The following is a 142781-nucleotide window of genomic DNA, read 5'->3' as shown; positions in this document are numbered from 1 at the left end:
GGCCCTGAAAGGCTCTTATGCATTTAGTTCGCCTGCATGAGCTGCCAGAATCTTAAGGGTCCCAGCACTGCTCAAAAACCATGTTCAAAGTCTCCTTTCAGGTCCAAGGCAAACTCTTAGCTGTAAACAATGGTTTCTCTACTTCACGGCTATCTACGGCCATATCACCACCTTATTTCTTGACCCCTGTGTCAGTCATCTCTGTGTTGATAGATAATGTGTAGTTCCAGAGAGGGAGGCCACAATGGTGGGAAGGTGTGCAACAGGCAGCAGGAGCAGGAAACTGGCTGTTCACATTTTATCTGTACACAGGAAGCAGAGAGAGCCAAACACCATTTTTTTTTTTTTTTGGTTTTTCGAGACAGGGTTTCTCTGTGTAGCTTTGCACCTTTCCTGGAACTCACTTGGTAGCCCAGGCTGGCCTTGAACTCACAGAGATCCGCCTGGCTCTGCCTCCCGAGTGCTGGGATTAAAGGCGTGCGCCACCACCGCCCGGCGCCAAACACCATTTTTAAAATAAGGACTTCTATTGTGTTTTTGGTTTTCTTTAACTGATTATTAGTGGGGAGGGCACTGAGAAATCCTAAAGTAATTCCAGCCAGTTATCTGAAACTCAGCCAATGTCTTCCCTCTTCTGGAAAAATCTCCCCACACCCAACACCGGGCTGAGTGTTCATTTTCAGTCTGTGCTGGGTGGCAGCCGTCCTCTCCTGCTGTAGGACCTTGCACAAAAGCCTTGACAAGTATAACTTTAATCGTAGTGCTTTACAGGCAGCAAAGGGTTACATCTAGCCTGTTATGCACCACGGGGGAAAGAGAGAGACAACATTTATGGGTTCCAAAGATTTTAATAAATCACCACATAAGCGGGTCACTGATCGATCAGGGCTGCAAGACAGGAACTAGGGAGCCTTTTTCCTCCTGACAGCCCCAAGCAGGGGCAGAAGTGGGGTTTATAAGCATAAAATTCACAAATGTTTGTTGCCAAGTTATAGGTACAATTGTCACCAATCAGAAATCAAAGATTAGGGACTTTCCTTGAATATTCCATCATTGTCATCCGATATACAATGCAAGCCTTTCAGTCCAACCAATCAGACTCATTTGTTCCTTCTGTTACTGGGAACAGCCATAATGTTTCTAGAGAATTAAAGATGTATAACGACTATTTATATGGTTTAGGGAGGAGGCTGATCAGCCATTGGAAAGTTCTCAGCTCCCCTAGGGCTTAGGAACCTGAACTTTATTTCACCTTGCAGGTAAAATGGAGTCTGAAGTCAAAATGGCAGTACTCAGGCTAAGGTGCTTTTTCCTGCTCCCTTCACAAAGGACAGCGGTACTCCATTAGCGCTCCTTTGGTGGAATAGAGCTTACACTATCTGGCATGTGTGAATGCCCAAACCTGAGGCCTGTTGAGTCTCTAGAAATTATATGCCGAAACTTCGGGTCCCTATTCCTAAGTGTTCCTTTGTGTTCATTAGCATATCAAAAAGATAGACTTCACTGTGAACTTTCAGCTGTCTAGCAAGGAGTGAGTGTGTTCTTTGTCTAGGGAGGCCTGGCCTCTGTCCTGCATTGTATCTTCCCTGTCAGTTAGAGCTGGCCTCCCATGTTTCCTGATATAAGCCTCATCACAAGGATTTCTCTGTGTATAAAACTGTGGTATTGCTAGCTCAGGAGGATGGTAACCAACAAAGGGCCCTTGGTACAATGAGGAAGAAGCAAGTCCTTGGATAGAGTGGAAATTCTCTTTAGCCTCTTGCAAGATCTTCTAATACTGCTCACCCGGCCGTGCAGAGCACTGACATCTGTTGGTATTCCAGGTTTCACACTCCTGCTTCCTGCTTCCACTTGGAATGGAGCCTGTCTTTCCAGGCAGGGTCCTGTCTTTAACATCTTTATGTCCCCATGGACACTTGGAGTGGTGACTGCAGGTACTCAGTGATTTAGTCAGTTAATGGTGACTTCTGTGTTGGCCTAGTCTGAGTGCAGGTTTCTAGCCTGCCTTCCATCTGCATTCTCAGCCCAAGCACAGCACTGTTACCACAGCAGGGTATTAACAGAGGCCCTAAACAGAGCTAAGCCTCCTTGGTGGACAGGGCCTGGCTGTTTGTGCTCCAGAAGACTCCACCCCTCTCTCACTCTTTCTCCCTCTTGCATTTAAGAGGACCTCTGTGATTAAACTGGGTTCACTGGGACACCCAGATAATCCAAATTAATCCCCTTATTCTAAGGTCAGATGAGTAGCATTTTAATTCCACCTGCAATCATCATTTTCTTTGCATTGTTCTGAGTTTCTTTTCTATGGCTGTGATAAAATATCCTGGACCAAAGTAGCTCAGGGGAGGAGGGGTTTGTTTTAGCTTACGGTTCCAGGTCACACACTCCATTGCTAGGGACACTAAGGCAGAAATTCAAGGAACTAGTCACGCCACATCCACACTCAGGAGGAAGAGAGAAAATGAACATAGTCTGCTGTGCAGTACTCCGCTTGCCATCCCACTCCTAACAGTCCAGCACCCCAAACCAGGAAATGGTGCCACCCACAATGGGCTGGGTCTTTCTACACAAATTAATTGTCAAGATAATCTCCCATATTCATGCCCACAGGCCAACCTGTTCTAGATAATTCCTCAGCTGAGATGCTCTCAGGTGATTGCAGGTCGAGTCAAGTTGACAGGTAAAACTAAGCAGCACACTCTTGTTCACAGAACATAGTCACGGACTCGGGGTGAGGGAGGAGGAAACACACTAAGATATGGACATCCTTGGGGGTGTTGCTTCATCCTGATTTCCAAGGGTAGCAGAGGGACCTTCCTCTGTCATGAAGGTTCTACAGCTGTCACCTGGGGAAGAGGGTTTCACATGGGAACAATCTGGCACCTTAAGGACATCTTTGTCCAGCTGGAGAGCTCAGGCTCACAGGCTGGCTAATGGGAATGTTTTCACCCCTGGGCACGTGGTTCTGGACTGCAGAAACAAGTCAGTAAGCAGCAGCATGTGTCTGTGACTTCTGTTTCAAGCTCCTGCCTTGAATCCCTGCCTTGGCGTACCTCAATGATGCAGAAATTGAAATAAATCCTTTTCTCTCCCAAGTTGCTTTTGGTCAGTGTTTTATCACAGCAACAGGAAATCAAAGTAGGACACTTAGGGAAGTGGCCTAGGAAATAGCTGATGGCACATAGGAGCAAATCATAGACTGGGGTCCTAGCTTGTGAAATGAACGCAATAATATGATACCACTATGCTCATGACAAGGGTGTGACCCCGGAACCTATTAAATGGTCCTCAAGATGTGACTCTTAGAAGCAGCGGTATTTTTTAAAATACAAAAAAATGTTTTTGTGGCTGCGAACTCTACAAATCCTACTAGGGACCTCTCACCTGGGGCTCTCCATCCCAGGGCGTCTGTTTCTTTAATGAGAGGAAGGGAAGTGTTGAGTCACTCTGAGTCTTCTGCCCTTTGGTCTCAGTCTATAAAATAAGAGCAATGTTGTCTTTGACACAAACCTTAAAATAGGAAGCCTGACACCCACATATAGCCACATTCTCTTCTCAAGTGGGGTCTAGCAACAGACATTTCCAGAGAAAAGCGGCGTGGGCAGGGAAGTACCACTCCTGTGTGTGAAGGCTATGCAAGTGAAGGAGTTCATTTCAGACTCTATAAGGAAAAACAAAACAAACAGAAACGCACACAGTCCCTAGAAATAAGCCTGTTTTGAGCTGTAACAGCCAAAGAGCGGGCAGGGCAGCAGCTGTGCAAAGTTTACCGAAAGTTTCTGTGGCTAAGCATCCGGAAGGCGGGCAGAAGACAAGGCCAGAGTGTGGTTCCAGGTAGTGTCTTAACCCCCACCCACCTCCGACTTCTTGCTAAGGTTTCTCCGGCTAGCAGGCAGGAACCAACCCCGCCCCAGCTCGGGACTCCAATCCTTCCTTCACGTGGCCACACACAGGGAAAAGCGCCGTGGAAAAAAGACTAACAGTAACAAGTTGTTGTGACTCAAAACCTCCTGGAAGAAGTCGGCCGGGCGTTCGGGGGCGGCCCTGTCCCTAGGTCCCTTGCCCGCCGGTGCGCTTCGGGCGGGCCCCTGGGTGCGTGTGGGCGCGCCCGGGCTGCACATTCCTGGCCGGGGAGGAGAGCGCGGCGGGCGCCCCTGCGAGCAGCTGGCTGCGCTGGCCCCGAGCGCTCGGAGCTGGGGGAGGAGCCTGGCCCGGTCGCCGGCGCTCTCCTAGTCATTGGCCTTTTGTGCTGCAACTTTTCCCGAGCCCTTCGGGGAGCCTGCGCCCGCCCCGCGTCGTTGCCCCGGGAAAGTTTGCGTTTCCTGGGTTTACCCGGTGGTGACCGCGCCAGGCTCGGAGGACTGAGCGTGTCTGGGGGACTCTTTGGCAGTTGCGTCCCCCGGAGGAAGGCGGCTACGTGAGGGCCAGCCCCCCGATCATCCAGCCGGGTAAGTGCGCAGCGGCCACGGCGGGCGCACGTGGGGTCAGGGAGGAGACAGACGACCCTAGGACCTTGGCCGTCAGACAAAGCCGTGCTAGAAGGGGCTGCGAAGCTTCTTTCAGCTTTTCTAAGAAGGACTAGGGTAGGATCTGAAAGTAGCAAAGTACACATTGTGTTCCCTGCTGGCAGAGGCGTATGTCTGTCAGGGAACTGGCGAGACCCAAGCGTCTGTCCTGGAGACTGGTTCCCGAGTGGGCTACCAGGAGTCAGCGCCTGTGGGCAGAGTGTTGGGGTCCTCCAGGTTTGGGGGGGGGGGCGTCCTTGTCCAGGGGCTGCCTCTATGCCATTTCCACTGGACTCTTTTTCTATTCGTGTTGGTCACACGGGGTCTCTTGGGGGCACCTTTGGCCGCCACATAGAGGCGTGCGGATGAGTCTTAAAGATCTGCACAGGATTTCCTCCGAGTTTGAGACTTTTAAATTCTCGAACAGTTACGTCAGCACAGCCGAGTGCACTTCTGGGCTCCAGCGCGGCACGTGACCCAGCCTAGCTTCCCTTAGGCGTCCTTTGGCTCAGCCAGGCTGCCACAGGGTTCTCGGAATCTGAGTGTCCAGCACACGCTGCCTCAGGAGTGCTGTGATTGTCTAGGAACACCTCTGTTTGCCTGATGTTCTCCTAACTTGGTCCAGCATTGGTCTTTTCTTAAGAACTGGCGACACGACACCGTTGTCTTCTGGTGTCGCATGCAGAGACAAATTTGTGGTAGCTGGTTGAAACAGAACTGAAACATTATGGGAGATGATAGAAGCCTACTGAAGAGGAGAGAAGGGAAGGGGCTTGCTGAGTGGGCTTACATGTGCACCTGTGACCACCCCAGGTCCCTACTGAGCAGCACATGGAGAACTGAGGGTCCCAGGGCAGACTGCTATCTGTTTTATCCCAGGGGAAGGTACAGTTCTCTTAGGAAGCAGACAGCACTCCCCATTCATTTCCCCGATTCCCTGTGGAGGCCACATTTCAAAAGCATTTTCTTTTATATGAAGCAATGACTTTGGCTGATTTTCGTCCATTCAAATCCACATGTAGATATCAGAGGTGAGTCTTCACTCATGCTTTTAGGCTGACATTTGGAAATTGGAAGGGAGACTAGGGCTGGCTGTTCTGGGCAGTGAGTGGAAGGATTCCCATGGGTCTTCTCTTCACAGGCCCAGCCCTGTCCTAGGCATTTCCCTCCAAGGAGGCTTGTAGCAGGAAATAGGCTAGCAGCTGCCCTCTTACACAGTCACCGGAGTGGACTTAGTCTCCAGGCCTCCTCCTCCTTCTGCTAACACTTAAAAATTAGCAGCTACTGGGGATGGTGTGTTGGATATCAGCTGGCAAGGCATAACAAGACCCATCTTAAAAGAAAAAGAAGTTCTGAGGTTAGCTCAAGCCTCAAACTATATCCATGGACTATGGCCTGCTTGTATTCCGATCATTCATATACAGGCATTTTTTTTTTTTTTTTTTTAACTTACAGAAGTCTTCAGGTCAAATGTTGGGCCCCTGTGAAACCTGGACGTGTCCCTGCCCCTCTGTTCACCTCATCCCTGTCTCTAGTACTTGAATGCTTGGATTATTTAACCTGGAAGGAAGCTTGAAGATCAAGGTTTCCTGTAACAGTTTTAAAAGAGAAGCGTCAAAGGAGTCCAGGATCTCATCCAGGGGTCACACTTCAAAGTGGGGCTCCAGTGCAGGACTCCAGACACCCGACTTGGTGCTGTTGGTGCTAGGTCCTGCAGGCAGCCTCTTTGGTTTTATTTGGTATTGCATTGGTGTTATTTGTTTGTTGTTTCCATGGGGACAAACTCCGAATGAGGAAAGACACGTCCAGTTCACAGAACCACTCCGGTAAAGTGATGGGGCCCTGGGGACTTGATAGCAGTTGAATTAAATAAGGCAAAACACCTGACTTCAAAACTTCAAGGGTGTGTATGTATCTGTATCTGGTGGGCAGATTTTGGTTGGGGTTGGAGCTCCCTGGAAGGGACATCTAGCAACACGGAAGGGCATTTCTGGTTGTCTTGGTGACTGAGTGCACTACAGGCATCTGGTGGGTGAGAGTCGGGGGCACTGTGCGTGGGGCAGGCCTGCACAACCTGGAATTGCTACTCAAAGTACCAGGTGTGACTTATGTAGAGGGCTCTGCAAAGGTCACAGGAATTCAAGAGATACTTTTTAGGAGGATGAGGAAAGGAGCCTATGGCTGCCAGCTTCCAAGCTGTAGGTATGGATGAGGCTAGTCTCCAAGGAGAGCTTGGTGGAGAGCATTGGCGTACTGATGTGTACCTGGATGTGTGTTTTCCTGGGATTCGGTCCCACGGCCCAAGACCAATGGTTCTTGGATTGTTGTACTTGGTCTGGCAGACTCTTGCACTATGCACAGATCATCAGGAGAAGGTTTGAGAAGTTGGCAGAGGCAATGGCTGAGATTGTCCAGAGGAGCAAACCAAAGAAAAAGAAGGCTTCGGGGCCAGGTCTCCTGATCTCTCCCATTGTGACCAAGGTCTGTGAAATCCAACTTGGTGATGGAGATTTTTCTGCCTCTGCCCCATTGAGGCCACAGTCCTTGGTTTATAACCTTAATAATCATTTCCACAGCAACTCCCTGGGATGACAAAGCATCATGAAATCATTTGAGAGAAATGAGAGGCATGAAAACAAAGACCCAAAGAAACAAAAGTTTGCAAGGCAGAGCCTCTAAAAATAGAGTAATGATCTCAAGAAAATATAGTGATTGACTGTGGTGGAGGTTCCATTCCTGATATGGGGACGCTAAGCACCATCCCCCTCTCTGCCTTCCCTGTGCACTGTGTTATAGGGTTTCAGCTTCTTGTTTAGCTAATGGATTCAGGCTAGTTCAGAGAAAGTGAAGTTCCCAAGACTCATTTCCCCTGGGGTGGGGAGGGGCGGTGTAAAGACTGCCTACGATTTAGAGAGGTAGACTCATTCTTTGGGTCCCGTCTCTCTTCTTACCAGCTGTGTGACCTTGAAGGAGTCACGGACCATCTAGGAGTCTCTTTCCTTCTCTTTAATTAAGGTAGGAGGAGTTATCTTGGCCCTTCTGCTTCACAGAGCTGTGGATGCTGGTGAAGCCATATACATGAAGATACTGGCGAACTATAGAGTGCCTTGCAAAGGAACAGTCACTTGTGTTAGTATTTTTTTACCTTATAGTTACAGGTGCCTATTTATTGGAGGTAGATTTCCTGGCATCTCCCGTACTCTATGTTTATTATTTTATTATTAATAGTTATTACTGTGAAATGTAAGCAAGAGGCTACACACATTAGAAGCTATTGACTGACCTTACTGTTTAAGAGCAAGTCAGCTGGACTCCCTTATGTTTTCTCTAGATCCAGTCCAAACAAAGGATATGGAACCGATTCTGCTCTCAGAGAGCAGATCCAGGTGGAGAGAGCAGGGAAGAGAAAGCCCTTGCTCCACTGGCTCACGTCTCTTCTGTCTTCAGTTCCATGAGTTCCTCTCATTTGGGGTCTTGTCCATACTAAATCCCCCAAGGTCCATGAGCCATCTCCATGTCTGTGCCATTGAGGCTTAAAAGCACCCAGTCACTATTGCATTTAAGGCCCTTCAGGGCATGGGGGCTTCAGTCATACCTGTTCCCTAGAGGAGCACATTCCAGACAGTAAGAAGTTCTGACCCATCAGCTCAGGAGCATCTTTTCCCTTCTTCCTGGTATTGTGCAGGCTTCCTGTGGCTTTTGGTGTCCAGCTTTCTTCTTCCCATGCTACCTCTTGTACCTCGACTGAAATGTGTTCATCCCTTCAGGTACCTGGCCTAGGAGTGTTTTCTAGACATACCTGCTTATGTTACCAGAACCCTAAGTCAGATCTGGTTCTGTGAGGTCCTAAAGGCTTTGGGAGACTCCTATAGTTTGAGGGAGCAGTTCACTTATGGAAGAGATGATTGCTTGTCTTTTTTTGGTTTTTCGAGACAGGATTTCTCTGTGTAGTTTTTGGTGCCTGTCCTGGGTCTCACTCTGTAGACTAGGCTGGCCTCAAACTCACAGAGATCTGCCTGGCTCCGCCTCCCGAGTGCTGGGATTAAAGGCGTGTGCCACTGCAGCCTGGCTTGATTGCTTGTCTTTGAGCGGGCCATTTCACTTCATCATAGGGTGATTGCCTTCAAGGCTCACTGTTCTTGGCATTTGGAAAATGTTACATGCCTTTCTTGGTGTCCTCAGCCTTGAAATAGGCCAGGAAAGGGTCAGTAAACTTAGGACCGATCAACCTTGTATTACTAGTTTTCAGACAGATGCCCCTTAAATGAGTAGTGTGTTTACCTGCAGAGTTGAACAGGAATCTGATCCAGGGTTACAGCAGCCAAGACAGACAGGTGTAGGCCCAAGCAAAAAGTCAGTGCTTTTAGCCGAAGCTGCCACTAAACCTCCATTCCCCTTCCATTTCCCAGGTTGTCCTGTGGTCTGCTATGTCTCAAAGTTTGTCCCCTTGAGGTCTGACAAGACCCTGCCTCATTTTACTCTGTGCTCAGCACTCAGAGCTGTGCAGAATGTTTCCCTAGAAGTTCCTTGCTGGCTTAAGAATGGATCCTCTCCCCTCTTGACTCATGGGGGAAGGATTTATTCTAGTCAAAGACTCAACACTCTTGTGTGACAGGGGGAATACCAGGTAACTTTACTGCTTGTGTGGTTTTAGAACAAGAGAAAAAAATCTGTGATTCTGATACGTTTTTATTTTGTTGTTAGTTTCAAAGTTGTCTCCTGTCTGCATAAAAATATCAGAGGCCTCTGCCCAAACTTCAACTCATTGCTTGTGGGCTGGATGCCTGTTCTCAGCTCAAGACAGTTAGAGGGGTGTTGGTTCTGGCCTGAATGAAGTGGCAGCCAGAAAGAGCCAGAGGAGACAGCTATTATTATCATCTCGCTTGGGCCACTTCCCTGTGTATCCATGTGATACTTATGGCCCACTACTGCTTACTGATGCTCCATGGTAAGATGAGTGCCATCCTTACTTAGAGATTTTATTGTATAGATCAGGCTGGCCTGGAACTGACTCTGTAACCCTGGAGTCCAGGCTGGGCTCCACCTCAGTCCTCCTGCCTCTACCTTCCTAATGCTGAGGTTCCTGGTGTATGCTCCCACGCCTGGCTAACCTGTGTTTTTAAACCACGGTTAAACAAATCACTTGGCGTAGAGTTTTGCATCTTAACCCTACAGCTAAGTGTCCAGCTCAGCGGTGTTGATGTAGTGATTTTATTGTGTGGTCAGGTCCCCAGCACTCACTCGGCTTATCAGTCTAAACTCACTCTCTCTCTCTCTCTCTCTCTCTCTCTCTCTCTCTCTCTCTCTCTCTGTCTCTCTCTCTCTCCCTCTGTGTGTGTGTGTGTGTGTGTGTGTGTGTGTGTGTGTGTTAGGCAACCAGGTCCTCTTCTCCCTCCTCCACTACCTGGCAGCCACCATTCTATTTCTGTTTCTATGAATTTTAATATTTTTGTTGTTATTTCTTTTTACTGTTTTTTTTTTTTTTTTTTTTGAGACAGTCAAGTAGCTCAGGCTGGCCTCCAACTCACTGTGTGGCAGAGGATGACTTTGAACCCTTCTTCCTCCTGCCTCCAACTCCACTGGCTAATCTGTGCTGGGATGGATCCCAGAGCTTTGTGCATGCTAGGCAGACACTCTCCAGCTGAGCTACATACTCAGTGCCCTTTCATGATTTTTCAGATAATGCATTTCATCCTTATGTTACAGCTTTGGAAATAGGGTCATAATGATTTAATGAGCTTGCCTAGGATTACAAATAGCTAGTAAATAGCCCAGCTGGGTACAGACTTTACTCTGGGCTCCACCTGAGGGCCTTGCCTACTCTACTCAATTCCCAGCGACTCCTCCGCTTGAATTCTGTACCTGTTGGGCATCTGGTGCTTTGGGGCCGCAGCCTCAGGTGGGATCCTGACCTGGAGGATCTGCAGGCTCTGAATGACCTTGGCTCTGTGCTGCTTTGATTAGGGGGACAGCTATATTGTTACTCACCTGACCACGTGGCTCTTCTCAGCACCTAGAAGGGTCTATGTCTTAGTCTTTTGAGAAGCATGGTGACTGCTCTCTGCTTGCTGTGAGACTAACTCTTCCCCTGAGTTCATCATGAAACCCAGACCTGAGTTCATTAGCCAGGAAGGTGTGGGAACAATAATAGCTGGGCTTCGGGGGATGGTGAAGTTGTACATTCCAAGGCTCCCTGCCACCCGCTCTCCTGCCTTCCTTTATTGGGGTATCCTGGGTGGCCAGGGCTGAATCAGCAGGTCACCCTCTGCCTCCCATTCTTAGTCCTCGCTCCTGGGGTTGATCTAAAACGTGGACCTGTTTCCCTCTGTCGTTTTTTTCAGCCTGGCCAGGGGGCTGCACCTCTAGAGCTTTGGGTTTCTGATCAGCTGTCTTTGGATTAGATGGGATCTTCAAGAGCAAACAGCCCAAATCTTCATATTGTGGGGGGATGCCTAGGGCCCTGGAGAGGAAAGGCCTCCCTGGCTCACTGTTCAGACTTCCTGGAGGTAGCTCCCAGTTGGCTTTTCTGTGCTTCATGTCACTAAATGCTGCCGGAGACCACCATAACCTGCTTGAACTGGGCTCTGAGATCTGGAGTTGGAATAGCTGGGATGGAGTGTTCAGTCAGGTGTGGGCTAGGGTGGAGGGATGCCTTAGTTCAGTTTCTGTTAATGACACAGACTGAGTTACACAGGATAAGGTTTATTTTGATTGGTGGCTCTATTTGAGGTCAGAGGGATGCCTCTGGTGATAGCCTTCTCATTGCCACAGTGACAAACCAGTACAGGGCATCACATGACAAGAGACTGGGAGCATGTGAGAGACCCAGCCAGACCGGCTTTTATAACAGATGCACTATCGAGATAATCCATCAATCCATTAGGTGCGTAAATGGATTAATCCACTCCTGAGGGCAGAGCCTTAATTACCTCTTACAGGTGCCACCTGGTGCCACCTTTTAATATGTCTGGGTGGGGATTGCACTTCCGCAGAGGTTGGCAGAGGTGACCCACATTCAAGCCACCACGAGAATCTACCTGCTCTTGCTCTTTGTGAAGACAGGTCTGCACCGTGCCTGCGAACATTTGTCCCATCACCTGCTGCCATCTGTCCCTTGTCCCTTCTTGATCCCCCCCCCCCACACCCTCTACTGGTGCTCACACAGCCTGGGAGGAGGAGGAGGCACACCTGGCGGGGAGGAGGGAGTGAGGGAGGACCTGCTGTGTTTATGCTGAAGGCACCTTTCTCTTTGGAAGACATCACACTGGCCAGGCACCTTGCTGGAGAGGGGCTCTCGGGACTGGTGTTAGGAGTCTGTCTGCTGCTGTTGCCTGGGTGACAAATGGGGAGACCGAGCTTCGGGCAGTCCTGCTCTTTATTGCAGAGGGATGGTTCTGACTAAGGCAGTCTGACCCTGCAATCTTTGCAGTCACTTGCTCCTCAAGCGGGGCTGGCTCAGGCATTTTATTTCTTCATCAGCAAAGGCCCAGTACTGAAGCCCAGGGCTCTTCAGGAGCAGGCAAAATAAATTTGAGGCTTAAAACAAAAAATTGAGTCCTTACGAGATATGAAAAGCACAGGTCGTAGTTGAAATGAGCAAAAGTTCAGCTTGAAGTGTGTGCCAGACACTGCAGTATATCATCCTCCATGGCTGTGCTCCTTACGGCTGTACAACCATCATTGGTTGGTTCATTTGTTCATGCATTCATTCATTCATTCGTTCCCGTAAACTTGCTTTTGAGCTCCGAGCTGAGGTTTGTCAGCAGAGGGAAATATTGTTGCTTCAGGTCCCAGGTTCTCTTCTGGGCCTGCTGTTTCCTCTTGTCTCCTGAGAGGTCTCATGACTACTTGTACCCCTCCTGAGCCCTGCCGTGCTCCACTCAGGGCTGTGTCCTTTCCAGAGGAAGACTCCAGGAGACAGCGTGGGCTCCTGAAGGATGTCAGAGTCAGTGGTGGGAGGCCTGCATTCTGGCCGGGGGTTCCTTTGCCAAGTCACTTCATTCCCAGGACCTGGTCTCCTCTGCTATAAAAAGCAATATGGCTGCCCTCTTGTCAGGAGTCCTGAGGGATCACAGACAGCATCTGGCAAAGCCCTGAGATACTGTACAAATTTTCTCTTAAAAAAAAGAGTATTTCCATTTGTTTTTAACTGAAGGCCAAGTCTTCACCTTGGCCGGACTTCCTTATCTGCTTGTCTGTTCTCTGCCTCAGAGTCCTTCCCACAAGCCACTTTCCTTAGAAGCCTGTGGGAGGCACCTTCCTGCTCCCTCCCTCTGGCCAGGCCTCTTGGCTGGCTGTGAGAGTTCCTGACTCCTGTGCTCTTGGCCTCAGCTTGATAGGATTCTTCATGCTTGCCAATAGAGGACGATGCTCTTCACACAGGCCTAACAAGAAGCTGTTCTTCTGAATGAAGCTGTTCTGTTTATGTCAATCTGTTACCAAGTTCATGGATATTAGAGTATCGGTAACAATAGGAGGAGCATCCTAGACCTTACCTTGAATTCCTAATCCTCCTGCCTCCACCTCCGGTGTGCTGGGATTATGCCCGTGGTATGGAGCCAGGTTTACCAGCTGGGGATTAGACTGAGGGCTTTGTGTATACCAGGCGAGCACACCACCCACTGAGCTCCACACTTCCCTGGTTTGCAAGTGTTCCTCCTTCTATTCCCTAAGGTCAGTTGAGAATCTTACTTTATTTTTGCAACGGAGTCTCGCCCTGTTGCCTGCACTAGTCCAGTTCTCATGCCAAGGCCTCTCTATTAGCTGGGACTGTGGGTGTGCACCACAGTGTCAGCTAACGCAGAACACTAAACTGGGGGCCGGGCTCCCCCAGACACTGTGCTGCACTGAGGAGAATGCTGGATGAGTTCTCACAGTCACAGCCCGCCAGCCCAGTGCAGCTCACCTCTGTTGCCTGCATAGGTTTTGGAAGGCATGTCAAAGCTCAGCAGAATGGAAACTTCTCTGATTGTGATTCTTCTGCATGAGTCATAGGCCAGGTGTGAGCTGGTGTGACACTGTAGGCGGGGGGAAGGCGTCATGGCATCTGGAGCACACCCAGGCATGGCCTTCCCAGAGCTCTCCTGAGCATCTTCTCAGGGGTGAAGCCGACAGACCCCTGTCTCTGCTCCTGTCAGTATTCACAAATGATGGCTCTGGGCGAGCCAAGCTGGGCTTTCTTCATCCAGATTCGGCAGGTGAAATCGGGACCAGTGTGGCCTGATGGGCCAGGCCCAAGCTAAGATTCCTAGACCGGAAAGATCACCTTGCCTAGGATCAGGCAGGGAACTCAAGGCTGTGATGGTTGAGGTAAGGTCATTCTCACCCGCATGAGTAGTTTAAGGCCAGCCTGGGCTACATGAGATCCTCAAAATAGAAAGAAAACAAAACAATTTCTAAAAAGTAGCAATGCCAACAGCAAGATGGAAAAACTCCAGGGAACCCTGGTCCATGCTATTAGTCAGAGTGACGTAAACTTATTTGAGTTGAACCAGACTTCCTTTAAAGATAAGTAAATAATCTTAAACTCTTGTTAAAGATAAGTCCCTAATGACACAGGAAGTCTTAAGTTTTTATGTGGGAGGCTTGTAGTTGGGAGGTTGCCAAGTCATTAGATGCTCAGATCCCAAATGGTCCCTGATTGCTCTCTCTGTCACTCCCCAACCCTAGGTGGATATCTTGAAGCCCCCTCCTCTGTAGTGGTTTGTGTCCTATTCAGCCTTACCTGGCTCCTGAATAGTCTCGGAGTCCTCACTGGGGCTCCCTCACCGGGGATCTCTGTCTCGGAGTTCTCGCTGGGGCTCCCTCACCGGGGATCTCTGTCTCGGAGTTCTCGCTGGGGCTCCCTCACCGGGGATCTCTGTCTCGGAGTTCTCGCTGGGGCTCCCTCACCGGGGATCTCTGTCTCGGAGTCCTCGCTGGGGCTCCCTCACCGGGGATCTCTGTCTCGGAGTCCTCACTGGGGCTCCCTCACTGGGGATCTCTGTCTCAGAGTTCTCACTGGGGCTCCCTCACCGGGGATCTCTGTCTCGGAGTTCTCACTGGGGCTCCCTCACCGGGGATCTCTGTCTCAGAGTTCTCACTGGGGCTCCCTCACCGGGGATCTCTGTCTCGGAGTTCTCACTGGGGCTCCCTCACTGGGGGTCTCTGTCTCGGAGTTCTCACTGGGGCTCCCTCAACGGGGATCTCTATCTCGGAGTTCTCACTGGGGCTCCCTCGTCGGGGATTTCTCTTCTTGTTGGTTATTCTCTACAGCAATGCGACTGTCAGTTTTTAAATGTCCTACCACTGGCCTCCAAATAGCTCTGTGACACTCCTGTCACCCCAAGACTAGAGGTTCGTGTCCTGCTCTCCTGACATTCTGAGGCCTCTCGACTCTGGCTCTAGCCCCAGCCATCCAGTGTAGGCCCCATGACCATCTCAAACATCCTGCCTTCCTCACAGCCCATGCTGCCCTCCAGAGCTAAGCTGTGGGTGCTGGTGCAGGGAGGCTGACTTGTTTATCTGTTGTTGCACACACTGCTGATTCAGAAAAGCTGTGAGAATAGTGCAGAGAACGCCCACACTCCATTCACCCAAATTCTCCAGTTGCCGATATTTCCCCATGTAGGCTCAGCCAGTCACTCTCTCTCTATACATGCATCTCTTACTATCACTCTGTGAATCATTCAAGAATAAGTTGCATGAAGTTGCCCCCTCCAGACCCAAACCCGGAACCCTCCAGAGCTCCAGTATGCATGTTCCCATCAGTAGCATCCTCTGGCATGATGCCAGTGCAGCCACCCAATGGGGGAGTACTCACCAGTCCTCAGAGTCCACTCAGCCTCGTCACCTCTGTCCATTTCCCCATCAGATCCAGGATGCAGCCCTACGCTGGGCCCTGTGTCATACCCACCCACTCTCTTTCAGTCTAGAATCTTGTTTACCTCTTTCCAGTTTCCCATGACCTTGAAGAGCACAGCTGTTTAATGACGGAGAAAGTCCTTCAATCTATGTCCATCTGTCAGCAGACCAACTGTCCATTTGTGGAACAGGGATTCCACAGAAGTGGAGCTGGGCCTTCCCAGTGGTGAAGGTGGCCCTGGTCAATACCCGGTAGAGCTGGAGCCTTCTTCTCTACCATGATGCTACCACTTTTCATTTTGTGATCAGATGGTGTTTGGTAGAAGATGCTTAGAGACCGTACTACCATTTGCTTCTTTACGCCGCCACCTACCTGCCTTAGTATCCTCACGTGGCCCCTGCCTGGCCTGTACTCACCTCTTCCATGATGGGTCCTTAGTGGTGGCATCTTTATTTCCACCATTCCTCATCTGAATAAGACACTAGAAGGCTTTCCTTTCTGCTCATTCACCCACCTGTCCTTGTCATCATTTTAGTTCACATGGATACATGGATTGTTACTGTAATTCAATGGATTGTGATCCAATACTTGCTGTCTTTTCTGTCTTTTTTTTTTTTTTTTTTTTTTTTTGGTTTTTCGAGACAGGGTTTCTCTGTGTAGCTTTGCGCCTTTCCTGGAACTCACTTGGTAGTCCAGGCTGGCCTCGAACTCACAGAGATCCGCCTGGCTCTGCCTCCCAAGTGCTGGGATTAAAGGCGTGCGCCACCACCGCCCGGCGTCTTTTCTGTCTTTTATTAGTTTTTTAACCTTTATTTTTATTCTGTGTGTACGGGTGTTTTGCTTGCATGTATGTCTGTGCACCATGTATGTGCAGTGCCCTCGGAGGTCCGTGGATCCTATGAGACTAGAGTTACAGTTCCTCGTGAGCTGCCATGTGGGTGCTGGGAATTGAACCCCACTTCTCCGGAAGAACAACTGGTGCTCTTAACCGATGAGCCATCTCTCCAGTCCCTTATTTCCCTTTTTGAGGCTCTCTGTTCACACACAGGCACACACACACGTGTGCACATGTATGCGAGTCTCTCTGCCTCTATTCCAGATTAACTGATAACCTCTGATTGACACCTGACCCTCTTTTTCCTTTTTCTCCAGCCCCATCACATTTTGTGCTCACAGACCCTCTTCTCGTGAGAGCTGGCTTGTCCTGCCTTGGATATTGCTGATGCTGTTTCTTGGCTGTCCTCTGTGCTGGCGACTTCCTTAGAACCCTGGTCTTCCCTATGTCATTGTTACCCTTGCCCTCTGTCCTCCACACCACTCTCGTCCACAGAGGAAGGGGAGGAAAGCCAGTGGGTTTAGAACCAAATAGGAAGGGAGAGGGAGTGAATGTTTGTCTTGTTGTGGGGTGCTGAGGATGGAACCACCTCACACGGGGCTGCATTCCAGCCTGAGAAACTGTCTTGAATTGGCAAGGCTCTTTGCACACATTGGCCCAGTGATGCCCTTGGCTTGTTTCAGCTATTCCTAGAATGTTCCGAGAACCTCACCAGAGCACTTTGCCCTGGAAGAATCCTGTGTTTCTGTGACAGTTTGTTCCTCGGGTACCCCTTGTTAGGGTCTGACTGTGTCCTCCCAAATTCACGTGCTAAGACCCTGTCTTAGTCAGGGTTACCGTCGCTTTGATGAAACATCATGTCCAAAAGCAACTTGGGAGGAAAAGGTTAATAGGACTCACTTATCTGGAGGCCTTTGAGGAACTCAAATCGAGTGGGAACCTGGAGGCAGGAGCTGATGCAGAGGCTGTGGAGGATGCTGCTTATTGGCTTTCTCCACATGGTTCGTTCGGCCTGTTTTGTTTTTTTTTTTTTTTGGAGACTCAGGACCATCTGCCCAGGGGTGGCCCCACCTACAATGGTCTGGGCCTTCCCACACCAATCACTGATTAAGAGAAAGCCCTGTGGGATTTTGTCTTACGGAGGCTTTTTTTTTTTCTGATTGAGACTCCTACCTCTCCGTGACTCTAGCTTGTGTCAAGCTGACATAAAACTAGCTAGCACAGACTTTAAGACTCAGGTGGTGGTATGAAAAGGTGGAGATTTTGGAAGATGGCTAGGCTCATGAGGGTGAGCGTTTATGAGTGGGACGAATGTGGTATGAAAGGGACCAGAGGAAGCTCCCTGTGCCTTCCACCAGATGAGGACACAGTGAAAGAGCTCAGACTGTGAGTCCAGAGGAGGAATCCCCATCAGACCCCAGACCTGCTGGCTTTGATTGTGAAACCTCAGCCTCCAGAACGCTGAGAGATGCAGAGCAGTGCTGTACAGACAGGCTGTCAGTCTCGTGTTCCATGGCCCTCACACACTAAGATACCACACCTGGGCAGCTGTTCTTTGGAGTTTGAATTCACTGTACTCTGGATTAGCCTGTCAACCTGTAGGTGTGTGGTCTCATGCAATTCACCAGGATATGGATGGGGCATGGATGAACTTAAGTGTGTGGAGCCCAGGGCGTGAGTTGGCCCTTTCACACTAGTACATGGGCACCTTCCTCTTGGAGACAGGGCCCTTGCCACCTCTGTCTGTCATAGTGACACACAGCCTTGAGGAGAGAGAGGCACTTGCTGACACAAGCTCCCCACACGTTCCAGCGACCGCTCAACCTTTGCTGCCTGGGTCTGCAGGGCTGGCCCAGCAGCTGGTAGTTGAAATCTCGAACCAAAATTTGCCTCCTGAAAAATATTTCGGTCATTGCAGACTCAATGTTAGTCACTAACAGAACTTAGAAAGCTTTTATAGCTTCAGACAGTAGGTCTGTGAAGAAATATGTTTTTTTTTTTAAATAAAAAAATTTTTTAAATAGTTTTTGAAACAGGATGTCTTTATGTAGCCCTGACTCTCCTGGAACTCACTGTGTAGTCCAGGCTGGCCTTGAATTCAGAGAGATCGCTGAAGAAATGTTTTTTAGATTACTATTTTATGTGTATAAATGTTTTGCCTGCCTGTGTGTATGTGTACCACATTCGTGCCTGGTGCCCACAGAGGTCAGAAGAGGGCATTGAGTCCTCTGGAACTGGAGTTACAGATGGTTGCAAGTCACCAGGTGGGTGCTGGGAACCGAGCCCAAGTCCTCTACAAGAGCAGCCAGTGTGCCTAACTGCTGAGCCATCTCTAATGCTTTATAAAGAATCTATAACTGTCCAGAAATCAGCTTAGCCTCATTCAAAGCTATCTGAAGCTTAACCAGACCACCAGGAAATAAGTTGGGAAGGTCTCCGAGCTGGTGGTACAATGTGAATATGATATGTGTACACATACACACAGACACAGATGTTTAGCAATTACCTGTGGTTCAGCTTACTCTATATATACATACATGTGTATTTCAAATCATAATTTTATTTTTTATACAAGAGGTTGCCAGACCATTACCAGAAGCTTATTAATGCTTGCTGGGCACACTGCTCTGACGTCTTCAGTCCATAGCATATCCTAGCAGAGAGCTGTGCAAACATCAGGGAGAGAGGTGAGTTAGTAAGCAGAGTGAGGGATGTGACTGGATCAAGGAGCCCCGCGGGATGGCGCAGCCCAGGCCTTCACTCTTACATCTGGAGAAGCTAAAGTCCCCAGAAGTCACCTGGCAGAGATCCCACGGTGGGGCTGCTCTGGAATCCAGCCCTCTTGACATCATTGACAGTTTCTGAGTGTAATAGCATACTTGCTCGCTAATGTCATAACTGATCGGGATATTAGTCAAAATGTCATCCAGAAACTATTTCTGTTCAGAAAACTCAGGGAAGTGTCAGTATTCTTTGAAAAATGCCATTCCGTCCTCTGGGTGGGTGGATGTCTGTTTTTGGAAACTTCTCTCTTGGACCTTCATTTTCTCTGGTGATGTCTAATGAAGGAGTGTGGGTGTGTTTCTGGCTCAGAGTGAGGTGGGCAAGTCTTCACGGGGGAGGGCAGAGCTCCGAAGTGGTGTTGCTCTGATGGTACCCATGTCACAAAACATCCACTAAGATAGGGAGCAAAGCTGTTCCCTGACACTTAAAATCTTTCTTAAATATATTTTCTTATTTATGTTGGTTATACTCGTGGTATTCATTCAGCACGGAACCAGAAAACCGGGCCCATGAGACAGCTCGGCTGCAAGAGGTACCTGCCGCCAAGCCCGATGACCTGAGTTTAATCCCCAATATTGGAAGTTGTGTCCTGACCACCACATGTGCATGCACACGTACATGCACAATAAATTGGAGTATAATTGTATTATCTTTTAAAAAGCTAGAAAATAGATATCAAATCTGTGAAGAGGAAGAACATGCTCAGCTTGGGAAAAAGAATTGCGCTGTTAACACCTGGCGCAGATTCTGCCTTGTTTGCCGGCTCATTTGGATGGTGGTTATTTGCTTTGCTGCTGCACACAGGCACATGAAGCTCAATTATGTGGCCCATAGTTAATTTTTCCTGTTTTCAGTTAGTAATGAAAATATTTTCACCTAGATGCCTAAAGCTCTACCACCAATTTTTTTTCTTTTCTTTCTTTTTTTAAAAAAAATTTTTGAGGCAGGGTTTCTCTATATAGCTTTGGAGCCTGTTCTGGAACTCACTCTGTGGACCAGGCTGGCCTTGAACTCACAGAGATCCACCTGCCTCTGCCTCCCGAGTGCTGGGATTAAAGGCATACGTGTATCACTACTGCCTAGCCCTACCAATATTCTTAAATGGTTGCAAAATGAATCTGTTCTGTGCCTTAATCTGATGAACTGGTCCCCACCGTTGGACATTTTGGTCACCTCCAGTTACTTTGGCTACTGTGACCACAGTCTCCTTACTCCCAGCCTTTATCATCTTTTAGAATGTATCTTGGGCCAGGTGGCAGTGGTGCATGTCTTTAATCCCAGTACTCAGGAGGTGGAGCCAGGAGGATCTCTGTGAGTTCGAGGCCAGCCTGGTCTACAGAGTGAGTTCCAGGACAGGCACAAAAACTACACAGAGAAACCCTGTCTCGAAAAACTAAAAAAAAAAAAAAAAAAAAAAAAAGAATAGTATCTTGGAAGACCATGGTGTGTTGAAGGAAGCCCAGTCTTTTACAATGTTCTATGTGTGCTGCCAAACTCCCAGGCTGTTTTTCTCTTCTGACTTTGTGATGTTTAGAAAGTTGATCATGTCCACAATTGAGGAGTCTCCACCAAAGACCTCTAGCATCATGGCCTTTCCTCCTCCTCCTCCAAGCTGGGCCCTCCCCACAACCACTCCTGCCCCCCACCCCTGCTTTCCTTGTATGATCTCCCTGACCCTTGTGTGTAGCCGTGGGGCTCCAGCATCTGCCCCAGAGGAATTGGAATGCTGGGTAGGACCCATAGAGAATATGAATGCGTGGGCATACATGTGGACCTACCCACTGGTATTTAGAATGTAGTTTTAGGAAATTTCCTGGGCCCACCCACTCTCACTCATGCACATGCCAAGGGCCCTGACTGGTGCCTGACCATTCAGAAGCTGCAGGTTAATCCTCTGGCTTACAGCCAAGTCCTAGTTTCTCCACTTGGTCTTGTGACCTGCCTCCTGTCCCTTTCTCCCCTCCATAGTCGCCCCGCCCCCTTGTCTACACTCTAATTACAGTGGCCTTTTGCTGTTCTGCAGAATGTCAAGCTCCTTCCTAATCATGGCTTTCAGCTACAGGAATGGCTCCCTGCACTGGTGGCCACTTACCTTTCTCTTACTCCTCCACCTTTGGGGCCCAGCCAAGTGTGGTGGTGGAGAGGGTGGCTGCTGAGGTCAGGCTTGAGCTACTCAACCTGTCTGTGCCTTTGTTTCTAAGTGGTGATAAAAACAGCACCCCAGAGGGATTGCTTGACTACTGTATAGGGAATCTATAAATGATAACCTCCTCCTACAGGTTTCTGTACGTGCTTGTGGTTAGCCAGGAGTAAAGCATTCTTCCTGGACCTATCTTTGGACTATCTGTAAGAAGTACAGATATCTCCTTCCTGTTATGGAAAGGGAGTGTGAGCTCTGCCCAGGGCCAGATGTTAAGGCACATCTGCATCTCCTGGGAACTTTCTGAGTTGCTTGACTTTTTTTTTTTTTTTTTTTTTCCTCTGTAGTGCCCCTGGAACTGATGATGTCATCCAGCCTGCTGCTCCTACAGACCCGGGACACCCACCCTTAGCTGATTCTTCCCATCATGGTGACAATGCCAGCCCAGTCTCTACACATCTGACAGTCCAGAGGTACAGTAGAGAGATGGCTGGGGCTGCCTGAGCCCAGGCCCCGTGGGTTCTCCCTTCTCTTCCCTCGTCCCATGCGCATACTCGTCTCTCACAGTGTATACCCGTTCTAAACACAGTAGGTACGTGCCAGGGCTTAGCTTCTTGTGGCCTTAGTTATACTCTGAAAGGACGCTGGAAGCCCTCCAGAGAATGTGTGTGCTGTCTCAGGACGCGGTGTAAGGAGCTGGCTACCTGCTGGCTGCCTGGGACACCAGCTGGGCCAGTTGCTTGTTTTCTTTCTTCTGTCTTTGGGTGATGATCAGAGAACAGAGGAGTCAGCAGAGCGTGGGAGGAGGAGCCAGGTTCCTGGGCCTTTGCCTGGCACAGAGACCTGGGCTCTCAGCTCCATCTTCTGTCCTGTTGTCTCCTACAATCTTTCCTTCTTCCTCGCCCTTCACACCACAGCTCTTTGCCACCCCATCCTTGGCCTGGATTCAGCTTCACCTACCTCCCTTTTGCCTGCAGCCTTTGCATTTAGACCAGGCTTGGTCTACAGTGGCCTTCTCTCTCTCTCTCTCTCTCTCTCTCTCTCTCTCTCTCTCTCTCTCTCTCTCTCTCTCTCTCTCTCTCACACACACACACACACACACACACACACACGCACATACACTTCTCTATATAAATAATTACACAGTGCACATTCATATCAACTCTTGGGTCTCTTTATTAGTTACCTTTCCTGTTGCTATGACAATACCCCACAAAAGCAACTTGCGGGGCAAAGGGCTTGTTTTGGCTCACAGTTTGAGGGTACAGTCCATCGGGGCACAGAAGGCACAGCCACAGGACTGTCCAGCAGCTGGTCACTTAGTGCCCATAGTCAGGGCAGAGAGAGATGAACTCGGAGCTCGGCCACTTCCTCTGATAGCACAGGGCCACCCACGGTTAGGGTAGGTCTTCTTCCCTCCTCTGTTAGGCCATCTGGAAAGTCCCTCCCAGACTGCCCAGAGACGCATCTCTCCGGCGGCTCTAGATCCTGTCAAGCTGACAATGTTAACTGACATAGTCTCCATCTGTACACATTTTAATTTATACTTATGTCAGAAAAGCCACTGCGTTTTGCCAGATCCCGCGTAGGCTGGGGGAGCCTAGGTGAGCAGAACAGAAAAGGGACTTTGCATCCTGGAGCTTGTGCCTCAGGTCTTCTCTTCTAAGGAGCCTTCCTTTCAACTCATCTGCCACTGCCCCCAGTGTCACTGCCCTTTCTAGAAGTCTGTAAGTTCCCTGCACCCAAGTCCATCTCCCCACTACTCGGGGCGTTCCTCCAAGGAAAGAACTTGTCTTCCTGACTCTTGGGACTGCAGCACCCGACCTGGAATGGAGGGGGAGATGCTGTGACTTGACTATGGGTTGGAGGAGAGGACAAGGAGGCTCCTTGCCTACTTACCTGTGTCTTCCGTGTACTGACCCATCCCTGGCTCCGTGTCTCAGGTCACTAGTGATGGGCAGGTGGGTGGCAGCCGTGGGAGAAGCCCTTTCCCTGGGGAATCTGCCTGGTGCAGGAAAAATAACAGGGGAGAGATGAGAGGAAGCCACAGCACAGAGCCAGAGATGCCTTGGCAGTTGAACACTGGCCAGGGATTTCAGTGTTCCCCTCACCATGGGAGTCAGCTGAGGTTCTTAGTTACGTATACATTTAACTCAAGCGGTGTATAGAAGGTGCCTGTGAGTGGCAGGGTCACCCTCCTCCCTACCCCTCCTCTGCTTCCCTATTTCAGTGATGCTCCAACTTGCTGACCCCCACCCCCCCCAGAGTTTTAGGAAGGCCCAGGGTCCTTTGGCCATGAGTGGGGTTACCTCCCTTAGTGAAGGGAGTTTTCTTTATTCCGTTGGGGTTTCTCTCTTACAGTTGGGGTAAGGGGGATATGGGACCACCTAGGTCAGAAGATCAATAAGGACATGGCTACAGATGGCATGTAGGGGGACTGAAGTCCAGCTAGGGGTATGGTCTGCCCTTGTGAGGTCCCCTCTCTACTCTGGGACCATCCTTTTAAACAGCTTGTCCCAGGCCTCTTTTTGCCCAAGACACGGTAGGATGGCTGTGTGCACCATCTTGAGTGGATCTGTGGATCCTCACAGGGCCCATGGATGATGAGGTGCTCTTCGGGCTGCATCTCACAGATGCACAGACCAAGGCTCTAAAGTGTTAACAGGCTCAGGCCATAGAGCAGCCATGTTGAGGCAGGTGCATCAGGCTGCCCAGCCACTCTCCTACCCTCATACCTGGCAGATGTCACCTACAGCATTAACCAGGAGTGACCACAGAATGCAGGACAGGATGGGGAGGTCAACGTAGATGCTCGCAGTGCTGAAGACTAGGCAGCTTCCTGGCTTTGCCTCCCAGAGGCAGGACAGCTGGGACTGAGGCAGGAGCCGAAGACCAGGGAAAGGTTCAACCAAAGAGAGGCCAGCAGGAGCCTGAACATTTGCACAGGAGGGTATCTCTAGGATGGTGGGAAAGAGGCAGTTCCTCTGCCATTGGTTGTTTCACTTTGGTCACCCAAGGTGATAAAACTGTATGGTCATAAAATACAGGTAGTTCTCCTTATTCAGTCAATATCTGTGAATCTGATTCTTCCCTGAGGTTTATTGGTAACCCCCGAGTTAGTATTCATGGCTCCCCTCAGTCCTTTGCAGATGTGTTCAGGACAGTGAAACAATGGGAGTCACTCAATGTGAGCGTTCTCAGCCGCAAGTTGCAGTGACGCTCTGCTTTCTTGATGTTTTTGCTCTTGTGCTGGGAACATGTGACCGTCTTATGGCACACTGGAAACTTTTTGTGCTTTTTGTTGGTGACCTTGCTGTTTGGAATGACCCCTGTGTACAGTGTTGAAGTACAGAGAAGCCTGAATATGTCCAATGAAAGAAACTATGGGGGTCACTGAAGCTTTGTTCTGTCTGGCAGGAATTAATGCCACTGTGTGAGCAGGGTGCTGGTAAATCAGAGTGTGACCCAGGGTGCTTTTAAATAGAAACACACACACACACACACACACACACACACACACACACACACACACACACACTCTGAAGGTTGTATTTTGATACACTGGCTGATCAAAGTCTTCGCAGAGGCTCTCAGGAACCTAGAGCCCATCCCTCCCCACCCCCAGTGGTTCGGTGTTGGCTGACTCATATCTGTGGACTCCATAGAACATTTGCTGTGAATGGCGAGCAGCAGATGGACCAACCCCTGCCTACCTGCTGGAGTGTTGGCTAAGAAGCGTGACCTGGTGAGCGCTGTAGTGACTTCATCCTCAAAAGTGACCCTTTTCCCCTTCCTGCTTAGAGTAGGATGGAGATAAAGGAAGATATGGGGTAGGGGACATGATTTGCCTTCCTGCAGAAACAAGGCTTGCTGTTTGTCCAGCTTGTGTGACAATATTTGTGGAGAGATGTGCACCAACTTCTACTGTCCCCAGATAGGGTACCGATGGCAGACCAAAGTAAGGATACAGCCGCAGTCCAAGTTGGTGAATCACTGAGTTTTCCTGCTGTGACTTTCAGGAGTGTGGGTGAGGGGTTACAGGAGCAGAAATAACTCAAAGACAGCTGCATCACCAAAGCCCACCCCAGTGTGGGTGACAGCTCATGAAGGCTGTAAGCCTGGAGCACACTGCAAAGCCTGCAGCAGCTCAGCAGGGTGGAGTCTCTTCTGAGCATCTTTCAGCCGTCTTTACTGCTCTAGATACTTGAGGACGGAGGAGCCTAGTGATTCTGGTCAGTTTCAGGGACTTTCTGAAGCTTTTGAGTTGTCTACTTCCTGAGTTTTAAGTTGCTTCCCTGCAGGATGGAATGTTTCCTCTGCCTTTAGAACGGCATTTCTTACCCTGTGAGTTGTAATCCCTTTGGGGGTTAAATGAACCTTTCTTAGGGGTCACATATCAGGTATCCTGCATATCAAATATTTACATTACGATTCATAATTGTAGCAAAATTACAGTTATGAAGTAGCAACAAAGTAGTTTTATGGTTGGGGGTCACCACAACATGAGGGACTGTATAAAAGGTCACAGCACTAGGAAGGTTGAGAACCACTGGCCTAGAACATCCTAGTCACAATGTTTTATCTTTGAGGAGATTTCTACACAACAGAATTTAAAATAAAAAACTTTTTAAAAGTGTTTTTTGGGGCTGGAGAGCTGGCTCAGAGGTTAACAGCATTGGCTGCTCTTCTGGAAGTCTTGAGTTCAATTCCCAGCACCCATATGGTGGCTCATAACAATCTATAATGAGATCTGGCGCCCTCATCTGGTGTGCAGGTATACATGCAGGCAGAACACTGTATGCATAATAAATAAATAACTAAATCTTTTTAAAAAAATGTTTTTTGGGTTTTTTTTTTTGAGATAAGATCTCATTATGTAGCCCTGGCTACCCTGGAACTATTGATTTAGATCAGGCTGTCCTTAAACTAAAAAAATCTAACTGCCTCTGCCTCCTGAGTGCTGAGATTAAAGGTGTGTACTACCATGCTCAGCTAAAAAATATTTTTAACTCACAACTATTTTTTTAGATTTTTAATAAAAAATATTATTTGTGTGTACGTGTATGTGTGCCACATGTGTGCAGGTGCCCCCAGAGACCAGAAGAGAGTTTTGGATTCCCTAGAGCTGGGGTTACAGGCAGTTGTCGGCCACCTGATATGGATGCTAGGAAGAGTAGCAAGCATTCTTCACCGCTCAGCCACCTCTCCAACTCAAGTCAAAATTTTAAATGTGTTTTAAAAGGTATTTAAAGGGCCACCAGATGGCTCAGTGGATAAAGGTGCTTGCTGGCAAGCCTGATGACTTGTCAGTCCCTAGGACCCATGTGATGGAAGGAGAAAATGGATTCCTACACATTGTCCTTTGACCTCACACTCATGCCATGCCATATGTGTACATGTGCTTGCAGAAATGTGTGTGTGCACGCACGCGCGCGCACACACACTCACACAAATGCAATAAAAATCTATGAAAAAATAAAAAAGGTATTAAAAAAAATGGAGCCAGGCACAGTGGCCCATTTCTGAGATCCCAGCAACAGGGAGGCAGAACAGGAGGTCGGCCTTGACCGCATTGCAAGGGATGCCTGTCTGCAGCATGAGGGAGTCTCAAAGATTTAACAACAAAGTAACAAAAAACGTGTAGGAGCCTGTGTAAACCTCCTGAGAGGGAGAGAGAAGAACCCAGTCAGGGTCACTTGTTGATGCTCTGGTGTCAGATCCTCAAGTTTCCTGTGCTCTTCACAGGAAGGGAGCGGTTGCTCTCTCTAAAGTATTCCTCAGATGAAAAGAAAGCGACTTCTTCATGGGCTGTGTGCAGACACCACACTTGCTCCTCGTGGTTCCAGTTCTGTTTTGCTTTTGACATCTTTGGGGACCAGAAACCTGGGCCCACGTCCTCTAGAACATTTTACAAATGACTAGATTGCCCACAGCCATTTGTACTCTTATCTGTTCCATTTTTTCACTCAACTAAAAAGCCAGAGTGACTTTCCACGGGAAGCCTTCCACTGTGTCACTTAGCAGGCGGTCGAACAGGGGGTTAGGGTCATGTCAGGAGTACTGCACTGTGTTCTTCTCAGTCTGGAACCCAAGGGGGCGGTCTCTCCTTGGATCCCAAGGAGCCCCATCAATACCATTGGAAACTTACTCACCTCCCTGCTTCGTGCCAGACTTTAGTTTGCATGGGAACAACCGGTGACCGTCAGGTAGGAGCCCTGCCTAAGTCTCTACTTAGAAATCTGCATGGTTCCAGTCCCCAGGGATGTTCTGGCTGCTGTGCTGGGGCCCACACGTGGTACATACTTAGGTGGAGACAATCTTGTCCTGGTCATAACAACTCAGGACCTTGGTGGCAGAAGCTGCCTGTGACGTCTGTCAGAAGCGTCTGGCACTGGGGAGGCGTGGTGGCCTCGGTAGAGTGATCACCGACCTCTGAGTGGAGCTTAGGCTTTGAGACAGCAGCAGACACCCAGGATTCCTGCTTCGCTGTTTTCCTTTTGTTCCCAAATCATGGAAGGGTTCTGTTCTTAACTGTTTGCACAACACAGTTAGTTCTGTGTCTTTGAGTGGATTCACCTGTCTCCCAGAGGTTAGCTGAATCTTTAATAATCAGGCAGTTAGTAACGGAATCATAAAGTGGAGGAGTTGTTTTTTAATTTAGAAAAGGCATTACCCAATCTGAAGAACAGGATTCCACTGAAAGTCCCTTTGTCTTCCAGGTCCACGTGCTCTCTGCCTATTGCAGAAGTCCGCTTGTGTGTTTGTTTATAATCTTTGTGTTCCCAGCTGGTGACCATTAGATCACGAGATACTATAATATTGGCAATTGTCAAATATTGACAGTTTTGAATGATTTATACTAACGTACGGTTTTGAGGTTTGTGGGTCACTTAATCTGGGTCGGTACCTTTGGGCTTTGTACACAAATGCCTTTGACATCTGAGACTAGCCTTATTTTGTTGCCTGCATCTCATCTGTGTGTCTTCTGCATCAGACGCTCAGGGCATAGAAGGAAATGTCACACATGAACAAAGGGGAGACTTGGAGACCTCTTCCAGAACAGGTCGAAGTCTCTTCTATATAGTTTGGGGATGATGTTGTTGATGACTTTTCCCCTAGTTAATATTTTCTTCCTGCTGAAGTTCTGCTTGGGTCAGGCTTGGAGATACCACCCTTCGTCTTGGGCTCAGGCGTAGCTCTGTGAAGGGGTTGTGACTAAAACCAAGGGGAGGCATTTGACCTGCCATTCCCCTGCCCACCTCCCACTCTCTGAAATCTGCAGCTCAGCATGTTGGGGATGTTTACACCCTCGCCTGGGGGACTGGTATCCACGTGCTGGTAGATCTCATTAGTGACTGGAAATATCTGGATCTGGGGCCTTTCTTAGCACCTTTGGAGTTGAGCTTTGGACCTTTCCAGAAGTTGTGGCTCAGAATCGCGCTCCCTGCTCCGCACGGTACCTCTTCCATCACACCACAGGCAGACACTTCAGTGTTTACCACAGCAGCAATTTCCGAGCTGTTTCCTTTTTGTTCCTTGGGTCTCACTTTCAGTCTGAGCTGAGTATTTGGCCTCAAGGAAGGCCTGCCCGATTATGTGCACGATCATGTGCACTTGGGGATTTGAGGATGAAAAAAAAAAAAAAAAATCAAGAGCCTGTAAGGAAGGGCTGTGTGCTAAATGTGTTCCAGATGGTGATGGAAAATGGGAGATAAGATGCCCATCTGGCCCAGTAGGACATGATGTGTTCATCTTGCACCTTGGGAGATGTTATCGCCCTCTTGTGACAGCCCACGTCACTCTGGTCTTTGTCCTCGGACAGGGGCTTAATTTGGCAGCCCCAGCTGATTTTTGAAATGAAATTTACTATCAGTTCAGTGGGAACTCTGCCAAGAAGGACTCAAAGGCCCTGAACAGGGAATCAAAGGATAGCTGTTGGGGACAGCCTCTCTCCCTAGCTGGGCTGTCTGGCTCTGGGACTGCCTGCCGATCACCACGCTGGGTTCTCTGTTGTGAGTGGGTGAACACTGCTGCTGAATCGCTGAAGGAATCAAGTGCTTCATGGGACTTTGGCAAAGTACCAGTTCAGGGACAGCAAACTACCCCGTAGGCAGTGAGTTCTAGGCAGTCAGAAGATCTTGCCCAACTGGGTTAAACAGCACCCTGATGGATAAAATCCTGTCTGCCTACTAAATCATGGTGGTTTAGGTCTTCTCTAGTTGGCAGCTCATTCCGAAAAAAGAGTTGAAATTAAAGTAGCGTTTCTCTATGTCTTCCAAAATTATGAACACCTTGCGTGAATTTGAATATGGCTTCTTTGTTACTCTACTATGGTTTGGAAAACACTAATGAACCCCTTACATAGGAAGAAAGGATCGTGGATATTTACAACCAGAAGGGACTTTGCATGCCTCCCCCTACCCACCCGTTTTCAGACGACAGTGTGACTACTCCGGAGGTGATTTGAGAGGTGGAAAGACACAGTTTATTTTGAAGCGCTCTGCCCTTCTTGTCCTGGACTTGGCAGGCACCCCAGGGGACCCCACACAGGCTGGGAGTGGTCCTGGGCGGTGACTCTCAGCTATGAAGTCCTGCCTTCCTGAGAATAATGTCTTTAAGATGGTCACTGCTGGTCATGTGGGACTAACAGAGACAGGAGCTGGCCAAGGCTGTTGGCCAGGAACTCCTACCGCCTTCCTGTCCCTGCTACAGCAGCCAAAGTGCTCTGCAGGAAGCAGGGAGGGGGAGCAGGGAATGTACTTAAGGTCCTTTTCAGATCTAGGCCCAGGGAAGGCTCTCTAGGTGTGCCTCAGGAGCTGTCACTCAGGGCCACACTCAGAAGGCCCTGTGCCTGGCTGCTTCTCAAATCCCCGATGCTCGTTAGAACATGGTGGGCTGTTCATGCTGCCTTGGTTGCATTCATTTTGCCTGCGAATTCCATGGCCTGGTCTGCCTTGGCACTTAGGTTCTGGTATTCCCAGGACATAGAACACTCACTCTACTTTCAGTGGCCCAAGAGGTTGGGGAGCCAGGTGAGGGAGGAGAGGACCTGCTGCTCGTGGAATGTTCTTGAGTGCGCCCCACCGGTGGTGGCAGAGACGAATACCTCCTCTGGGTTCCTGATCTAGCAGGAGAATGTGCTTTCAGGAAACTACCAGATGCTCAGAAGGCCTGGTGGCCACTGTCTCCTCCTCAAGCGAGGACTTCATTGCTTAGTGACTATGTGAAGGGCCTTCTAGAAGGAGGGCTTGTCCAAGCAAAGGCACTGCTTGGGGGACTCAAGGGACTTATCTGCTACCTGGACCAGGGAGCTGTGGAGATGGGCCTGGAGGTGGTTTAGAACCACATGGGCGAGGAATTGGAGAGGGTTTTTACGTCAGGTGAGATCTGACCAGAACGTGCGTTGGTTGGGCCACTCGGTCGCTGTGGGAACATGACCCTAAGGCGACAAACCCAGAGGCACACACCCTTGGATACCCCAGGAGTTCTGCTCTGAGAGGAGGAAGGTCTGGGCCGCAAAGGTGGCCGGACAGAGAGGACTGCTTCCGGAAGAAGGAGGTGACTCAGTGGGAAGAGGTGATGAGGGGTCCTGAGCTTCTGAGAACAGGAAAAACCCCATAGTCCTGACTTCCGGTTGCCAGTGTCCAGCCCGAGGGAGAGTTTGGAAGAGGACGCAGAGAGAAGCTCGGGGCTCCGCTGGGGTTAGCCGGGCTCGTAGTGCCCGTGTGTGGTAGTGAGTCACTCGGTTTCCCTGATGGGGCCTGACTATCTCAGGCACTGGCTAGGCCAAGAACTAGCTACGGTGGGAGGGAGGCCCCGTTCTTAATTGAGCTGTTGAGTCATTTGTTTGGTGCCTTTAGCTAATGGGAACTGGCCAGCCAGGAAGGGTGTGGCTGTGGAGGAGGGGACCAGTGGAGGGAAGACAGGAGAGCTGCCTGGTGGCCCTTTGGGAACATGGCTGGCTTAATGACGAGCGGGCTGGACAGGCTACTGAGCAGAGGGAAGCTTGGTGCTGGGTGACCCTGGAAAATGCTCCATGACATTCTAGGGAGGGACAGTTTTAGCTATAATCTAAGGGCATCCTTATTAGATCCTCAGCTGTGAGTTGTCCTGGGACCACAGATCTGAGGCCATCTTCCCTACCCTTCTGATGACTTCCCACACAGTCCAACAGAGAGTACCCTTAAAGTAACAGAATTGTGAGCAACACGCCCTTCCTCAGTGTGCCTTTAATTAAATTAACTCTTCCTAGGATGCGTGAAGTGCAGGGGGCTCAGCCAGCAGTCTCTCGAGAAAGCTGAAATGTAGACTAGCAGTTTGCTGCTTTTTTTCCCTTTGAGACAGAGTCTTTCTATGTAGCTCTGGCTGTCCTAGAACTCCGTATGTAGACCAGCCTGGCCTCAGACTCACAGAGGCCCGCCTGCCTTTCCCGAGTGCCGACGTTAAAGGTATGCGCCGCCATGCCCAACGGTAGTTGGTTTTTTGCTGATTGTAAGCGTGGGTAAAGGTTGTCCAGAGTGACTTTCTGAAGGAGATTAAACAGCCCTCAGCGGTTTGCTTTGCTCATTTGTACTCATTCTTTTCTGTTTTGTTTTGAGACAAGGTCGTAATGTAGCCTAGGTTGGCTTTGACCTCATGATTCTTTTTTTTCTTTTTCTTTCTTTCTTTTTTTTCTTTGATGTTTAGTTATCACTCGTTTTTTTTTTTAATTAAGAAAATGTTCTTATTCATTTTACATACCAATCAAAGATCCCCCTCCCAACCCACCCCGCATTCCCTCCTACAAGATGGTAAGGCTTCCCATGGGGAGGTACATTTAGTAGAGGCAGGTCCAAGCCCCGCCCCCTGCCTCAAGACTGTGTGGACCTCATGATCCTTAGACCTCAGCTTCCCAAGTGCTGGGATTACAGGCTACGTGTACCCCCATGCCTGGCTTACCTCTCATCTGGCCGACAGCGATCATAACTTTCTAGACCCTTGTTTTTTCTCCCCACTCCTGTGGGACCCTTGAGGACACGGCAATGTGGCTTCCAGCTCAGGCTGAACTGAACTCTGTCCTAGCCAGTGGACATTGTGGGTGGCTTGGCTGGAGGGTGGGTCACTGTGGAGCATAGGGCAGATGTGGGTGTATTAATGTGGAAATACAGCTCTTGGGGCTGAAGAGATGGGTGGATCAGCAGGTAAAGGCACTCGCTGTCGAGCCTGGCAATCTGAGTTAGTTTTCCACTGATAGCCACATGTATGCTGGGGCAAATGCACACATCCTCGCATGTGCACATGCATGTATACACACACACACACACACACACACACACACCAAGACAAAACACCACAGCTCTCACATCAAAGAGAACAGTTTATTTAGGTTACCCCAAATTCCGTGTTTCAACATAGATGTAGTCTCATGATGTTTCTATAGTAACAGAACAAAGAGAGTCATAAATCAAGACTTCTTTTAATACATTGGTGAAAACATCAGATAGGTAGTTTCCCCAGCAAAGCAGGGAAATCCGTTATAGGCCTCGGATGCCATCTTAGCTTCTGGATTGGTGGAAGGAAGCTAGGAGTCTGTTTGTACATTCCCACGAGATTTCTTTACCTTACAGCCTTAAGGATGTCAGGTCACACACAGAGGTGGGTAGTAAATGTCTATTTAGGAGGCTAAGATAGCACCAGATAATTTGGTTCTGGACCTGAAATATTCTACCTCTCCATAGTTATTAAAGTTCTCATCAGTGGCCTGTACATTGGGGGGGGCTTTTTGCTGGGAACTTCAGTTAACACAGCTGTCTTTCCTCCTGGTACTCATGGCCCATCTCCCTAGGGTAGAGAGACGGGACACGTGCAACCACAGTAAGGTGTGGAGGTGCTTACATGACCTGTTAGGAAGTGGGCTAGTACTGGAGCGTGAGGTGTTGTGGCCTACCAAGGAAGGAGCTGCCTGCCCAGGGGGCAGGGAACAAAAGAGGGTAGGCAGAGCCATGAAGGGAAGGAGCAAAGCTGGGGTTGCTTCTGTGGAGCCTGCTAAATCTCCACAGAGCTTTAAGTGGGAGTGAGAATTCCCTTACCTGGGCCACCTAATGTAGTGGCTGCTCTCTTCCAGGGCCGGGTCTGATCTGGAGGCAGAGCCTGTGAGGCTGGCACTGAGCAGGGCGTGGTGACTCAGAAACCCACGTTCCTGTGGCTGTTTGCCCCCCAAAGAAGGAGTCCTGTACCACCACAGACTGCAAACCCTCAAACCCCAGCTGCCACTGCAGGCTGGGTCTTCAGCTCAGGTCTGAGTCACTAACTCCAGCCTGGCTCTGAGAGGGCCTCAGCCGACCAGCTCCCCACCGACAGCGGCGTGGCTCGCTGCAGAGGTTTGAGGGTCCCCTGAGTTGAAAACTGGTCCCAGCCTGTAGATGCCATGCCTTTTGCCAAAGGGGATGGATAGTTAGAACCTCTCAGACTCCAAGCTTGTGCCTTTTGGCTTTGGTCTTGTGTTTCCAAGTGCATCCTGTGAAGCCCCTGCACACAGGCAGGTTTCCTGGCTGTCCAGGAGGGGGCAGCATCTACCACACTAGGGATACTTGCCTTCATAATCCTGGGCCCTAGACAGGGGTGTCCCTTAGTTCCACACACAGGTTCCTGGGTACGACCCAACAGCTTTTTTTTCACTTACATTTTTCTCTCTCTTGAAATTTTGGGGGCAAACTGTGGAGAATTTACAGAACTGTTTTAGTTTTCAACTCAGAATGTCATTGCATGCACCATACTGTTAGAATACCTCTCTATAAAAATCCTCTTCAAGCAAACACCCAGGGTCCCCAACATTTGAACAGTTAATGAATCCCCCAGTTCCTTTGGAGCCAAATGAGGGGGGACTTGGCACCAGAGACTATGGCCCCCACCTTGTATATGTGGTGGGGGGGGGAGGAGGGAGCCCAGGGAACAGTGTGCTACGTCTTTAAATAGTCTACTCCACAAGTGTGGGTGGGTTGGGTGGGGTAAGCAGGGCCTGATGAATGTGCCATTAATGAGCCGAGTTCCATTTGGAATAATTCTCCCATTGTGTCCCCCCGAGCCTCCCATCTGCTGCCCATGCAAGTCTTGCTCCTCTGGCCTCAGAACATGCGGTCCTGTCTTCCGCCACAGCTATCTGTGGAGTCAGAGCCCCCGCAGCCTCCTCCTGCCAGCACCTGGCCAAGAACATAAGCAGGTAATCTGCAGGGACGCCCCTGCAGCAGCTGCCCAGAGAGAGCTGGGCTGGTGGTCTCCCCCCCTGCCCTGGGGTGAGCTGGGTTTAGAATGGCGTCAGCAAGGCTCTGACACCATGTTTGGAATTACTCAGCTTGAAGCTTGGCTTCCTTTTTTTTTTTTTTTTTTTTTTTGTCTTTTGAGACAGGGTTTCTCTGTGTAGCTTTGCGCCTCTCCTGGAACTCACTTGGTAGCCCAGGCTGGCCTCGAACTCACAGAGATTCGCCTGGCTCTGCCTCCCGAGTGCTGGGATTAAAGGCGTGCGCCGCCACCGCCCAGCGAAGCTTGGCTTCCTGAAGCAGCCAGTTCTTCTGTAGCCGGGGACACAGCATGTAAGGCCAGGACTCCCGAGAGGCAGACCCGATAGATAGCCTGTGAGTGAGGAGGTCCCCTCGGCAGGTTTCCACTTACAGGAGACTGTGGGAAACACAAAACTACGAGGAGTGGAAAGTATGGTGGCCAGGGTGGGAGCTGGAAGAGCTTGACTATAAGATCGAAGTCTGTCCTGTGTCTTGATTCCGGTGGCGGTCATATGACTGTGTCAAGTTTATCCTGGGTGACCGCTCTCTGATGCGGACAGTCTGAGGGATGCAGAGCTTGCCTTCCGCTTCCTGGGTCCAGTAGATGTGAGAGCTGCCTGCGCGTTCCACATACGAGGCTCCCAAGCCTCTCACCAAGTCACACCAAGGTGACTGTGCGGGGCCTCGGAGGGATTATTTTCTGGAAGCTCCATTCCAGCACTTTCTAAGTCTTCATCTGTGCATCTCAGCGCCAGAAGCATGGACTTGAGCTGCTCTGGCCAGGCACCATGCCAGAGACAGGACACAGGCCGAGGAGACACAGGCTGCCTGGCCCTTGTGGAGCCTGGATGCCTCTGGAGACTAGAGTGAGCCGTTAGATTAAGATGCCCTCCCAGGACATGGAGGCTCCCCAAGTTTCATTCTGTGTGGGCTGAGGACACTGGAGAAGGACTAGATATCGCCTGGGGGCGGAGAAGGCAGGACAAGGGAGCCAACTGAAGGATCTGTAGGGTTGGAGCCTGCAAGCCTCTGTGTGTGTCTGAGTGTGTGTGTGTGTGTGTGTGTGTGTGTGTGTGCGCGCGCGCGCGCGCATGCATTGTGGCTCAGCAGGCAGGGCCAGGTGGTGACCCCCACAGGCCATAACTGGGGTCTTTCTCTCTGTTTCCTTTGGTAATGAGAGTTTTATTTGATTTTTAGTACAGTCTTGATTTACAGAAAAATCTAGAAGATAAAAAGAGACATTTCTTCTGGTTCCATGGTTCCCTCTGCTGACATCCTGACAGCCGTGTGTGCTCACATGGCACCTCACTGACTCGGTACTGATACATTCTTGTTAGCTGACCCGGTATTGATACATTCTTGTTAACTGAGGACTTTGTTTTTCAGAGTTCTGTAGTTTTTCTTTAACACTTTTTCTTGGTCCCAGATATCACTCAGGACAAGGTTGCCTTCAGCCTCCCGGGGCGCCCCTTAGCTGGGGGAGTTTTCACGCCTGTCTTATTTGGTAACCTTGAGAGTCTGAGTAGTTCTGGTCAGAGTGCCCTCGGCTGGAACTGGGTTGATACTTTTCTTATGCTTAGACTATAGCCATGAGGAAGAAGATGGAGTTGAAGTATCATTTTCCTTCTCTCCTTTTTTTACACTAAGGCTGGAGAGATAGCCGAGCAGTGAAGAGCACTGGTTGCTTCTGCAGAGTCCTCCTGTTTGGTTCCCTGCATCCACATAGTGGCCCACAACTGTCTGCAACTCCAGGTCCAAGACACCCCCTGCCCTCTTCTGGCCTCTATTGGCATTGCATGCACAGGGTTCATTTACGAGCCGGCAGAAACACAAACACAGAATAAAAATAAATAAACCTTTTGTTTTTATTTTTATAAAGTAAAACTGTGCCACAGTGTTGACTTGAAAGTCAGAGGGCACCTTTGTGACACTAGTTTTGAACTCTTTCCACCTTGGCGTGGGTTCCAGGGATTAAAGACAGCCACTGGGCTTATGCAGTAGGCACACTTGCCTGTCCAGCCAACGCTCTGGCCTAAAGGAATCATTTTTATGAAACGGAGGGTCCCAGTGTCGGTATAGCTGATGACTGTTGATGTTCACTTGGCTCCTTGGGTGAATGGCTTGCCCCACCTCTCCTGTCGCTTCTGGGCAGAAGTCACTGTGTGCAGCACCCCCCCCACCCCCACCCCCACCCCCCCACCCCCACCCCCACCCCCGCTGCAGTGGAGGGAGCCATTCTCCCTTCTGTTGAGAGGGGGAGGGTGCATAAGTTATTTATAATCCTTTTGTACTCGAGGTTAGTCTCTTCTCCCCCATTTCCTAATGTATTCAATTACTTATTTATGTAGTGTGGACTCCTGGGTATTTATTTTATACATGGGGCTCTAACCCAAGGCCGCGATGTTTTGTGGCACACACTGGGCTTCCTTGCTTTTCTTTTAAGTGTGTCCAGAGGCCCCTGGGCAGGACAGTGATGTGATCATATTTGCATTTTTAAAAGGCCTTGGTAGCTGCCTGTCAGGGCAGCAGACATTTGAGGATTGATGGCTGATGTGCCTCGAGGCTTCGTACCCTGGCTCAGCTGCATAAGACACGGGCCGGCTGTGCTTCCTGTGTAAGTGTGCCCTCCACCTCTCCTGGCTCCGTGTTGTCAGTCACAAGGCCAGGGCCTGCATTCAGGGCTCCGCGCAGATTGTGTCTTTCCCCATCGGATGGGTTTGGGGATGGATCAACTGTGGTTTCAACAATACACAAATTAGCACTTCGTCTCCCTGAAATGGAAGTGTTGATTCACCAGCCTGGTCAGAGTCTGAGGTTCCCTTGGCCACAGGGTGGGGGCTGTATCGCTGCTCTGTTCCCATTTTATATGTAGCTGCTTCTGCTGGAGCCAGCTGCCTCCTGTGATTTCATGATCCACAGGCAGCCACAGGCCCCACATCTGTGGCTTTGTTCTCCATGTCAGGGCCTGGAGGGGGAAAGCGGGCGGTGGGACCTGGTGTCCTGGAAAAAGGTCCATCTCCTTAGCTCTGTGGACACACTCTGTTCTTGCAAGCCTGCCGGGCACCTTCCGCAGCCTCCTGCTTCTGGGGCAGGCTGTCACAGTCCCACACTCCAGGCTAAATGGCTTTTCCACAGGAGCTTACCCACACTCCCTTGTGCCCACTGGTAATCATTTGGCCGCATGCTTGTGGAGAACAGATGCGCCTTGAAGAGAGAGGAAGGGGAAACCATTTAGAGAAGACTTGGCGTTCTGCTGAGCAAACCCTCCTAAAGACACAGGCTTCTCCTGGGAGAGAGACAGGTAACTGCTCCGTCACACTTCTGGCCACTCTCCTGTCTCCTCCAGCGTGGCCCACTTGAGGCCTTTCCCTGACCTTCCAGTGCTGTTGGGAGAGCTACGAGAGGCTGAGGCTAGCCAGGGAGCCTGATGGTCAGAATCTTCAGGAATGCAAGTTGGAAGCCTGAGCCAGCCTTGCAGAATTTGAGGCCAGGAGCTTGGTGTGCTGGCACATAGGCCCAACTGAACATCAGCCCTGACCTCAGACCTGACCTCCCACTGTCTCTTCTTGGGACAGCTATCTCTTAAGAATTGGTGTCTTGCCGGGCGGTGGTGGCGCACGCCTTTAATCCCAGCACTCGGGAGGCAGAGCCAGGCGGATCTCTGTGAGTTCGAGGCCAGCCTGGACTACCAAGTGAGTCCCAGGAAAGGCGCAAAGCTACACAGAGAAACCCTGTCTCGAAAAACCAAAAAAAAAAAAAAAAAAAGAATTGGTGTCTTGGAAACCTAAGCGTAGGGCTGCCTACCTGAACGGGCCCAGAGATACCAGTCTGGGTAGGCAGCTTAGCCCTCTCAGGGACGAAGCTGGTTCCTCGGCGTCACTGTAGGAGGGCCAGAGAGCAACATGTATGGGCAACACTGCCCTGAACCACAGCCTCCGGGCTTGCCAAGCTTTCTGATCAACTGTTCCCACATGGCCCAAATAGCTTCCATCCCTCTACCAAAGCTCCTCCAAGACCCAAGAGCGTTTCCTGGGCAAGAGGAGAGCAGGGGTTTCTTCGCTTCTCTCCTGAGCTGGGACTGGAGCTCCTTGGGAACTGCTCGGTGCAGCTTCACACTCAGCCTCTTTGCCAGCAACCCACCCACCTCAGCAACTGCATCTTGTAGGTAGAGTCCTGATTGGGTTTTGTTGTTGTTGGTTGTTATAATGAAATGCACAAGGCAGGGTAACTTTATAAAGAGAGAAGCGTATTTAATTAACCATGTTGGAGGTTGAATGGCCGCATAATGATGCAAGGGTTCTGGAAAGGCAGATCTCCCAGCCCCTTGCTGTTTCACCACAGAGCGTCACATGCAAGAAGCATGGAACCCGTTTGTCTGTCTGTCTAGTCTCTCCTATAAAACTACCGAGACTTATTCAGAGGCCTCGCCACACTATTATCTGAACCCAAGTACCTCCCAAAGGCCCCGCCCCTAATTCAGTTTCCACTTTCTTCACGCCATTAACTCACGGCTTTGAGGATTGAACTCCTGTGTGGATTTGTGGGGACGGACCATACACAAACCATAGCACAGCCGCACAATGCTCTCATGCCAGGGGAAGGGCTGGATTGTTGGGGATGAGGGTCTCTGTAGACTAGACCCTCTGCCCACCAGACTGGGGTCTACTCTAGTGTTCCGTAAGCAGGGCTCCAGCCATTGCCCTGTACTGAGACTCTCTGTTCCATGGTATCCTGGGCACGAACATACAGCATAGTTATTTTCCTCCCACTGATAGAAGCAATCCACCTAGGCTCTGTGGTATTTGGTAAGTAGGTCTGTCTTGAATTGGTTTCACTGGTTTTATCTGGAGGCTCTGGGCAAAGGGAAGCCTTGCTTCATTCTCTAGAAGGGGTCTAGAAAATAGCCTCCTCTCTCTGGGTGGAAACAGTTGTGGGGGAGAATGGCCTCAGGACCCCTCCCCTGCCTCTGTTCCCTTCTTTCTGGAGGAGACAAGAATTCGGACTGGAATCCCTGGGACCACAGGACCCCCTGGTCCTGATGCAGGGAGCATGGCTGGAGAAATCTGTTGAGCTTTTACCCTGTGCTCCTCTGGGCTGGATGCTGAGGTTCTGGAGTAACCTGGGGGGAAGTAACCTGGAGAACCTGGAGAACCTAGAGTAAGCAGAGGGAAGCCACCCCTCTGCAGCCTCAGTAACAAGATGATGTGACAGGGGGACTCAGGAAGGAACCTGGAAATTTCCAGGGGATGGTGTGGGACCTCTTCTGGTCTTGAATGGGGGCAGCTGAGGTTAGGAGTCCATCTTCCACCCCAGCATAGCTACCCAGCTATCACCCCTGGCCTGTGTGATGTGTGTTGGGAGGTGCTTTTCTTCCAAGTCCGGTGTGTGCCCCCAAACCCAAGTGGGAGGTATGGAAAAGAGGATCACCAGAAGAGGTCTTGTCAGAACCCAAAGGGGGTGAAGAAATAAACCCCTAAACCAAGGGCAGGGCCTGGACAGAGGCAGGGAGCTGGGAACACATGGTGTTCTCGCTGGGTGTGCTTGACTCAGGCCCCACCAGGCTAAGTGCTCTGCTGTTTGCTGGCAAGTTGGTTTTTATAACATCTTGCTTGTGAGATGAAGCAGTCAGGAGCAGGAAGTAATGAGTGGTTGTGTCTAAGTGGGGTCCTGTGTTGCTTTTGGGGCCTTCTGGCTTTAGTTGCCTTTTTTTTTTTTAATCCATTCTATTCTCTATATATCCATCCATGTTTCTATCCATCTACTGCTTCATTCTTCTATCCTACTGACTCATCTGCCCACTCCACCACCCATCCACCCACTCATGTATCCATCCATCAGTCCATCTACCCACACATCCATCTATTATTCATCCACTCATCCACCCACCCACAGATCAACCTGTCCACTGATTGAGCAGCTGTGTCCTACATAAATCTGTCCCACACTCTGGTGTCAAACTTGGAGGTCACAACTTGTGCCTCAAGCCGGGCCCAGCTGCCTGCCCTCAATAAGCTCAGTAAAAGAGACAATTAGGCCCTGGAGAGATGGCTCAGAGGTTAAGAGCACTGACTGCTCTTCCAGAGGTCCTGAGTTCAGTTCCCAGCAACCACATGGTGGCCCACAACCATCTGTAATGAGATCTGGTGCCGTCTTCTGGCATGCAGGCAAACAAGCAGGCAGAACACTGTATACATAGTAAATAAATAAATCTTTAAAAAAAGAGAGAGAGAGAGAGAGACAGACAGACAGACAAGTTAAAAGTAGAAAGAAAAAAAAAAGATTTATTCAATGTGATCACATTGGGAAGAGAGACAAGAGACCAGTGAGCCTTTCTACCCTGTCCCAAGTCTGTCGTTGGGGTCCTGATGTGAGATTAAAGTTTAAATAGAAGGTCAAGGACATGTACATCTAAGCGGTCCCAGACAAGGTGTGGTCCCGCCCACCACTGACCCGTCACTGTCTGGGCTTCAGTCTCATCCTGTGTGACGGTGTGATGAGTTGATAGAACTGTGTAAAATCTCTTTCTGGGAGGCAAGTTCTCCCTCCTCTGGCAACCTTTCCTTCTCTCAGCATGAGATTCCTGGGGGAAAGTTCCGATTCTTTGGGGTCCTTTTGTTTCTGTTGTCTGATAGATGGACAGATATGTCTCTTTAGAATGTCTTCGTTTCTGCCGGGCCAGTTACAAGTCTGCAATGCGGTAGAGGGACGGCGTATAAAGCTAGAGAGGCATGGCCCTTGGCCTGTTTCTGATCTATGTAACACTGGACAGGTCACCTGACCACTCAGCCTTAGTTTGCCTGTCTTTGCCAGGAGGACGGTAGTAACCACCTTGTGGAGGTTAATGTGATAAACAAACATATACGAACCAAATAGCTCAGAGAGAGTTGCAGTGGGAATAGGTTCTTGGTGAGGGCAAAGAGTGGGAAAAGGGCAACTCAGGTGCCAGCACTGGGGGTGTGGAGCAGCCCACAGACCCAGGCAGCAGATCAGGAAGATGCCAGAGACACTTGCGTGAGGGTGCCTAGGCCACGGGCATAGTTGTGGGTCAGTTCCAGAATGGCAGGGGGCTTGCAGCTGGGCCTTGGGGTCTCTGGGACGGGACCCAAGGTGCTGAGAAAGGAAACCCATCTATTTTCTTCAAGCAAAGGAGAGTTGGGAGTGAAAGGATGAATGGCGCTGGAGGGTCGGCAGGCGTGGCGGAAAAGTTACGAGCCATGGCTACGACGACCAGAGTTAGAAAGAGCTTTATTAGAAAGAAACCAGGCCTGGGGAGACAGAAAGATGGCGGGAGCGGAGCACAGAGGAAACAGAGAGAGGAGTGCAGAGAGAGAGAGAGAGAGAGAGAGAGAGAGAGAGAGAGAGAGCGCGAGCATGGGGGCCGTGGGGGGCTTTTTAAGGCAGGGACGCAGTCGCCTTCATCCCCTTGATGACGTAAGATGTTAGGCCCGGAAGAGTGAGAGCAGGATCCTAACAGGGATGGAATTTAATTTGGGGTGATTTCTCATAGGAGGAGAGGGCAGATAGAAAGGAGAGGCCAAAGGTCTGAGGATCATGTGGCTGTCCTTGTGGTCCAGGCAGGAGACAGTGGCAACCTGAACTACCGTGGTAACCGTGTGCTAGAGAGAGTCTGAGTTTGCCTTGTGGCTTGTTTCCTCATTCACTCTTGTGTCTATGGAGTGTCTCCTCTGGCCAAGCCTGAATCCAGATGCTGGTGAAGTAGTGCCCACCGTGCTGATGACTCTGGAAGCCATTAGTTAGCCTGGTCATGTCTATGCCCTGGGGTCTCTATAAGGCCAGCAAGATAGGGCAAGACTCAGGTCAGCCTGAGGTCACAGGACAATTGTCCTCATGTATACAAATCAGTCAGTCCCTCAAGAGCTAAATATTCGAGAAAGCAAAAGTGCCTGCATCTCCAGACAGCTGTGTGCTGGTGCAGCTAGCCCTGAGGACATGGGGGATGGAGAATTCCAGATTGAGCTTCTGGGATCTTTGTGGAAAGAAGGCGATATTTTTAGGGCTTGGTAACACACACACACACACACATACACACCACACACGCTGACACACTCATTCACCCACTCTGCCCACAGACGTGCTCTCAGTAGATTCTCATGGCTACTATTTCTGGCCCAGTGTTCTGGATTTCTGCTTCTTCAAGGAGCCTTGAGTCAGCAGTTCTGAGCTGCAGTTCTGAGCCGCTTTGCCTGGCTTCTACTGCACTGCTCACAAGGGGGGAGCAGGGGTGGGGGTGGGGCGGGGGGAACAGTGTGCCAGGCTGTGTCGATGGCTGGTGAGGCTTGAAAAGGAATCGACCCCAGAGTGAACAGGCTGCCACCTCTTTGCTCTCATTGGAGTCAGCTTGAGGCTTGTGGATTTGCTATTTGACGTGCTCATCAGGGAGGCCTTTCTATCCTGAGCGGCTTCCCCACAGCCCCAAAGAATTCGCTATCCTGGAGATGGCAGGTGACCATGCTGAGCCTGTTTTTCCAGTCTGACTGAGGAAACCAGCCTGGATTCCACTCTGGCAGTATCCACACTCATCTCTGTTTACACCCTAATGTTCTCCTTAAAAGGCCTTTTATTCCCTGTACAAAGTAGCCTCGGAGAGCAGGAGACCTAGGTGCCAGGGGAACTCAGAGGACCCACACAGTCCAAGCAGACATGTTAAAACTCTCTCAGGAGCCCAGACCTTCTTAGCGTGCCTATGAAATGTTCCTTTCTTTCTATAAAAGGCTACCGAGGAGAAAGATGGCCAGCCCTGGTTGTGGTTTTGGTCCTAGGCAGAAGCAATCACCTGGCCCAGGTGAGTCCATAGCATAGAAAGCAACTTGATTTTATTTCTAATTAGGAACCTGGACTTTGGAGGGTGGGGCTTTCCTGAGCCAAAGGCCTGTCTTGGGTCCCCATGTTCATTTTTGTTTATGATCAGATCTATGAAGTGAGTTCTAAGAAGGGTGTCTGGCCAAGCCTGAAGAGAAGCTATTTAAAACAAAGCACCTGAAAGAATCCAGGTTTTCCCCTCAGTAGTTGGGGAAAATGTTTGAGACTTTACTTTGAAAAAGGAAGTGAAATGTAGTGACTCGGTTTAACAAACTGTAGGGCAGGGGTTCTCGACCTTCCAACGCTGAGACCCTTTCACACAGTTCCTCATGGTGTGGTGACTCCCAACCAGATAATTATTTTGTTGCTACTTCATAACTGCAATTTTGCTACTGTTATGAATCGGAATGTGAACACCTGATGTGCAGGGTATGTGATATGGGACCCCTAGGGGGGTGGTGACCCCCAGGTTGAGAACCGCTGCTGTAGATTTTGATGGAGCCCGTCTGCTAGTGAGTACAGCGGATGAGGAATTCGGACCACATTTCTCTGCTGGTTTCAGAGCTGCGTATCCCTTACTTTATCCTGACTTTTGCTGCGCGTGTAGGTCCTTGTCCATAAACGGTTTCCCGGAAGTCTCTTGGTTCCTCCGTGCTTCTGTCTTCCATCTGAAGTCAGGTCATCGCCCTAGGCAGGTTCCCCTCTTCACACTCAGACCTGCTTGTGCAAATTGCTGTCTCAAAGGACACTGGTACACTCTGAATCTTTTGCCAGGATTTCTCTCATGTTCTTCACGACATCGTGTCTCTTGTGCCGGGCTGTGGCTCTGCCTTGTGGTCAGTGGCATTGAACAGCATCTCCCTGACAGTCAGCAAGAGGCTAACTGGAAAGACAGTGATTGAGAAGTGACCATGTTTATTAGGGGCTTTGAAGACAAAAAGGTGGTCCTGGTGGTGCCCTTTGCTTCTCTGTATGTAACCTTGTTGCTGTGGAGACATGATGGAGCGACTGGTCAAACATCACACCTTGTTGCCATGGAGACATGGCAGGCGGGGCTCTCGTCAAACATCACATCTTGTTGCTATGGAGACATGGCAGGATGGAGCAACTAGACCTGGGAAACCTAGCGACTCCCTAGGAAACTTCCTAGTTTTCTGATGTTGGTTTCCAGGGGGTAGCTCAGTAGCTCCTGGTGTGCCTGCTGAGTACTGAGTTGGTGGTAGACTATTGTAGAAGTCAGCTTCCTCTGTATCCATTCAGGCCCCCAGCAGAGGACTTAGGAGAGAGTGTGTCAGCAATGTCAATAACAAGAAAAGCTGTTCACCCATGGAATGATTTTTTTTTTGTTGCTATTTAAATGTTTTACTTATTTGTTGCCTGTGTCTGTGTGTGTGGCGTACATGCATGCGTTGTGTACGAGTGTGTTCCTATGTGTGTGGGCACATGTATATGCAGGTGCACACGCACCCAGCCTTGTGGGTGGGTTCGAGGCTGATCCTTAGTTCCTCTCCACCTTATATACTGACACTGAGACTCAACGATCGCAATTTTGGCTGGTCTGTTACATGTTGTAGGTTGGACTAAAAGAAACAGAACCTTGCCTAGTTCTTTAGTTGTATTTACATCCTTAGCATTCTCTCCTGGGCTGTTCTGAGATTTGACCTACTTTCCTTTCCCACATGCTTGGGTAATTAGCGACTCAGGGGTCCACAGCATTGCTGGGTAAGGAATGCTGTTATGGCAGCTGTTGTCTTCCCTGAGACCTGAAACCAGGCAGGACACTTAGGTTTATTTCTTGGAGTGTCAGAGGTACTTCAAACATTCTTAAAAGAAAAAAAAAAATGTTTGAGACAGGGTCTCATGTAGTCCAGGCTGGCCTTGAACTTGAAGTGTGGACAAAGGTAATGTTGAATTCCTGATCCTCACTCCACTACCATACCTGAGTGCTGTAATGATGGGCGCTAGCTAGCTGCCACGCCTGGCTTAACTGTCTTTTTTTTTTTTTTTTTTTTTTTTAACTATTTCAGGTGTGGTGGTGCACACCTTTAATTTTAGCATTTGGGAGGCAGAGACAGGTGGATCTCTGAGTTCGACGCCAACCTGGTCTACAAAGCAAGTTCTAAATCAGCCAGGGCTACAGAGAAACCCTGTCTTGAAAACACACCACACACACACACACATTTATCTATATATATATATATATATATATATATATATATATATATAAATTTATTTATATATATATAGATAAATGTGTGTGTGTGTGTGTGTGTGTGAGTCTGCCTGAGTCTATGTGTACCATATGTGTACAGGAGCCCAAAGAAGCCAGTAGAGAACACCAGAGTTCCTGGACCTGGAGTTACAGTTGGTTGTGAGCTGCCATTGTGGATGCTGGGAACCACACAAGTAGAAGGATCACCAAGTCATCTCTGTAGCCCTTAACGGGTCCCAGGTCCTTGCTCCCCTGTGGAATGTGAAGCCTGGATCCCATGGTTCATCTTGTGATTAAAGAGCTTTGTGAGGCTTGCTGCCAGCTAGTGACATGAGAATAGATGATCTGAGTCACCATGCATAAGCCAGGCCCATAACATTATAGGGGTGTTAATATACAGTCGATTGCTAATTATTTTAGAAACGATGGAGGCATTTCCCGGTTTATCTGGCTCTCTAGACTCTCTTGGGACATCAGTAGGCTAGAGGGCAGTGGAGCCTACCTGTGTGGGCTTGGCCTACCTTCAGGGCCTTGGACTGTGCATGTGTACAAGGCTCAAATACCTGCAGAAGGGCTGTTTGAGGTCGGGTCTTATCAGGGTTGTGCTTGAAAGTGGTGGGCACCATTGATGAGAGGGCATACTCCTGCTGTTCCTCAGAGGGAGGCCAGGGCAGAGACTGGACCAGTGTCAGGGTGGGAAGGATGGGAAGAGGAGCTAGCATGTGAAAGTCAGGAAAGCAGGGTACTAAGAGTCACCTGTGTGGATTTTCTGGATAACTGAAGGTATAAGAAAGGACTAGGAACTCCACTGCAGCCTCAGCTTTGGCCAGAGCCTGGCAAGGGCCTCGGTGCATGTTTGAATAAATGAGGGGACAGGTGATTGGGATACTGTCTGTGGTGTTTTAATACTTCTCTGTAAATCGTGGTGAATTTCCTACCATGCAAATATACACAGATCTGTGATTTGACCTTGTATGATTTGGGGAAGATGAGGGAGGTAGGAAGGGGAACAGGAGCGGAGTATGGAGTCACAGCCATTGAGGGAACTGGACCTGGGTGCCACCTATGTGTCTCCAGGGCCTCTGGATACCAGTGTCCTGTCATCGTAGACTGCTGCTGTTTGGAGTTTCCTTGGTATGAACGCAGGTTTTCTGCTGTTGCTCTCTGTGTCACCTATTCTTGGTCCCATCAGCGCATCTTAAGCAGCGTGTCTTAGCATGGGCTGCTGTAAGAGAAGCAGCATAGACTCAAGGTGGAACAGCTAACATCTTTTTCTCATAGTCCAGGGGGCTGGGCATCCCTCATCAGGGTGTGCACATGAGCAAACCCTCTGAGGCTTTGTCTGGCTGAACAGAGTCATCTTCTTGCAGTATTTTCATGGGAGTGTAAGAGATTACATGACTCTTCTCCTTTCTATAAGGGCACTAATCCCATTATGAGGGGACCCGTAATGATGTTGTCTAACCCTTATCACCTGCCATAGGCCCTTCCTCTGAATTCCAGTACATCAGGGATTAGGGCTTCCACAGGAATTTCAGGAGACACTTGGAGGCCATCGCAATGCCCTTTCCCTCCCCCATTTCTTCAGCTTGGCATTTTCTGTGGGCTAAATTACCAAGGAATCAAGCTTGGTCCAAATTGCGGGCATGGTCAGCATCAGAGATTAAGTGTTGGTCTGTCTGAGTGGCTCTTTAATAGGGGATCATGCAGCAGTAGTTTAGCTGTCATTAACTTTAGAGGTTCCCAGTGCTCTCTATTTCTACCACGGTTTGGGGGTACAGCTTTAATATCAGCGAGGTGATAGTATCCACTATATAATATGTCACTATATTGTAACTGTGTGGTTGTTGGGATTCTGAATAGAAGCACTTGGCTGCAGTGATGCCTTGTTATTGTAATGGTATTCTACTCAGGGAACATGGTCCTTAGAGAGGAGGACCTGGTCCCAAGCGTTTATGGATTTTATTTAGCTTCATTTCTCCAAAGTCCTCCAGAGTATTGTGTTCATTTTCTGTGTCAGCTGGTACCCGAAGGCTGAGTGCTTAGATGTGGGCTCAAGTGCAGATAGCCAATGAGGGGGAAAAAGCAGGATTTGAACTCGGGTGTCATTTCAAAGCCTTCACTTTTGGCAGAAACCCCCTACTTTCTGGAAGCCCTGTGACCCCGAATGCCATGCACAAACCAGGTTCTGGTTGTGTCTTTGTCACACAGCTCTGGGAGCCCGAGCACACCAGTCACAGACAAGGAGTGGCAAAGGGCGGAGTTAATCTATGTGGCTGTGTTGGGAAGAACAGGTAAAGGGTTCAGTGACTCCAAGAATGGGTAGTGGGCAGAAGAGGAGGGCTGGCTTTGCCGCACTGTGAGAGCCTGTGATCCTGGCCAGGCCAAGAGACATTGTTCTCAGTTCTGCTTCTGCCCGAGGGTCTGAAGAAGTTGCTGTTACTGGCATCCCTCGAGGGGGACAGTCTGGTTCCCATGAGGTGATTTCCTCCCCCTTTGAGAGAGCAGTCTGGGTCCCCTGAGGTGGTTCTCTCATTCCTGATGAACCTCACCATCATGGACGATCTCCTCCTTTAGAAGGGGCTGTGTCCTGCAAGCCTCACGAGGGTCTGGTGGCCCTTTGTCATAAAGATGTTTACCACTTGGTCTGGAATCCAAGGCCACCGTGGAAGAGTGGTTCTAGAAGCAGAAAGTTAAAGAGGCAAAATAGAGCCATTGAGGGACAAATTGGGATTAGTGCAGGCTGGAGACTCCTCATTTTTCCCACATAGTGTGCAACCTGACTGAAGTCTGTATGTCACACACCCAGGGAAAGGGTCTCCTCAGAAGAATCTACATTAGCATTGATGAATTTTTTTTCTGCACATTATAAGGTTCTTTTGGATCCCCAACTGCAGACAGAACCCAGAAGATTTTTTTTTAAATATAAAGAACTCCCCGCCCCCCATGAATATGATTGGATAAATAAGTTGCAGGATCCTTGCTACCAGATGACACTCCCCTTGACAGTGAGTGATGGCCTCCCTGGGAGGTGCTGCCCTGCTGACAGTTACCTTCCCCACAAGACTGGCATCTTTGTTTGCCATTTCCATGTAAATACAGAGAGAAACCTCGGTGCTTCCTGGAGATTTAATGTCACCGATTCCTGGAAGAATTTTGATGGTATAGTGTTTTGACAAGGCGAAGAAATATGCGCTCAGGAAACTCAGCTGGCCTCAAGCTCTGGAGCCTGTGGCAAGTAACAAATTCTGTATGTGCTGACCTGTGCAGGCACCTTTAGCCACACTTTTAGAAAGCAGCCAGTATACTGGAGGGAATCTTAAACTGTGTTGAATAGCTTTATTTTGATTTTATTGTATACGTTGATCGGTTTTACTTTCCTCTTATTATTTTGGGCCATATGTACATACTTCTTATGTGCTAACTGCCTTATAGGTAGAGGAATTGTGGGAAAAGTTTGATGAGTCTTTCTGCTTTCCCATAGGCAGTTGTGTCTAAAGTCAGTTGTAAATGTTCAGGGCTCAGAAACCCATTGCATCGAATGTAAGCCAGACAGGGGTGGCGGGGTCCCCACACCACCGGCACTTACAGGGAAAGAGAATGCTTTTCAAGTAGCCTTCGGTGAGAAGGGCCAGAGCTCAACTGTGGAAACATTCAGAGCTATAGACAAAGACACCTAGCTGCTTCCCAGTAGGGAGATGGGGTCTGGCACTGGGTGTCCCCAGCATCTAAGCCAACCTGTATTTCCGATCAGAGATGAGCCTTTCTACGTCCCTCAGAGCTACCTTTCCCTTCCTGTTACATGAGGGGCCTGACTCAGGAGCACAGCCTGCATGGCATAGGGGCTTGTCTTTGTAGAAAATTCTTCTCATGGCCAAAGACCAGACTGCAGACCCAGCCTCTGAAGGTGGCCCTATGCCTCTTTCTCTCCAGCTTGCCTCAACCTCTGCAAACTTTGTCAAATTAAGAAGGTATTATACCATGGAGGCCTGGTGAGCTGGGAACTGGAGAGCTATGCCAGGTCGCTGCTCTGGGACAGACTGGTTCATCCTCAGCTGTGCTATCTGAAGAAAGTTCAAGTGTGCCGTCGGTCCTCAATTTCCACTGTCGCCTGTTTTACTGGTTCCTGCAGCCCCTCCTCCAGTCTGGGGGAGTGAGTGAGAAGGGACCTGTCCCCAACTCTGTCTATGGCTAGACCACCTTGCCCCGCCCTCTGGGGGGCCTCAAGTTGCCAATGGGCAGCGCATTTACATCTCAAAGGACACACTACACTTAGCAGACGGTCTGGGCTAGTCTAGGAGGCTGCTGCTTGGTGTGTGAGCAGAGGGAGGGTCTTTGCCTCCCCCCAGCGGTTTCCGGAGCCAATGTTGGAGCTTTGTGAAGATGCAGGCGTCTGGCCACTTGGTGGTGGTGACATCATCAAGTCCCAACACACAGGCTGAGCTGGGGTCTTTAAGAGGAGAAGATCCTTTCCGACCACGCCAGTGCTTGGGCTCACACTGCCTCCTCTCAGGCAGTTCCACGCGCACCAGCCACGCTCACGCGTACACCTAGGCGCGCGCCCGCCAGCTCCACTTGCGCGTGCACACTTCCTCGGCGCTCGCCCCCTGGGCCGGCTCCGGCCTCGAGCCGCAGCTCCCAGTCGCCGCCACCACCACGGATGCCAGAAGCTGCTCCCATCTGCAGTGCAGCAGCCCCGGCCGCCCGCCGGCCCGCCCCGGGCTGGAGGAACCGCACCAGGACGCTGGCCCTGCCCGCGGCTAGCCTGCACGCCAGGGCTCAGCGAGGATGGGAGGGTCGCAGTCCCTGCAGCCAGCCCCAGCTAGTGACCTGAACCTGGAGGTTTCTGAGGCCATGTAAGTGCAGTGCTCTGCCGCCCGGAGCCCCCAGGGTGAGGAGAGGCTGCCCGGCTTTGTTAGTGCTTCTCTCCCCCATGCGGTGCAGCGTGAAGCCTAGGCTGGCCTGGGAAGCCTTGGAAGGCTTTACCTGGTGGCTGCTGCTCATAGTGTTTTGTGTCCTAGCTGGACTGAGTATCTTGCAGCCCCAGGATGCTGCCTGAAGCAGAAAGAGCCCTCTGGAATTTGGTTTTGGTTGTTCAGTTGCAGGGCGCATGGTGGGGGCTTCTGCGCTATCAGCATCTTTTTCTCTGCACCCCCACCCCCCAACCCACACACACTGGTATTTCCTGCTAGGGAACCGGAGGCATCAAGGAGAGCCGGCCTCCTCCTGGGAGGAGTATTGTGCATGCTGGCATCTTCCTACCCTGGTAGCAGTACTGGGTTAGTTATTGGCACGGCAGGACAGATGGCATGGAGCTCAGAGTGCGTGTACAGCCGGTCTAGTCCAGGCATCACCCTGTATTCCTCTGCTGCTAACACTGAGGACAAGGCCGCTTGCTATTATTAGTAAAGACAGCCAAACAGCCTTGTCATTGGTGGAGGCAGCGCCTGACTATGCATCGATCCAGGAATCCGATCTTTTCTCTAAACCACAGTGTTCAGAAGTGGCCTTTATCCGGATGAGCGTCTTTACAGTTGCTGTTTCTGTTATGGTAGTCTCCATTATGAACCCAGGCTAGTTTGGAGGTCTGTCTGCCAGGTCACAATTCAGCAAGTAAGGCTGCAATCCGAAGTGGGTCTGCCAGTCCACTCCAAGGTCTGCTCTTTTCCGAAGAGAAAAATATTTCTGAAGCCTTGAGGGGCGGGGGTGGCAGAGCACTGTGAGTTCTGAGTATTTGATATGTAGATTAAAAGATAGCAGGGACTGGTCTGTGTTGTGGAGTAGGGTTTGGGCCCCATGGGAGGTGAGTGTGTGTGTGTGTGTGTGGGGTGTTCCACCCTTCACTGGTCTTTGGGGAGACGCTGGACCCATGTGGTGATGTAATGCCGGGCTGAACCGCGTGGTTTTCCAGGCTCTGGCTTTTGAACAGCTAGTCATTCTGAAGGGCAGGTGTGTACCCATCATTTGTCTTTATCCCGTAACTCGAGAGTGTGGGGTCTCAGAGTGGAGGTGTATTGTGTTTGGGAGTTGTATGATATGAACCCTGTGCCTCACTGTCCTGGCCATTCAGGTGCAGTGTTGTTAGGTGCACGGAAAATCGCACTGCCTTGTGGGACTCAAGAACAGAAAATTTCAGCCTCAGTTTTTGAAGTCTCTGAATTGGAAATCAGTGAAGGACACCTGCTCTGTAGCTCACAGAGTGGACACCTACCAAAGCACTGGGGGGGGGGGGGGCCCAGAAAGGATAATGCGACCCTAGGATTGGGTGCTCTTCAGCCCTTGGAGATTGAGTTCCCTGGTCCCTGATGTCCCCGCCTTCTTTCCTGGTTGAGTTACAGCCTTGTGTTCTGGGGGCTGAGAGCTGAGTCTGGAGAGATTCCATTAGGTAGATGTTGTCCTTTGAGACAACAGTCTTTAAGGGTTTGTTCCATGGGGATAGTGTCAGCTGAGTAAAACTTGAGGCCCGGTGGCCACTTTGAGAGGAAAGCTGCTCATCCAATGTTTCCATGGCCCACTCAGTCTGTTTTTTACCACGTGATACTTCTGGAATGTCTTGGAGTGCAGTTGTTAAGATGGTATATTTACTCATTCACAAAAATCCCACCCCCTGTTCCCCAGCATAGTTTGTAATGGAGAACCGGAGAGAGGGAAATAGTTTGGGGGTGTTGTTTCTACTGGCTAGCCTTTGCCACCCATCTCTGAGTAATGGGGACACTTTTTTCCCCTACAGCGTGGCTTTTTCATAGTAATGTGTATGGAAATGCATGCCCTCGAATGATCCAGGAGCAGAGCAGGCATCACAGCTGAGAAGTGCCTCCGCGGTGTGATGGTGGTATCAGGTGTGCAAGGGTGTGCAGAGTGTGCCCACCTGCCGCCAGACACAGGCCGTGACAGCAGGAGTCCAGAGCGAACATTTCTGTTTCTTAGGTGAAAGCTGGATTTACAGAGGACCACACACAAGGGTGAAACGGAGATAGGAGTGGGGAGTGACCGAAAGACTTTCCCTCTTAGATTCAAGTTTGGGTGTCTTGTAGATGGTTTTTGTAGTCCCAGTCAACAGGTTTGTCTGTCTCAGAGAGCAGTGGGGTGAGGAGTGAGGAAAACTGGGGAAGTGAAGGTACGTGGGATGAGGAAAATGAAGCAGGGAGTTACGGTGTAAGGGGACCTCACGGTGGTACACAAACTGGAGCATCAACCTCTGGCAGAGATGCAGGGTCTCAGGCGTCACCCGGATTCCAATCTCCTTTTTAACCAGTGCTTATTAAAGATTCCTGCGCTGCTTGGGGTAGAGTGTGAGAAGCCCTGAGCCGGTCATTTCTCCTCTCTGTCCAGGTCTTTGTGAAAACCACTGGCCGTAGCTTTAGCTGCTCCTTTCCTGTCTGGGAAGGACTTATGGCAGCAATAACCACTTCCAAATGGGAAACGGGTAGTGAGGAGAGGGAGAATCCCACCCCCAAGTACGTACTTCTCATCGAAGATGATTGAGGTCTGTTGATGAGCCCCATATCCATCCTTCTTTCCAAGGGGAACCCCTGGGGATGTGTCTTCCTCGAAGTGAAGCCACAGCAAGCACTTTGCCCTCAGTTCCAGGACTTCCCCACCTTCTTCTGACCCCTTTCCCCCCAGCCAGCCAGGGCGGCAGGGCAGCCTGAGACAAAGTGGGCAAGGGTTCGAACTCTCATAGGACAGGCTGCCGGTGAACTCTAGAAAACAGTCTGCAGACGTGTGAAGTCATGGGACTGTGGTCCCCAGAGGAGCCACAGAGGCAAGGAGGAGGAGCCAGAGAGACTGGAAAGATGAGGAGGCCGTGGTACTAACTGATGTATAGGCAGAGGCAGGGGTAAAGACAGACAGGCAGGGGTAAAGACAGACAGGCAGGGGTAAAGCAGAAAGTAGAGGTTTAGGGCTGGCAAAATGGCTCAGCCAAGTAAAGGTGCTTCCCACTGAGCCGGATGACTTGAGCTGGATTCCCAGAGCCTACGTGTTGAAGAGCTGACTCTACAAAGTTGTCCTCTCTCTCTCTCTCTCTCTCTCTCTCTCTCTCTCTCTCTCTCTCTCTCTCTCTCTCTCTCTCTCTCTCACACACACACACACACACACACACACACACACACACACACACAAATAAATAGATGTAGAAGTTTGAAATGATAATGTTCTTATTATGGGCTACAGACGGTGTAAGTTTCAGAAGGTATATTTTACTTTGGATATTATTACTGGGCACACTTAGAAGTCCCCACCCCCACTCCATCCCCACACACTGAATAAGCAGTGAAGTTGTCTGTTGAGTGGGGTGTAAACTTAAGTCTCAAAGGCTCCTTGTGGGTGTCATCTCTTCTGGCATCATTCCTAGATAGCTGCACCCTGGATCTGTGGCCTAGTGCCCAGATCGATGGCCCTCCACCGTCTTGGAGCTTGCTCGATGGGGGCCCTGAAGGCAGTAACATTCCAGGGCCTTCCCAGTAACTCCTGGGCGTGCAAGGGGTCATGCCAGCCCTTTCTGCTGGGGTCTTGGGTTGGGGTGCCATGTTGCTCATAGCGTAGGGTTTCAGGTATTGATCAAGTAAGAATGACTCTGCAGGTGAGCGTCACATCAAAGTCAGGAGATTATGGGTCAGTGCCTCTCCCCAGCTCTGTGTTTCTTTCTACTATCTACAGTCTGTTTCTGTGACTATATTGTTGGTTGCCTAGGAAACTACATCAGCTTGAAACATGATTGGCTCCTATGTCAGATGGATTACTGGGGCCGGGGCAGCCCTGAAGGTCAGCAAAGGGTGTCGAACAATTCCGTCCTCGCCCCATAAGCTTAGCGGTGTGGACTTGGCATTGGGAACAATTGTCCCTTGAAAACCGATTGTGCACAGACTCCTGCTTTTGTTTCAGAAAGGGGAGACCCGGATGAACACAAAGAACTGACTAAGTCAGACCTGCTCTCACACGCCCATCCTGTATTGGTTGCGCTTGCTCAGATGACTTCTCTCTCTGTTTATATTTATGAATTCTCTTAGCAGTTGTGTCTGCAGGGCAGGTGGGTGCAGTTTGTCGGTGCCAGACGTGGGAACAGAGCTGGATGAGGCAGACTCCTTGCCAGGAGGGAGACGCTCTTACTTAGCCTCGCTGAGGAGACTCGGATTCAGCAGAAACTTTCGCGTAGTCCCTGTCTGTCTGGCCTTTTTTTAGACAATGTCTCGTGTACTCTAGACTGGCTTCAAACTTGCTCTGTATGTAGCTGAGGATGGCCTTGAACTTTTGATCTTCCTGCCTCTACCTCCATAGTGCTGGGATTACAGGTGTGCACCCTCATTCACTATTCAGGGTGTCTGGGGTACCCTTCCTCCCTGAGTCTGGAGCTCCCAGGTGGTTTTGGAGGACCAGGTCCAAGTTTGGCCCCTGGATGCCTTCTAACCCCACAGTCCAGACTTGCTGAGGTATCTGCCCTGTGTGTGCCAGCCCCGGTCACAGTCGCTTTGGCCAGGCCTCATTGCCTCCCACTGTCTAGGCCACCGTTATAAACTTTAGAATGTCGTGTGCACAGCCACAGCTGCCTCATCTAGCTGCATCTCCTGTGGCAGGTACTGTCCTCTCCGCCCTACCTCCCCTCCCCTTCCCAGCTTCTTCTAGAGCAGTGGTTCTCAACCTGTGGGTCGTGGCCCTTTTGGGGGGGGGTGTGTTGAATGACCCTTTCACAGGGGTCACCTTAGACCATCAGAAAACACAGGTGTCTGCATTATGATTCATAACAGTAGCAAAATTAAAGTTATGAAGTAGCAACAAAAATAATTTCCTGGTTGGGGGTCACCACAGCAGGAGGAACTGTATAAAAGGTCGTAGCAATAGGAAGGTTGAGAACCGCTGCTCTCGGAGGAAGCTGCTTTCCTCCCTGTAACTGTGAAGTCCCGCTTGCTAACTTCACATGTATTTGACAATCTAGGCCACTCTGGTTGTTTTTAATCTCTTTGTCTGTCTGTCCGTCTATCTCTCTCTCTGTGTGTGTGTGTGTGTGTGTGTGTAAAAGTGAATGAAGGTCAGAGGACAGCTCGTGGGTGTCAGTTCTCTTCTTTTGCGTGGGGCCTAAGGATCAAATTAGAGTTGTCAGGCTTGGTGGCAAGCATCTGTACCAGCTGAGACATCTCACTGGGCCTCACTGGGTTTCCAGGCTACAGTAATAGGGGCCCAAAGCAGCATGATGAGACGCTTTCTTCTTGAGCTATAAGCATGCCATGGGTCCTTGAGTCCCCCTAGAACTACAGCCCAGCCTATTCCAGCACGTCCTCTGTCAGGAGTCATCTTCTGCCCCCAACCACTGCCCATCTTGAAGTGCAGTTCCTACCTTGTTAACCAGGGAGGATGTCGAGGAATTCAGGGATGCCATCCAATCCTAAAGGGCACAGGCAGCTCCCAATCTCCCACGTGATGAATGTGAAACTCCAAACGAAACAAAGACCACTCAGTGACACTCTGCAAGGCAAGAAACCCATGTAGACTCTTCCTTTCCTACTTATTTTGGTTTCTTTTTTACTTGACCATAAACCTAGATCTGGCCCTGTGCCTCACCATTGCCCAAGCTCTGTCCCCTGCCATTCCTCATCCCAACCCAACGCACACATCTTGAATTCCCATTGCCTGAGCGAAGCTCAGTGCTGGCCTACTTCGCTGGTCCTACAGGCGCCTTCAAGGCCCTGTCCCTGTTCCTTCCTGCCGCCTCCCTCCTGGCCAGCAGGGTCTGGGGAAGCAGCACTTCCCCCACACAGCCCTCCTACCCTACTCTAATCTGCTCTCACTGATCGAAGACTCTGTGGTACTCACATCTGGTGGTGATCTCTCCCTGTTGTCCATCTTCCCCCATGTCACCTTGTTTCCCACCCAAGGTACACAGGACTGGTCTTCAGTCTCCATCGGCTGCCGTCATCCGGCCACCCAGGGCTGCCCTAGCTCACTACGCTGCTCCGTTGTCGTCTTCCAACTTTTCTGACCAATAACAGTGCTACATCTGAGGAAAGCGGACAGATTTCTCACACTCCTCTGACACATGGGCAACTTCAACGGCCTCCAGGAAAACCTGGATGAATGCAGACAGCCCCATAGTCTTTTCATTTCCCACCCCCACCCCGTTATGCCAGGAGTTCAAGAGTCTCAGAGAGGCTATCTCATTTAGAGAAATGGGGGGCAAACAGTACCTACAGAATGCAGAGTTGGTGCCTTCAGCCTAAACTGGGCGGTGTAACATGCAAACCCAGACGAGGCACAAAGGACAGAGATGGCGCCCTGAAAGGAGGCAGATTCATGGGGATCGGTGCCGCCGTCCTATCCATCTCCACAGAAGGGTCCCCTTGTTATGAACAGCTCAGAAGAGGAACACCAAAGGTGTCTTCTCACAATCCATCAGCAAGTCTGTTTCTGTGTGGAAGGTCAGCTCCCGCCTTTTCAAGGGTTCTTATGAGGAGGAGAGAGGGATAAGAAAATATTAGAAAGATAGCGAAGAGGAGAAAGACAGAAACATATGATAGCTTCAGGAGGACCTGGGTCAATACTCAATGGCCTTTTCCATTTATTCAAAGGGGCTTTTTTTTTTTTTAAACAATGCCAAGGGGCGGGGCAAAAGACCTCCCTCTTGCTAGATCAAAGCACACCATACAGCCAAGTGTAGACCCTTCCAAACACCTGGTAACCACTGCCATGGTCAAATCATCCCCTTATGTAGCCCTGCTGGGTAAAGCAAGTTCAGATTCTTAGACGCTGAGTAAGTTCTCACCAGGAAACCTCTGTGGGTCTCTACATTTCTCTCTTTCAGCTGTATTAAAAGTCACCATCTCCTAGAATCTCACTCAGATAAAAATGCTGAGTTCATTCTAGACTGGAAGATGTAAACAAGGCAACACACGAGTATATCAAATGATGATTAGCTTTGTTTTGTTTATTTCTATGAATTTGGCAATCTGTCACCCATTACTAGCACTAGACTTGTGTGGCTTTGTGTGAGGAAGCATTTGAGCTGCAAAGGGTCTCTTTTGAGTTCCAGTGTGACATTGTGGCTTTGGGCTTGACTTGAAAAATACTCAGTATGCCTTCTCTGTGAATAAATGGTGAGTAACGGGGAAACGGAGGCTAGAAGCGTGGCTGCCAAGGCCTAGGAGAGAAAGGGGACAGGAGATGTTGAAAGGAGGACACAGACTGTCAGTTAGACGGGGGGATTACGTTGCGGACATCTTCTGTCCAGCGTGGTGACTATAGACTTGAAGATTACTAAGACTAGGGGCTGGAGATGGCTCAGCATTTAAGGGCACTTGCTCTTGCAGAGGACCTGGATTTGGTTCCCAGCACCTGCTTGGTGGTTCGCAACCATAGATGATACAGATGTAGATAGATACATTAGCTATAGATAGATAGATTGTTACAGATATAGAGAGATATCATTTTAGCCGCCCAAAAGAAGACAGTAAAAACCACCATCAGGGCAGGATTTCACGGGTGATTTTATCTCCAGGGTCCCCAGACAGCCCCATGCAATTCTCTTCCTTATTTTCAGCAGAGGCAGGAGGGAAGGGGAGCCAACCCCTCTTATCCATCCACTGTTGTAACTGAGGCAGGCAGCCCATGCTGAAAGGGCACTGCCACATGCCTAGGAAGAATCTGCATGGAGCTAGCGTCCTTATCTACTGAGGGACTTGTCAAAGCACAGCAGAGCCCCTGACAGTAGATGGGCCCAGCAATGTTCTCTGGGTATGCTCGCCCCTCCTTATATTGGGGGCAGTGGGTCAGTCTATCTGAACACCCTGGGCTGGTGCCTCCTACCGTGCTGACCCAGGGGGAACATGCAGGCCACAGGTATAAACCAGAGTGGCATTGGTTGGAGAAACGGAGAGGAAACTCAGAGCTTCCAATCAGGAAGAAAGGACACCTGTGCTACCCACTGTCACACAAACATGGCCGACATCAGCCACGCAGCTCCACACTGGGAGCAGGGCCAGAGAGAAAATTCACTGGCTACAGCTACCACCTGGCCATGGCCTTCTGTCCTATCTGTGGAAACAGGCAGCTGGCAGCCCAGGGCCTTGCAGTGTGGGGGCAGCTCCAGACTATGCAGTCAGCTGCAGAATGAGAGCTTTGGAAGTGGTCAGCAAGTGCCATTCAGATCCACTCCCCCCCTCCCCTCTCTCTCTCCTTGAATTGCTGGACAGGAAGATACAGGAAACTATTACATCTAGCCTTTGTATCACATACCTGTAGCTAGAGTTTTCCTGCCTGGCCCACGGTCAGGGCAAATCTCTCTCACGCGCCAGTCCCACAGCCACTTAGACCCGACCAAGTAAACACAGAGACTTATATTGCTTACAAACTGTATGGCCGTGGCAGGCTTCTTGCTAACTGTTCTTACAGCTTAAATTAATCCATTTCCATAAATCTATACCTTGCCACATGGCTCGTGGCTTACCAGGATCTTCACATGCGGCTTGTCATGGTGGCGGCTGGCAGTGTCTCCCTCACCCAGCTTCCTGTTCTCTCAATTCTCCTCTCTGTTAGTCCCGCCTACACTTCCTGCCTGGCCACTGGCCAATCAGTGATTTATTTATTGACCAATCAGCAACACATTTGACATACAGACCATCCCACAGCACATACCCTTATCTCTCAGCAGCTGAGCACTTAGGTGCCACTTTCATGGAACGCTCCTTCCTTTATTTCTTACCCATAGATGGCCCTTCTGGCCTCGGAACCAGTGACTAAAAGGCTCTGGGAAACTACTAGAAGCTCCTAGCCTCCTCAAACTACTCCTTGTTTCTCCCTGCCTCTTGCTCACTTCTCTGAAGCCTTTCTCGGGCACCTGAATGAAGATGCCCACTCTGGCAATTTTTCCAGACTTCCTGTGGTCCTCCGGTGAAGGCGGGAGACAGGTGCTGGGATGTTGGTTGGCATTTGTGGACCACACGGAGGCCCCAGGCCTGATGCCTGTCCTCCCTAGGGCGTTCCCATCTCCTACCTGGGCTCCAGGTCTTGGTGGAGCAGACAGTTCAGAAGCTGAGGCTCCAAACTCCCTAGAAGCCTGTTAGAGGGGTCAGGGGTCACAGAGAGGGAGAGGCAACTCAGGGGCTTTGGGAAAGTCAGCTCTGGTACACAAAGGCAGTGATGCTAAACACACAAACCTGAGATCTGAGTGCTTGGAGTTTCTTTGTGGGAGATCCAGTTTTCTAAAGCCGCTGTGACAGTCCGGTGGAACCCCACCCACCAGTCTCAGGGGACGCCATTCAAGTCCCTTTTAGTATATTTTCTACTTGCAGCCAAAGCCGCAGCCACAGGCCAAGCCCAGACCCCCCCCTCTTTAGACCACACCACACCTAACACTTATGCAACCAGCCCTTGCTTAGAGCACACAATTCAACCACTAGAACTGGTGGTTAAAGCTAAGCATGCCCACATACAAATACAAAGAAGTGCCTCATCCTTATACCCACCCTACATTACCCCCGAGTAGCCTTTGCTTACCCTCTTTGCATTTCTGCCCTTCCCAGCTCCCCAAGAGACTAATGCTTACTCTCCCAGCATCCCTGTACCCCGGGAAAGCTCAGGACCACTCATGCAAGTAAATGTGCTTTCAAGGAGTCTTCTTCTGAGAGAATCTGGCGTGACTTACAGGAGCACACATGCTCTCCCTAAAGCAAAGCCAACCTCTGGAGGGAAGTATTTTCTTCCAGACCACTCCAGGCACCTCCCTGTAGTGCAGAGCAGTTTCCACCATGGCTCCTACAAATGACAATGGTAGGGTGGAACCTTTGATAGAGTTGCTTCTGAAGCTGCAGAGACCCACATCTGCTCCACATTATGGAGTCCCTGCTGAAGACCGGATTCATCCCAGTGGCCAGCAGGAACAGAGAACAGCTCCTGTGGTCACCTCTTGCTGGACGTTCTCCCTCAGCAGTGACCAAGCTCAGCCTGGGGTCTTCTAATCAAGCTCAGCCTACACCCCACCCCCCACCCCCGTCTGCCGACACATGCCCACTTCCCTTAGTACCGACCTCTCCAATATCCTGAAGAGATACAAAGAAGGAGAAAAAAGGGTCTGGCAGCAACTGAAGCTAAGATTCAGTGGAGGGCCTGGACCCAAGCTAGTGATTTTTAATCCCAAATAAACTACCCACTCCATTTTCTTCTCATGTAAGAATCTGTAATCTCAGCTATTTCCCTAATGGGAAGGATGTCTGATTTAAGCTCAGCAGATGATGCAGGCTGCCTAAAACTGTGGTTTTTAGCAAATTGCATGTTACAGGGAAGCAATGAAAAGGACTGACTGCCTGATTCCCTGTGGACCACAGTGAGAAACCTAAGAGGCTTTTGGACAAATGATGTGCTTCTCATGAGATTAAAACAACTTCTTTTTTTAAAGTCTGTAGGAGTGGGATGTAGTGACAGTGTCCTCCTAACACCCTGGCATGACCTACAGGTGTATCCAAAGCTAGCCCCAGAGGGAAGATATTCCCAGAGCACTCCAGGCACCTCTCTGTAATGTTGAACAGGAACAATTAGCAATCTTGGGAACACAAGAGAGAGAACCCCTGCATCCCGAGGAGTGTACAGCAGTGTTAGCATTTCTGCCTGATTGCACTTCAGTCACACGCAGGCTGGTGACATGGCCCCATGGGTAAAGGTACCCACCCCTAAACCGGAGACCCAGGGAGAAGTGTCTCCTTCAAGATGTTCTCTGACCTCTATGTGTGCACCGTGGGGTATGCCCCGTACCTCACTCACAATAATAAATGCAAAATCCAGGTTAAAGCCTATTTTATGCCAGTCTGCAAACAGTGCCTTTGAACAGTAAGAAGAAACAGGACTTAAATCCTTTGTCCTTTTCCTTCCTATTCTTCCATAGAATGAAAACGAAGAGATGGCTTGCGAGCAGCACGTGAAGCGAGGCAGCCTGTGGGTCTTGCCCACTGCCTGGAAATGCAGCTTTCTCTTAAGGCATTGCCCCTCCTGGAGAAGTTTCACATTCTTCTCTCATATGTAATGCAGCTTAGTCAGCTCCACCTCTGACCCCTTATTACAAATTCTGAACTGATAAAAGTATAAATTAAATTACTTTCCTTATGTATATTACACGTATTAATCCTGACAGCTTATGGAATACAGCTCTACAATGCTTGTTTATTATAGAATTGAGCATCTACGGATTTGGCTCCAAATAGGGACAGGCTGCTACCAGCCTTGGGCCTTAGTTTCCTGGGCTGTTGATCAGGGGCAGGAAAAAAAGTAATCAATGCTTGGGGTGGCCATGGGAGCAGTGTTTGTAGCTAGAGTGTACTGTGCATACTGCTAGGTAGGGGGGTAGTGTTCACCCACTCACACTAGCCCTTACAGTGTTAAAACTGTATAATTAGAATTAGCATATCCTTCCGGCTAACACACCAGGGAGACCTAAAGCAAGCCTGTGCTACTAATTTCTTTAAAAGCGTCCATAGCAGGGGACAGCTGGACCAATGAATCGTGAGTTTACTGAACCCCACTCTTAACACACACACACATACACACACACACACACACACACACACACACAGGGGGAGAGAGAGAGAGAGAGAGAGAGAGAGAGCACTTAAGCAGCTGCAGGTGAAGAATCATAAAATTAAGCACCAAATTCCACTCGAATATTTAGTAAGAACCGTAATCAGATAGAAGTGCTGACACCGTTGTACACTTCCTGAGGAGCAAGATGAGACAGCCCACTGAAGCTAAGACCCGGAGAGCACAGGAGCAGGTCATCACAGAGCTAGGGGCTAGGGTTCCAGGCTGAGGGGAGCTCTGAAGAGCCATGATAAACTGCTGGTGGGGTGGAGGCTGGCCAAGTGCACAGACTGACTCCCACTACGTGGAAGAACCAGGTAGACGGGGAGAATGAAGTCCACCAGGAGGCCTGGGACATGGGCAGTGGTGATGATGACCATTTGCTGGGACAAGTGAGGAGTCAGGAGGCTGCTGGGGGACTTGCCCTTGTCAGGGGGGAGGGGGCTCACCCTGAGTTCAGACAGTTTTAGGTCCGTCATGCTAACCGCTCTACTGCTGTGAGGACAAACCTGGGGTGGGAACAGTGACCATGAAGGTGGGAAATGACTGAGTTTCAGACACACGAAGGAAGCGAAGGTTAGCAGGTACCAGAGGGAGGGCAGTGACCCCAGGTTATACTTTGGGCAAGCTTTGACTAAAATAATTTGTTTTTATTTGCTATATAATTGATACAGGGAGGAAACTCTTTTCACAAATTCTAAGATATTCTCAGTCCTTATATGCCAGTTTGTTTAAAGCAACAAAAACACCAGAGTCATAGTCAGTGGTTTAAATGTAGTGGCTGATAAGTCACCTTGGATTTCAACTGCATGTAACATACACAAATGAACAAATATAATTCCCCACGTCACTACCAAGCATCACTGTCTCAAGGCTAAGGGCTTTGTGACAATAACCCAGGTAAGTCCAAACAGACCCAGCTGACCTGCCAGCATCCCTCAGTTGCATTTGAAAAGCAGTAAGTGTAAATCTGACAGCAGAACCTGGCTGCCGCTCTCATCAGGCCTCTGGCTCCCCAGGCACCAGCCTTCTTGCTTATGCTTATGACAGATGTCAGAGGCCACCTCCTGGGCTTCGAGTTCTCAATTTCTTGCAACAGAGGGTCAAAGTAGCCATTCCCACAATGTCAAAGTGATGCTTCTGGCGTTAGCAGGGATTTCAGTGCTAGTTGAGTTGTGTGTGTGTGTGTGTGTGTGTGTGTGTGTGTGTGTGCGCGCGCACACACACACAGGTGTAGGCAACCATGCATGTGTGTGTGCATGTATGTGTACATGCGTATGGAGGTCAGAGATTGATATCTGGTATCTCCCTCAGTTGCTTCTCAACCTTGTTTATTCATTACATTTTATTCTAATTTGTGTGTGTGTGTGTGTGTGTGTGTGTGTGTGTGTGTGTGTTGGGGGTAGTGCACCCACCATGACACCCACGTGGAGGTTTGAGGACAATCTGCAAGAGTCAGTTCTCTCCTTCTGCCAAGTGCATCTTGGCGATCAAACTCAGGTCATCAGGCATCTTTACCTGCTGGGCCATCTCAATGCCCCCATTTATTCATTTACATGTTTATTCAATCAGTTATAGGCGTTTTGCCTTCACATTCTTGTTCTTGGACGCTGGGAAGACTCAAGCTTCTGGAGAGCGGAGGTTGATCTACCTGGGTCACTACCCTACCCAGGTTCCTTCCCTCATTGGTGGTAGGCTCTGTGCAGTAGGCGTGGGTAGTACCTGCCTGCCACGCCAGTTGTGAACATCAGGTAAAAAGATGTATGCAGAAGCCCTGTGAGGAAGTGAAAGATGTCAGATAAGATGAACAGGTGATTCCTTCGTGTCTAAAGCCCCGGCTGGGCACCTCCGTCCTAAATTCTGTAGACACTTGATGTCTGACGACCATGAGCTGTGGGTGTGGATGGATGCTACTTGCTAGCTGGAGAAGCATCTGGAGTGGACCCCATGGCATCCCCAAGGGTAGTGCTCGGTGAGTGGCTGGCCCTGGTGAGTGTGTCTGCCTTGGACTGTGCTGGATGGAGCTTCATCCTGGCTGTTCTGCTTTTCCACACTTGTTCTGTTGGCTTTTTTTTTTCTTTAACTGATACTACCCTGGACATAATCCAGCTGTGTGGGTAGACCTCAGTGGAGTCCCCATTCATCGTGTCCAGGCCTTGGATGAGATTTGAAGGAGCTTGCTGAACAGCCCAGGCTGGCCTGTGGAGCCCCCAGCAGTATGGGAGACTTCCTCCACTGGGGTCAGGATCTTCCCCCATGCCAAGGCAGTCTGTTATCTCTGATATCTGAGGTTCAGTATATTTTTTCCTGACTTACAAAAGCAGCACTTATAAGATGCCTCTATTTGTATATATCTCACTCTGTACATAGGCGTCCATGTATGCAAATATGCATGTGGATTTATGTACATTGGTGTCAAATCTCATTGTAAATGGTTGTGAGCCACTGTGTGGTTGCTGGGAATTGAACTCAGGACCTCTGGAAAAGCAGCCAGTGCTCTTAACTGCTGAGCCATCTCTCCAGCCCTACATTTATCTCTTATCACTCTAAATCCATACCATATGTATGGTCCTTAGTTTGCTGGGCTTTTCCCTTTTCAGCCCTTAACATGGAGCTCTCCCTACCGTATGTGTAAGGCACCCCCATCGCTCCCAGTCAAGAGTGCTGAGGGAGGGGCTATTCACTGACAGGTTCTTGGAGAAGCCCCAGCCGTTGGGCCAAGCCTCACGGCTTTTTTGAGTTCCTACATTGTCTTTGGGGGTTTCTGTCTCATCTGCCACATACTCTTCCTGAACGCTATCCTGTGTTAGCATGACCTTGCCTCTTCTCATTTGATTTGGGTTCAGTATCTAGATATCAAACTTCTTAGACCAATGTATAAAGAAAACTCAGTGTGTTCCCAGAGACCAGGAGAGCCTAGGGGACAGAAGCGCTTTCCATGTGAGCTCCGTGCACGTGGCTTGGCTGAGCAGAGAGGTTTTCTAGGCCCAGTTGTGTCGTGAGTGAGTGAGAACACCTACCTACTTCGTAAGTGGCTTCTGACCAGGTAGGGCAATTCTGCCCTTGTCCTTGGAGAAAACTGTGACTGATAACAGCCTGTAAGAAGCTTTCGTTTTCCTGAGTTTGGTGTGGTGAATACATTTTTTGCTCATGTCCATAGATGTCTGATTTCTAGTTAGATTTTTATTTTCTTTTCTATTTTTGTGTGTATATTGTCTGCATGTGTATATGTACACATTTGTGCTGGTACCCACAGAGGCCGGAAAAGGGCGCCTGATGCCTTGGAGCTAGAGTTACAGGCAGTTGTGAGCTGCCTGATGTTGGGTGCTGGGAAATGAACACCAGGCCTCTGGAAGAGCAGAAAGCACTCTTAACCACTGAGCCATCTCTCCAGCCCCTCTGGTTATATTTTTAGCAAATCTAAATTTAAAGTAGAAATTCTGACTTCAGGGCTGGGAATGTAGCTCAGTGGTTGGGCATTTGCTTGACATGTACAAGGCTCTGTCTGGGTTTAATAGCCACTTCCTCGAGGCAAAAATAAAGATTCCTATGTAAATTTACTTAAGCAAGGAGTTCAGCTACAAAATGAGATTTCTAGAATATCATTGAATGGAGGCAAGGAAATAAAAGGGCAGTCCGAGTGCCTTTTCCTCTGTTTCTCTCTTCTTTTATTAAAAAGTGTGTGTGTGTGTGTGTGTATGTGTGTGTGTGTGTGTGTGTTCACAGTGCACATGTAGAGATCAGAAGACAACTTGTTTGTTTTCTCTTTCCGCCATGGGAGTTTCAGGGATTGAACTCGGGTCTTCAGGCTTGGCAGCAAGCACATTTACCTGCTAAGCCATCTGACAGCTCTACGTCTTGACTCACCAAGTGGCTTTTCTGCCAGTCTTAACAAGATGCAGCTACCAACGATGGGACCATGAGCCCGGAAGCCAAACTCTGTGACATTCTGTGTCTCCAGTTGTGGGGGCACCAATCATGGGGCCACCAGAATGGTGGTATCTTTTGAGAGGTCCTTAGAGTGATAACAAATGGGTCAATTTAAAAACAGAGTGTCTGTGAAGGGTGTTTAAACAAGCCCACTCATACCTGCCCACCTGTGCCCATTGCCACACGGACCTTCCTCCATTCTGGAAACACGGCCTTTCCCCGGAGGCTGAGTTCTTGTCTGCCTGTCAGGAAGAGTAAGACTGAGCTCGTATGATTCAGCTTTGCACCCATTCTGCAGGACATTCTCTCCACACTTGTCCTGGCAAAGCACTGACCACATTTTCTGTAGCCTCCTGGTTCCCTTTCATGACCAACTGAGTAGCTTTAGCCAAATAAAATAGAAGATGTGCCCAGCTGGCTTGCACAGTGCATTCCCCACGTTTCTAGTGCTTACAGAGTCAGAGTTAGCGCGACATTGCTGGGCTCGCTTGGTTACTGTCTTCTTGAAGGAACTAATTCAGTTGAGAGACACAGCCCGTTCAGAGGAGGGCAGCAGCAATGGTGGGTTCTTCATTGTGGATCTTAGCAAGTTCTTATGAATATTTATGAGGTGAGTCCATGTTCGTGGGGTACCCTGTCTGTCTCCTAAATCATAGTTGACTGATCTCTCTTCCCCTGATCCTTTGAAACCCACAAAATTAGGTGTGTGTGTATGTGTGTGTGTGTGTGTGTGTGTGTGTGTGTGTGTGTCAAAATTCCAACGTAAATGATACCATAAGGAGGTGTTTGCAGAAGCTGATCTGTGTGCTTGTGCGTGTGGGGAATGTTCTAGTGCCTTCATTTCTGGTGTAATGGGAATGACCTCTCTGCAGCCACCACAGAGGAGCTTCCTGACCTCAGGAGACACAGCTACCAAATACAGTTGTAGCTGTCTCAGCTACCTCCTGTCTAATGCCTTTGTGAGGCTGTTCAGGGTCCTGTGGTTGATCCCTTGGCTGTGGGTTAAGATAGTTTCTCCTTCCAGGACTAGAGCATTCCCTTATATGTTAAACTGAGACTTTATCCTGAAAGTTGAGGCCAGGGTTTACTTAATTAGAGCTGTACAGTTGTTCGGTGACATGGCCAGGAGGGGTGGTGTGTGTGGACAGTCTGTGTTTGGACTTTCCGTCATCCACTCTCCTTTCTGACTGCCTTTTGGGGAATTCTGTGTGTCTTATCTCTTGGGGTTGTTTAACTAAGGTACACTGCCTTCTGTTAGCTAAGACATAGGCATATGACTGAAGATGGACCAGTTGGAACTACCTTCCTGGGATTTAAGCCTTGAGCTGAGGGCTGAGACATTCAAAAAGTGGCTGGAGCTGGCATTTCTGTCTGTGTATCAGAGTCCTCGGCTCCATAGCCTTGTTATAAATTCCACTTTGCCTTGGCCAACCAGAAGCCGATTCTGTCTCTCAGCTATGTTCAGTTTATCACTGGCTAGAGCTGGAGCGGAGGGACGCCCCACTCCCACCTCACCCCCATCTGTGCTCTCTCCCTTGGCCCCTTCTCTCACTTTGGAACCCTCCTAACCTCTCCACATAACCGCTTGCATCTGAAAATAGGACCCACTTCCTATTAATAAGCCTGTAAGCCAGCGGGCCCCAGGTGCTGGGAATCTTGAGCTACACATGCTACCATCTGCATGATTTTTCTCTGGGTGACCATAGGTGTCAGCCCGGAAAATTCTCGCAGTCTGGCCTGCCAGCGACAGCTTTGTGTTCATGGACCACGGCTCCTGACCCTCAGCCACCTCACTGTCTAAGATGAATCTTAGTATTTGGTTGTGTAGCCGTCTTGTTCCACCTTTACTTCCTGTGAAGAATGATGTCGCAGAGCAGATGACTTGCCCAAACTCAGGATGGCCAGATTAAAGTGAAATTTCCTGTCAGTCCTTCCCTGGAAAGTTACCCATCTGGCCCAGTGGTCTTAGGCGGGAGGAAAGAGGAGCCTGTGTGCACATGCTTGCGTTTCTGAGTGAGTGTGTGTGTGTGTGTGTGTGTGCGCGCGCGCGCGCGTGCGTGCGTGCATGCGTGCGTGTGTGTGTGTGTGTGTGTGTGTGTGTACGCTCATATGGATGGGTGGGTGTTGGCCAGGATGGCTTTTGTTGACAAGGCTGTTTAAAGTTGTCATTTAGTGGAATATTTCAATGAATAGAATCCAGTATGCAGCAATTTTAAAAATACACACAAATTCATCAAACTCTTACTCACATGAGATGTAAAGAGTGAGACTGCTCTGTTTTGCTTCTTCTGGAAGGGTTCCCTCTCTCTTCAGGGACAGCAGATGGTCTTTTGGACTAGACACGCCAGGCTAATCTTCCCTGAAGTAGGGCTTTTGGCTAAAGCCATGGTTTTAACTTTATCTTGGTCTTGAGGGGATAGGGAATCAGAAAAGGGGGACCTTGGGAAACTCATGGGCTCCACGCTCATGTTGAACATGGCAGTGAGAAGCCAAGGTTTCTGTCATGGCAGATCTCCCATGTCTAGTAGAAGGTGGGGCTGCTGGGAGAATCTCCCACCTCTTGCAGATATGTGTTCCCAAGGTCCTCCATCTGGTCCCTGGCCACGGTCATGTTGGGAACTGCAAACTAGTGTTCTGAGGAGTTGATCTAGACTAGATAAGTACAGATGAATCCCCTTCCTCATTTGCAGTGCTTATGAACTAATTCTTAATAATCAAGTGGGGAATCTTAGGTTTCCAGGGCAGTGATTATTTTGAGTCTCTTGTTGGAAGGCAGTGCTTAATGAAGGCCAGCCCAGGTATGGCTACACCACAGTTGCTATGAATGGACTAGTGACCGGGTTAAGTAACTTCAGCTCCCTTCGTCTTTCTTTACCTGTTTAAGAAGATGGAGTACTGTGTTCTCTAATTTTTCAGTCAGATTTGGAGTTAGAGCATTGTATGGTCTGTGTGGGAAATGTCAATTAAATGTCCTGTTGTAGCTGGTCTTTCTCTGTCCCGCCTGCCTGCTCCCAAATAACCACATGGAGACTTCTTATTAATTTTCAAAGTTCACCCTGTAGCTCAGGCTTGTTTCTAACTAGCTCTTAGAACTTAAATTAACCCATTTCTATTAATTTCCTTGCTACCACATGGCTCATGGCTTGTTACCTCATCTCCTGCATGTCATGCTTCCTCTGAGTCTGGCTGGTGACCCCGCCTTCTTCTTCCCAGCGATCTCTCTGCCCCCCAAATCCTGCCTAGCTATTGTCCATTTAGCTTTTTATTAAACCAGTCACAGTGACATATCTTTGCACAGTGTAATCAAATATCTTGCAGCATCCCATCTTTTCTGTCAAAGGGCCAAATGAAGTAATTAGGAGGGCTGGGCGTGGTGGCACACACCTTTAATCCCACCTCTCTGTGAGTTTGAGGGCAGCCTGGTCTCAAACAATAAAAGAAATTAATAAAGAGACCACCTGCCAAAAATTCCTTCCCCAGTTGACAGTTTTCTAAGATGGAAGTAGCGCTCCACGGTGCATCCTGCCCTCGAAAGTTACACTTGGCTTGTCTGCCAGGCTTAGAGTTAGCCAGCTGGAGAAGAATGTGAGGCCAGGCTCTGACCACCCAGAGTGAGGCACAGAATCAGTTGGCACTATGAGTGGAAGCCCAGCAGGACCTTGGTTGTGCTCAGGTATGCCTGCCTGCTGGATTTAAAGCAGCCATGCAGCCTTCTGTAGAAGTGAAATGCTCTGTGTTGCTGGAACACTGCAGTGCATGGCTGTTTCCCTGGGGCCCAGGCCCTTGTCCAACAAAGCCCCTTGGAATCTCAGTAAAACTTGAGCAAAGTGTAATCAGTTAATGGCATGTTGTAAAACTGTAGTACCTCTTCATTTAAAAACACCCATGTTTCAGTTATATGCACACACATTCATGTGTCACGGATACATTTGTATTTAATGTTTGTGTGTGTGTGTGTGTGTGTGTGTGTGTGTGTGTGTGTGTATGTGTGTGTGATGTATCTGTGGCTCCTGATCTTAGACTATTTTGTTATAAATTGACAAGTAAAAACATGAAGTTTAAACTAAGCCACAAATGTAGGGAAATAAGCCCTTGTAGTCCATTTTTCCCTCTACCTGACTCTTGTTTGTGGGACAATTACTGAAGCATGTCACTGGAGTTCTTTATTTCATACTGTGTGGAACAGGGATTTGTAGACTGCTTGGTTAGAGTTTAAAGTATTGTAGAGGTTCACATTAGATGATCGTGTGTGTGTGTGTGTGTGTGTGTGTGTGTGTGTGTGTGTGTGTTATGTATGTGTATATTATACTCTTGTGTTTAATGTCTTATATTTATACATACATACATATTATACTCTTGTATTTACTTACCTGGTAAACATAACATTTTCATATCCTGGTAAACGTTTTCTTGAAATTTGGAGGGGTTTTAGTAAATTGTGACACCATTTCTCTTTCTGATACATATTTGTGACAAATTAATTTCCTCCTTTTCTCCATTCTGAAAGTGTGTGGAGTCTCAGCTGTGTAATTATTTGTGCTTTGCTAGTAAAAAGGCAAACAAACCAATAGCCACAGCGCGGTGGGTCTTGAGCAGCGGGACTCACGCTGGAACTCCACCCAGCTGCTTTATTCTTGTGCACAGATTCTTAGTGGGCGGACTGCAGAAATTCTCGCTCTCGGAAGAGTTTTTAGGCCCCCGGGAAGCTGAAAGCGGAGGAAAGAGCGAATTTTAAAAGCTGCTATCTGCCTCCCCTAATTAACTTGCTCTCTGCTCCTGGGAGGAAATGTGGAAATATGCAAACAAGGCCAGCAGCACCAGAAGTGGCCCGCAGTGGCCTGTGGTGTTTGGATGCACACAGTTCATAGTAAAAAGGCGATGAGGCACAATGAGCCTGGTGTCCTCATTCCTTGCCCATCCCGGGCCCGGGTGAATGGTGGTCCTCTGAGCAGGTGTGCAGGCTGGCAGCTGCTGCGTGCGAAACCTCATTGGAATTCACAGCTAGGATGCAAGAGCATCCGGCCCCTCCTTGTCACTTGTGCTACTCAGAAAGACCAGGGCCCTTTGTGTTCCAAAGCCTTGAGTTGCCAGTGCCCAGGGTTGCAGAAGCAACAGGACCAACTTTTGGTCTCTCTGTCTCTGTCTCTGTCTCTGTCTCTGTCTCTGTCTCTGTCTCTCTCTCTCTCTCTCTCTCTCTCTCTCTGCATCTCAGCTTGAAAAGGCAGCCTGGGGCCTCCAAACACAGGAGATGCTCAGCTCACGGCATTCCTTGCTGGGAGGCTGGGGCAGCTTCCTTTTTTGGTGATGTCATGGAAGAGATAGGAGCAAGAATATTATAGGTGGCAACTGGGGCTATTTTTCCGTGGAGATGACTTTTGACTCCTGGCAGATGTGGCCCCCAGTGGAATGGGCCCGTTGGATGTGGGCAGCGGTGAGCGGCAGTGGGGACGCCGGGCTGCTAGCTGCCCAGGGAAGCTCCAGAAAGAGGCAAGTTAACTGGGTGTGTTTTGTCATGGCTGTCCCTGATGTTTATGGTATGGATGCTGGGGTGAGGAGGTTGTTTCCCAGGACTACATCCCAGGCCTACCAAGGTGATCAGAACATTCATTCCCCTTTACCCTTCGTTTGTGTAACCTCCCTGTGTTTTCATACTCTTAAAACTGCACCTACCAAGATCGGTTGCTGTCCAAGTGCGGATGGAACTTAAATTTTCCCCAGAGACAAAAGCTGAGTCCCTTAACATTAATATGTGAGTGTAAAAGAAATCAGCGTGTTCCGTGTTGTGTTTGTGAGGACTGAGTATTTACTAGTGAAATCGAATACGAAGTTGGCTTTAGCTCATTGGGTCTCATCAAAAGCAGCTCTGATGTTTTTGCTGATGTCTTTGAGCCCCAAACATGATACACAGTTGAGGATGACCTTGAACTTCTGATCCTCCTGCTTCAACCCCTAGTGCTGACATTATACAGGCTCAGAGCACTATGCCTGGTTTATGTCATGTTAAGGGTTAAACCCGTGGTTTTGTGCATGTTAGACAATAACTACCAAGCGAGCTGCATCTCCAGCCTTGATGTAGATGTTCTAAAGAGAACTCACCAAATGGCTCATTTCCTGGGTCCTAACGGACAGCAGAGGGGTTTGTTGCTTGCTGATACTCTGCTGGCCGGCTGGTGGTCTTTAGAAGAGGTCACCATCTTCCAAGGTCACTGGTCCTGTGACCCTGTGGAGCTTGAATGGCTGTGAGCCTCTCACAGTGTTGGAGGAGGCTCATGTTCAGTGATACCCATGTGACCTAGTTCACTGAATCCGGACATGCCGTGTTCTGTCTCCGGCTGTGACATGACCTGATTATAAATCTTCAGCAGTCCTGATGTGCAGTCCTGTGTAGCCACCATCCTGGTGGTTAGCCTCCTCTTTCCTTGCCAAGGATCGGTTGGCATTTGGGTGCATTGGAACTGTTCTGAGATGGGAGCCAGCATGTTGCTGCTCTCCACAGAGGCTACCCTCTAGGCTACCCTACCAGGTAAGGGTGGCCTTGGTCCTGTGATCATCTCGGGGCAGTGGACTGCTGCCCTGTGTCTTGTAGGCAGCAGGAGAACTTAGAACTCAGTTCCCCATTCCTCTGGCTGAGATCAAGTAGCTTGGAGAAGCAGGAAGGGAGAAGAAGGCTTGGCCACTGACTTCTTGTTACCGAGAGGAACTTTCCTTGGTGGGCTTTTGGCCCAGGTCTCTGCAGGAACAGGCTTCCTTGCAGGTAGACTTCCCTAGGGACCACCGAGGGCTGTCACCACACCACTGAAGAGTGGCTGGCTGTTCTTTGTGGCTTGGTCTGCATATCCTCCACTGGCCGACTTTGTGGCTCTCCTTCACTCTATAGATTGTCATGCGTCGCCTTCCATCTTAGGCCCTGGGTACTGTGAAAAACAAGGCCAGCCTATCTGCATGGTGATTCCGGCCCCACAGAAGAGACCAGTAAACATCTAGAAGCACAGGGAAGGCAGGGAGGAGAAAGGATGGCAGGCTGGGTGGAGAGAGAGTGAATGCAAACTGAGTTTATGAGATGAGGATCCTAGAGGTGGACTGGAGTCATCGTGGTGAACGGTAAAAACGGTCTCTCTATCCCTTAGACTGACTCAGTGCCAGGCAGTGTAACCAAAATACATCCAAAGGCCCACTGTGTGTGAATTTGTCACTAAGGTGAACATGTGTCTTTCAAGTTGAGCTGCGTTCAGAATATATTATCTGATCTTAATGAGTGTCAAAGTTCCTGGGAATCATGCTTCGAGGTGACCTTCACACCTGTCTCAGCAGTAGAATTGGGTGTTTGCCCCAACTCTCCGTGTTGCAGAGTTAGAAGGCCATGCCTTCTCAGCAGAATCTCTACTTGGCACTGGCTTACCTGTGTTTCTTATCTCTCTCTCTCCGGCAGGAGTTCCGACTCTGAGGAAGCCTTTGAGACCCCTGAGTCAACGACCCCTGTCAAAGCTCCACCGGCCCCACCCCCACCACCCCCTGAAGTCACCCCAGAGCCTGAGGTCAGCGCTCCACCAGCCCCAGAAGAACCAGGTAACCAAATGTCAGGAGCCACCGGCTCTAGGGGACAGAGTTGGCTCTTGGACAGTCCCCAGCCCACAGTGGCTGATGCCCTTTCTCTTGACTGTGTTTTATGCCTCACTGGTTTTTATGATGTCTAAGGGTAAACAGAGTGGGTTGAGCTGTGTGTGTGTCCCGGAAGTGTTTCTGTTGCTTGAGCTCTTGCAGGCTTGGGGGAGTTATTTCTTGAGGGTTGAAATAACTAGGTGTTGGAAATTTCCAGCAGAATCTTCCGTTCACCTATTTGACCCCTTCTCCCGTATGAATATTGACACGAGACAGCTCAGTTCACTCTACGCTTGTATTCTAAGGACAGCTCTCCCAGGCTGGGGGAGGGACATGGGTAAGAAGAGTCAGTTAGTGCAGGATGACCCTTTGGTACTTCTGGGTTTCCTGATTGCTTAACACTTGCCCACAGCTTTTCTCTCCTAGGAGGAGTTGAATAGCACCTTCAAGTTTAGATGTGGAGGTCACTGGGGGCCAGAACCGATCTCAGGGTACCTGCCCACATGGATACTGTTCGGTGTGCATCCCCAGTATACCAGAGGAGATGGAACCACCTCTGATGGGAAGTTTAGTCTAAAGCCTGACAAGAGACATAGCCTGATAGAAATGGCCCCACAGGAACCAAATGGCCCCATCCTTAGACCTGGGTAGAGCTTGAAGGACCCCGCTCTGGCCGTCTTTAGGCTTCAGCCCTCCTCCCGACAAGTCTACAGAGCCAGCTCCCTCTAGACCATGCACTAGGTGCTGTGGGCAGTCACTTTCAAGGTCCACGACTTCTCCTGGCCTGACCCTATCTTCCTGATGGCCTACTCTGTCTACAGAGGGACCAAGAATAGAACTGGGATCTGCAGGCTGAGCACTCACAGCCTGGCTGGAGGCATCCCCAGCAAGGATGGAGCTGGTAGCAAGGGAAGATGGGCCTCGGTCTGGGCTCACCCTCACTCAGGAAGCAAGTGCCTTGTAACTGAAAATAACATTTTGGTCTTGATGTTGATGTGGTTTAAAAAAAAAATGGATGGAATTTTTTTCTTCCTGCCAAAGAAGCAGGCCACTGATTTAGAAAGTATATGCAGTCCCAAGGTTTTAGTTAGTTTTAAACAGCTGGATGCCTTGGGCCGGGGAACAGAGCAGGACAGCTTTCATGGGACTGGGTCCTTCACTGAGGGCTGACAGGGATGGTGTTTCCCCTCTCATGCTCTCCACTGAGTCTGTCTAGACGCTGGCCTGAGAGGGGCATGGTGGGTGACTGTCTTGAGTTAAGGTGGAACCAGAGAACTGTCCAAAGTTCTGAGACTTCAGTGCCCCTTCCTCCGTTTTGTGTGATAACACAAAATAAAAAGGCACTTTCCATATCACTTTTACAAATTCATCCCTAGTTGGATGGAAAGTGGCTGAATACCCAACACTTTGTAGATCTATAGCTCAAACATATCATTAAGGCATGCACAGGGGAAGGTCACTTTCATGGTCCTTGGTACATCTTCCAGGATTTCCTGCCCAGTCCTCTGACAGCTCCTGAGAGCTGTTTATCTCCACTGAAGCATCTGTCTAGCCCCATATTAAACTTGTGACAGTTGAGTAGTCACACCACACAAAAACAGGACACAGCCTCCTTTCTATTGGCTTGGAATCAGGTGTTCAATGGTCTGTATCTGGCGACTGTACACAGGTTCAAAGGGCAGTGGAGGCAGCAGGCAGTTACTCTGGAGGACGCTGAGCACCGGGATCTGGAAGCATGTTGTGGTTTCCCTCCTTGGTTACACACGACTTCCTCCAAGATGGTCTCACTTCTAGAATGGCTGTTCCAGCTGAGACAAAACGTAGACAGGCGACATAGCATCTGTCCTGTGGAGACACCCAACTGGCGCTGTGCTTCTGATGATCATCTTCATTTTTTAGGTTGTGTGACCCATTCCTTTTGTCCTTTGCTCTTGCTTCCTTCCTGGTCAGTTAGATCCAAAGGTGACCCAGGCAGGAACTGAGGACCACTGGGTCCCTCGTGTATGGTTTCCCCATAACACGGAGAATACTGTAAGTCAGTAATGCCATGTTTGGGGTAAGTGGAGACACTTGCTGTTTTCATCCTTTGAAGCGTATCCTATCCTGCATATCCCCTTTAGGCTTTAAGCTAGTTACTCTATTTATTCTCCCATGGATACAAGGTTGTCTTCAGAACAGCCAAACTCAGAACCATTTCATTACCACCCCATGCTTGAAGCGAGGAGTCAGAAAGTGGGATGAGGTGTTAAGTAGGCCCGTATGTTCAGATGGGCTCCATCAGGACTGACTTGGGGCTCTTCTGTTCTGGGGAATGACTTTGGAAAGCTCTGAGGTCTTGATGTAGGAGCCTGGGTTGTACACACTAGATGTATATCCCAGTGCACCGCTGGTTTTGGGAGATCCTTATGTCTGGCTCTGATGCTTTGGAACCTCATCATTTAATTGGAAGTATGGCCCACATTGTGAACGAGTTGAGTCCTGTCTAAAAAGGTAAAGGTAAGCTTTAGAGCGGGATGGCAGCCCAGCACAAAGTGGCAGGAGCTCTCCGGCAGTCAGATGTAAATGGAGAGCTTCCATTTGCTGGGCTCTGGCTTTTCAATCTTCATCACGCTGGTGTGCAAACTGTTGAGGAGCAGCAGCTGCCTCAGGACAGGGAGGGCAGCGCCAGCCACTCCCCAGCTTCTTTTTCAACAAAGCAGAGGATCGTCTCCATTCTTAATAACAAACACACACAGTCCCGCCTCTTACTTAAATAGCTGCTCATAAAAGGATGAACATTATAGAGGCTTAAGAGATAACCTGTGTGGAGGGGGTTGGCGATGCTAATTGCCCCTGAGTCACAGTCCCTCAGAACCTTTGACCACACCTCTTGGAGTCTTTGAACGGGGACTTTAACACTTCTCCTTTGAAAACTGCAGTGAGCCTGTCTGTGTAGAGAATACCGTCAGGAGACCTGAACTGGGGACTGTCTGCATAAAGCACCCACCTCCTTGGGTTGGGCTGTACCAAAGATCTCCTGATTTGTTGCACAGGTTGGAAGCTGCACCCCCACACCATCTTCCCATCCATTCTGCAGACCCGCGGGGGGTGCCGCAAAGGCATGAGAAGGCACTGTGCTGCTTGCGTGGGTCGCGCTGGGGAGAGGAGCGTTTGTTCTGAAAACCGTGGGAAAGAGAGGGCAGGAGAGGAAAATCCATTGTTTACCGTTTTCCTCTGCAGAATGCCTGGAATGTCACTAGAGGAGCCCCAGGAGCCACAGGAAATAATAGGCGAGACCTTTGCCTGGGAGAGTGCAAACATGGTTCTTCCTCCTGGAAACCTGTTTGACAGAGCGGTCACTTACCTTGTGCTGGGTCCTATGAGCGTGTTTGTGCGCCATGGCACAGAAGCACAGGATGCTGAGTGCCCACCTTGCGTCTGTCCCCGTCTGAGGAGCCCAGTTTTCCTGCGTATAAATGAAGGCAGCAGCCTGCACATTCTGGAATCTCTCCCCTCTAGCCTCTGTAGGACACTCGGCAATGTCGTCCCCGAGAGACGTACTTAACTTTCACCTGATTAAATAATAGCTTTGGCTTAGGGACCTTCCCTGTGTTGGGCTCCTAGTGGGGCCTTTGTCTGCTTCATGTCCCTCTTGGAGAGGGAATTACCCCTTATTTAAATAACACCCCCTTACTTTGAGGTCATAGACCTTCCCTGAATCCTACAGCATGTGAGGGACTCTGGGATGAGAGCTCCCGCTCTCCCGTGCAGCTTGTCTGTGCAGGGGCTACCTGGTACTTCTGGCCTCATAGGTGCTGAGTCTGTTGCTCTGCCTGCCAGCACTCAGCCACGAGCCGAGCAGCTCTGTCAGCTGGTTCCCAGAGCTGCAGCCTGAGCTGAGCCCCACAGGATGGTCAAGTGGGCAGGAAGTAGGTGGTCAGTCAGGGACACAGTGGGAGAGCTGAGGTGAACTCCTTGCCCATCCTTTCTGGGACATTTTTCTCACGGTGAGAAAGCCTGTCTGCTCATTCTTGCTGGCACCCTTCTAGCCTGGAGAAGGGCTCTGTGAGGGCCTGGATGGTGATGTTAGCTGCTCAGTGTGCCTACACATTTCCTCTTCCTGGAAAGAGATGGCCCGCCGGTCTCTGGTCTTGAACTACTTCTCTCGACATTAGCTGTTAGCAATGCTTCTTTCGTCACTGGGTCTACCACAGGAGGCTTGTTTCTGTACGTACTGGCATCTGCTTTCACCTCCTCTGAAAAACCCAGGTGTGACCCAAGCCCCCTGGTATTGAGCTGTCCCTCTGGGGCTGTAGAACAGGGAGCAGGTGCCATTGGCATGGGCAGGGTCTGAGGGGCTGTGGCTGTTATTTCCTGGCACCAACTATGCCCTAGGCTGGACCTTCATGTGGCCTTCCATGCCATCCTGACAAGAACCCCTGGCTTACAACAGCAACAGATTTATGAAATAACTTGCCCAGAATGCACAGCCTCAACCTTGGCCAGCCTGCCCGTAGGCAGCGTAGCTTGTGGACAGCAGAAGTTTGTTGCTGTTGTTCTGAGGCTGGGGTTCAGGTTTGGTGTCTGGAGGAGGTCAGGTTTGCCAGCAGCACCCACCTGTGCCTCACATACCCTCACGTGGCAGATGGGACAGACAAGCTCCCTCGAGTATGAACCCCATGAACACTCTTTCCCGTGACCTAATCACCTCCCAGACGTCTTGCCTTGAGAATGAGATTTCTGGTGGGAGTTTCAGGGGTCATAGATGTTTAGTCTGAAGACACAAGTTGAGGAGCAGGGCTTTTCAGAGCTGGGTCTGGGTGCCACAACACTTGGGCCAGCTGGCTTTCCGGCTCTTTCTGATGCGAATGTTAATATGTACCCAGGTTTCTGGAACCAGTGAAGCTGTTGGGGACTCTGGAGCATGTTGGTCTCTTGCCCTGCGATAGGCACTGTGCAGGTAGAGGGTAGTCATTGAGCAAGGGGCACGGGAGCCCACTGCAGTCAATCCAGAGCCCCATTCACCTCAGGCTAGGAGGATGGTCGGAGGTTGTGGCTGCATAGATAGGTGAGGAAATCAGGGGGTAGTGACCTCAGTGGCCCACTGTGGCCGTGCTCACACTGCCCTGAGAAACGTGGGTGGAGATACCAAGAAGCTGACCAGGCCCTGGTCCTCTAGACACCCATTTACTTCCCTCTGTGACCCTACTGGAGAGTCTGGATGCAGCTCCTTATCCATAATCATACTCTCAACCCTGGCAGCTCCATGAGCTCTAGTGGACCAGGGATGCCCTGGTCTCCTAGGTGGGTAGCTCAGCCCAGGGTCCCCAGGAAGGACGGGGCAGCTGTTGTCCTGGTACAACATTTAATCATTATCTTAGGTAGGGTTTCTATTGCTGTGATCATGAACGGAAGTCAGAGCAGGAACCTGGGGGCGGGAACTGAAGCAGAGGCTGTGGAGGGATGCTGCTCACTGGTTTGCTGTTTGCGGCTTGCTCAGCCTGTTTTCATGCAGCACCCAGGACCACCAGACCAAGGTGGCACTGCCCACAGTGACCTGGGCCCTCCCACGTCAATCATCAATCAAGAAAATGCCCCACAGGCTCACCAATCTTACGGAGGCATTTTCTCAGTTAAGATTCCCTCGTCCCTGGTATGTCTAGGTTTCTGTCAAGTTGACACAAACCGTCCTGCACAGTCATCATCGTAGCAGTGGGACAATATCGGTGTCTTGAGAGGTGTCCTGGGGTCTACGACAGTGAGCATGGCTGAGGAGCTTTGGTAAGGGACTCTGAGCTGATATGCTGCAGTCTTTCCATCACTTCTTACTCAGTCCTGAACCCTGGCACTGCCTTCTCTGCACCAGGTTGCACTGGTGGCCCATCACCTTGCTGCTGCCTCTAGCTTACCAAGGGGGCACTTTTAAAGTATGTCTATTTTCAGACTTTTTTTTATTGCTTTTATGAGCGTTTTGCTTGTATGTGTGTATGTGTACCATATGCTTGCCTAGTGTCCAAGGATGTCAGAAGAGGGGTCAGGTCCCCTAGAACTGGAGTTATGGATGATTGTCAGGCACCATTCGGGTGCTAGGAACCAAACTTGAGTTTAACTACCCTGTTATCTCTTTCTAGTCTCCAAAGGAAGCACTTTGTGCAATTTCACTTGTTGCTCATGGTAACATTTGAAGGAGAAGGTTAGAAGAGATGACCATTTTTAAAACGACAAGAGAATCTGGAAGGCACGATGAGGCACTGGTTCAGCCTAGGGCCTGCCAGAGTAGACTATGGCATTCTGGGTGGGCAGCTCTGGGGGGGAAGAGACCAAACAGGACAGAAACGGGACATTTGCTGTGCATGCGGTAGAGCTGGGACCCAGGTTCCAGCTCAGTGACCACCCCCAGTGGACTGTCACCACAGAGGTGCCCATGGATTCCGGTAGGTGATGCCACTTGCACAAAGCCCCCATGGATCTCTCACCATCCTGACTGCCATGTCACTTAGCTTCTCAAAGACTGGACCATAATGAGAAAAGTCTGATTTTCATAGACTCTCCCCAGTTTAATTTTCGTTAGTTCCGTCGTAGTCAGGGTTTCTATCGCCGTGAAGAGACACCATGACCATGGCAACCCTTATAAAGAAAAAACATTTAATTGGGGTGGTTCACTTACAGTTTCAGAGTTTCAGTCCATTTTCATCATGGTGGGGAGCATGTCAGCATGCAGGCAGATGGTGGCTGAGAGTCCTACATCTTGCAGGCAGCAGGAAGTCCACTGAGACACTGGGCCGTATCCTGAGCACAGGAAACCTCAAAGCCTGCCGCCCCCACAGTAACACACTTCCTCCATACCCACTCCAACAAAGCCATAGCTCCTAATAGTGGCACTCCCTAGGAGATTATGGGGGCCAGTCACATTCAAACTACCACAGTCCCAACGTCTCGATCTCTGGTAAGCCTCTGGGACGTGAGGGAGGTCTGGGAGGAGACCTGTCGACACAAGATGGACATCCAGGAGCAGCTCAGAGAGCCCTCCTCCACAGGTGAGAGTTCTTAGGACTCAGCCAGGTCTTTCAGAGAGAAGGGGCCTTGCCAGGGGCCTCTGCCGCTCTTGCTGGCCCCCACTGGGTGTACTTTCTTGAGCCTTGTGTTCTGGGTCACATCCAAGGAAGGCAGTGGACACTATAGACCTGCCCCTATCTGGGCATCCTCACAGGGAGTCAAAGCTCAACCTCACGACTGACCCTGTCCTGTCTGTGGTCACCCTCAATCCTCAGGCCATTGTGTGTCTTACAGGATGGGAGGGAAGCTTTAAGATTGAAGTGGGGGCTGGAGCGATGGCTTAGTGGTTAAGAGCACTGGCTACTCTTGCAGAGGACCTGAATTCTGTTCCCAGCACCCACATGCTCCCCAGCTCACAACTGTCTGTAACTTCAGTCTCAGGGAATCCAGCGCCCCATTCTGACCTCCTCAGGTATCAGGTACACATGTGGTGTACAGGCATACGTGCAGGCAAAACACCCCTACACATAAATTCTTTTTAAAAAAGTTTAACATTTAAAAAAGGGAACCAGCCCCAGGCTTCCCTGACCAGGACACTCGCTGTGGCACCTGTTAAAATAGAAATTCAAAGCTCTGTCTCTGCTGGTCTGCTCTTTAAGAAGGGATGGACTGATCAGTGGGTGGGAAAAGGGGATGTCCGGGTTTTAATCAGTGTCTCAGATGTGTTTTGGGCTAGACAGGTTTGGGAAATCTTGAATTTATCATATGCTTGCTCTGGGTTACCTACAACTCCCGGCAAAATGCCACAAGAGGACCAAGTAATGCTCTGTTGATCTCCGGTAGCCTGCTTTAAAAGGAGACCTTTTCTGTATTAGCGTGCTTAGATGGCCAGCCATGCTTCCAGGGGGCTTGATTTATTAGTCAGTTGAGAACCTGAGCATATCAGGATGCCAAGGGTTCACGCTGGCCATTGCATCTCTGTCCCCGAGAGAGTTCATAGTGCAGGAGGGAGAGCTCTGGCTGTCTCAAGTGTCACTTGGGAAACGCTCCAGCAAGGCTACGAAGTGTGGCCTCCGGTGAAGGTAGGGAGACTTCGGGTGGGTGATGTCAGTCATCAGGGCACTGTTTTTCCTCTAAATCCCTCGTTTCTGAATGCTTCTGTTTAGCTTAGGTTATGTTGTGTAGCACGGGTGTTGTAGACAGGATTGTGTTCCTGCTTTGTTGCCCAGCACGGGTATTGTAGACTGGATTGTGTACCTGTTAAATCTGCATGTTGAAGTCCTCACTCCTGATGTGGTATGGTAGAGATAGGGTCTTTCAGGTGGTAATTAAGGTTTGTAGAGTCTTAGGGTGGGGCCCTGTAACAAGAGGAGACATCAGGCCAGAGATGATGGCACAAGCCTTTAGTCCCAGCCCTCAGGAGGCAGAGGCAGGTGGATCTTTGTGAGTTCGAGGCCAGTCTGGTCTATAGAGTGAGTTCCAGGACAGGTTCCAAAGCTACACAGAGAAACCCTGTCTGGGGGGGTGGGGAGGGAGAGAAGACATCAAGGATACATCTGCTCAGAGGAAAGGCCATGGAAGGACACAGCCAGATGTGACCACCTCAAAGTCAAGGAGAAAGGCCCCAGGAGAGGCCAGACTTGGTGACACCTTCATTGTGGACTTCTGGCCTCAGGACTCAGGACAACAAGAAACACATTTCTTCTCCATTGTTGAAGCCACCCCGTCTTTTAATGGAGTGGGGGCAACTGAGCTGATTCGAATAGCTGAGACGCCTCTGGGGACTCTTCACATAAGCTGCAGATGCTGACGTCCCCGGGAATGAACTAGAAGCTAGAGCCAGGGATACAGTGTGGACTTCTAGAGGCATCTTTCCCAGGCTTACACCAGTGAGTACAGCGGCATGTTGACGTAGATGGAGTGGTTTGGGTCCCATCTTTCCTTACCTCTGTATTCAAGGTGTGTCCCGTAGTGACCGACACTGGGGGCAGCCCAGGTTTAGGGTGAATGAAGTCTTCATGCAGATCTATGTGGCTATGTAGCAGTCTAGTGGGAACCCAACTGGGCATACTTACCTTGCAAGTCAGGGCTTGCCATGGCAATGATGTGGGGAAGTTATCCCAACCTCGTAATGGACAACAGGGAGAGCCATTCTGCTCTGAGAACCATTCTGTAAAATAGCAACTCCCAACCAGGGACAGTGCTGCCTTCCTGGGGACAGGAGGCAATGTCTGGGACATATTGTCACAACTAGGATAGAAGGTGCCACCGGCATCTAATAGGTCAAAGCTAAGGATGAAGCAAAGCATCGTTACACCGAACAGGCTGGCCCGCCAGGATGAGGGACTGCCCCCAAGCATCCTTTGGGCTGAAGACAAGAAACTGCAGCAAATCTGGGTGTCTTTGCCTGTGACTCAGTTAGGGAACAGTGCTTCTGAATAGGAAAGCCAGGCTAAGTAGGCAGGAAACCGAAGCAGATGTTAAGCTGACTGTTGCACGATGCGAGGAAAACTACTGACATCTGAAGGCAGCCGTGGCGATGGAACAGATTGAAAAGGAAGCTTGGCACCGGAGGGTCTGTCTACAGAAGTGAAGGGATGGCCGAGGCCCCTCTCCCTGCTGCCAAGCCCATGTGACAGCACCTGGCCCCCCTCAGCGTCTCTGGTCCTCTGCCTTCTGAACCAAGTATCCCGGAGCAGCCACAGGGCAGGAAGACGAGGTTGCTGCTGACCAGAAGGGGCTGTACTTGAAGGCTGGAGGACCTCAGAAGAGAAGGGAAGTGACCTCAGAAGGAAGAAAGATGGACACCTGTCCTGAGATGAGAAGGAAGCAAGTGTGTGTGGTGGTGGTAGGAAATAATTTGGTGCAAAGAGCTGGGACCAGAGGCTGCAAATGCTTAGAACATGTGTGCCTAGTGGAGTTAGGGTTAGAGGAGAGATGGGAAGGCCTGGAGCCAGCACTGGCTTCTAGACTGACAGGGAGGCTCCCCCAGGTGCTCGTAATCCAAGGGATGTTTATTAAGCTTTCTGAGGGACAATTTTCCAGGTTGGAAACAGAGGTAAGTAAGCCTCTTTCTGAACCTGAGAGGCTTGCATTTCCTTGGGCTGTTATCTCCCACTTTCTCAGCCAGGATCCAGCTGCGGGGTTTGCCTGTGAGCAAAGTTAGGAAGCACCGTGAGAGGACCCCACCCCCCTACAGCAGAGAGCATCCACAGCTCAGAGTGGGAGGAAGTGGGGTGCCTTCTACAGAAACGGACTGGCTTGTTTGACTATGAGCCTCTCCCACACCTGGGGGATTGGGACGAAGGATAAGACAGCCATTTAGAAAGTAAAAGTGGAGGACACCCAGGCCATGTGTCACATGAGTTTGAATCTCATGTGACACATCCTCTTAGAAACTGTCCATTTATCTGAAACTCAAGTGTAATGGCTTCCTGGACTTTAGCTGGAAGTGAACCTGGAGAAAAGGGCTAATGCATCATAATGTCTGTCTGTGTGCACAGTCCATCAGTCCTGTGCAGCCTGTTCTGTTTTATGGTCTGCCTTCTGTAGACCATGGTACAAGGTTTTCCTTTTTCTAGCAGAACAGCTGGGAACCCAGAAATCTGCGCAAGGGCTGGTGGGTTTCCCGGGAGCAGTGGGGCAGTGAGATCACTGGGCATCCTTTGGAGTCCCTGAGCATGTTGGAAGATAAGGAAGCAGCCTTATTGGCTGGAGGAGTTGGAGGAGCTCAGAAGCTGGGAGGAGAGGGCTGAGAATGGACAAGAGGCAAAGCCAGAGTAAGGCAGGCAAGCAGGTTGGTGGGAGAGGGTCCAGGTCGTGTCTGGAGGGGCAGGTGGCAAAGGGCAAGCTCAGTCCTACTCAGTTGTATGGCCTGCTCACATAAAGCCTTGCACATTCTTCCCAGGGTCTAAGCAGTCAGGATCAGGGTTGACTGTGACCGTATTTAATTTGTATACCAAAGGTTGACTATATTTTGCTTGCCTTCTTTGTTTCCTGCCTTGCTCCTGTCTGACTTCATCCACATCAGCCTCAACATTATTTTTAGAACACCCCAGGGCCTTTGCACACAGAGCCCTTTCTAACGTGCTTTCTGTTTGTTTTGTGAACTTCCGGGTGAGGTTACAAACAAACCTGATAGGACACGAATGACAGACTAAAGTAGCAATCCCCTAGGGTCAGTCCAGCTTGGCCTTACTTACAGAGTGTGGGTAACCCCAAAACAGCCACACCACAGAAAGTCACTTTGGCGTGGACGACAGTTTCTCCAGAGCTACAAAGATAGAGTCCTCCCTTCGGTTGGCACTCCACGCTCTACAAAGAGACCATACCCAGCTTGGGTATGTGTAGGAGGGAGTGATGGGACGCTCAGGGGAGGGTCATTAGACCCTCCCCAACTCCTTCTTCGTGAGGGACTTGTCATCAGACCTGATCTTGAGAGTCCCTTGCAAGTAAGCAGTCACCGGATGCTTTGGTAGGATGATGCCTTGGTGGCGATGGCAGTGGCCCACAGGCCAAGAGGACAGTGGTCTACAACCAGACTTTATCTCTTTCCTGATTGTTGCTCAGATTCTCAGCATGACCCCTGGTCAAGGTCAAGCACTTAGTAAACTGCTTTGGAATGAATGAACCATGGGGCTTTTTTTTCATCAGCTACCTGGCTCTCGTTATACAGATGAGGGCACTGAGGGAAACCTGCCCAGGGTCTGGAGCCAGTGATGCTATGAAACCAGGATTTGTTGCCCATACAGACAGGGGTGCCCCGTCTTTGGAGTTTATCAACCTCTGCTCTGCAGAGTGGGGATCTGGCACAGAACGAGAAGTGTTCTCAAGTGTCCCATGCCTTTAGGTGACATCTTTGTCTCCTTTCCCTCAGGATGCAGTTCTGAGCCGGTTGTGGTTCCCGATGGCCCTCGCAGCGACTCCGTGGAAGGAAGCCCTTTCCGCCCTTCACACTCCTCCTCGGCGGTGTTCGACGAAGACAAGCCCATAGCCAGCAGTGGGGCGTACAACCTGGACTTTGACAGCATCGAGCTGGTGGACAACTTTCAGAGCTCGGAGCCATGCTCTGCTGACTCCAAGGGCCAGGAGTGTAAGGTGAGCACGCGGAGGAAATCCACCGAGTCCGTGCCCCCTTCCAAGTCCACGCTGTCCCGCTCGCTCAGCCTGCAAGCCGGCGACTTTGACGGTGCTTCCTGCCCGGGCAGCCCCGAAGCGGGGACCCTTGCCGCAGATGCGTGTGGCACAGGATCTAACAGTGCTTCCAGCACCCTTAAGCGAACTAAAAAAACACGGCCGCCTTCCTTAAAAAAGAAACAGGCCACCAAGAAACCCACAGAGACCCCTCCAGTGAAGGAGACCCAGCAGGAGCCAGACGAAGAGAGTCCGGTCCCCACCGAGGAGCACCTTGCGCCTGAGACAAAGACGGAGTCGGTCACACCTGAGAGCACTGGGGGCACCTTGTCAGAGGAGACGCCCCTGGAGCCCGCCGCTCTGCCCACAGCCGCCTGTCCTTTGGCTTTGGAGAGTGAGGAAGACATCAGCCCTCTGGTTTCTGGAGGTGGCCGAGTGCAGAACTCACCCCCTGTGGGGAGGAAATCAGTGCCTCTCACCACAGCCCCTGAGGCAGTGGAGGTGACCCTATCGGATAGTGGGGGGCAGGAGGACTTGCCTGCCAAAGGGCTCTCCGTGAGGCTGGAGTTTGACTATTCTGAGGACAAGGGTAACTGGGACAGTCAGCAGGAAAACGCCCCTCCCACCAAAAAGATAGGCAAGAAGCCAGTTGCCAAAATGCCCCTAAGGAGGCCAAAGATGAAAAAGACACCCGAGAAGCTCGACAACACCCCTGCCTCACCTCCAAGGTCCCCTACCGAACCCAATGACATCCCTATTGCTAAAGGTACCTACACCTTTGATATAGACAAGTGGGATGACCCCAATTTTAACCCTTTTTCCTCCACCTCAAAAATGCAAGAGTCTCCCAAACTGCCCCAACAGTCGTACAACTTTGACCCTGATGCCTGTGAAGAGTCCCTTGACCCCTTTAAGACATCCTCTAAGACCCCCAGCTCACCTTCCAAATCCCCAGCCTCTTTTGAGATCCCAGCCAGCACCGTCGAAGTGGACGGGGATGGGTTGAATAAGCCCGCCAAGAAGAAGAAGACCCCCCTGAAGACGTAAGTTCAAGGAGGGAGGTGGTGAGGATTCAGAGCGGGTGTGCGTTGCTGTGAGTTCTAGTCCTGCCTGTGCCTGGGGAGTCCCCGGCTGCCCTCGTCCTGCCCCCCTCCCCCTCCCCCTCCCCCTCCCCTGTGGCTGTCGTGACACCGTTTTTGTGGCTGTTTTCTCCAAGCAGGCAGGACACACGTTTCCTTTCTTTCTGCAGCCTCCGTGCTATCATCCCCCCTATCCCCGAACCCACCAAGTCCTTGATCTTTTGCCTTAATCAATCAGTGGCTTGAAGTTTTATGTTTAGCCATTGATGACCTCTCAACTCCTGGGGATGATGGGAAGTTCTGTAGAAAAGGAGCAGACCTGGCTACCTTCCTGTTGGTGGCTGAACTCTTCCCTGGTTAGCATGTGCATTGCCTTTGGATTAGCTGAGACATACACCCTGCAAAATACCGTTAAGTTTGTTCCTACCTGCTAATACGACTTTCACTCAGGGGCCACATAAGGTAGCAGGCTGCAGGAGGCCCCGAGATGGAGAGAGCTGCTGCGTGCCCTCCGACGAGTGTGCTCTCCGACGAGTGTGCAAGAAACAGGCTCTTTCTTGCCTTCCCACTCTCTGGTCATCTTTTTCAAATAAGACTTGAAAGTCTCCGTAAGACCTGAGGAGATTGGCGGGACCTGGACGGGGGAAGCAAACCCTCCAGTCCCTAGGAAGAGTGGCTTTTGTCCACACACGCGTGCCAGTGGTTCCCCCTGGCTGCTTGGTGTTGGTGCCCTTGGCACTCATCCTGAGAAGTCCAACTTTTTCGGCTAGAGGTCCATTCCTCAGGACCTGTAACCTGAGGACCATGTGCCCAGTTGCTACAGACGTCCTGGCTCTCTTGGGAAGCATCACTGTAATTTAATCAGGTGGAGAACATTCAGCCTCCCATCCCAGGGCTGTGGAACAAGCCCCAGTGTTGGCCTCTCTGGGTCTGGCTTGAATAACACAGGGTGACCCATCTGCATTGGGTATCTGAGGATAACTCGGGTTCTGCTTTGTGGGTTGCTCTATCACCATCTTACAGTAGCTGAAGGCCATTCCAGCTCCAAACATGGACTTCTTTTAGTTCTGTTCCCCAACCAGGCCCTTCTTAGAGATTCTATAAGATCCATATTAGAACCTTACTTTTTTTTAAATAAATCTAACTTTTATATAGATTCTTTTTCATACAGCATATTCTGATCACGGGTTCCCTTCCTCCAACTCCTGCTTACCCAAATCCACATAGAACTTGAAAGTGGAATAATAACCAGGCGGTGGTGGCGGCAGAGGCAGGCAGATCTCTAAGTTTGAGGCCAGCCTGGTCTACAGAGCAAGTTCCAGGACAGCCAGGGAAAATCCTGTCTCAGAAAACAAACAAACAAACAAACAAAAAACCCAAACAAACAAAAAAGTGGAATAATGCCCAGGAATGCTGACACTTCAAAGCCATAACTTCTCATCTTTAGAGAGTCATCTGTCAGCCACCCCCTTCTTCTGACCCCAAATTGTATTTTCCCCAGTTGCTTTCTCCTTTGCTCATCAGAGCTAAGAAGGTTGGGGAAGCTGCCCCTGTGTCCTGGCGTCACCCTTAGTACACGTGGGTCTGCTGGTTTGGAAGACTATTGTGTGGAGGCAGAGCTCTTAGGTACCAACCCTCCAGCTGGTCAGAGCCTGGAGAGGAAGCGGTGTGCCAACAACCCCTTCCCAGAAGGCTGGACTGTGTACCCTGGAGCAGAATCCGCTATGGATGGCTGCCACATCCTAAGCCACGAGTGCCCGGTGTCTGCAGATTTATCTTTGTGTCAGTTCCTTCTGTCTGTCTCTCTTCTTTGTCTTCTTGTCTTAGGATGGTTGAAGATGTGATGTCTGTGTGTTCTCTGTTGTAAGTAAATTTAATGCAGTCTGCTTCTTGCACCTCCTGTGTGGGGCTTCCGCCTTGTTTCCGCTTGCAGCCCCTCTCCTTTCGTGGTGGTGGTCTCTGTGGTGGCCGCTGTGTTTCTGCGTAGAGCTTGGGAATGATGATGGGTCGGGGCTCCCCTGCCGTCAAGGTTGCTTTTCTGTTTCACCGTGATTAGCATGAGACCTGCTGAGCTGTGCAAACATGATTAGCCAACAGCTGCCTGCCTGTCCGCAGTGGAACCCTTCCCCTGCTTGTTTTTTTTTTTTTTTTTCTTGGTGGGGGTGGGGTACGTATCTTCATCTGAAATCCATATATTGGTTTTTAACTCCTCATTCCATTCTTTTGTTGTAAGTTGGGCTGGCGGGTGATTGCTTTCAGTAGCAGGATGCTTTGTATTAAGCACTGCAGGAAGCCTGGGGCAGAGACTGCCCTGGCTGTTTTTGTTACATTATGAGGCATTACCATTTGGGCTCTTCCAAATTCATGCTTGCAGAAATCTGAGGGAATGTGGGATCAGCTCAGCATGGAACCCATGGCTGAGAACCACTGCCAGAGTGCCTTGGGTCATATTCTTGGCTACTTATGTCTAGGCTGGATATTAACATGTCTCATCTATGGGTAGCCCCACCAGGCACCAATGCAACTGGCCACCTGTGTGCCTCTAGTACATCATACCCTAGCCAGGGCAGAGCTCAGGGCTCTCAATCTATGTTCCTTTCAACCTTCCCTTACAGGGGAAGCTGACCTGGACCCAGGCTTCTGGCAGCCTCCAGGATAGCATGGAGTCTCCCAATTCTGTCCTATCCGAGCAGCTGCTTTTTAGTATTTTCAAGTCATCTAGCACCTATAAAAGTTATATATTTATATGCATGAATAAATATATGCCTTAGGTTGGGACTGGACTGTTTTTATGGCAAATGCCATAAATGCTGTAAATAACCATTTACAGTATTTTCTTATGATCAAATGCCATTGTTGGAGTGTTTTATTTGAGAGTACACAAGGAAGGAACTTGGGTATCGAATTTCTCTACTACTTTAGTTAACGTGGGAAACGGAGGAGAGTGATAGGACTTTAATTGAGGGACCCTGCCTCCTCTATACCTGAGCTCTAGCCTTGCCTCGTCCTAAAACCATACTGGGGAGAGCTGGAACCAGGAGAAAAGGGCCAGTTGTAGGTTGAGGGTGTTCATTTTTCATTATAGAAATGACCCCCAGAGCATGGTGGCTCATGGACCGAATATTACTACTTGTGCCCAAACTATTCCCTTTCTCCTGGGGTCGGTCTGCCCCACCTCTGTTACCTTGTATGAAGGAAAAAGAAAGGGAGAAAAGAGTATGGAATCGTGGGCACAGCCAGGGAAAGGCATAAGACACAATCTTCCTCGACTCTGCCTTTAGTCAGAATCCTACCCAGAGTCTCTCAGAGCAGAAGAACCCATTGCGCTCTGTGTTCCTGTGAGTACAAAGCGCTCCCCGGGTCCCCACAGGTTCCAGAACTTTTCTGTTTCTGCTCAGGCTCCTCTGGCTATTCATTAAGAGCTGTGTCTCCTTGCCCATGTGAAAATTGGATCCTGTTAATTAGTGCCATGAGCCTGCGGCCCCTCCCCCAACCTTAGTTGGCTCAGAAATTAGTCTCCTCACCACAGGTTTGCTGTATAGTAGTAAGAACAGTTTGTTAAATTTAGCTGCATCTTTCTGGGTCGGCTCTCCAAAATGGCTTCTCGGTAAAGGTTTCCAGCTTGATGGATCTTCCCCTTGGGGGCAAAAATAATATCAGTTAAAAAGTCAGAATGAGCTATTGGGTAGGCGGGAGGCTGGGTGGTTGCCGGGTGCTTGGGAATGACCTGTGACCCTGTGTTGTTTACCTTTCCCATTTTATTTACAGTGACACATTTAGGGTGAAGAAGTCACCAAAGAGGTCTCCTCTGTCTGATCCACCTTCTCAGGTACAGCACTCCCTTGATTCCCTTGAGCATTATTACATTGCTAATCGGGGAGTTAATGCTGCTTTGTCTGTACACACACACACACACACACACACACACACACACACACACCCTTCATGCACTAGTGTAACACACACATGCATATACACACTCCTGCACACGTGCACATACACTATGCACACTAAAAACCAGGGAGAGCAGAGTTTTCCTTTTTTCTCTTTATGGCGTGGAGTGTTTTAACCTCCCCCTCAGTTTGGTGGAGATCAAGGTGTGTTCTATGAGGAATTAGTTGAGAGTAAGGGCAAGATTTTATAGTGGAAATTCTTCTAGTCTCTTCTGGCCATTTAATCTTCTGAGAACTTGCATCAAGTTGAGAGGGTCTTTTGAAATCAATGGACACAGAGTGAGAAAGTGAGGAGGGGGGCTGGAAACTTGACTATCAGGAACAACAAATTATGTCATCAGAGTTAGAGTGGGAAGATGAGGGACGCTTACCCTCAAGAAGCTTGGGGCTAGAGAGAAAGTTTAGTGATTAAAAGTACTCACTGCTCTTGCTAAGGATCAAAGTTCAGTTCCCAGCACCCACATGGTGGTTCACAATTGTCAGTACAAGGGTTCTAACACCCTCTTCTGGCCTCTGTGGGTACTGCACGCACATGATGCACATAACGTACACACAGGCAAAACACTTATACACATAAAATACATCTTTAGGAAAAAGAAGTGGGGGCTTGAATTCGTTATGAGTCTCTTTCCCTCTTAGTGGTGTTTCTAACAAGCTCATTTCTTCCACCCTCCTCATAGACCAAGGAAGGTAATCCTCAGGCAGGCTTGCTAGCATTCTGGGTTATAAGACAAGGTGATCTTCAAATCAAAACCAACTTCGATTGCTGACCATTGGGCAGTGAAAGAACATACCAGGACCTCAGCTCCAGGGATAGGAGACTTGAGGTCCAGCTGTAGCTGTCCCCTGGGTTCTCACTATACAGTGGCGGTAAAACCCCCTTTTCTTCATCAGGACCTGTGTGAAGACTCTTAGACAGTGCTGATGATACGACTATAAAAATAGCTGGAATCTCTCAGATAACCAAGACAGAGACGTAGTTATTGTTTTGTTTTGAGACAGGGTCTCACACTGGCTCATGTTGGCCTGGTACTTACTGCATAGCCCAGGCTAGCCTCAGTCTCTTGAGTGTTGGGATCTCAGGGATGAACCATCATACTGAGGCTTTTTGTTGTTGTTTTCAGTACTGGGTATTGAACCCAGGACTGTGCACATGCAAGGCAAGCACCAGGCCATGGAGCCACATCCCCAGTCCTTGAAGAAAGGGTCTTACACCATAGCCCAGTCTGGCCTCACACTCCCAGCAGTTCTCCTGCCTCAGCCTCTCAAATGCTAGGATTACTAGGGAGGAGTTACTATGTTCAGGGTTGTTGATTGTTTTTTATCAACTAATTAATTTTGATAAACCCATGGTTTCCTCCAGGGGCACTGTGGATCAGAGTCCCAGAGGAGCAGATGGAGGGGTTTCCTTGGTTTGAGGGGCACGGATTCTGAGACTGGGTAAAAGAAGAGGCTATCTCCTCTCCTCACAGGACTCCACTCCAGCTGCCACACCGGAAGCACCCCCAGCAATCTCTGCAGTGGTCCATGCCACAGATGAGGAGAAGCTGGCCGTCACCAGCCAGAAGTGGACGTGTATGACAGTGGACTTGGATGCTGACAAACAGGACTTCCCACAGCCCTCAGACCTGTCTAACTTTGTAAATGAGACCAAATTCAATTCGCCCTCAGAGGGTAAGCAACTCAGTGGCCAGCCAGACCCACACCTTGCCTTGGAGAATACTGTCGCTAGGGGGCAAAGAGCCAGGAAAGATACTTGCCAGCCAGGTAACCATTACCCGTGTGACAATCTGCACACCTCCCCGCTGAATGCAAAGCTAAGGCTTGAGAGCAACTGTCCCCTGGCCACATGATGCCTGCTGAGAACCATACTGGCCCCTCTAACCCAGATCCTGAATCCTCACTTGCTTGTCCTTGGCTGTATGGCTTATGATACCTTCTGTAGTTTCGAAAGGCACAGTGCCAAAGGAACATCAGTCATACTGAACTTTGTAAGTCAACTCACCCATGGGTCTTTTGGTGCCATCCTTGTTCATAGCATAGCCCTCACAGATTGGTCATACAGTATGGCCATAGTTTTTTTTTTTTACAATTTATTTATTTATTATGTGTACAGTGTTATGCCTGCATGTATGCCTGCAGGCCAGAAGAGGGCACCAGGTCTCATTATAGATGGTTGTGAGCCACCGTGTGGTTGCTAGGAATTGAACTCAGGACCTCTGGAAGAGCAGCCAGTGTTCTTAACCTCTGAGCCATCTTTCTAGGCCCATGGCCACAGATTTTAATGAGGCCTGGAGGCAGACGGTTTCCCCAGGTTTGCTAATGAGAACTTGGTGGATTTGGGAAGATCCCAAGCACTTGTCTTATCTCAGTGTCTTCCTTGTGCTGTGTTTTCAGTCTCTGCTTCCTCTCTGATTGTTCGGCGTGAATAATTCATGTATCTGAGGGCTGGGGTGTACTCGGTTGGTAGAGTGCTGCATGAAGCCCTGGGTGCCTCCCCACCGCGTAGATCCTAGGTGTAGAGGCGCACACCTGTCCTCCCAGCAATCTGGAAGGTAGAGACAGGAGAACCAGAAGTTCACTCTCCCTCCCCCACCTTTGCCTGTCTCAGCCTTTGCCTGGATATCCCCTCCTTTCCCTGCTTGCCTGTAATGCTTCATCTGGGGGCTCTTAACACCATGAGGAAGATGTGTGTGCATTTCTTGTTCATTACTGGGGAGTTTGTTTACTGAAGGCCACAACCCTGATGCCTTTCCGTCCCCACACTAATCTGAACATCGTAGGAGCTGAAGATGGGTGTGAGATAAAGAAATGCAAGGCCAGGTAAACAGTGGTGTCAGCTCAGTCAGTTTGGTCCTTGCAACAACCATCCCCTGCATGAAGTAGAAGGACCTGGGAAGGGAGAGAAGCCTAATGTCACAGGAGCAGCGAGGACATTTGGACATACGCATCTCACGTCCTACTTTGATATCATCTCCAGTTCCCCGCTGGTCCACCACTCTTGAGCTAGATAAAAACAACAATAACAACAACAGCAACTCTAAACACCAGAAAAAAGCATTTAGCAACCAGCTTGAGATTGGTACCGAGAATTAAACACATTTGATCTGAGAGTGTGTTGATCATGTGCTAGAACAGTTCACTAAACTTTTTGACAGTTATTTCTGCAAAAATTCAACAAATAGGGAGGGCTTAAGGAGATGACTCAGGGAGCAAATGTGCAAGTGTGAGGACCTGAGCTCGAATCCCAAGAACCTCTGTAACAGCCTGATGCCCATACAAGTGTCTGTAATCACAGCACTCCTGCAGGGAGCTGGGGCAGGGACAGGAGACTCTCCAGAAGCTTAGTGACCAGAGAGCCTGCCATGTTCATCTGAAGGAACAAAACAAGAAAGCCCAATAAGTGGAAGGCGAGGGATGATAACCAAGGGTGTCCTTTGACGTCCATGCATGCACTGTGGTGTGCACACACCCACATTCATACATGTGAATATTCATATACACATGCAGAGAGAGAGAGAGCGTGCATGCACTGTGGTGTGCACACACCCACATTCTTAGAGAGAGAGAGAGAGAGAGAAAGAGAGAGAGAGAGAGAGTTCAGAATATAGGCATACATTTAACTTTAAAACAAAACCTGTGAAATCTGCTTCCTTAGAAAATAGCAGTAAAGATTTGGCAAGTGACGGATCAGTTTTAGCCATTGGGTGGTAGAGAATGCCGACGTGAGGACACCATGGCTGTAGGAGGCCCTGCTCTAAGCACCTCTGTAACCACCCTGGACAGAGAAGCCTCTCGTCAGGTCTTCCCTCTTGTTCTTTCAGTAAGGACACGTTCAGCACATCAGACATCTGGGGGTGCTGATGTGACCCTGGGACGAATCAGTCCAGGGCTGCAGCTGCAGTCTGAGACTTCGTCTTATGGAAGTGACCAACCACAGGAAAGGGAAGTGTTGGGTTAGCCATCGTAATTACTATATAAGCATACATGCACGGCGATGGTGATTCCATAGGAGGGAGGAGGGAAGCAGGGACTATCATTTTGCACACAGGGCTTCATTTCCTCCGAGCTCTGTGGGGGATCCTGTAGCCCCCACTTGAAGATTGAGGAAACATAGTGTGTGCACTGAGAAGGCCTGAGGTGATTTGTGCAGGGCAGACCTGCCTGGTTTCATAGTTCTATGCTAGTGTGGTGAGAATAGACAGGGCTCCCTGCCCTCGTTTGTAGGATGAGGGCGTGAGCTAGTCCTGTTCCTTCCTACCTGGGTGCACAAGTAGCGCTGAAGAGCTTCAGGTTTTCTTTGCTGTTTCAAAACCCCAGAGGACCGTAGGTTAGCAGTTACCCATGGAGCTGGAGTGTCCTGTTTGCCTTGGATACCACCTTGATTGTGTGGCCTCCATAACCTCCCAGTGATTACACACTCTGCTTGAGTTATGAGCATGCTCATCTGTTTAATGAATGCCCTTCTCTTCTGCACCTGAGAATGTTAGGCAGCCTGTCTCTGGGACCTTACCTGCCCAGGAGACCCTGATAGCAACTGTTTTTATTTTATTTTGTTTTTGATTTATTTATTTTTATTCATGTGTGAGTGTGTGCTCATGTGAGTTTATATGCATCATGTGTTTATGGGTGCCCTTGGAGTCCAGAGGACATTGGATCCAAAGAGCTGGAGTTACAGGTGGTGGTGAGCTGTCCAATGTGGGTGCTGGGAACTGAATCCTATCCTCTGGGAGAGCAGTGTATATTCTTAACCACTGAGCCATCTCTGCAGCCCTGAGCTTGCTTTTAGACCCACAAATCTTCATAGCTACTTGGTGGCCCCACCTCCCTATACACAACTGTATTCCCCCTCTTCCCACATCCAGCAGAGGGCAAGTTGTCCATCTGGGGAGGCACCATGGTTGTCTTATGACAGAGACTGAACTGAGAAGGGGACAGGAAAAGGTGAATATAGTCTTTTCATCCTTCTCCAGGGCCCTTTGTCCATCTCCTCTTAGTAAAACATCACTTGTGTTCAAAGAGAAATGTTAGAATGAGCAGTAATAAGTCTGGTCGTAATTCTTCCTATTGTGTAACTAATTGTAGGCCTTTTTGTTATACCTTGTCATGTTATCCACGACAGTGTGGCACTTTGAGTTTCATTTCGTTGTTGAATCAGCAGGTACAGAGAAGTCCAGTAAGCTGACCTCGCTGGTCTTAGAAATGAAGACCAGGGCACTTCCCTTAGCAAAGCTCTAGCAATTAGATTCAGGAAAACAGTCAAGTCCTCTTGGCTGTGTGATGCCCTGGTATGAGGTCATTCTCCAAAGTGGCCCTTGGATCTGAGAGAACTCTTTAAAAATAGCTGTTGGCCTCTTCAGTGTGAAGTGGCCCTATCCTTAAGTGACTCAGCCTCCCCTGAAGTTGTACAGACATGTGCTACTTGGTGCCACTGGCGGAACTGTTCCTAGTCTGCCACCTGCATGTGGCCTGGTGTGAGAGGGAGCTGCTTGACTTTATCTGCATGCCTACTCTGTGAGGTTTAGAATTTAAAGCAGAATTTAAATTTAAGCCCTCCCTCCCTCCCTCTCTCCCTCCCTCCCTCCCTCTCTTCTTTTCTTGTACTAGGAATTGTACCTAGGGCACTGTACATTCCAGGCAAGCACCCCCACTGAACTACACCCCAGCCCTCTTAATTTTTCCCATTTTGAGACAAGAGTCTCCTGACTAAGTTGCCTAGGCTACCTTTGAACCTAACTCTATAGCCCAGGCAGTCCTTGAACCCACATACTCTCCCTAACTGGGCTCATGGGACCTCAAGAGAGATCCCTAAAACTGGCTTTGGCAAGATGGTCTATCAAAATGTCAGACCTCAGCCCTGAAGCAACCAGTAGAACTGAAGGAAATAACCAGCTTAGGAAGGAGCACTAGAGGAGTGTTGCCTGTCCTGGGGCTGCTGAATCCACAGAGGGGGGACTGGTACAGCACAGATCCAAGCTGTCACTGTGCCGCGTCATCTTACGAAAAACGATCCCCAAACACCTGTGCCTTCTGATCTCAACACAATGGACACACTTGGGTCTGCCCATTGCGGACCTGTGTGTGGACACAGCTTCATTTCCTGGGAACTCATTCACATTTCTAAGGGCCAAAGCTCCTCCCAGCAGGAAGCTTACAGGCTGTCTGAAACTGCTGAGCTGTGCCTGGATGGAGGCTGGATCTGAAGACTGTGGTCAGGGATGGGCCCCAAAAGCTCAGCCCGCCCACCCCCTGCTGGGCCAGGTCCTTCAGTCTCCCCTGGTACTTAATCTCACTTATTTGTTGTTTTCAGAGCTGGACTACAGAAACTCCTATGAAATTGAATACATGGAAAAGCTTGGCTCCTCCTTACCCGTGAGTTCCTCCTATACACTGGCCTGGCGGGGACTTCTGTGGGGTCTCCAGCAAGGCTGCACAGGGTCGTTCAGAGTTGTCCCATTACACAGAAATGCCACTCCCCATCCCTAGACTCATTGCTCCAGGTCTTGGGACTCTAGTCTGACCGCCTTACCAGTAACTCTGGTCCCTTTTAGCCATACATTGTGTAGTCAGTGCCCAAATCCACCTGTACTCTCCTGAGGCCTTGATTGTAGAAGGACTCTCGGGTTCTGAGCTGCAGCCCTGCTGTGGCCTCTGCTCATGACCCTCCTGCCCAGCCAAGAAGAAGGAAGCTTTGTTGTTTCGGCCAAGCCCATTGCCCTGTCTCTTTCTTTGGGGTCTGTCTCAGTGACTCTGCTGTTGCTGTGATAAAACACCATGACCAGTTCGGGCTTAGGGTTCCAGAGGACTAAGAGTCCATGACAGCAGAGTAGAGGCACATCTTGAACCACAAGCAAGCAGCAGTCTTTAAACTCTCAGCAGAACTTGTCTCCAGTAACACAGCTTCCTCCAGCAAGGCCCTGCCTCCTAAACCTTCCAGACACCGTTATCTTGGGACCAAGTATTCAGATGCCGAAGACTGTGGGGGACATCTCATTCAAACCACCACAGGGCCTCAGTGGCAGTGCTCCTCACTGGGGTCAGCATGCTGTCACTCCCCCATTCCCTTGTGAGGACTGAGAGCGAGGCTGGCTAACTCTGCATCCTCAGCACGGTGTTTGCCACTGTGGCCCATGATCATGCACTGAGGGACTGAACAGGGCACGTAGCAGTACCAGAGGGTTCTTCCCACCTTAGGTCTCCATGGGTCCTTCTCTCCTGCTCTCCTGGCCCTCTCCTAGTCACCTCCTGCTTTCTCCTCTCTTCCGGGAGCTTGAGAAAGCTGAAGGCTTACTTGTTTGTTGTTGACAAGTACTTTCTTCTCTTGAGTGGCGTACTCAGGCCACTGTTCCTGGCTAATGCATGTGTAACTTTGATTCCTGCAGCAGGATGATGACACTCCGAAGAAGCAGGCCTTGTACCTTATGTTTGACACCGCTCAGGAGAGCCCCGTCAAGTCTCCTCCGGTCCGGATGTCGGATTCCCCAACTCCGTGTTCGGGGTATGACTTCTATGATGGGAGAGTTGTAGCTTAGGTCAGAGGCCCCCGAGTCCTTGTATACCTTCCCGCTGTTATTCTGACTTGGTTCCATTGTGTGTGTGTCTGCAGGTAGCCCATAACTCAGTCTGTCCACAAGGGCACAGATGCATCACTTCTATTTCCAAGGGCTCTTTGAATAAAGGTGAAACAGCTAACTGGCAGTAATAGACAGACAGACAGACAGACAGACACACACACACACACACACACACATATACACACACACACACACACACACAGAGCCAGTTCACACTCAACTCTATTCTGTCATTGGTCCAATAGCTTAAGTCCCAGCTCTGTATCTGGTGGGAGTTACTTGGGTGTCCTATGCCTCAGTTTCCCTACGTGTAAAGTGAGAGGAATTAATGAATTCCCCACTGGTACCTGCCGGTGGAGATTTCTCTCAGGGTCCAGAGTAGACACTATCAGCAGTGAAGAAATTAATCTGAGGGATATCAAAAGAATCTATGCACACTGAGCTCTTTAGTCCATTCCCTTTATTCTTCTAAGTCGATTCCATCTGCACAGCTTCTTTTCTGTCCTCATACTTAGCTCCTCTCTGTCCCTTCTTTGTTCTCTCATCGTTCCCCTCCGTCCCTGAACTTCCCAGTATATATACACATACAGTCAGCAATCCTCTGGCTGCACCGTTTTCTGGTAGGACCGGGGGAAGTTTACTGGGTTGCTAGGCAACCTGCATCACAATGTGTAGTATTTGGTAGTAAAAGCACTTTTGCTCTGAGTTAATTGAAAAAGGGGGAATCCTAAGAACCAGGAATAACACTTGGACTGAGATAAAGGAGGGAGGGTAAAAGCTTAATTTATACAAGAAACGAAGCTTGGCACCTATCCTCAGCCTGGCCTTGTCCCTTGTCTCCTTGGGTCAGTAGAAGTATTTACCTTGTCTCAGTAACTAGCAGATGGCCAAAACACCATCCCAGAATTGTAAGCAGTAAATCTCTTAAATTAGGGTCCTGTGGAAATAAACTGGGGTGGAGGTAAGGAGTTAAGGTTTTAACTGTTAGTGGTTATTTTCTTTTATCGGTAGGTGAGATGAACTAATGCTTATCTATCTATAGTCTGTCCTATCTCAGATGAAATACTTTTGTCTGGAGAATGGCCCTGGCCAGATGTTTGCTAATGAAGAATAAACACAGCTGGGGAATGTTGTCCAAAATACCCCAAATGTACAGAGGAAGTTGTGCCCAATAAATGATCAATCACACTGTTAGAAGTTCTTGGGAGAGGAATCAAATGGGAAAGCTACAATAGCACACAAGAAATTCACTGCAGGAGAAGCTAATACATTAAAAAGCCAGTATCACTGGATGGTGGCGGTGGTGCACACCTTTAATCCCAGCACTTGGGAGGCAGACCCAGGTGGATCTCTGTAAGTTCCAGGCCAGCCTGGTCTACAGAGTGAGATCCAGGGCAGGCACCAAAACTACACAGAGAAACCCTGTCATGAAAAAAAGCCAGTCTCACCAATACTCCTTAAGTTTCGGCTTTATCTTCTGGAAAAGCCCTTGGCTCTTCCAAGTATAAGCTTTGCCATAGTCAGCTGAATTCCTACTTCATATTTCTGTGGCTCTCAGCAAGGAATAAAGTGACCTCTAGGGGTTAAGGGAGATTAGAGAAGACTGTTAGTCCCCAGAACAGTCAAGGGACAGACACAGGGAACCTGGCTTCTAGGAGATAGTGTATGGAAAGCCTTGTACTTGTACAAAGTGTTGTAGTGCCTAGCACATGTAAAGTGAATGACAGACATTTCTTGTTAGTGTGGATGTTAATATTTGCATGTTCTGAAGGGTGTATACCCTTTGATGGGGGAAATGTAAAGCATTGCTTGATACTATTTAGGTCGTCCCATCCATCACTGGATACCTGCTCAGTACCGAGCAGGATTGGAAGCTCTTGTTTTGGTCTCTCAGACTTCACTGTAGGCCCTACAGACCAAACTCTGTCCAGATGTTAGGTGTTAGTGCAGCGATGTCTAACTAGAGATGATGCCCTCTCCAAGAGTGGTCCGGTGTTAGTGCAGCGATGTCACCTCTCCAAGAGTGGTCCCCTGTGGTAGGCACTATGTGGAGTACTTTGCGTTTATACAGCATCTTACTTCATCTTCTCCAAGGTGCCTATCCACCTTCTAAGAAAAGATGTGATACCCAGTCTCTTCCCTCAGAATGCACAAGCAAGCAAGTGACTGGTCCCTAAACTCCGGAGCTCAGTCCCCTTGCCAAAGGCATCTGTATCTGTTCTTCCCTTGTCTGTTGGCCCTTAAACATGGCTGGACTGTAGCCTGCCTCTAGATGGATGGCCCCTGAAGACCTGGCCTTTGTCTCTCCTTGGACACTGACTTGGAAGTCTCGGGTTTTGTGGGATATTTTCTCTTTAGTGAGAGCTTCCTAATAGACTTCAGTGAGTCTCCAGGGAGAAGGCCCTAACGACTGACTTTTTCCCTCAGGTCGAGTTTTGAGGAGACTGAAGCCCTTGTGAATGCTGCAACCAAACTCCAGCACCCTGTCGCTCGCGGACTGGCCTCCAACCAGGAGCCTCTCTTGCAGGTGTCAGAGAAACCCTCCCAGAAGGAGCTGGAAGCTATGGCCTTGGGCACCCCCGCGGAGGCGATTGAAATTGTAAGTGTTGCTTGAGGGACTCTGTGCCTGAGCCCTGTAATGCGGCCATTCTTCACCTGGCTGTGGGGCCCCACGCTGGCCCCTAGACCACAGCAGTCAGCTTAGGAGACCCTACGTCTCACAGCGAGGGAAGGGCCTTCCTTTCTCCCACGGTGGCTGTACAGTTCTCAGTCAATGCTTGATACGCTCGGGCTTGTTTTCCATTCTTCTCTCCCTGGAGCTGGACTGGTGGACAAGCTGGAGTCATGGTCAGCCAGCCCCTGCCTCTCTAGCCTGTATAGCAAAACAAAGATGGGCAGGGGAGGGAACATCCTCCTTTGGGGGACCAGCTATGTTTCTCTTGGGTCTCAGTGACAGGAGATTTCTCTTGCTCATCGTCCAGGACTTCAACTTACCCTCTCCCAAGACCTCCAGAAGCCTTGCAGGACCCGTAGCCCTGAGATGAGGCCTCGCTGTCCTCACTCCCTACATGTTATATGTGCTCGCCCTAGAGGGTGTAATATCCACGTGAGGGTCTTCCACATGTCTTAGACAAACCAACTGGGGTCAGTTATACTTTTTCCTTCACCTCCCTCCTAGCAATCGTCATACAGTTTGAAACTGTTTGATTTGGTGTGTTGCTTTTGCTCTCTATCAGGCAGTTTGATCTGTCTCTGTCTCATGCTACAGACATTTACAGAGCACCTGCTGTATATGCGGCAGTTGGATGCCGGGTTGGATCCTGGAAACACAATGAACAATAAAAGGGTCTAGATGTGAATCGATCTTGCATATAAATACTGTGGCAGACTTGGCCATGGTTCATCTCCTGCAAAGTTGCCTTCTAATTTGGAAGTCTTTCTAATCTAGGAGGAGTGACCTATTTGTTTGAAATCGTCTTTTCACTATTGAAAATGGCCCTCACTCAAACCTTACTTTCCTTGATATTTGTCCTTGGTGCTGTTTCTTTGAGGAACTATGTTGGCGTTTGAAAACCCATCAACTGGCTTGCCTCCCACCCATGGAGATTTTCAAAGAAAAAAGCAGTGGTTACGTGGCTTCCGCTGCTCTGGCTGGGAAACCAGGGTGACATGGGCCTGGGGAGGGAGGGCTCCTGAGGCCCTGCTTTTGGGAAAAGGGGCGGGGCCTGCCAGTCTCAGTCCCAATGGTAGTGTGAATATCGACCACTGATGTTCTCTTTAGCCCTAATGCAGCAATGTGCAGTGTGTGTTTGTGCGGTCCTTGCTTGGAATCAATATCTTTCTACTCTCCTCTATTTTCCATTTTCCTCTCGGCCGGCCTTCAGACAGCTCCGGAGGGTGCCTTTGCCTCTGCGGATGCCCTCCTCAGCAGGCTGGCCCATCCTGCTTCTCTCTGTGGTGCACTTGACTATCTGGAGCCTGACTTAGCAGAAAAGAACCCCCCAGTATTTGCTCAGAAACTTCAGGTTTGTAGCCCCTGTGTGACCTTTCGGGAGTTTGTCAAAACCTCAGTAGAAAATGAACCCCTGAGCCAAATTGAGCTGAGGCAGTACTTAATGAGGCAATACTGGGAATGTTCCAGATGAAGTGTTTTCCTCTCAGATACTGATATCTGTGTATGCTATAGCCAGGGTGCTAGAATTAGACAAATTGTGTGATTACGTACCGAAAGGACTCTTTTTATTTGTATTGGGAAATTGGTCCCAATAGTCATTTTCCTGATGTATTTATTGATAGCCCCACAGGCAGTTTATGATTTACTCACTAAACCACAGGTATCAGGTCAAGCCAAGCTGTTAAATACATAAGACAATCCCAAATTCCCATTGAGGTAACATCTGGAACCAAAACGTATCTCTGTAGCGGAAATTTGACAGCTTAATTTGCTATTCCCTGGACTAGGAAGCAAGGCCGACCTAGAGAGATTATTAACAGGCATCTGAGAGATGCATGGCCATTGACAGCAAGCGCTGGTCAGCTTTTTAAAAACAAGGAAAGAAAGCAAGAAATACTGTAGAGTAAAAATTACCGTACTGTTTTGAAAATCAGTTCACATTTGACTGCATGATATTTCTTGTCAGACCTTCAAAGGGGTGATTTTTTTTTTTCAAAAAGGAAATTAAACCCCCTGTTTCATGATCTGCTGAGGTGTTGGTTGTGAGAGAAAGCCGAGCGTATGTTTTCCCACGAACACCTGTCATATGCATTTATGTGGCACATTCATTCCTGGATGTGGAAACCTTCTGTCTGTCTTGATGCATTTCCCTACGGTTTGCTCACCCCTACCCCTCGGGCAGGAGGAGTTAGAGTTTGCCATCATGCGGATAGAAGCCCTGAAGCTGGCCAGGCAGATCGCCCTGGCTTCCCGCAGCTGCCAGGACACTAAGGTACCTGTTTGCCGCTGCGGTGCACTGCCTTCTGGGAATGCTGTGTGTGCCACGGGGTCCCAGGGCTGCTTTGCTAACCACTGGCCAGGCGGGCATTGTGGGTATCCCGTGAAGTGTGATTTCTCTGAAGCTAAAAAGTATAACTCTTACACAAACACACACTGAGCACATGTGTAGGGATGAGGTCATGCAGCCAGGCAGAGGGAAATGGGAAAAGCCAGCATAGAGCACAGAGAGTAAAAAGGCTTTGAGTGAGGTGGTAGACTAGCTGTATGTAAAACTGGTTAGTACTGGTTCACTAGGACCAGAAGAGAATCCCCCTTGGAGTTACCTTTTCCTGTAGATACCCTTTGTCTCTCTATGGGTTAAAGTAATTTGTAACATTTCTGTTTTCTAGAAGTTTGTATCTGACTTTACTGAGAGTCAATAGTAAGTAGGAGGTGAGAACAAGACTTGCTTCAAGACATGGGATGGTCTAGATGAGGACAAAGAGACACAGTAAGAAGACGTAATGAAAAATAAGTAATAAGACACATTGATAAGACGTTTGGAGCCTTCCCGCCCGGCCTGTAGGCTTAGGGTAATAATTCTTAACAGTATGGTGATGACATGTAGGTGGCACCTCACCCTCAAGCTGCCCGTGAGCTGTGGCCTCAATCCCACTCCCTCCCCACCCAGAGTTGGGCAGCTCAGTGAACTTGGTGTGTTGGACCAGGGCTGGACCCCACTTTGTTTTGTAGTGTGAGCCTTGAACGAGTTAATGAACGATGCTGAGCCTCAGTTCCTCTGTCTCTGAGATGAGGCTAGTTTGCCTGTGGTGGAGAAGACCATGCCTGTGGACAGCAGTAGCCTTGCGCCTGCACACCTAACATATACTGGTGTGCAGTTAGCCAAAGGGGCTGCTGTCAGCTAGCACTTCAATTTTGTTTATCACCTGGATATTCCACAGTGCCTCTCCTGGGAAAGCAGAGCTAAGTCTCGCTTTACAGATTGAGAATCAGGGCCGCATATCCAGAGTTCGCCAGCCTGTGGGGCCTTGAACTGGGGTCACCAATGGACCTGCCTGTTCAACTCCACCTCACAGACTAGGTCATTTGCAGAGGACCTCCCAGGTGTGAAATAGGAACAGAAATCCCAAGAGCCCACACATGGCTCGCTCTAGCTAGAGCCCAAATTGGGTCCCCTCCTGGAGACAGGAGGTGGTCATAGTATGGATGTCCAGACTGGGAACAGTGGAACACAGATCAAGGATAAGAAACAAAACTCAGAGATGTTTTTGTTCTTATTGCCAAAGTATAAACTTGAGCTGAATTGCTATGAAAGGGAGATTTCCAGAAAGCACCAAACGCCGAGGACCCTGCTCCCTACCCACCCCCACAACCCACCCCTGCCAGATTGATTTCTTGAATCTTTGCAGAATAACTTTAAGATAGAACGAACTGCCTAAAATTTGACCATTGTGGGGCCTGGAGAGATGGTTCACCGGTTTGGAGCACTGGCTGTTCGTCTAGAGGGACCAGGGTTCAATTCCCAGCACCCACACAGCAGCTCACAACTGTCTATAACGCCAAGAGCTGACACCCTCACACACAGACATACATGCAGGCAAAAACACCAACGCACATAAAAAGAAATAAATTTTTAAGAAGTATGACCACTGTCCGTACAGTGTATTCCTGCCCTGGAGAATAGTGAAATAGAGTTGGACACATTCTGGTAAGTAGTTCAGGCTGAGTACAAAGCCTCCTAGGAGGCAAGTTTCCTGTCTCCTACTAATATGCCAGAGATAACTTTCAAAAAATAAGAGTTGACATCCTGTCTCTGGCAGCCTCAGAACGTGTTCTGGTTTCGCTTTAGACAGCAACGCCACATAGAGTACAAGCTGAGAGAAAGCCTGGTTCATCCTGCGGTGCTTCAGAAGTGTGAGCCGAGGAATACTCTGTCGAGGAAGAGCTACAGCCATCTTGGGTGGGGGGAGCATTTTCTATTCCGGGGATTCCCCTTGTGGCCTTCTCCCCTGTGTCTGTGCTTGGTGGCCCCTCTCTGCCTCTGAAGCCATGAGTATGCAGACAGAATACAGTGGCTGTGGGTCCAGGTGCCCTGTCTGCCCCGGAGTCTCAGACGTGAGTGATGCAGTCCCATTTTCCTGGCAACACTACTTTAAACCATTGATCCCTCCGAGTTCGAGACCAGCCTGGTCTACAGAGTGAGTTCCAGGACAGTCAGGGCTACCCAGAGAAACCCTGTCTCCAAAAAAAAAAAAAAAAAAAAAAAGAATTACTTAGGAGGAAGGATATAACTTTGAGGGATTGAAAATTCAGAGCAGCTTTGAAGTGGATGGTGCTGGGTCAGCCTCCACAGAACTGCAGCAAGAAGCTGTGTCCTCCTGTTCAGAATCAGTTAGAAACGCGGTAACATCCCTAGGAACTAGGGCTCTGGTGTTGGGCTGTGGCTTGCTTTCTTTTTATTTTTAAAACATTCTTTGAGAATGTCGTATGTGCATATAATGTATTTTGATCATGTTCACCCTTCCAATTCCTCCTGGCTTACCCCTTCCCAAAGTCATGTTCACACACCTCCTCCCACTTTATAATTGGGGGGAAAAAAATTTCATACGGTAACTCCCCCTCCCCCTCCCTGTGGCTTTCTTATTCTGTTTCTCTCACTTGCTTCTGCTGGAGCTGAGTTCCGCTAGTCCCCTAAGGATCAATACACAATGTAGCAGCCCTGAGGTCCATACTCAGAAGTTCTTTCCCTGGCCCTCCAAGGTATGGGTTGCAGGGCGTGTTGGCACATTTTGCATGCATGACAAACTGATTGTGATCGCTAGACCTGTTGGCCTTTATTGATAAGGGGGCCCCCAAGACGAAGATGGAAGATGGAAAGATGTGTTCAGGCAACTTTTTAGGTTGGGAGCGGTTCCCACACGGAGGGTAATGCTGTGTGTGATTACCTCAAGAGACCTGGCTTAGATGAGCAGGTGACTAGGGTTGATGTGAGCTGGAACAAGAGTGAGGTTGGGACTGCATTTATTGTTGTCCAGCAGTGTGGCATCTCAGCAGGGACAGTGTGCTGTGGACAAGGAGCCCAGCATCTTTCAAGTGCTCCTTCCTCTCACAAAAGTCACTGCCTCCCTCCCTCCACCATGAGGCACATCCCTGGAAGCCACAAGAGCAGTCTGAAGAAGAGTGGCAGAGGACTAGTTGGCTGGCGGGCTTTGGTTTGCTCTCCAGCTTCGGAATCTGTGGTTGGAGCCTATACTTCAGCCTCAGTGGCTGATTCTTGACTTGGTGGGCCGGCACAGCTGGATGAGGTCTGGTTATGATGGCTTCCATGGAGTGGGACTGAGGTGTGGGGCCAAGTACTTCACCTGTGCTTACAGCTCCCGGGCTGGGGAACTGTCTGCTGTCAGATTGGGATAGGTAGCATCTAGCCAAGGTCCTTTTCCTGCCTGGGTGGTGCCACGTGGCCCAGACACCTCGAGCCTTAGCTTGGTTTTCCTGGTCCCTGACCTCACCTGTGTGGCCCTTCCTCATGGCTCCCCAGGCCTCAGATCTGAGTTTGCTACTGACTGCTGTGGGGATAGTAATCTGCCATGATCATGATGTCCCGCCCCAAATCCTAAGGCCTAGCAATAAGAAGGGTCACAAGGAGAACTATGAGCCTGGGTACATGACGGGACTCCTACCTTCAAGGCCAGCAGGAGGCCCGTGGCCCAGGAATCTGAAAGGGAGATAGTGACCTGAGGGAAGCCACGGTTTCCAGGACTTAAGACCGTGTGAAGGATTGAAGGTGGCAGCAAAGATCTGTGCCTTTGGAATTGGGACCGTGTCACAGTTTAGTCAAAAGGATTCTGGTGGCTTTTCGGCCTGCGTGAAGCAGCAGGTCTAAGTGTGAGAGAAATGAAGCTGGGCGTAAAAATAACTGACCTTAAAATATTAGTGAGAGACAGACTTTTAATTTCCCTTGAAAACATTCATGGCTGAAAGGAAGAACCGAGGTGTGAGTCCTGAATTCGTTATCCCACAGATAACTGGAGGGGGCAGGGAGTCAAAGTGGTCCTGAAACTGTCTGTTCCCCGACTGAAAATGCTGAGTGGTTGTGGCTGAAGGATGACACCTAGGATCTCACACCTTTGCATCCATTTAGATATCTCTGTGTTTATTTTTCATCCCGTCCTTGTTTTACAAAGGACACCAGGCAGATCAGCCATCTCTAATGTGTTCCTTGGTCAGACTTAGCTCCTGCCCTGCGTGATACAAAATTCATTCTCATTATTAAATGATTTTTCTCTTGCACTACAAGGAGCTGCTTTGCTTTGCAGCAGAATAATCTCATTTGGGAAAACCTTTAGGCCCAGCCTCGCACATCCTGCATCCGTCTTTGGAAGTTTCAAACTGAGTTTAGAAGCTCCAACATCCTGTTCATTTTGAAATTTCATTTTTTCTCAGATTTTTAAAAATTTACTTTATGTGTACGGGTGTTTTACCTGCATGCATGTATGTACGTGCACCATGTGCGTGCCCTGGTGCCCACAGGGGCCAGAGAGGGTGTCAGATCCTCTGGGACCGGAATTACAAAGTGAGCCAACGTATGGGTGCTGGGAAGAGAACCTGAGTCCTCTGGAAGAGCAGCTTGTGCTCCTAACCACTGAGCCATCTCGTCAGCACCCACCCACCCCCACCCCCACTTTTTAAAGAGCACGTTTAAAAGTGAAAAGAATAGGGTTTGTTGTTTGTTTTCCCTTTTTAAGTCCTCTTCATAATTTTGTGTTTGTGAGCTTTTCTAATTACACCTGTTGAGTGGTGATTTCCGGTTGTGATTTTCCAGTTACTACTGGAACATTTCCTTCAGAGAAGTAGCATTGTGCAAACCATTGCCAAGAGCAGAGGTAAGCCCTTCATGCAGATCCTCTGCCCTGCCACCTAGGGGCATTTTCTCTCCCGAGGGATCCAGCTGCCTGCTGCCAGGGGCTGGCAGCTTGTGCTCTAGGTAGATGTCCTAGAAACAGACTGAGAAGGACATTCATGGCATCCCATCTGACATATAAGTGTAGACTCTGTTCTGGTTGACCAGGTCTGTGTGCTCTGGGTTCTCATAGCTGATCATGTGACTCACTGGAAAGTAAGTCCAGGCATTTCAGGGCAGGCATGACCAGTGAGATTCAGGTGATCCACCAGTGTCATTTGAGGGTAAGCCCAAAGTCTTGAGAGTAGGCCTGGTCAATGAGTCACTTGAGGGTTAGTCAAGGACTTAAGGGCAGGCAGGGACAGTGAGCAGGTCACAGCAGTTTTCTTCCAGGACAACTAAACTATTGTGTGCACCTTGCATGTGGACACTAATGTCCTAAATTGTCACTTCCAGTCCTATCCATTGCTCTCACCTGCATTTTCTGCCTCCCTTCTCTAGACCCTTATCCCTGGTACTATGGTGAGGAAAGGTGGGGCTAGCAATTCCTGTGTTTATAAACATTCTGCTCCTGGGCCTTCAGCTCCATCCCTTCCCATGACCACTGATGCTCTCCTTTTATCTGTGCAGTTCTCAATCCTCACCCTCCTGTCTCCTCTCCCTTTTCTATAAAACGGAGGTGTCTGTTCAGTGCTCAGTTTGTTCTCCTAATTCTCCTAGGATGGAGCAGTCCACTCCGCCCTTCAGGCCACCATCACCTACCTCACACTGCAGCACTGACCTGTACTCTACCTAGGGTGGAAGCTTCCTTGGCAGCCATGACCGCACCCAGGAGGTTAATGCATAGGACTGAGAGTGGTTGATTGGATGTTTTTGTTGCTGTGGAAATAGGCTGACAAGCCTGGCCGTGCTGGTTGACATTGCTCCTAACACTGTGTTTCAACTGTGTTGCAAGTTGCTTAATGTTCTATGTGAAGGAGGAATAGCCATGTGCCCCTCCTTGCCTCTCTGTGGCTGGTGACTGACCCCTACAGAGCTTGAGAAAGCTGCAAATGGTTTTTCAGTTGGGTGGGGCAGGGCATCACCTTGCTTGCTTGTAGGCTTCATCAGGAAATGTAGAAAGATAATTGTCTTTGACCCCAGCTTTCCTCTTTGCTGTTATACAGCAGACCTAATGGCAACATCTCTCCAGCCCAGACAGAATAAGGCTGACAATAGTAGGCTTCCCATTTTGTGCAGATCACATCTTTTTTCAACTGAGCCACAGGAGCACCACCAAATTTAAATGTGTTCAAAAATGATCTAATCTTCAGCTATTCAAAACTAGGCAATGTAGACCAGCATTCAGAATCAGTCCCCAGCAAGACTTGATTTTGGAAGTGGAGCCAACAGAATAATGACTGGTCTTGACTTACAGTGCCTCGTGGGCTCAGCCTCTGATAAATGGCCGTGATAAGCAGGCTGCAGACCAGTGGGCCCCCAGGGTTCCTAGTTACAGAGGCTGCCATCTCATCAGCCCCTTTGTGTGCCTGAAAGTGTGCAACATGAAGGCTTTCCATCGCCTGGACCTGGCATTACCCCCATCCATGAGTCCTTGCATTATCTCATACTTTCAGTGTTCTTTGTTTCAAAACCATGCAGCTGAGCGGGTGAATGCGGTTCTCAGGGCCATGCCTGCAACCCTGTCTGTCGTGCCATCAGTGGTGACTGTTCTGTTTCTTTCTCTCTCTAATGAAAACAACATCCACAGAGGGAAGCTGCTCATCCAGCAGACGTCTCCATCTCCAAAACTGCCTTGTACTCCCGCATCGGGCCCACCGAGGTGGAGAAACCCCCCGGCCTTCTGTTCCAGCAGCCAGACCTGGATTCTGCACTCCAAGTGGCCAGAGCAGAGGTATGAGACCTGTGGTGTCAAGGGCCATATTCTTGACCCCGGGATAGGGTCCGAGTCTGCCAGTTGTCCGTAACCATATTTACCCATGACGCTGCTCTTTGGAGACAGAGCGTCCTCTAAACACTGCAAGCTAGCTGGGTGGCACACCATGGCTTTTGATCTGCCTAGTTTCCATGCTAACGGGCATGGCTGACATGCTGTAGAAGACACCTCATCATAGTTGCTCCCCTGGGGGCCTTGGGGAAGTCTTCAATTCTCCTGCTTGGAGGATTCTCTGGATGGAATCCAGGTTTTGTGTGAGAAGTTTTCATCCCATGTGTATATGATGTGTCCTGGATTTGGTGAGAACTGAATGCTCATTTGGGCTCTGCCTTTCTCTTCTCCCCGACCCTAGGTTATCTCCAAGGAGAGAGAAGTCTCAGAGTGGAGGGACAAATATGAAGAGAGCAGGCGGGAAGTGATGGAAATGAGGTCAGTGGGGCTCAGCGTTCCTGCTGCCCAGAAGCGCCGTCTGTGGCTTCCTGGCAGCTCATGCTGAGGTGCCCTCACCCCCAGCAGGGTCTTCTGTAGAAAAAGTTCATTCTTCTATTATTCAAGGCTCGTATTTTTACATGGGAGTTTTTAAGAGATTTTCTTTTTAATTTAAAAAAAAAATTTTAAGACCAGGTTTCTCTGTGTAACAGTCCTAGCTGTTCTGGAACTTACTCTTTAGACCAGGCTGACCTCGAACTCATAGAGATCCGTGTGCACCATTGGCTCATTATTCTTAAATATGTGTGTCTGTGGGTGGAGTTAGTGTACATGAATGCAGGTGCCCTTGGAAGCCAGAGGCATCAGATCCCCCCAAAGTTGGAGCGTGGCTGAGAACCACCCAACATGGGTTCTAGAAACTGAACGTGGCTCTTCCTGGAACAACGTAAGCGCCTGACTGCTGAGCTGTCCTCCTTAGCTTCTGCAAGTGTTTTCAGACTAACACTATGCCCTAGAGAGTCCAGTCAGATGAATGTGTAGACAGTGAAAGTGTCTCCCCCAACTCCAGTCAGCTTGCATTCCTGTGTACATTTCCAGCATCAAGCAAAACACCTAGATCAGTGGTTCTCAACCCTCCTAATGCTGCAACCCTTTAATACAGTTCCTCATGGTGTGGTGACCCCCAACCATAAAATTATTTCATTGCTTCTTTATGACTGTAACTTTGCTGTTATAAATCATAGTGTAAATATCTGATATGCCATCCCCAAATGGGTCGTGGCCCACAGGTTGAGAACCACCAACCTAAGTGATGACAGTCACCATCATGTCTTCCTGAAACCTCATTCTCGCTCTGCTTCCCACTGCCGCTCTCTTGAGGACACCATTGAGCAGGCAAACCCTGCATCCCGAGAGGACTGCTCTTGTAGAGGGATGCTTGACACCTGGCTGTTTTCATCTGGGGAAGATGCCAGGCATGATGGTGGCGCACGCCTTTAATCCCAGCACTTGGGAGGCGGAGGCAGGCGGATCTCTGTGAGTTCAGGGCTAGTCTGGTCTGTATAATGAGTTCCAGACCAGCCAAGGTTATAATGAGACCCAGTCTCACCAACCCACTCTTTAAAAAAATAATTTTTTTTTTTTTTTTTTTTTTTTTTTTTTTTTTTTTTTAGTTTAAAAGTGCAAGGGAGCTGGGCAGTGGTGGCGCACGCCTTTAATGCCAGCACTCAGGAGGCAGAGCCAGGTGGATCTCTGTGAGTTCGAGGCCAGCCTGGTCTACAGAGCAAGATCCAGGACAGGCACCAAAACTACACAGAGAAACCCTGTCTTGAAAAACCAAAAAATAAAAATAATAAAAATAAAAATGCAAGGGAATAAGAAGTAGCATCTTATATACTTTGAGGAGCGTCCACTCCATCAGAGGAGACGATACAGAGAGAATGTTAGGGAACTCCAAGAGAAATCAGGAAAGGCTTCCTGGAGAAGAGAACATTTGACTTAGACCTTGAGAAACAGATTCTGTGAGGTAGAAATAGGAGGAAGTACACAAACAACCTGGGTATACTTGGGATGAGAAAGCCTAGTTCAAGGAAGAAATGTCTGTCCATGTTGAGCCACTGTGTCCACAAGCTGGTGGTAAGCTTGTGGAGGAGGCGAGACCTGGGTGTCGAAGACTTCAGCCATCAGGTGGCAGATCTGGCCTTTTGTTTCACATAGTGAACAGTGGGGGTGTTGCAGGGTTGGACAGTGCACTGGATTGAGGGTTGTATGCCAGGAAACCAAACTTGTTGATGAGTACAAGGACGCGTACAGAGCGTGCGAGGCTTATACTGTCCAGCTGTGGGGTGGAGATTTAGCACGATCCTGTTATTAGAGTTCAGCATGCCTTTGCCTTTCTTCCAGGAAAATCGTGGCTGAATATGAGAAGACCATCGCACAGATGATCGGTGGGTGTTGTGACTGGAGTGCTCAGGCCCAAACTATAGGGAGGGGGGAGTGTAATTGGGGTGGGGGTTGGGTGACAAGGCTCTGAGCCAGTTCCTTTAAGAGCAGGGACCAGAGCAGCTGTACTTGTGGCTGTAGCCTGGAGATACCCCCAGGAATATACTTCACACTACCCAGTGTCTGCTGAGCCCTCATTTGCCCAGCCAGGGGTGATCCACCATGTTGGGAAGGAGTCTGGGTTTGGCCACTGGGATGTGTGGGGTTCTGGGATTTTGCTTGCAGAAAAGCATAGAATTAAAACCCCTAAACCCTAATTTAGTTTAGAGTTAAATGATTAAGTACCCATATACTTTAACCAGTAGTCTTAGAACCAGGATGGAATCTGTGGCAAGTCCCTACCCAATACCCTTCCTCTGTGGCTGGCAGACCCTGTTAGCCAATCCCAGCTCTCCCTTATAGAACACCTCCATCACAACACTGCATCCCTGACAGCCAGAGCTGACAGATTGCTTAGGCCTTCAAAGAAAGAAGGCCCCACATTAGCAAGTGACACACAATGACCTTCCTTCCTTCCTTCCTTCCTTCCTTCCTTCCTTCCTTCCTTCCTTCCTCCCTCCGTCCCTCCCTCCCTCCCTATCCTCTCTCTCTAAAATGAAAATCAGTCTTGGAGACGTTCCAAAGTCCAGTTTTTTATAGTAATAGTCTTGGGGAACTGGTATTTATTGATTTATGTCAAGCTATCTGTTTACTTGATTAGATTCATGATAATCAGTTTTTAAAAGTAATTTTACCCGCCTAAGGATTTGTGGGGTAAACCTGCAAGTCACTGCAAACCAAGTATTCTGGCTGGACGTGCATGAGCAGGTCCCCTAGGAGACCCCTTAGCAAATGTTTGGCTTTTTGAGTTCCACCCATCTGTGGTTTATCCCAAGATAAACAACACAGTAGCCTTTGAAGTAGCAAGAAGGCCAATGGTTGAATGGCTTACTCTCTCAGGAGTGTTAATTGTGGCTTAAGTTAATCAAGGCTTTCACCTGGAGCCCCTGCGCCCCCTCAGGCACATTCAGCTACATTGATCCCATGGTGGATGCATCACATCAGACGAGCTTAGTGATGAGATAAAAACTTTGAAACTCTGGGAATTGTAAGTGCTGGCCAAAGCACTGGAGAGGAGGCATGCTTATCTCTCAGCCTGGAAAGGGTTGCCAGACCTTTGGGCTCCTGGTGTCTTGGGGTGTGAGTGTCCTTGAGATGACATGGTCAGATGCAGGTGTGGTGTTGAGGGGGAAAGGTGTGAGCTTTGGCTCCTGAGGGAATGCTGCCACAGCCGGCTTGTAGCACACAGCTAGGGACTTTGAGAGATGCAGGAGCCCGCCCTGGAGGGCTCCAAGCATGAGGGGCTTCTCTGGTGGATCTCTCAGGATAGCCTGCCATTATGGTCATAAAGATGACTAGATGCCGAGGCCTGCTTCTCAGATAAATTGTGGCTGACAGAAGTTAGAACATTTTGTTCTTCGACAACCAGAGGAGTGGGTATCAGAGGCAGGTGTGTTTCCTATTTAGACTCTTTGAACAGTTTCCTGTTCTCAAGAGAACCCCCAGAATGGCGCAATGAGACTACTGCAACATCCCCAGCTGGGAGGTCATCACTCAGTTAACAGCCCTACTGTGTGGGGAGTCACTAGCCTTACGCGCCAGCCTCTCCCTCATCTGCTTTTCCAAAGCTTTTCTAATCCCGGAAAATTGTATGTCAGTTGCTATGGAAGGTGACCGGGTGGTGAGGACACCAGGTATTTCAGGGTCCACAGAGCCAGCCTGTGACATGACTGGGAAGGTGGGTGGACCTGCCTGCCTTCAAGGAAAGTGAATCTCTTCACTTACAGAAACCCACCCACGGGCCTCATCTGGACCCTGTGTCTCCATCCCATTTTCATTCCACCTGCCCAGCAAGGAGAACTTGGGCCTGAGAGCTTGGCAGCTTAGGGCCAGGATGAATGTAGAAGTGTTCCAAAGTAGACCCTGGTTCTTCTGAGCCATGCCCGCCCTCCTCCCACGTAGCTTTCGGATGCCCCACACCTCATCCCTCCTCACCAGCTCCTCTGAAGGAAGTGTGCCTTAATAGGTGTGTTTTAATAAAACTCCTTGGAATTTAGGACAAAAAGGAACCTCTGTGCTTTCTGCATTCCAGATTGTTGCAAATTTTTTTTTGTTTTGTTTTTGCTTTCCTAACAACTGCCCTGATTATCTGTTTTGCTTCCATTTTCTGTTGCTTCTTGCCCTTTGCTTGCAAAACAAACAGGCAAGCCTGGTAAGTAAATGCTCCCCACCCCCACCCCCTCTGATCCCTGCCCATTGCAACCCCCCCCCCCTTGTGTTTTGTTTTTCTGGTTTGGTTATTTTTGCTTTTGTGTACTGGCTGCATTCCCCACCCGGTTTAATAGTGGTCTGCCTGCGAGCACCAGAAAACTGTATCAGGGTTGAGAGTGCAGCGTCCCTTGGGCTGACCCTGATTGCCTGACTTTAAGAGCCTAACTTCCTTGGTCACGCAGAAGGTGTGTGCTGCATTGCCACTGCCTGGCTCCTGGGGACTGGGCAGTTCTATTTTTAACAGCGGCAAAAGGAAAGCTGAGGCTAGGCGACATCTTAGATGCAGGAAATCAGATGGACTCCGCTTGATAAATGGCTCCTTCAGCCTGTCTGGTGAAATGTAGACGTGACCGCCAGTCAGCTCAGAATGTACATCGTATGGCATGCTGGGAATAAAGGAAAGGGCTAAAATCTGGGTAATAAAAACTAGTGAAACTTGAAAATGCTCTCTCTCTTAGGAGTGTAGCTGTAGGAAGTAGACAAAAGGCGGTGCTTCCCAAGTCATTGTGACACACTGTCCCACCTAGTCAGGGGGGATGTTAAGGGACAGTGGTGCTGTTGATAACAGGTCGCTGATTGCCCAGATGGTGCCTGGGTGCCAAGACCTTTGTCTTTTTTAGTCTCTCCGAATGCTATGGCTTAGAAACATTGCCATCCCCTGGTTCTGGTGAGGAGACTCAGTGTGTTTGAGAGACTTGCCCGAGGTCATATAGCAGAAAAGTATCAGAGTTGAGGTTCACATTGGTCTGTTAGATTTCAGAGTCACTGCGCTTGATGGCTTCTGGCTGCTGCAGTGAACCCTGGGATCATAGAGGTGGGATGGAGGGACATTAGGTGTCTCCTAGGCCCGTGGTTTTCCAGGCAGGGCTCTGGGCCAGCTACATCTGGATCTCTTATTACTTGTGCAGATCCCCAGCCCCACTCTGACCTGCTAAGTCAAAAAGCAGGATGAACATGTCTGTTTGAATGGCCCTTTGAATGCGTGCTCACTTCTGACAGCCACCTTGCTTTGTAGACAAGGCTTTGGAACCATAAAATATCAGGGCTTTTCAACATGTTTCTGTCAAGCTTGGAGATAAAATTCAGGCTGTGACCCCACCATGCCACACAGCAGTACCATGCCAAACTTAAGACACAGCAAGATGCCAGTCTATCAGAAACGGAATGGAATATAGCCCAAATCCAAACTTCCTGCTGTTCCTGATGGGAACCATCCAGGTCCATCACTGCAGGAGGGAACAGTCCAGGACCTTCACTGCAGGAGGGAACAGTCCAGGTCCATCACTGCAGGAGGGAACAGTCCAGGTCCATTGTTGCAGGAGGGAACTGTCCAGGTCCATGGTTGCAGGAGGGAACAGTCCAGGTCCATCATTGCAGGAGGGAACAGTCCAGGTCCATCACTGCAGGAGGGAACAGTCCAGGTCCATCACTGCAGGAGGGAACAGTCCAGGTCCATCACTGCAGGAGGGAACAGTCCAGGTCCATCACTGCAGGAGGGAACAGTCCAGGTCCATCACTGCAGGAGGGAACAGTCCAGGTCCATCACTGCAGGAGGGAACCATCCGGGTCCATCACTGCAGAAGGGAACAGTCCAGGTCCATCATTGCAGGAGGGAACAGTCCAGGTCCATCGTTGCAGGAGGGAACAGTCCAGGTCCATCATTGCAGGAGGGAACAGTCCGGGTCCATCATTGCAGGAGGGAACCATCCGGGTCCATCATTGCAGGAGGGAACCGTCCGGGTCCATCATTGCAGGAGGGAACCATCCGGGTCCATCATTGCAGGAGGGAACCATCTGGGTCCATTGTTGCAGGAGGGAACCATCTGGGTCCATTGTTGCAGGAGACTTGGATGGAGTTTAGTCATGGCTGTGCTTTTGTCTTTGGATCTGACTCTGGGCTGTGCTGATCCCTCAGTGAACAAATGACTTTGTTGTTCAAATACTTTCCCCTTCTGTAAGACAGGGACAAGAAAACCTTGTACGGGTCACTGTGGCCGCCCTTGTTTGTGCACTGCATGGATCACGTAGCAGCATCACTTGTATGGAGGTGTTTTGTGTGCCCAGAGCAGTGAACCAGACAGACCTACTGTCAGCCCCTGAGGAGAGTGGCCAGGTTGCTTTTCCCAAACACCTGACAGGCTCAACTGAAGGGAAGATTGTGATGTTTGCCTAACAGCTTCAGAACAGTCAGCCATCATGGTGGTAAGGGCATGCAGTTCATAACTTGACAGACAAGAAGCAGAGAAAAGAGATACAGAAAGAAGCTAGGACAAGATCAGCCCCAAGGACTTGACCCTAGTGACCTACTTCCTCCAGGCTTGCCCCACCTCCTACTTCCTGCCACCTCTTGGTAACACCAAGTGTTCTGAAGATGCATGCATTCACAAGCACACCCAACGTATGCTGTGCTAACCTGACAAAATTACCATCAGAAGAGGCAGCAGGAAGCCCTGTGTCCCAGGCCTGTGGCAGGGAAAGTTGGAATATAACAGAGCCAGAACCCACAACTGGACCAACCACACATGCACACACAGGCATATGTTTTCACACGACAAATGGAAAGGAAGTGATTGAGAAATCAGAGACAAGTGAATGGGAGACCCTTGGGAGTTTCCAAGGGCTCCTGAGCTCTGGGGCAGGAGCTGTCTGTGGTAGTGGGCTGTCAGGGCTGGAGCAAGTGTGTGGGGTGCAGCCTGGGTTTTATTCTCAATACACGAGGAGCTCTCTACAGGCAGACTCCGAGCAGAGTGAGATGGCCACGTTTGCAGTTGAGGCTGGCAGCTGCTGCTGCTGTCACTGTTAACAGTTCCAGATGTCATTTTCCCATTAACAGCCAGCTCTAAGCCAGTCCTGGGCAATAGATGGCACCCTCCTAGGTGACCTGGGAGTGACAAAGGTCTGCTGGGCTGCTTGTTTTCTCCCAGGAGCTCTTGGTGCTGAAGAGGGGAGCTAGGCGGTGTCATAGGGTCTGCTATCACCAAGAAAGTAAAGCGCGCCTTGCCTACTCCAGCTACACCTCGGCTAGAGGGTGGTGCACAGGTTGGAAGTTGTATTCATGTCAGAGACAGTTTGTCCCATAGTGTAGAGACACCTGAGGTCATTGTGGGGTGGCTGAGGGTCAGAGATGGGCGAGAGCAGAGCTGTTGCTCAGGCTGGTACCAGTAACTGAACTGAGCCCCAGTGGAACTGGGCTGCCTGGCTGAGAAATGAACTTTACCAATACTGTCTTGGTTTGCCTAGCATGTGGTACTTTCTACAGCCAAGAAGTCAGTGTTACCATGAACAGAATTCCAGGCCTTGGGGGTGTTCTAGGGACAGAGAAACCTCTTTCTCCCAATGACTTATATCTGTCTTGATACCATTTAGGAAGTTACCCCTAAGGCCCACCACAGCACCTTTAATCTCATCTTCCCAGGAAATACAGTAGTAATGTTTTCCTTCTGACCCCATGTGGATCTGCTTAGTGAAGGAAAAGTAGATTCACGGGGTGGGTCTCCAGTGTAGATGTGCAAGGGGCCGCACTGGTCGGGTTAAAGATTCCCCACATGATCCGTCATGATCTTCAGTCTGTGGTGTCAGGTCTGTGAGTTTTGTCTCGTTGGAACCCTCTGGGAGGGAGGGCTTGTGGGTTCATTCCAAGGAAACACTTGCGTTGCGCTTGAGTAGACGTAGTTTGGATTGAATTGGCCCCATTGTCTGACTTCTGTCTCTCCTGCCAGAGGACGAACAGAGAGAGAAATCGGTCTCCCACCAAACCGTGCAGCAGCTGGCCCTGGAGAAGGAGCAAGCCCTGGCTGACCTGAACTCCGTGGAAAAGTCTCTGGCTGACCTCTTCAGGAGATATGAGAAGATGAAGGAGGTCCTGGAAGGCTTCCGCAAGGTGTGCCTGCAGAGTCTGGGTCGGGGTGGAGAAGCAACAGCAGGGTTTTTGTTTTTGTTTTTTGCTGGGGGGGTGGGGAGTATGTGGATGAGAATTCAGGAAGCCCATCCTGAGCCGTCACAAACAGAAGCTCTACTGAGGTGAAGGAGTCAGATTTGGCTGTTTGGGGTGTTCTGGTGTGCCCCTCAGCATCTCTTCTTGTGGCCCTGCCGTACCAGAATGAAGAGGTGCTGAAGAAATGTGCACAGGAGTACCTATCCCGAGTGAAGAAAGAGGAACAGAGGTACCAGGCCCTGAAGGTGCACGCGGAAGAGAAACTGGACAGGTAACTGGCCCCTCACTCAGGCCCCAGCGGCACTCGGACATTGGCTTGCAAAGGGTAGCTAATCTTTATGTCTTGGACTAAGATCTCACTCGGCCACCATCCACTGGGATAAGCGAAGGATTACGTTGTGATGTCAGGGGCACCCTTACACACATCGCGATAGGGGAGGGATTCTTAGAGTTCTTATGTTTGGGCTCTCGTTAGTGTGGCTGGATTCGGACCTACGGGAGCAGGGAGAGAGGTATCCACGAGGCCGCCTACCATGCTCCTTGTTCCAACAGGGCCAATGCAGAGATTGCCCAGGTTCGAGGCAAGGCCCAGCAGGAACAAGCAGCCTACCAAGCTAGCCTGCGGAAGGAGCAGCTTCGAGTGGACGCTCTAGAAAGAACACTGGAGCAGAAGGTGAGAGGGTGAGGGTCGGGAACCCAGAGTTGGGAGGCCGCTCGCTCTCCGGCCCTCGCCAGTCCGTCTGGTAATGCAGGCCGCGAGACTGGGAGCGGGCTCCAAAGCAAGGCCAGAGCAGCTTCCGTATAAACTCATGCCTCGTGACCATACCCGTGTTAGGTCTGGGTTTTTTCCTTTCTGCCTGTCCTGGAATGGCAGCCCGTATGGGTTGTTTGTTTGTTTTTTGTTTTTGTTTCCCATTTCTCATTTCTCCACAACACCATTTGTCAAGTATTTGTCAAACGCTGTTGGCATGATGGACATTGGCCTGGAACCTTTTCAACTATCATTCTTGCCAGGGAATAGGTGAGGAACCCACTGTCCTCCTGACGGAGGATGGGCAGTGGCAGGGCTGGGCACATTCGGATGTCCTCCACGTGTGTGATCAGTGGCTGAACCTCCTCAGGCCGCTCAGCCTGCGCCTAGCTTTCCTGATTTCCTGTGTGGTACATAGTCTGCTGTATGCACAGTTTCCCCGGGTGTACCAGTGAAGACTTCTGCCATCCCAGAAACGCTCCACTTCCATGTGGTCCAAAGCGGGCAGGGTGTCTAGGCTGAGTTTCAGTGACCTTTGCTCTGGTAGGTACTGGCTGTCTCCTGCTAGGTGCTATCAGAGAAAGCCTGGCAATGAAGCTGGTCAGCTGCTCACACACTCCACCAATCGTATGGCCCTGGCGAGCCTCACTCTCCATCTCGATTCCTTGGTCCTCTTTAGCCCCGAAAATACTTTGGATGAGAGAATTTCCCTGATATCAAGTGTGGTACTAACCTCACCCCACTTTAAAAAAAAAAAAAAAAGGGAAAAAAAAACTTACAAAATCATTTTTAGCCCTGGCTCTGAGGATGCAGAAGAATGACTGCTGGTCAGTCAACCACAAGAAGTATGTTTTAGAAAGAAAAGGCTAGACCAGGGACCTATGCCAGCTACTGCAGCCGCCTGTGATTTCTGGGCTCTGCTGACTGTTCAGAATGGGCACCGTCGTAGAGACCAGACTCAGCTGCAAACCCAAGCATGTGTTCACTCATTGATGATCACCGCGCATCATTATGTGGTTACTGTTGAGTCTGTGTTTATTTTTATAGAAATGGAATGTTCCATTAAAATAAAGACGCATTCCCTAGTCAGTCTGTGTGTCTGGGAAGTTGTCAGTGTTTAGAATCCTCGGGATGCGTTTAAATCACCACACTGTGTTAGTTCCTGAAGCAGGAGCCAGGACGGATGTTTCCAAGGCGGTTGGCCTGATCAGAACTGCAAAGGAAGGTGATGCTGTGTTTTCTGGTAGATTGAAATGCACAGATGCAAACACGTGGGGCCACGTGGTTTTGGATAATAGCAACGATAAAATGGATCTGCAAACATGATTTCATTTTGAACTAAGCTTCCGGAGGAAGGAATAATTAATCACGGTGTTCGCCCCTGGAGGACAGTAGATCCATATAACAAACAAGGCTTGTCTTACAGAGACTCAGAAACGCATTCACCAGGCAGGTCAGTGTGAAGATGCCGGGCTCCGCAATAGGGCAGTTTACCCATTGGTGGCTGATGGTGCTGGGTTTCAACTCATCCTCTAGATGTGGATCTCCAGTGCTTCCGCCGTGAGCCGCTGCACATTAAGTTTTTAATAGACGTGAGAACAAAGCTGTGTGGTTGCAAGCACAACTTGAATTTGTGTTCCAGGCTGGCCACATCTGTTCCTGTTGGACTGGCTGGGTAATCTTACGCACAGCACTTAACCTCTCTGAGCCTCAGGTTCCTCACTGAAAAATGGCGTAACACTGGCTTCCTTTAAAGGGCCAGTGTGAGAACTGAGCTTAGTGATTGGCATGTGGTATTCACAGGATGAAGACAGGCATTCATGTCCATCAGAGGGGATTGGTAGTCAGGGCTTTCAGCACCTGTGTGGACTGAGGTCTAAGATTTACGTTTGGGCAGGAGGTGAGCCATGGCCAGGCAGCTGGGAGATGGTGCTTTCCCCCCATGACAGCTCAGGTTTCTCCCCTGTGTGGGCACTGTGGTATGGAGTGCTGGAGTCCTAACGCGGGGACGGCCGTGGACTGAGCTGGGACACATTGCAGGAGGTTCTAGGAAAGGGGCTGGTGGAGGCCAGCCCTCTTCAGCATCTCAAAGGAAAACTAGCTGAAAATGTACATGAGATGCAGGTCTTCCATCCTCTTGGAGGGCCGCTGGGCACTTATGCGTGAACAAAGGCAGCCTTGGGCTGCTGGCTGGATTCCAGCTGGATTCCTTTCCTACAGGGCAGGAACTGCTGCACATTTATCTGTACGCACGTATGTAGCTGCCTTTGATTGGGCTTCAAAGATGAGCAAAGGATGGCTTCTGCATGAGACTTTTGCCTCCAGGACACCAGGACACATGCTGTGGGAGCCCACAGAGGTTTCCTAATGAGAGCTGAGCTTGCTTTACACAGCAGGGCTGCGTTAGGGGATGCCTTGACCACGTGCATGGTTACCAGGTGCCTGGGATGGTCTGCACTTGGCTGCACTGGGGGGATGTTCCTTTGCTCCAGCCCTTGGCATTTCTATAAATAGTCCTTTAGAAGAGACAGAGGGGCTGGTGGGTTTTGACCCAGGCCCTCCCAAGGCTATCCTGTATTTCTGTCTCTCTCCTCTGTATTTCTCCCTCCTCAAGAATACCCTGGGAGAAAAAGTGGGGGCTGGTCCCCCACACCACACCACATACTGAGTATGTTCTAAATAACGCTAGCATTTCCCTAAACTCCTGGACCTTTGTCAGGAAAGCCATGAACTAGCTTAGGCCAGCTCTTCTTCACCCCGGACCTCAGACTTCGGGGACAAGGACTGTACTAGGTAACCCTCCGCTGTGGTCTGCTCCCTGTGCCTTTACATTTACACGACCCCACGTTTCTGACCTCATGTCATTCTTACTACATTTTAAAGATGAGGAAGCTGAGGTTCAGACTTGCCCAAGCTCACCCAGCCATAGGATGTAAACTTGGCTTGCTTCCCGTTATTTCCTCCAATTACTCTAGGGAACCTTAGGGGAGACCAGAAGACTGGGTAGATTCTGATTGACTAGTAATAGCAGTAATAGCTGTTGTTGAGACAGGATCTCACTGTGTCCTTGGTGACCCGGTACTCACAATGTAGATCAAGCTGACCTCAAACTCAGAGATCCTCTTGCCTCTGCTCGGCAAGGGCTGGGATTAAAGGCTTGCACCACCACACCTGACTTTCTTTTTGGTGTGTGGATGTCCATTTTTGCTGCTTGTGCATATACTATTTCAGAACACCTCCCTTGTCTTCCATTTTCAGAATAAAGAGATAGAAGAACTCACCAAGATTTGTGACGAACTGATTGCCAAAATGGGGAAAAGCTAACTTTGAACCAAGTGCTTGGACTTGGCCGTTGTGTGCAATACGACCGTCGGCACACTGTTGTCCTTCCGAGCCCGTGGACCGGTTGCTTCTCACTTTATATGCACTACTGTGTTCCCTTTCTAAATGAGGTTGGTTTGACCGTATGCAGTGCCGAGAACTACCAGGATTCCTTGCTATCCTTTTGCATTTTCTAGTATAATTCATAGCAAGTTGACCTCAGAGTTCCTGTATCAGGGAGACTGCCAGATTCTCTAATAAAAAGACAAATTGCTGACTTTGGCCTTGCCCTCTGGTGAGCAGCATCTGATGCGACATGAACGTATGCAGCCTGCATAGGGACTCTTGCCTTAAAGAGTGTACAATTGATCCACATTTGCTGGTTTGTTTGGTTTTTTTTAAATGCATGTTTCAAATAAAATTCTCTATTGTAAATAAATTTTTTTCTTTGAGTCTTGGCAGCGAGTGTGACTGTGAATTATTTTCTGGGAATGGCTGAGTCCTTTCTTGATCAGAATTTCTTTAGAGTTTATTAAAATGCGAAATCCCATGCACAAATATTAAAGAACAAAAGGAGAACCTGAGCCGGACCACAAGCCACTGGTCACACCTTCAAGGGCTCCCTTCCTTGCTCGAAAGGGCCCCGAGCATTCCTCTCCACCTTTGCCCTCAGTCACCAACATCCCCAGTGAAATCCCCGCCTCAGACCAAAACTCTCCTCTCAACTGGTTAGTGAACCGGTGACAGAATTCCCGTCACACTTTCTTGCCTCCATTAAGTCATATCAGACTTGGTTTCTGCCTCTTTCTGCCCTTTTCTTTGTCCATCGATCCAAATAGGATTTCCTTCATTATCGTGTCTGGGTTTGTAAGAGGAAGCAAATGAGAAATATTGATTCGGCTTAAATAATTAAGTGGATCTATTGGATTAGCTTAGATTTCATTTCTACAAAGCCTCGGCCATTAGGCAGAAATCTATTTCCTTTTATTATTGTACGAAGGAAGTAGCAAGTTGTCAGGCTTTCTTTCCTACCCCTTGGTGCCTGACCAACCCTGATACACGGCCTACTCCTCTGTAAGTGGTGAGGAAGGGCCAGAGATATCTGGTGGGAGGCACGTAATTAGCCACTTAGCAACCTGACTGCTGCCAGATTCCTTGATGCCACAACCTGTGTGTGACCTGTGACCTGCGAGGAGACCTCACATGAGACAAAGGATGAGCTAAGGAGGTAAGGAGGAGCTGGAAGGTAGTTGGTTTTCTGGGCTGCTGTCACAAATGCCCACAAACAGCAGCCGGGAACTGCAGAAGTTCAAAGTCAAAATGAGGTTGGGGCAGGCAAGGACAATCCATTCTGTCCCTCTCCCAGCTTGCTGTATCCCACCCAGCAACACTCCAACCTCTCAGTTCACACCACCTTCTCAACCTTTTGTGTTTCTATGTCTCAAACAGCCCTTCATAGTAAATGCTCTCACTACTGACTGAGCTGTACCTCCAGATCTCTTTTTATTTTCTTATTTTGAGACAAGGGATGCTCAAACTGGCATTGGACTCATTCTGTAGTCCAGACAGCCCTTGAATTTACAATCCTCCTGCCTCAGCCTCAGCTGGGTTTACAGGTATGTGCCACCATATCCAGTCCTTTATAAGAATACCATTATTGGACTTAGAGCCTATTGAAAATTCAGGGTGATCTCATCTTGAGATCCACAATTCCGTCTGCAAAGGCCGTTTCCAGGTACAGCCGTATTCACAGGGGTGCAGGGATTAGGGAATATGCATATATTTAATTTTCTTCGTTACATTACATATTGGTGTGTGAGTGAGGTCAGGGGACAGCTTTGGGGACTTGCTATGGAACACATGTGGAGAACTAGAACAGTTCTCACCTTTCACCATGGGGGTCCTGGGGAGCAGATGCAGGTAGGTCATCTGGCTTGGCGGTAAGAGCCGTTACCCACTGGGCCATGTGGACTGGTAGAGTGTGTGGTGTGGCTGAGTGTGAAAAGCAGACCCAAGCTCCCATGTTTTAGCTTAATGGTCCCCCTTTCTACCCCCAGGCACAGTAACTATGAGTCACATGTTGTAGAGGTACCCTGCTCCTATCAGGGCAGGTTTTAGACTACTTTGTCTGGGAGAGAAGATGGGGTGGAAGTCTCTGCTGTGACTTCCAAACAGATGAATCTCCGCCATCCAGGCAGCACAAGGACAGAGGGAGATAGACCCACTGTGGTTGGGCCATCAGCCCGGTGGTGATGGACTAGGGAGATAGACCCACTCTGGTTGGGCCGTCAGCCTGGCGGTGATGGACTAGAGAGACAGACCAACTCTGGTTGGGCCATCAGCCCGGTGGTGATGGACTAGGGAGATAGACCCACTCTGGTTGGGCCGTCAGCCTGGTGGTGATGGACTACGTCTTTGGGTCCTTTTCCTCTGTATGTGGGCTCTAATGGCAAAGCTCTGGTCCCACTGAACAGGGACAGGGAACTGCCTCCGTCACCCTGCCCAGTACCCACTGCCTGGTCCTGCCAGTGAGGACCCAGAGTCCTCACTCTCACTGGCCATATCCATCCCTTCCCTTCCGGGATCCTCACCTCTACTGCTTCCTCTCTTATTTTCATCATTTAAGAAAAACATTTTTATTTCTAAAAGGATGACTAGTACAGGTAAGGAAAACATCCTAATTCCCAAACCAAGAAACTACAGGTGTTGTGGTCTTTGTCTTTCTTGGCATATGAAATACTTACCTAATTTTGTCGCTGTGCTGCTTTTAAGACATTTATCTGTTTGCTTATCCACCCAGCCTCAGGGTTCCATTCAGCTGACTATTTTCCCCATGTAATACTGTAATGTAACTGATGGTTATAATAAACAGCGCTGGTGGCAGCGCTGGTTACTGCATGGAAAGGTCACGGTCACAACAGAACCTAATGCTAGTTTTAGAGTTTTATTAGGAGGGAAAGGGGGAGAGAAGGAGGGGAGCCAGGCCTGGGGGTAGGGAGCAGATCAGGGAGCAGAGAGGGAACAGAGAGAGAACACAGAGAGAGGGTGGGGGTCCACATCCAGCTTTTTAAGGCACGTACGTAGCTACCAGTGCCTCCTAATGATGTAAGACGCAAGAACCCGAGATGTGCATGTGCTGGAGTGAGGGCAGGATCCTAACAGTGACTATCATATAAACTTATTCTTTTCTTAGTAAAATAATTAAAATATATACATAAAATGCCAAGCTGTCTAGAACAGTGGTTCTCAACCTTCCTAATGCTGTGACCCTTTAATAGTTTTTCACGTTGTGGTGACCCCAAACATTAAATTATTTTCATTGCTATTTCATAACTAATTTTGTTTTTGTTATGAATCATAATGTAAATATCTGTGTTTTCCAGTAGTCTTAAGCAATCCCCATGAAAAGATCATCTAACCCCTGAAGGGGTTGTGACCCACAGGTTGAGAACCACTGGTTTAGCATGTCATCAGAACAGTTGCCGCTTTTATTTTGGATGATTACAAGGTGGTGTTCAAGTCCCAGAATGATGATTCCATAGACGCTTCGTCAGAGATGACTGATGGTGACACTCCTGTGCATGGACAGGAGCCTGCTGGAAACTTCATGAGGTTTATGTGCTGATATTTTGTCTGTGATCTAACAAACAAAGCTTGCCTGAAGGTCAGCGTGCAGAGCTAAGCCATTTGTTAGCCATAGAGGCCAGGCAGTGGTGGCGCACACCTTTAATCCCAGCACTTGGGAGGCAGAGGCAGACGGATCTCTGTGAGTTCAAGGCCATCTTGGAGATCAATTAGGATTCACACAACAGGTTTATGTCCCTACACTGGACAGCAAAGTTAGCAGCTGTTGACTGGACTATCAGGCCCGAGTATGGAAAGACACATTCATTGGTATGTTTTGAATGAGAAATGTCCCCCATAGGCTCAGGCATTTGAATACTTGGTCCCCAGTTGGTGGTGGTGCTCGGAGAGGTTGTGGGAAGATGCAGCCCTCCTGAAGGAAAGTTCATCCCTGGGGGCGAGCTGTGAGTAAACCTTACCCTGCTTCAGTTTCACTCTGTGCTTTGTGCTTGTGGTTAAAGATGTGACCTCTCGGCTCCCTGCTCCTGCCGCTCGGCCTGCTGCTTGCAGCCATGTCCCCACCATGATGGACTCTTACCCTCTAGAATAGTAAGCTGGAATAAACTCTCTTAAGTTGCCTTTGGTCATGGGGTTTTACCACAGCAACAGAAAAGCTACTAATATGTGTGTTCCTGACAGCCTTACATGTTTTTTCTCCAAAAGGGGTACATTATATACAAGGAGAGTCTGTATCTTACAGATAATAAAAACATGTTGCCAAAATCAACTTCCTCTTCTGCCTGTTTATCTTTCTTGTTCTGTCCTTGTCTCCATTGGGCAAGTCGCAGTCACACCAGGTTTCTCTGCAGCTTGTGGGCAGCATATCAGTCTTGGTTTTCCTTTAACTCAGCATCCTTCTTTTCCTAGGGTAGCTTGTCACCGAGGTAGGGTTGGTCCTGATCTCTCCCACGGCCCTTGGAATATCTTCAACTAACAGACCATGATCTCCTTTGCTTTGGAATGATACCTGGAACAGGAAAAAAAAAAGGGGGGGGGGTTAGTTCTTGAACTTGCCTTTTGTTTTCCCTGTAGATGGGATCTGTGTGTTCATTTTTCCAGAAGGGCTTTATTTGCTTTGTCACACATCTTATTACTGATACAGGGTCTGACTAGCTTCCTGTTTGTCATGTAGATTAACATGACCTTGAACTCCTTGACCTTAACCTCGTGAGTGTTGGAATCATAGGTGTGTGCCATCATGCCTGTGCCTAGCTTGTTAAGTGTATTTTATTTTCTTTTCTTTTTCATAGACCTGCTCTACTTTTGAACCCTGCTTTGAAACTCTGGAAGCTGATGGGGGACACTCTAGACAATCTTTCACAGAAAGTCTATGGTAGTGTGCTGGTTTGAATGAAAATGGTCCCTGTAGGCCCATAGGGAGTGGCATTATTAGGAGGCATGGCTTTATTGGAGTAGGTGTGGTCTTGTTGGAAGAAGTGTGTCACTGAGGGTGGGCTTAGAGGTCTCAAAAGCTCACACCAGGCCCAGTGTGGCACTCTCTTCCTGCTGCCTGCTGATCTGGATGGGAACTCTCAGCTACCTCTCCAGGACCATGTCTGCCTGCATGCCATCATATTTCTTGCCGTGATGACAATGGACTAAACCTCTGAACTATAAACCAGCCCCAGTTAAATGTTTTCCTTTATGAGAGTTACTGTGGTCATGGTGTCTCTTCACAGTAATAGAAACCCTTAGACAGAAGTTGGTACCCAGGGACTTGCTATGATAGGCCTTGCTGTGATGATAGGCCTGACCATGATTTTGTTTGGAGGAATGTCGACTTTGGGACTTTGGATTACAAGAGCAGTTGAACACTTTAAGTGGGGCTTAATGAAGCATGGAAGGCAGTGGGGCTGAGGGGATTTGAACTGTGATGGTTCAGTTCAAGAGGTTTCAAAGGAGAAGAGTTTCAGTATGTGGCCTAGAGACTGTTCTTGTGATATTTTGGCAAAGATTGTGATGGCTTTCTGCCCTTGTCCAAAAAATCTGCCTAAGGCTAAACTGAAGAGTTATGGATTAAAAGCTTTGGCAGAGGAAATTTCCTAACAGCCTAGTATTGACTGTATTGCTTAATTATTATTGGTTATGTGTGGCGACCCAAATTATTCAGGGTCTGAGAATCTGAGCTTGCTTTACCAAGCAGGGCTGCATAAGGGGATGATTTTACCACAGGAGTGATTACCAGGTGTTTGGAAGGGTCTACAACTTGGCTGTGTGGTGTGCTTTGATCTAGCAAAGGGGAGGTCTTTTGTATCACCCCTTGACATTCTTATAAAAACCCCTTTGAATAAACAGAAAAGGCCCTTGAGTATTGACCAAGGTCCTCCTGAAGCTATCCTGTGTTTCTGTCTTTCTCTTCTTCACTTTCTTTCTATCTAATATTTTCTTAACCCTCTCTCCTTCTCGTAGGAACCCTTGAAAAAGTGAGAGCTGACCTCCTACAGTTATGCTTGTGCAGATTTATAATGAAAAGAAAAAAGCTGAGCAAGGAAAAATATAAAATGTACAGTTTGAGGAGAACAGGGGCACAAGGAAATATAAACAGGTTAAAGAAAAGCCTGATGTTAAGTGGAATAAAGGGAGTGGTGACCTCAGAGCAAGACCCCATCCAGCTAAGCTTCCAACTTGTGAAAAGGAATTAAGGAATTAAGGAAAAGCTTAGGGCTAGTAGCAGTGGTACATGTCAGATTTCAAAGTTCAAGGCTAGCCTAGTCTACAGAGCAAGTTCCAGCACAGACAAGCTTAGGCAGTGAAAGAAACCATTGAAAACAGAAAGCTGGTGAAAATGTATTTGAACAAGGGGGCCATGTCCCAGCCCCAGCAAGCAGCAAAACTTGGCAGCTTTGGCCACATGGTTCTGGCTTTAGAGTTAAGGATAGAAGAAATAGGTGTGGAATCTCCCTCTGCAACTAAGGAAAGCTGCTGAAGCCAAGCATGTGTCGAGGTGTCCCTGAATGGAGGTCTAGAGAGGCCATTATGTGAAGCTGTGAAGATAAAGCCTGGATTGCCTTGGAGACTCCAAGATATTGGAGATGCCAGAGCCATGGGATACCTGCTGAAGAAAGCTGATAACAGGGAATGGAACCAGACCAAGAGAAAGAAGTGTGTTTCAGTCAACAAAGCTGAAAGGAGTCAGAGATCTGAAGAGCATTTTGACATCAGACACAGAGATGCAGAGTTTGGAGTTTGTCCAGCTGGTTTTCATTCTTGCTTTGGTCCAGTATTTCCTCACTGTTCTCTCTTCCCTACATTTTGGAATGGTAATCTATATCCTGAGCCATTGTATGTTAGAAGTTTGTGATTCATTTTGATTTTATAGGGGATTACAGTTAAGATATTGCATGAATCTCAGAAGAGACTGTGAACTTTGGACTTTTAAACATTGTTGAGACTGTGATAGACTATGGGGACTTCTGAAGTTATACTAAATGCATTTTGCATTATGACATTGTTACAAGCCTATGGGGTGGGGAGGAAGTAGAATGTGGTGGTTTGAATGTAAATGCCCCCCCCCACCGTAGGCCCATAGTGAGTAGCACTATTAGGAGGTGTGGCCTTGTTGGAGTAGGTGTGGTCTTGTCAGAGGAAGTGTGTCACTGAGGGTGGGCTTTGAAGTTTCAGATGCTCAAGCCAGGCTCAGTGTGGCACTCTCTTCCTGCTGCCTGCTCGTCTGGATGTAGAGCTCTCAGCTACCTCTCTAGCACCAGTCTGCCTGTGTGCCACCAGGCTTCCCTCCATGATGACAATGGACTAAACCTCTGAACAATAAGCCAGCTCCAGTTAAATGTTTTCCTTTATAAGGGTTGCTGTGACCATGGTGTCTCTTCATGGCAATAGAAACACTAAGGCGGGGACTTCAATGTCAAACACCTGCCACAGTGTCATATGATAAATGGTTGGTCCCCAGTGGGTGGTTATATTTTATTAAGAGGTTCTGGAAATGTGTCTAGGAGGTGGGGCCTAAGTGAAGGTCACTGGGAGTGTCCCTTTGAAGGTTACACCTGTCCCAGGTCCCCACTCACTTTCTTTGCTTCCTGTCTACCATGAGCTTAAGCAGCCTTTGCCGCATGCTTCCCCCACGGTAATGTCCCTTCCTCATCACAGGCCCAGGAGAATGGAGCTGCACATGATGGACTGAATCTCTGCAAACATGAGCCAAAATGAGTCCTTTCTCTTTTACCAGATGTTTTGATTTGACAGCAATAGGAATTCATCTGAGAATGCCTGTTTTTCTAAGAATTTCATTCTGTCTAAGGATCTCTTGCTCACGTTCAGTTTCTTTTCCTTGGAGACTCTGTGCCCATCCACTCACTGGCTCGAGCACTCTCTGTGGAGCTCAGGGAGCTACAATCTGTGGTAAATTATATATCAGTAAATATAGCAATTTGTTTCCTTGGGTGGCCACACAGCATTCCAGAGTACCAAGCAAACGATCATCCTGGGAATGGTGGGCACTTACATTGTATTCAGTTTTGCTATTGTTCTGAACTACCTGAGAGTCCTTATGTACCTATGAGAACATACTCCTTCAAGCTGAATAATTTTTGGTGATTGTTGTTGAGGCAGAGTCTTACTATGTGTCCCTGGCTGGCCTGGAATTCACTATGGAGACTAAGCTGGCCTCAAACTCACAGATCTGCCCATCTCTGCCTCCTGAGTGATGGGATCCACATCCAGCTCTTAATTATTATTATTTTTTTTATTTTTTATTGCATGATTGTTTTGCCTGCATGCATGTAAGTGCACCATGTGCATACCTGGTATCCATGGAAGGTCAGGAGAGGGCATCAGATGCCCTGGAACTAGAGTTACAGATGGTTGTGAACCACCATGTGGGTACTGGGAACCAAACGTCGGTCCTCTGCAATACCAGCAAGTGCTCTTAATTGCTGAGCCATCTCTCTAGTCCCTAAGCTGAATTCTGTGGAGTGGCTTACCTGGGCTGAAGATGCCACTGTGCTCCAGACCCCAGCTTCTTCAACTGGGTCATGATCTCATGTGGTTTGTATAACTGAATGTGGGGAGTGAGAAAAATTTGACAATAGTAAAAGATTTCTGAATCTTCAATGCTCAAAAAAAATTAATTAAAACTCAAATGCATGATAAGTCCAAAGCATTTCTGGCTGTCTTGTTGCATTTTACAACTTCACTGCATCCTGGGTTCTGAACATACAAGATGAGCAGGTTGTACCGTGCAGGCCGTCACACCACACAATGCCAGCAGCTCTGCCTGAAACATCCTGGCTTCCATCTGAGGCTGCTGTATATGATAAGTGGCAGTGGTTTTACTACAAATGCAAAGTTTTCTACTCTGATGGTTTTGTTATGGAAAACGATGGCTTTTAATGTTTCCTTACCATCACTTCTCAGAACCCAAGCATCCAATTAGTACTTGGGAGGGTGTGTTATTGGGATGATTGATTTTAAATGAAAACTGAGTTGTTAATTTAGGCTTCTTGAAATTCCACTATATAGATTTTGGCATGGGATTAGGACAGAATTTCCAGCAATTTCTTCCATGGCCATTATACCTTTTATTACTTTGTACTATGTATTCATGTGAAGGTATGTTCTCAGCACTGATGATTATAAAATCTAAATATTGACCAACTCTGAAAAACACTGGAGATACTCTGTATCCTGCAGTGTCAACTATTCAACTATGATCTCATTTTTTATGTGAAAATAAATAGGCATACCTTCTCATTAGTGTGCAAATTTGCTTTCATCTTTAATACATGGTAAACTATGTCTACCAAACAATTGTTTCAAAATAGACTTCTTCATGATTCATTGCTGGCAAATGTCTGATTTGCATGCCATTTATATGCCCATATGCACAGGGCTGGGTAGTGAGAAGCCCCCCGTTCCAGCCAACCAATAGGAACATCAAGTATGGTTGGTGGGATTGATTGTGGTTGCAGTGAAGCAGGAATTCCACCAGGGGGAGCTGCAAGGCATCTTAGAAGAGATTCTCAGAAGGAATAGGGAGAGGGAGGCAGAACTACCACTAAAAGCCAGGACTAAGAGATACCTGATCCTTGCCATGGTTCAAATCAGGTTTAAGTTTGTCTATGTTAGACATGCTTACAGAGTAGTCTCAGTTCTTCTTGACCATCGCAATCCAGGTGGCCTGTCTAATGCTAATGTCCTGTGACAGTGTTTATGGCCAAGGCCCACCTGTGAGGTCCAGGTCAGCTCTGGAGCTGTCCTGTTGCCTGTCAAGCCAAGAAGCCAGGTTGAGATGTCTTTTTTCTTTTTTTCTTTTTTTTTTCTTTTTTAAGATAGTCTTATATAGCTCAGGTTAGCCTCAAATTCATTATGTAGCCAGAGATGACCTTGAACTTCTGATCTTTCAGCATCTACCTTCCAAAGACTGGGTTATCTGTGCCACAGTGCCCTGTTTTATGTAGTACTAGAGACTGAACTCAGGACTACGCTTTTTAAAGTTTAGGAAGCTCATTGCTTAGAATCCTTCCCAAGTTGGTACCAGTGCTGGATAGTTGCATGCCAACTTGACACAAGCTAGAGTCATCTGAGAGGCGGGAACCTCAATTCAGAAAATGTCTCCATAAGATCCAGCTGCAGGCAAGCCTGTAGGGCATTTTCTTAATTAGTGGTTGATGTGAGAAGACCCAGTCCATTGTGGGTGGTGTCATCCCTGGGCTGGTGGTCCTGGGTTCTATAAGAAAGCAGGTTGAGCAAGCCATGAGGAGCAAGCCAGTAATCAGCACTCCTCCATGGTCACTGCATCAGCTCCTGCCTCTGGGTTCCTGTCCTGTTTGAGTTCCTGTTTTGACTTCCAAGAAAGACTATGAGGTGGGAGAGTAAGGCTTTCCTCCTCAATTTGCTTGGCTCATAGTGTTTCATCAGAGCCATAGAAACCCTAACTAGGACAGTACCCACATGTAACTGCTCCCTGGCCTTCAGTGTATATATATACACTCTATGGGGCATATGGCCGGCTCTGTGCCGTTCAGCTGGCTTGGCCTGGCTTCAGGCCTATTCTGTGCTTGGTCACCTCTCTTCACTGGCGTTGCTTGCTGGGATAGTGTGCTGTCAGTGAGGGGCTTCAGGAAACAGCTGTGCCACCGTCTGCCTGACTGAGGGACAGAGCGGTGTGTTTCCAGTCACCTGCCTTCTCCTTTGAAATGCTGAAGGACCGCGTCAAGACCGCACAGAGGTCTGAGACTGAAGTAGACCTCCACAGGGGAAGATGGGGCAAAAATGGCCGTCACCTTCTTCCTTCTCCAGTCACTACAGGGAACTTATGATCCTCCTGCCTCAGCTTGTCTTCATATGTAACAGGCTGTTTCGTGAGCCCAGCTATCTGTGCTGTCCGGAGGTATATTGGGCTTCTGTCAGAGTCTCTTCCTCCTTATTTGTTTATGATAGTCTGGCCTCAAACTCCCGTATAATCAAAGATGACCTTGAACTCCTGCCTCTACGTCCCAGTGTTGGGAGTACAGGCCAGCACCCGACATACCTGCTCTAAAAGGATTATTTTTAATTTCTTGTGAGACAATGCATCTATCTTCATGGTCTGGTTGGAGGTTCATTTACTGTTTTGACCAGGCTATGCTTCCCTCTCCACATTTAGTTTTTGGGGTGGGTCATTACCATCCCCAGCAAGTGGATGCCACCAAGTAGAATTTCCTAAAACTGTGTCCACTCGGCTCCTGTAGCCGCTCAGGCCCAATTAAACACATAGAGACTTATATTACTTATAAACTGTGTGGCCGTGGCAGGCTTCTTGCTATCTGTTCTTATATCTTAAATTACCCATTTTTTTTTTTTTTCCAAGACAGGGTTTCTCTGTAGCTTTGCGCCTTTCCTGGATCTCGCACTGTAGACCAGGCTGGCCTTGAACTCACAAAGATCCGCCTGCCTCTGCCTCTCGAGTGCTGGGATTAAAGGCATGCAGCACCACTGTCCAGCCCAAATTAACCCATTTCTATTAATCTATAAGTTGCCACGTGGCTCGTGGCTTACCGGTATCTTAACATTTGCTTCTCATCATGGTGGCTGGCAGCGTCTCTCTGCCTTAGCCTTTTACTTTCCAGAATTCTCCTTTCTCTTTGTCCTGCCTATACTTCCTGCCTGGCTACTGGCCAATCAGCGTTTTATTTATCCATCAATCATAGCAGCCTATATTCACAGCGTACAGGACATCCTACAGCAATTTCCAGGGCGGGGAGCTGAAGCTCTTTCCACTTTTGTGTATTTGTTTTTGACTTTGGCTTACAGCTCAACTCCTGAGAGATCCATGGAGTGTGTGTGCTGAGGACTCTAGGGGTGAGCTGAAGGCTGTGGTCAACACAGCCAAGGCCGAAGGTTGGGCTCGGGGTGGTGGGGATTGTGGCACAGGACACTTCTCCATTGTGGCCACTAGGAGGTGTTCAGGGATTTTTCTCTTGGCCAGTTGCCCTGCCAGGAGTAGTACTCAGAGGAGAGGTGGGATGACAGGAGGGTTCAGGTTCTTGTATTTCAAATATCTTAATTAAGATCATTTATAAAGCCATTCCGGAGAAAAATGTACATGGGGGAAAGTTTGGGGTAAAGGGGAAGAAGACATATAAAGAGGGCAGATCTGTCCTGCAGTGCTTTTGCTGAGGGACCTCCTTATATACACACCATTCTATCACAGCGTGGTCTTGGCTTTGGGCTAGGAGGGACGCAGCAGACAGACTCAAGATCAGAGAGCAGACTGTGTGTACTATGACGGGTGCGTAAGGCTCCAGAAGAGTGTGTGTAGACAGTGTGTGTAGACACTAATGTCTGTCTATTCATCACTTTCCCCCACATCAAGAAACACAGTGTCACCATTCTCAATAATACACAGGCATGTGGGGGGGGATGTATGCATGCATGCACAAATATTGATATAGTATTAATGAATGTTAATTTTGGCCATGGCATTCAAATTACTTTTATTGTCAAAATATTTTGGCAGCCAGGCATGGTGGTACATACCTGTAATCCATCCCCAAACTTGAGAGGTAGGAGCAGGGGCGTTGACGCAAGACTCGGGCCTAGCTGAGCAAGGCAGGGGGTATGAGGCTGTCTAGGGCTCTATGGTGAGCTCTTGTCTCGGTGCCTTTCCCTCCAGGTTTTCCTGCCTCTGAATCTGTCTCCTCTGTGTGTTGGATTTGTAAAAGGAAAATTGTTCCAATAATGCTTTGCTTCCAGAGTGTAGAGAAGGCCCACACTCTAGCCAGGAGCACAGGCTCTCATCTGGCCCCTGTGAGCCCTGTGCATCCACTTGAAGCCTGCTTCCACCTAGCTATACTCTAGTAGGAGTATGGGCAGACCCTGAGCTGGGCTCCTAACCCCTGCCTGTAAAACAAAGTCAGTGCTCTCAGCCTGTGTTCTCTGTCACCACGTCCTGCCACTGAGCACCCCTTCCTGACCTCTCCTGGTATGCTGGGATGACAAAAAGCGGCAGAAGGTTTTTAGACTCCACCCCAAATCTGTGCTTCTTCTAGCTCTATGCCTCTGAGCACACTGCGGGTGTCTCTGAATTTGCCTGCCTCCTCGACCTCCACCCTTTGGAGTCTGCCTACTTTCTCTTTACAGAGCACTTGGCTGTGTGGAGGGCTCTGTGAGCGGCTTTACCCACCCATAAAGCACAAACCATTGAGCATCAGCTTTCCCAGGCTGAGTGACAGCCGACAGGGGTCAGTTGTGAGCTGCCATGAACCCTCTTCTACTGCACTCCCAGTCTCCCAATCCAAGGAACACCCCAGAAGAAAAAAATGCACACCCAGGAGCCACTCAGGCTACTAAAGATGCCCCCCGACATGCAAATGTGAACACAATTCTAATCATGTACACAGCAGCTAGGTACAAACACCAGGTCCATGACCCCACAGACATATACATACCTTCATGTGCACATACATGAGAAGGCATGGGCTCACACGCAATGCTCATTTGAATGTAAGAGCAGAGTTGTATATCCAATTCACCAATTCTGCGGACCTTTTTTTAGCACTTTCTAAAGGCCATGTTTGGTTGTCAGGCTCTTGGGATGGGTAAAGCCACTCAGAATTCTCCATATAATCAACTGCTCAGCAAAGAGGATGCAGGCAGAATCCAGAGGGTGGGAATTGAGCAGGCAGGCCAATCCAGAGATGCCGCCAGTGCACTCCATGTTATATATTTTCTAGAACATAATTATAGGTAGAAGAGCATGCCTTCCTGCCTTCCTTTATAATTTACTTGGTTCCTCAGGGGAGGCTGTGAATGAAGCTCACAAGAAAGCCAGTCTTCGGCCTCACACGCTGCCTAACCGACTTCAGTTCCTGTCCTATGACTAGGGTTCCCTGTGGTTTCTGGGGTGATGGACTAGACCTAGACCAAAGTTCCCAGGGGACATGACTGAGGGGACTTTTACCTTCTACCCTGGCACCTAATATGAAAAGTCTTGGTCTCATCTTTGACTTAAAGGCAATTCTTAGGGAAAGCAGAAGAATAAAAAATCACCTCTTAACAAAGTAACTCCTTGGGGTAGTTTCAATAATGTAAACTGTGATTTTTGTTGAAATATTGTTTTGTCAAAACATTGCTGGATATAGGAAGCTAGAAACTGAGTACCCCAAATTCCAGAGCTGGGTAGGACCTCAAGTTTTTCCAGTGGAAGGGATTAAAGATCAGAGGATGGATCCTTCAGGTGGCTCAGGAGCTGTAAGGACACTGATATGGTCCCCTGAACAAGTACAGCACCGTTGCCTCCAGAGGGGGCAGGAGGACGCTCATGGCACCCAGTGGTCTGGGTGAGGAGCTGTCACTCAAAGTCTGTTCAATGACAGCCTTGTCCCTCCTCAGCAGACAACCTGAAGCCTCCAGCTGAGCTAGCACCAGAACCCGGAACAGGAAGTCCTTGGAATCTGATTGCTGTTACCATGGTACCCACAACGACCCCCAGGAAACCAAAGGCAGGCTCCCCCAGCAAAGCATCTCGGCCCATAGGAGAAAGGGGTGAGCCCCAGGTGTCATGAGAGCTTTTAAGATTCAGGCTCAGAAGGTGCCCAGCCTCCAGCTCTGCCGTAATTCGGAGTCCAGTGCAAGGACCCTTCCTCCACCCCACACGCCACCTCTGTGACCATCCTCCCGCCCCACCCCCTGTGGGGAACAGGACTTCAGAACTGTAAGTGGATCTGGTACCTCACACACACCAGAGACTGAGGGCTCACCTAGTGATGGGAGCTGCTTGCGTGTAGCTCCACCAGAGCAGGAAGGCACGTCAGAGGTTCCTGGCTGGGAGCTGAAGGAGGGTCATAGACGGCTTCCTCACCAGAGGACCGAGGAAGGAAGCAACAATTAAAGCCCACCAAGAGCACAGCTCTCAGTGAGACATAAAAAATCACAGTACATTTTAATGCCGTTGGAATGCCCTGGGGTTCAAGGCCAGCTAATAAGACACTTGAGAAAAGGAAGCAGAAATTGGACAGCAGCCTCTAAGCTGAAAGGGCCTTCTGTACGGAGGGTCCTGACAGGAGCAGCTCTTCATGTGCTGACCAGCTCTGCATGAGGTCCACATGAAGCTCCCTCCTCTCTCCTTAGATGCCTCTGGGCCACACTGAAGACTCAGAGCTCTTATCTAGGACAGTGGAAAGTAGGCAAGGGTTTTAGGCTAGGAAGGCGGAAGTCATTCTGACTTCTGTATGAAAAACAGGTCAGAGAAGCAGCTATGTATTTCCCGGGTTGTGGGGGCAGGGATGTGGGAACCCAGCCATGAAAAAACAAAACAAAACAAAACAAAACAAAACAAAACAAAACATGTGCGTGTGTGCATGCATGCATGCGCATACCCATACACACACACACATGTTGCGGGAGGACTCAAACTAGGGCTATTCACTTGCTGCTCTACCACTCAAACTCATTCCCATCCAGGGTTGCTTTGATAGACAAGCTTTTAAATGAGAGTCAGTCAAAGAAAGTAGAGACACACATAACATGCTTCCCATACATGATTCCCAGTTAAATAATTTGGAAAATATAAACAAAGCAAAACCAAATGGTATGCTGAGAACGCCACACACCTGTGAAGCACACGGGGCAGACACATAAAGCATAAAGCTTTGTGCTCCCATCACTGTGCATAGAAAGCACCCGGACAACGCTCAGGAACCTCAGCAGCTCAGGAGGAGAGTAAAGTCCAGGAACGAAAAAGTAAACGGTAGAATAATGTGTAAAAGGACACCTGTGCTCACCGGTGGCCAGGGAAGTTCAAATGAGAACAGTCTGAAGCCATCTGTCACCAGATTAGCAAAATCATACACCGATAAGCCTAGTACTTAAAAACTGGTGCTGGGGATGCAAATTGTGGCAACTTTTGGGAAGGTGAATTGGCATTTCTCTACTGTAATTTATAAACAACTGTAACTCATAATTCCATTAGAAGGTCTGGTTTGTAGAAATAAATGCAGTAGCATACAAAGATATATATTTAGATATATGCATGTTTGGGTACCTATGTTGGTAACATACATACATATAGTAATATAAACTACCAAGCTGAATAAAGTGTGTGTGGTATGTGTTGCTCTTGCTGTTTCTGGGACTAGAAGACAGGAAGCAGCTGTGATGACTAGGGATGGGGGACTATTTTAATGGAGAATGAGGCATCCATTGTATGAAATACCATGTAACCCCTGTCAAGTTTTTCTTTCTTTTTTTCAGATGTATTTATTATGTATGCAGTGTTCTGCCTGCATGTGCGCCTGTATGCCAGAAGAGGGCACCAGATCTCATTACAGGTGGTTGTGAGCCACCACGTGGGTGCTGGAAATTGAACTCAGGACCTCTGGAAAAGTAACCCAGTGCTCTTAACCTCTGAGCCATCTCTCCAGCCCCTGTCACACTTTTCTTTACCTGCTGTTTTTGTATTGATCCAGCTGTTACCTTTTACAGTGTTTTTGTTTATTTTTAATATACTTAATTGTAAAGGAAAAGACAATTCTGCCTGCTCATATGGAATGGAAATCCCATGAGGCAGAGCTCATGCCCATCTTGCTCTCTGCCATATCTCAGAAACAAGCAACCCTCTCTGGGCTCCCACACAGAAGGCGCCTGTAGAATGAATGCATGACTGAGCCACTCCACTGCCTTGGCCACAGTTCGGGTCAAGTGCTCCTCGGAAAGCAGGGGGTAGCTGAGGGTCTTGGTTCACAAGTGCCACAGACTTTAATGTCTTCACCTGTCCATCACTTCCCCTTCTCCTCAGTTTTGCTCTGGAAAACTGTAGCTGGAGAATTTTCTGTCTGGCCCACGGTCAGGGCAAATCTCTCTCAGGCTGGAGAATTTCTCTCCAGCTCCCGCCACCAAGTCCCGCCAGTCCCAGATCCCACTTATAAAATAAACACACAGACTCTTACATTATTTAAACTGCTTGGCCATTAGCTCAGGCCTGTTATTGTCTAGCTCTTACTCTTATATTTAGCCCATTTCTATTAATCTTTACTTTGCCACATGGCTCATGGCTTACTGGTACCTTACATCTTCCTTGTCCTGATGGCAGCTGGCAGTGTCTCCTCTCCGCCTTCCACTTCCCAGAATTCTTTTCCTTGTCCCACCTATACTTCCTGCCTAGCCAATGGCCAATCAGTGATTTATTTACTGACCAATCAGCAACACACTTGACATACAGACCATCCCACAGCACTTCCCCTTTTCTTTTCTTAAAAAGGAAGGTTTTCATTTTAACATAGTAAAATTACATATAACAAAACAATTATCAAGCAAGAATTACAGTTACAATATTAAAGAAGAGATCCTATCTATCTTATATTTGTAAGTTTAAGGTTTTATATCTAACTTATCTTTTATTATAACTAAGGAAAATTGTAAGTATCTAGTCTTTAACCACATCAAAGACCTCAGAAGGATATACTACTACCTGAGAAATGGAGAAGGATATAAGCAACTTTTGGGAGTCTTGCAAGGGTAGACAGAGACAGCTGGCAGCCTGGACAGTCATTCAAAGTTCTCTTGTAAGGTTGGGGCATCTGTCTTGAGCCCACAGGCCTAGAGTCTCTTATTCACTTTTCTCTGTGTCCTGTAGAATGTCTGGCAGTTTTTTCTGCAAAGCAGGAACCTGAAGGACCATTTTGTCAAGCAAAGTTCAGTGGTCATCTTTCTATGGGTCCTGCATGTCTAGTTGATCAAGCAGTCCAGGCAAGAACAGTTTCTTGCCCAAATGGCTATTTTTGTCAAGGTGAAGATAAACTCCGTATGGAGTGTCTTCGATGCCCATCCTCCTCTCTGAAGTAAATCGGTGCTGTCAGGAGCAGACATGTCTCACTGTCCAGAAAGTCTAAATTTTTAAAACATTTTAAATGCCATATTCTGTAGGTCTTTGAAGTGTTTGAAGACTACCTATCTATCTGAAATATAACTATGTATACCTAGAAGACTTAACTAACATGGCTACAAATATGATTATCATAGATGACTAATTATTAATCTATTTTTAATTATCCACTATAATTTTAAATGAGTTACATAAACATAATACCTCAAACAAGAATAGAAATATATATACAGTATAACAAAATTAAGTTTAAATTTGTATCAATAAACTAAAATCTATAGCAATGTAAAACATTTTAAACAAGTTGTTACTCTTTAAAAGTAGGTTCATTAATCTACCTTTTCATCCTATCATATCTAAACTATCCCCTTTTTTTCTTTAGAAAGAGATTGTATTTATAATCAACCTGTTTTAAATAAAAATATTGGTTTTTCTCTGTCCCACACCAGAGGGCTCTTCTGATTTGGGACATAAGAATCTCTTAACTATTTTTTTTTTGAGCAATATGTCTGGGTTTAGAGGGGGAGTGAGCCAATTCTATCTCTAAAGCCAGCTTGGTATATTTGGGAATTTGGGCGTAGCTTCTCTTACTACTTCCTGCTGGAGGGGGGCACTGTATCTTATGGGGACACGAAGAAAATTTTAGGATCATGGAGTAGTCCATGAGGCTGTATCGTCTGAGCCAGTTGCCTTGGAACCATTCTGGATGTTGAGTTATCTGGGCCATGGTGCCATTGGAGACCTTTCAGGGGGTCTTGGCTGGTCAAACCTGATGTATCTTAATCTGGAACAAATCCATAGTCTCTGGCTTTCTGTGGAAACAAGAGCAGAGACTCTTTTCCAAAGCAACATATCCTTATATCCAAATTTTGAAGTCAAGGTACCTTTAAAATATACATTTTGGCATAACTCAACAGCTTTTACAATCAAATGTTTTTCTGCAGTTACGAATATCAAAGAGAACATAATCCAGATTCTTTGTGTGGTAGCCATCTTTACGTGGCTTATTTTTTTATATTAGCGTGAGCCTATTGCTTTAAACTGCAGCCTTCTAAGCCTGAAATGGCGCAGTGGCTGCTGGCTCCGCCCACTTCAGCTTTCCAACATGGCGGCGGTCCGCTTTCCGCCAGCTCTGGGAGCCATAACTCTCAGAAATAGTGGGTCTACACTTTTACCAAAGTAGCGTGTAGCCCAGAAACCTCTTTTTTTGTTTTGTACTAGCAAAGGCTAAATCCACCACACAGTTTAATGTGCTACTTGCAGAGGCCTCATTCCCACCATACTGTAGGTCGAGAGCGCACGCTAGGAACCCGCCAGTAGCTCAAACCGGCAGCTGCCGCTTATTTGAGAGAGACAATTAGGAAGCTGTTTTTAGCTCCGTTTTAGAATCTTTTTTCTAAGTTTTTAGGTGGAAACTCTTGCCCCACGTTGGGCGCCATTTGTAGCTGGAGAATTTTCTGCCTGGCCCACGGTCAGGGCAAATCTCTCTCAGGCTGGAGAATTTCTCTCCAGCTCCCGCCACCAAGTCCCGCCAGTCCCAGATCCCACTTATAAAATAAACACACAGACTCTTACATTATTTAAACTGCTTGGCCATTAGCTCAGGCCTGTTATTGTCTAGCTCTTACTCTTATATTTAGCCCATTTCTATTAATCTTTACTTTGCCACATGGCTCATGGCTTACTGGTACCTTACATCTTCCTTGTCCTGATGGCGGCTGGCAGTGTCTCCTCTCCGCCTTCCACTTCCCAGAATTCTTTTCCTTGTCCCGCCTATACTTCCTGCCTAGCCAATGGCCAATCAGTGATTTATTTACTGACCAATCAGCAACACACTTGACATACAGACCATCCCACAGCAAAAACTACTGAGCCCCCCATTACAGGAAGTCTAGTTGGAAGAATTCCTTGGGTGTTTAAGTTAGGTCAGTGGGACCCATGTGTCAAGAACTTGACCTTGAGGCACTGGAGAGATGACTCAGCTGTTGAGACTGCTTTCTGCTCTTGCAGAAGGCCAAGTTTGAGTCCCAACATCCATATGGGGGCTTACAACTGCCTGTAACTCTGGATCCAGGAGATCTGTTGCACATAAAATAAATGTATACATTAAAA

At 49.1% G+C, this 142781-nt stretch overlaps 1 protein-coding gene across 2 annotated transcripts; it reads left to right on the top strand.

Moving 5' to 3' along the window:
• The first annotated feature begins 50105 nt into the window (after positions 1 to 50105).
• Tacc2 (transforming acidic coiled-coil containing protein 2) lies at positions 50106 to 123189 on the top strand. 2 transcript variants are annotated; one of them, XM_059265699.1, is made up of 17 exons: positions 50106 to 50251; positions 73309 to 73445; positions 85330 to 86629; positions 90434 to 90494; positions 92091 to 92292; positions 96929 to 96990; positions 98001 to 98116; positions 100620 to 100791; positions 102077 to 102217; positions 103049 to 103138; positions 109797 to 109940; positions 110335 to 110411; positions 112314 to 112357; positions 118442 to 118602; positions 118821 to 118927; positions 119209 to 119329; positions 122666 to 123189. In XM_059265699.1, the coding sequence occupies exons 1-17, from the start codon at positions 50184 to 50186 to the stop codon at positions 122729 to 122731; spliced, it is 3069 nt and encodes a 1022-aa protein (XP_059121682.1). In that variant the 5' UTR covers positions 50106 to 50183; the 3' UTR covers positions 122732 to 123189. The 2 variants fall into 2 exon arrangements, with proteins under 2 accessions (XP_059121682.1, XP_059121693.1); XM_059265710.1 differs by lacking the exons at positions 102077 to 102217; positions 103049 to 103138 and having other exon boundaries at positions 50114 to 50251.
• The last annotated feature ends 19592 nt before the right edge of the window (positions 123190 to 142781 follow it).

Source organism: Peromyscus eremicus, chromosome 1 (assembly GCF_949786415.1).
Source record: "Peromyscus eremicus chromosome 1, PerEre_H2_v1, whole genome shotgun sequence".
Classification (NCBI taxonomy): Eukaryota; Metazoa; Chordata; class Mammalia; order Rodentia; family Cricetidae; genus Peromyscus; species Peromyscus eremicus.
The sequence above is the reverse complement of the archived record's forward strand: the minus strand, read 5'-3'. Positions and strand labels throughout refer to the sequence as shown.

Bases quoted from the DNA above. Each gene is read 5' to 3' on its own strand.
- Tacc2 (XM_059265699.1), top strand. From the start codon at position 50,184: ATGGGAGGGTCGCAGTCCCTGCAGCCAGCCCCAGCTAGTGACCTGAAC. The intron at 100,792-102,076 runs GTAAGTGTTGCT...GCCGGCCTTCAG, and splicing joins CCGCGGAGGCGATTGAAATT to ACAGCTCCGGAGGGTGCCTT. The intron at 119,330-122,665 runs GTGAGAGGGTGA...TTCCATTTTCAG, and splicing joins AAAGAACACTGGAGCAGAAG to AATAAAGAGATAGAAGAACT.